At 37.7% G+C, this 144,179-nt stretch overlaps 2 protein-coding genes across 4 annotated transcripts; both read left to right on the plus strand.

Annotated features, from left to right (window-relative positions):
- The first annotated feature begins 15,687 nt into the window (after window positions 1-15,687).
- Window positions 15,688-39,080, plus strand: DEPDC1 (DEP domain containing 1). 2 transcript variants are annotated; one of them, XM_030865911.2, is made up of 12 exons: window positions 15,688-15,750; window positions 17,526-17,791; window positions 20,905-21,061; window positions 21,483-21,601; window positions 22,022-22,152; window positions 23,412-23,459; window positions 25,958-26,098; window positions 27,419-28,270; window positions 28,711-28,883; window positions 30,761-30,937; window positions 37,949-38,134; window positions 38,829-39,080. In XM_030865911.2, exons 1-12 carry the CDS (start codon window positions 15,703-15,705, stop codon window positions 38,967-38,969), a joined length of 2,439 nt encoding a protein of 812 aa, XP_030721771.2. In that variant the 5' UTR covers window positions 15,688-15,702; the 3' UTR covers window positions 38,970-39,080. The 2 variants fall into 2 exon arrangements, with proteins under 2 accessions (XP_030721771.2, XP_030721772.2); XM_030865912.2 differs by lacking the exon at window positions 27,419-28,270 and having other exon boundaries at window positions 15,703-15,750.
- Window positions 39,081-74,130: 35,050 nt separating this feature from the next.
- On the plus strand, window positions 74,131-96,927 carry RPE65 (retinoid isomerohydrolase RPE65). 2 transcript variants are annotated; one of them, XM_030865910.2, is made up of 14 exons: window positions 74,131-74,141; window positions 75,264-75,346; window positions 77,014-77,164; window positions 78,646-78,753; window positions 78,857-78,998; window positions 82,448-82,595; window positions 86,744-86,825; window positions 87,064-87,196; window positions 87,307-87,446; window positions 88,105-88,234; window positions 94,954-95,068; window positions 95,166-95,260; window positions 95,372-95,483; window positions 96,776-96,927. In XM_030865910.2, the coding sequence occupies exons 1-14, from the start codon at window positions 74,131-74,133 to the stop codon at window positions 96,925-96,927; spliced, it is 1,602 nt and encodes a 533-aa protein (XP_030721770.1). The 2 variants fall into 2 exon arrangements, with proteins under 2 accessions (XP_030721770.1, XP_060143763.1); XM_060287780.1 differs by lacking the exon at window positions 78,646-78,753.
- Window positions 96,928-144,179: the final 47,252 nt, after the last annotated feature.

The raw sequence follows: 144,179 nt of genomic DNA on the forward strand, positions 1-144,179 counted from the left end.
ACTCAAGCTCATCACATCCTTAAGACTGTGGCCATTCAAGCACAACCTAAGCAACTTCAATTATTCTTCTCTACTCACTTCTCTTAGTAGAAGCCCATCTACTTGTACATTTTGTAATACCCAGGTTCTCCATCAGAGTATCTAGGTCCCCATGTGCTGTCACTCTCCCAGAGGTCTGGAGTTCACTTGAAAATAACCTGGAAATAAATTATCTTGACCTCTCAAAGCCCTCTTGTCCATAAAGATAGAAATACTCATTGCCACCATTACCTTTAAGTCATGCTCTTTCTCTCCTGAAGGCTTTGGATTCTATAGTCTATTCTCCTTTAATTTTATTCAATCATCCATCTTGTCCAGCCAAACAAGATTATTTGTTTTTATCTCACTATGCTGTAGGAAAATATTAAAACACTAACTTGAAGGAATAAACTCAGAAATGAAACTTCCAGTGATAAGAGGAGAAAAAAAAGCAAAAGATATCTGAGAACAAGGTAGCAGAGACATTAAACTAACATATACTATACTTGAAAGCCATGCTGATTTTTCTGGAAAACTGAGGATAAACTAGGTAATGAATCTAACAAAAATGGGATTGACATTTCACAAGGACATTTCTTATCCCTTATCATTAAGGGATAAGAAAGAACGGAAGCCCTCTGGAAACAAAACTGCAAGACAAGCAAATAGATACATGAATCCACTGTCAGGTGAGAAAACAGTAAAGGAAAGCTGCTGACAGATTTCATCAAGAATCATTATAGAATGCTTGGTTTATGATGCTTTACCCATATAGAATTATTTATTAGTAACTGGTAATTATGCATGATAACATTTCTTTATGATCAAACATTGTTTCATTCATTTGTATCTGATCAGGATTATATATTAATTAGGTTCATGGCATCATTTAGAGTAGAGAAAAAGTATATAAACTTTTCTACGTACTGATTCTTTAGGAGATACGAAATAATATTGAACTGGAATAATAAAGCATCACTATTTACAGACAGGTGTCAGGAGATCTCCTTGTGCAAAGTTACTCAAAAATCAAAGACAGCTTCAATCATCTCTTCACTTGGCTGATTTGTTCTTGGCCTTGAGTGTTATTCGAGGCCTTCTTTGAGTTAGATGTTCCTCTTATGTACTCCTATAAAATCTTATGCTTCTATCACAACACCAGTTAAACTTTATATTATTGGCTTGTATTTCATGCTAGATTTCAAATAAGTGTGACTGAAACTATGTTTTACTGACTAATATAGCATTATCTAGCAAAGTCCCAGAACACAGTAGGCAGTCAATAAATATTTACTGAAGCAATGTATGAAAGCTTACATAGGAATGATTACTTACCAAAGAGTCAAGAATATGTAGTCTAAAAAAAAGTTTGTCATTTCCTGATAGGTACTCCTGGAGAATCTTAGAGAGAATTAATGTTAACATGAAGGCTATGATTGAAAGCATCATGGTCCCTAGGAAATGAATGCCTATTAGAAACTTGGGATTTGAGGAAGTAGGCATCCAACCTAATTATAGTCTCATGATGATGACAAGAGAAGGAAGATAAACTAGACTCATTCCTGCCCTAGCCTGATTCTCAGAGTCCTGTAGTTCATTTTACAGTGTTCATCACACCATGTTTCCTATATTTAGAATTCCTTGTAATGACTAAATTCCAATGAGACTAAAGTCTCTGATATGCAGTTGAGATAGAACAATATTAAATGTTCACGAGCTTTAAAGTACCAACTACAATACAATCCCCTTGCAATTGCTTGTAATTCCAACTTACATATGTTTTATAAAGGGACAACCCAGAAATAAATTAGAGTTTTAGTAATTTTGATACAAGTAAACACTTTTTCCTCCTCTATACTCAGTAGTTAACATGCGTCCTGAGAAGTGGTTTTGTAATTATAAATCCTTTCATTTAATAAAAGATTAAAGAATGATATTTACTCCTATGACCACTTACACAAGAATTTCATTTTAAATTTATTTTTTAAGTTATAATAATGAACCTAATATTTTAATGAAAAGGGAAGCAAGTATAGTAACACAAAATTTCATTTATTGCATCTTAAGTTTTCAAAGAACAAATGCTATTGAAATGGTTGAGACTATTTGATTGATAGGATATTTTGTACTATGGTGGCTGGTTTTATATAGTTTAACATTTTGACTGTTTCTTCAGAAACACTTAGGCCTTTGTTTCATTTTGAATTATTAGAACACATTAAGATCTACAAACACTGCACTTTAAAATAGTAATCAGACTGAAGAGACACATAAAACATAATTTTTTGAAAATCAGTAACATACTAAACCTGTAGCAAATACTTTGTGGAGTAAACAATGATGTGAAGAACATTATTTCTTTCAGGATAACAAAAGACAATTTAGTTTAATATCTAAAAGAAGACTTTTACAAGAGAGGAATTAAACTTCCCCTGATAAAAGAAAACAGATTACTTCTAAAAAGTATTTCATTGAAAAATTCCTAAATTGAGAAGCTATGATAACCTCTCATCCATAATGAACCAAACAATTATTTATTAATAATTCACTACTGTACCAAATACAGCTATAAAACCTGAACAGAATGCATAGGGCAGTTACTTGATTCTAAGAATTAAATTGTAGCAAGCAGACTGGGAAAGAAAAAACAGAAATCAGAGTGCCACTAAACCGACATTGAGTTTTAACTTTTATTTTACTCTGGCATCCCGTGTCTGGACTCAATTCAGTCTGGAATTCAGAAATGGAATTTGGTCAAGAACAGCAAATGCCAAGAGAATTCCTGCAGTTCTGGCTCAAGAACTGAGAAGGGTGTCCCCTAACACTCAGAGAGAGAGCAAGAGCTCTATTTTTCTTCCTTTTTCTCCATTCTCTCATGCCCCAGATCCAAGCAAGCCAATGGTGGCTCAGTGACCACGGCAAAGGTGGCAATGAGAGGTATGGGAGCCTAAAACTCTAAGTGAGGAGAACTTTCATCTCCTGTAGATGAGTTGTGGTCCAAAGAGGGTAAGGCAACTCCTCCCCACCCACCCACCTTTGTCTTCTTGCTACTTTGCATCAAATGTCATATTTAGAGTTCCTCCCTATGATAGAGTCATAGGAAGTATGAGAGTAGAGTAAATAAAGACATATTTCTGGCCAGAGGACCAAAAAGGGGAGTCCCAGGAAACAGGTAAGTACAGTAAATACTGCAGACTAAGGATTGTGGGAAAGTGACATCACAAATTGTTTATGAACTACAGTGCTCAACCCTAGCTACATATGTGTGTACTTGACCTTAAACAGCACACTAACAACTCTGAGAAGTGAATCAGTATTTAGACCACTGCCCAGATCCCATACTGGCCATTGTGAGTGGTACACATACAAAAAGGACCCTTTGCACTATAAAAACTTTGAAAACAGAACTGACCTTGAAACCACATTCTGCAGAAAGCTGGTTATAATTCGTGGTCTGAACCCAACTTGGCCAACTGCCAGCTAAAACAAAAATATCAATATTTTTCATAGAATTTAAACAAGACCCAGCACCTCATAACATAATATTCAAAATGTCCTAGATATAACCCCAAATTACTTGGGGTTACCAAGAAATCTCTCACAGGGAAAGAAAATCAATAAATGCCAATGCTGTAATGGCAGATTCTGTAATTATCTGACAAAGATTTAAAACCATTATTATAAAAACATTCCAACAAGGTCAAATACCTTGAAATAAATGGAATGATAGAAAATCTTGAAATAAAACAGCAATTATAAAGAACCACCAAATGGTAATTTTAGAACTAAAAATACAATAACTTAAAAATTTACTGAATGGGATCCATGGAGATGACAAAGGAAAAAGATTAGTGAATTTGAAGATAGAGCAATAGAAACTATGTAATCTGAAAAACAGAAAAATGATTTAAAAAATTAAATGGAACCTCAGGAACCTGTGGTACAATAATAAAAGGTCTGATATTTGTATCATCTGAGTCCCAGACAGAGTGGAGAAAGAGTACATTAATAAAACATATATATATATATATATATATATATATTTGAAGAAATAATGGTTGAAAACTACCCAAATGTGCAGGGAAATGCACAAACCTGAAAGTTCAAGAAACTCAGTAAACCCAAACAGAATAAACACAAAAAAAATCCATGCCCAGACTCATCATAATTGAACTGCTGAAAACTATAGACAAAGAAAATATCATGATAGCAGCCAGAGAGAAATAATGCATTACGGATAGAGAAACATTTACTCAAATTAACAACTGTCTCATGGAGGCCAGAAGGAAATGGAACATTTAAAAATTGCTGAAGGGCTTCCCTGGTGGCGCAGTGGTTGAGAATCTGCCTGCCAATGCAGGGGACACGGGTTCGAGCCCTGGTCTGGGAAGATCCCACATGCTGTGGAGCAACTGGGCCTGTGAGCCACAACTACTAAGCCTGCGTGTCTGGAGCCTGTGCTCCACAACAAGAGAGACCACGACAGTGAGAGGCCCGCGCACAGCAATGAAGAGTGGCCCCCGCTCACCACAACTAGAGAAAGCCCTCGCACAGAAACGAAGACCCAACACAGCCAAAAATTTTTTTAAATAATTAATTTAAAAAAATGCTGAAAGAAAATAATTTTTAACCCAGAATTCCATATCCATAGAAAATATCTTTTAGGAATGAAAGTAAAATAGTCTCAGATCAAGGTAAATAAACTAAGAGAATTTTCTTGCCAGCAGATCTGTTCCAAAAGAATTGTTAAAGGAACTTCTTCAGACAGAAGAGAAATAATACCCAAAAGATGCCTGCAGCATTGAAAATGAAGAAAGAGCAACAGAAATGGTAAATATATGGGTAAACATAATAGACTATTCTTATCCCCTGTAGTTCTTTAAAATATGTTTGATATTTGAAAGCAAGAATTATAACACTGAGTTTTAAAATGTGTGTAGAGATAATACATAAGATAGTTACAATACAAGGCAAGATAATAAAAACTATATGGTGGAAAAGTAAGTGGGTGCTTTATAAATGATAACCTATAGGAAGACAAAACTAAATATAAAGATTCCAAATGCAGTGTGACTGTCTACAGGAAAATGACTTCAAAAGTCAGAAGCAAGGTTAATCAGAAATAGATTGGGGCGTGGTATAATATGAAATCCTCACACAGCATATAAGTATGCTCATGATCTTGACCCATCATGAGGACTGCTTACCTCTCCAGCTTTATCTCACTCTTCATTTCCTTGTACTATATACCCTAGTCATATAAAAATTATTTGCAATTCCCCAAATATTCCATACTAACAAACCTCCATGACTCTGTATAAGCTACTCCTTCTCACGAGACTTCCTTCATTCCTTTCTTCACCTGGCTAATTCCAATTTATTTGTCAAGATTAGCTCAGGTGTTTCCTTCTCACACAGGACCCAAAATTAGGTTTCATGACTTTCCTATGCAGTCCACATACATATTATTATATGCATATGTATATTATTATATACACAGTATATATGTATATATACATATTATATACACATATACATATAATACATATTATTATATACATTATTATATACATATTAATTATATAATACATATATAATATGCTAATATATACATAAATATTAATTATTTGGTTTAAACTTTCTAACAAATGCTATCAAATTAGTACATAATAAAATTATAAAGCAATAAAACTATTTGGGGAAAAAACAAAAGTACTCTTAAATCAATACATCAGTAGAATAATTGAAAAATGAACTAATTTAAAATCATTTAGAATCAGTAAAAAATGCGTTTAAAATTATCTCTAATACACTCTTATTTAGTTATCATCTTGCTACCATTATTTGAATGATCTTAACTAATGTATTAAACTAAATGCCCTAAAGTAAAATTACTTTTATGAATAATATTTAATGATCCAGAAGAATAATATTAAACCCACAAAAATGTTTTTCAAAACCCATTTTTAAAACTCCGTATTAAAATCACTGTTAAATAAACGTGTGTTCTGGCATTTGATAAATTTATTACAAGTTTGCTGGAACTGAATGAATCTAAGAAATCTACTTCAACTTCTCTATTTTACAGACAAGAAAACAAAGAACCAGGGAGGTGACTTGGGCAAGTTACATAGCTAATTAATGGTAGGGCTACATTAGAATCAATAGTCTTTGACTCCTTCCTAGAGCAGAGTTCTTTTTTTTTTTTTCAATTTGGGGGTATAGTTGCTTTACAATACTGTGTTAGTTTCTGCTGTACAGCAAAGTGAATCAGCTATACATACACATATATCCCATCTTTTTTGGATTTCCTTCCCATTTAGGTCACCACAGAGCACCAAGTAGAGTTCCCTGTGCTATTCAGTAGATTCTCATTAGTTATCTATTTTATACATGTAGTGTATATATGTCAATCCCAATCTCCCAATTCTTTCTAATATGCTACCAAACCTCTCATAGATACAATAAATTCTAAACTTATGAATGGATTGTATTTTAAAAATTCATTTATGATTCACTTTCAGTTAGAACTGGGAATTAACTTTTCCCCTAGAATAATTTTTTATTTGAGTTGAATTCCTAAATTAGTCCCCAAATATAGGTACTCTGAGGAATTAACAGTCCTTTAATTCAACGATCTGAACAGAGAAAAATTAAGTTTAAAGGAAGGGCTATTTTTATGTGTAGATCTTTGACGCTCATAAATTAAACTCCTTGAACATGCCACTAATGATCATTGCTATAGTTGAAAATGCAAGATGACTTTCTAAACAGGTATTACTAGGATTCTAGCACAACTTCCTGACTTTCATGATCCAACTTTGTAAAATTATATTTGGGGATTTTCCCCCCTTCCTTATGGTATCTGCCAGATGTTTTGTAGTTGCTAGCCATCTTCAGCTGTGTACCTACCTGACTTCACAAACCTCCTATAGGAGCTGGAAGGATTTTTGTAGAACATGGCAAATTCAACATACTCATTGGCTTAAATCCAACCAACACTAACTGCATCCAGGAGAACTGAATGTTCTTATTGGTTTAAGGCAATTCAGGGCTACCCCCTGAGCTGGCAGTAGTATATCTCTCTGAACTTATGGACCATGTACCAAAGGGGTGGATGGCCTAAGAACAATCTGGGTACTATAAGGAAGGTGGGTAAGGGAAAGAGATGTTATGTAATCAATCAATAAATGTCCACTACACTAGGAGATAATGTTCCTTGTTCTATGAAGTTCCTTCAAGGCAGAGTCATTTATAGTCTTCATGCAGTCTTTAATGACCAAAAAATACACAAACTGCCCCTCCTCTATAAATTCTCTTCTACTAATGTTTTTGTCATACCCTGAGTTTACCAGATTTCCCATGTACATAATATAGTTATGGAGCAGTCCACCAAAGGATTTTTTCTGATTTGGGAATTCATACATACATACATACATTCATATCTTAAACATGTATAGTTGTACAGCTAAAGACCAATTGATTATTAATGAATCACTTTTAATTGAAAAACACAAAAATTCCATTAAACAAAGGGGAACCCAGATATTTGATGGTTGTATATTACATTATCATTTTCCACATACACTGACTAAAATTCATTATTAATTTTTACTCCCTGCAGGATATTAAAAGCCCCGGCTAAGCAGAGTTAAAAGAGAATAAAGAATTAGCACTAAAGTTCAAAGAAAAGTAGAAGTCTATAAAATGACATATGATATGAAGACTAGAGTTCCTTGTAGCCTCCTTCCTTACTGCTACCTCGCCATCAGATGAAACAAAGGATGAAGGGGAAAAAAGTAGATAGAATAAAAGAAGACATAAGGGAAAACTACTTCATGTGAATGGCTGTAAGGAAAAAACTAAAGTTCTGCATTAATGACAGAATATAATTTATAAAACTGTATTGCCTATTGTCATGCACTAAACACATAAACACACACACACACACACAAATTAGAATTATTCAAAGAGAAAAAACCCAGGGAGGGGGACTAAACACTGTAACATTCAAGTATAGTAAAACCCTAACTGAAACAAAATTGAAAATTACTTAAAAATTTTTCCATATAATTTTAATATGCTTTTTTTTTTTTTTCTTTTTGCGGTACGCGGGCCTCTCACTGTTGTGGCCTCTCCTGCTGCGGAGCACAGGCTCTGGACACGCAGGCTCAGTGACAATGGCTCACGGGCCTAGCCGCTCCGCGGCATGTGGGATCTTCCCGGACAGGGGCACGAACCCGTGTCCCCTGCAGTGGCAGGTGGACTCTCAATCACTGCGCCACCAGGGAAGCCCTTAATATGCATTTTTAAGCATTAACACAGCATCAAAGGAAAGTGATTTATTTTGGAAAGATGTTCAACAATAATATTGAAACCAATAGTATTCTGATTAAAGAGAAAATTCTGATTAGCTAGTATACCCCACATACATTCAAGATCTTTTTATCTGAATTTCAATTTTATATACACACATGCACATTCAACACACGATACTTAAGATACAATTTTCACAGAGATTAGCTTAAATTCTAAAATGCAGAATTTCCCCTTGAAAGCTATTAGATATTGATATTAGTTTTTAAGGAAATGTTCAATTCCTTATCTCTGAAGACTTCTAAAATCTGTTGTGGTTTAGGAGCCATCAAGCCTAAATCAGTACACTTACGTGCTGCTAAACAGACAACTCCAAGGACAGTCCACTAAACAGCTAATATGCAAATATGTGAAAACATTCACATAAACCACAGGAAGAAATGTAGAAAAGGATTCACCGTCACCTTTTTACTGTGTTCTCCCATACATGAATGAGGTGTCTCAGAATCATCACTGCTATTTTTATTATTATGGCTACTGTTAACCAGCTCAATTGCAAATTCCTGCTTTTCCTTATAGTTTCCATTAAGTCTTGGCTAAGAAGCCTTCCCTGTCTCCCCTCAACAGGCTTGGGTCCTTCTTCCTTCTATGATCCAAAGCACTTTGAACACATCTCGATTATCAACATTAAATTATTGCATTTTAATTACTTAATTGCATGACCATTTCTGAAGTAGGTTTCTCCTAGAGAAAGATATTCTATCACTTTGCCTAAGTAACTTCTACTTTGTTGGAGTTCAATATACGCCTGTCGAATGAATGGTCAATCAAAATCTGTATCAGAGATTAATTCCTTCAGTTAATTATATAGAGTAGGAGTTGAGATGGCAAGACAGTTTTTCTGACATGTTTTCCCTTCCCACACTCTGTATTACTAAAGAAAAAGCCTAAATTGCCTTCTTAATAGAAGGGAGGAAGTATTTCCTGCTCCCATCAAAGGCCAGCATATCCACTTCTATTCCATTCCCTCTCAGTCTCTCATGGGGTTTGCTCCCACAATTATCCCTTTCCTGCATCATCAGTTATTTTCTTGAGCTTAATTATTCCCATCAGCTTACAAACATAGCCTTGTATCCTGTATCTTAAATTTTTTAATAATAAATACATCAAATAGAAACCCCCCTGTTGCCTTCATATCCTCTCCCAGCTACCTTCACATTTCTCACCTCTTCTTCAGTGCAAAACTTCGTGAACCTGTTAGTGATGTCTGTCTTAACTTCCTCATTCCCATTCTCTTGTCAAGTCACTCCAATTGTCCTTCATTTTTCCCCCACTACACTAAGACTGCTCTCATGAAGGTGCTGCTGATCTCTGTGTCTCCAACTCCCACAGACAACTTCTCTGCTATCACCCTGCTCAGCCTCTCAGGTCATTGGACAGCGTGGATCACTCCCTTCTGGAGAGTTTATTCTCTTGGCTTCCTTAACACACAGGCTAGCTTCTTTTCCTATCTCAATGACTGTGCCTTTTCTGACTTCTCTGCTAGCTCTTCTTCCTCTCCTCAATGTCAGGAGTGACTCAGTGATGAGCTCTGTTCTCTTCTCTATCTACATCTCTTCCTATAATTTTAAATAGAATCTATATACAGATGCCTCTCAAATTTCATTCTGTAACTCTCACCTCTCTCTAAGACTCAAAAATCTTATGTCCAACTGCATATTTGACATCTGCACTTGAATTTCTACTTGGCATCTCATAATTAACAAGTCCAATGCAGAAATGTTGGTTTGTATTTGTTCTTCCCCTAATCTTTTCCATCAGGATAAACTCTACTACCATTTATTCAGTTGATTTCTTAAGAACAATGAAGATCTTTATATTAATCATGTATTGATTGCTGTGTAACAATTCTCCCAAAACTTAACTGCTTAAAACAATGAACATTTATTGTTTTGAACAGTTTCTGTAGGTCAGGAATCCAGATATGGCTTAGTAGCTCTGGCTCAGGGACTCTCATAAGACTGCAGTCAAGATGTTGCCTGAGGCTGGTCGTCCAAAGCCTTGACTGGGGCTGAAGGATCCACTCTAGTGGCTCAACAGTGCTGATTGTTAAACAGAGGGTTTCAGCTCCTCTCCACAGGGACCTCTCCAAATGCCTGCCTAAATGGCCTCAGAATATGGCAACTGACTTCCTCCAAAGCCAAAGATCCAAGAGATAGCAAGACTGGAGCAGGAATTTCTTTCTGATCTAGTGTCAAGAGTCACAATGTCATTTCTGCAATATCCTATTGGTTACACAGGTTAGCCATACTTGGTTTGTGATGGGATGACACAAGGACATAAATACCAGGAAGCATGAATCATTAGGGACTCTCTTGGAAGCTGGTTAATACAATTTTGCATAGGGGAAAAAAAATCACATAATTGAATCCTTCACAGTCGTTTCAACCCCAAATGTTTCTTTCCTGTAAATTACTCCATCACACACAAACACAACACAGAAAAATATGGAATACGGCAGCCTAACTATAGGTCCACATCCTCCTCCTTCTCCTCTCAAACCTCAGTAGACTTGGATAGTGCATTTGAAACCATGAGCTTTACTAGAGGCTTTGGAAAAATAAGTTAGGGACTTCCATCTACTCTGTACTAGGTAGGAGATTGAGGTCTCATGAAGTAAAACTCCCCCCAAAAGACACAACACTATAGGTCACAGAAATAGCTTAGTTGTCAAACACCTGAAAAGCTCCTCAGGAAGACCAGCACCTGATTGTAAGCAATCCGGATAATCTCCCCAATGTAGTCATATGGCTTCTGTTACTATATAGAGTTCTGTAACATAGTGGAATGATATAAAACCTTACCAAGGAGTTAAGTGGCATCCTCCCTAAGAAATATCAACATCATTAGTGTTCTTGAAAAATTCTCTTTTACTAGAGATCTTTATGTAACCGAGCAGGACCCTGTGGGTACTTCCTGGGACAAGAACCCCCCTCCAACCCCATGTCCTCTGCCTGCCTCCTGTTTGTAGAAAAGCCATAGTCTCCCAGGACTCCCCCTGAGTCACAAAAGCGTGGCTCAAGAATTAATGATTGAAAGAATGTGAACATGTAGTGACAAAAATATTAGTTGGGCCAGGAGAACTGGTAACAATTTAAACAGTCAATCTGCCATATATCAGTCACAGAATTTTTAGTTCCTCCCTGAAGAACATAGGTAACAGTGTCTGATGCACATTCCTGAGTCATTTTACAGATACTAAAACTCCCATCAAATGGAAGTTAACTACTTGATGATCATGAGCACAGAGCCCCCAAATCAGCTGGAGCCTGAGGATTGATGATGTTAATCCCTGTGACACCACACTGTTACCTCACCATCAACCAATTAGAGAATTGTGCATGAGCTGGTCACTCACCCTGAGACTCCCCACCCTCACCTGGCCTTTAAAACTGCTTCCCTGAAACCCATCACTGGAGAGTTAGGGGGTTTTGAGTATTAGCTGTCCATACTCCTTCTCTGGCACCTGCAATAAACACTGCACTTTCCTTCACCACAACCCAGTATCAGTAGACTGGCTTTACTGCACACAGGCGAGTGGACTCAAGTTTGGTTTGGCAACATTTAGATGGTGACAAATATCTAAACAAACTGAAAGAAAAAATTATGAATCATGTAATTAAATCATAGGGATATAACTAGCCTCAGAACGACTAAAACTAGCTCTCTCTAGCTCTCCTTTCTGTTTCTTCTTTGGCATCAGTGCATTTTTACCAGACCAGAAGTCTCCATTCAGTTGTAATTATAGCCACCACTGCCTCCTGGCTCATATCTTCTCAGTTCAGTCACAAGAAAGAGAAGGCTCTTCTGACCTCTTGACCCAGTTTGAAAAAAATCTCATAGGACTCTGCTTGACTCAGCTTGGTCACATGACTGCCTCATTGAGTCAGGGGAGCAGAATGCTATGACTCAGTTGGACATATTGTTCATTCCTGAGAGCAAGGAATATGGAAGAGTTCATTCAGAATACATGCTACAGTGGGAGAAGTAGTGTTCCAAATGAGGAAGTATGCTATTCTCAAAAGAAATAAGAGTCAGTTGCCAGACAAAACAATGAATGTCAACCTTACTTCCAACCCTAAACTATAGCATCTGTCTGCATACCTGAGGATACAGGAATTGAGAAATTAATGGTTGAAAGTAAAAAGTAGTTATTTTTAAATACTTGCATGGACTTATCCAGTCTTCACAGGGACTCATCTCAGTTACCGATGGTAAATTTTTTTTAAAGTCTCTTATAAGAACACATAAATTAAAGAAAATTAATGTATGCAATGAAAAAAACAGCAGTTCAAAGAAGAGGGTCCTTTTTGAGCATACAGTGAGTTACTATAAAACATAAGAGAGTAAAAGAAATTGGACCAGTGAATTTAAAGTTCAGTTGGAAGAATTCTCTCAGAACTTAAGGAAAAAAAAAATAAAATGAAAATTATGGAAGGAAGGACTTTAGAAAAATAAGATAGGGCTTCCCTGGTGGTCCAGTGGTTGAGAGTCCGCCTGCCGACGCAGGGGACACGGGTTTGTGCCCCAGTCCAGGAAGATCCCACATGCCGCGGAGCGGCTGGGCCCGTGAGCCATGGCCTCTGAGCCTGCGGGTCCGGAGCCTGTGCTCCGCAACGGGAGAGGCCGCAACAGTGAGAGGCCCGCGTACCGCAAAAAAAAAAAAAAAAAAGTTTCCTAGGAAAGATAACTGAATTACATCACCTATAGATAAGCTTTCTTTTTAGTGATAAGAAACTCATCCATTCGCCAGATATTTACTAAATTCCTACTACGTACTGTTTAGCAGCTGGAGATAGAGCAGTGAACAAACTACACAGTCTCTGCCATAGAATCTTCATTCTAGTGGGAAAAAAATTAAACTGCAAGGCAAAGTGGAGAAAGCTTACCAAGATAGATAATCTCTGTCAAGGTGGAAAAATTTTGTTTCATCATATTTTGTCTCACCATATTTAAGAAGTGATGCATACATTTCATTTTACTTTGAGATATTCATTCTGTCAATTAGGATTAGGTTCAGCCACAAGAGTAAATTAACAGAGGCCCTTATTTCTTTCACATATAAGTCCACAGTTAGGCAGTCTGTGGGCATTTTAGCAGATCAGCTCCATGAAATATACAGAGACTCAAGACTCCTCTATCCCTAAGAATGTACCCTGTACCACCCTACCATGCCCACCCACATACATACACTCCCCCAAAACTGTTTGGGGACTCCAAGGAATCTGCATTTTAACAGGTATCCCAGGTAATCGAAATGCAGGTAGTTTATAACCCACCTGAGGTATCCTGATATAGAAGACTGAGGAAAAAGATGATAAAATGACTCCTAAAACCTTGGTAATGAGAGAAATAAAATTACTTCTAAGAATCAAACTGTGAAATCAATAAATAGTTCCTAAAAGCAGAGATAAGTAAAGTCACCTTAAAGAAAGCCAAACCACCCACATTTGACAAAACCTCAACTTTTAGGTATTTTCTTATCTAAAGAAATTGTCGGAGTGAAGGTGGATGATGCAGAGTGAGCCCATAAACAATATGGAAGCAACTAAAAGATAGTCTCAGAGGTCTTCTCCAGACATGATGCCTACATCTTATTGCACACATTTTCAGAACTCCTCCAACCATTCTCTTATGAAAAGTTTGGATTTACTTTTATTGTTACCTTTTAAAATGTTTCACATGAAACTTTATAATTTTAAATTAATTTTGTGCCATTAATAGTATCCCCTGTCAGGTTATGTCTTGGAAACATAGGTAGTATTAGGCTGTGGCTACTCATACCAAAGGCTGTATATCAGATAATGTTCAACTACGGAGCTGGGCAAAAATGCAAGATAAATTTTGGCTTCCACGTTCTCATCTTCATTTCATTCTAAAGGGAAATAAGAAATAAAAAAAAAGAGAGAAGAAAACCCTAGAACAATGTGTCATAAAGCCAGATTAAAAAAAAAGGGTTAACACTATTTTGTAACATCTATCACTGTACTTCTTTTCCATAACACAAATGCAAAACTGAGTTGATTATTCCTGTCCACCAAGAATTTTTTAAAAATTCCTGAAAGAATTTTAGGTCCTGTTCAGAAAATATATGTATCTCCAACGAAATAATCCTAAATTCAATAGGTAAGGTAAACTGCATGCCATTATACTACTCCACCCTAAAAAATTTTCTCTTACCTCTCCTTTTTACTAAAGCCTATCCTTTCAAATTGCTGTTTAATTTCCAAATTAATTCTTCCACAGCTTCACATCACTCAGGTAACCTCTCAGTCTCTGAATTAAGGGACTCCCACCACCAGTTTCCGGCTGGAGATAGAACTTTTATTAAAAGTACGAAGTATGAGGTCAGCCAACAGGACCTGAGATTTGGGGCAAGTTCTTCAACGCTGGGAAACTTAGCTTTTTCATTTGAAAAATGACGTTTGATGCAGATTTCTAAAATTCCCTCAAATGTATAACGGTGATTCAAACATAACCAGAACTCTTGTTTGATATGGCAGTAGATTTTCTTAAGGGAAGAAATTTGGCAAGTTTTGAATCACCTGTCCCAAGCCCCTTATTGTGTGCACTTACGGAAAACTACTTAAGCTCCATTTTACTACCGAATTAACCGGTGGGGAGGTGGAGCGGGGGGCGGGGATGTTAACCTACATTTTAGCACTGGGGAGAATGGAACTGTCGCCCCTGCAAAAATCTACGAAAGGGACAGCACTGCAACATACACCCAGGAAGCTTTCCAGAAGCAAAACCAAGGGATCTGTCAGGTGAAAAGTACGCCCCAGGTTGGTTTCACATGCTAACCACTGCCTGAGATCCCCTAAGGCCAGGCAGAAAACGCTTGTCTGTTCTTTTTTTCTTTGCAAATTTCAAATTCCTTCAACCCAAAGGCTTGGCTCCAAACCATGCTGTGGGGAGCTAAACCGCCTCACCCGTTCTGAATGTGGAAACATGACTCCGCCTCGCCAACGACCGCAAGAGGGAGAAGCAGCTACAGGGAAGCCAGGTTAGGCCGGGCGCCTGTCTCGTCGGCCCCGCCCGGGAGTAGACCAGCCGGCGCAAGCCCCACGGCCCGCGCGAAAGCCTTAAGAGTCCACAGCCCACGCGGACGGCGGCGGGGTCAGGGCGGCGCGTCACGTGGCCCAACGGCGCAGCCAATCAGCGCAGCCCTCTGAGGTATTCAAATCGATGGCGGGGCCGACGGTTGTGGGAGGCTGCGCTGCCGCCGGCTTCTCGGGGGCTGAGTGTCGCCTTGCGCCGCCATGCCTGGCACCGGGCGCTGACAGACCCTCGGGCCCAGTGGGAGGAATGGAAAATCAGGGTGTGCCTCCCGGGCCTTATCGGGCCACCAGGCTGGTAAGACCGCGCGTGAACGAGACTGGCCAGCCGGGGTGATGGCTGCTTTTACGTGAGAACGTTTGTAGCTTTCCCTCGGGCGGAGGGATAGGTCCCAGAACCTCTTGGGTGGCTGAAGAGGAGAATGAGGGGAGTTCACGGATATCGCGGACCCTTGCAGGACACGCCTGTCCCCCTCCTTTGCTCCGGGCACCCCGGGTGGGCGCATCGGAGTCAGCTTCTGAAGCTACCCCTGTTCTTGGTGCTGTCGGCGTCCTCTGAAATGTCTTGGAATATTCTGAGTTTAGCCGCTCCGCACGCCTGATTTTCTACCCGCATAAGGATTCGAGAAGAGTTTTGAGTTCCAGTGCTTTGTAGGGTCAGACTGGGGGCAAGCCCGATTGTTTGTGACAGCTTCGTTTAGCCGGTCCTGTAGAATTTAATGCAGGATGTACCGACTGAATGCCACTCAGTAACAGCTATTTCATAACTAAGAATGTTTTAAATACCCATCAGGAACCACTGTTGGTAGTCACCGGATTTGTACTTGCATAGAGTGGCTTGTGTATTTGGATCATCAATCCAAGAGGATACTGTGCCACTGGTTATGTGACATTAGTAGAGTCACTTCTGTGAGCGTCAGTTTCCACCTTGGTAAACTACAGCTAATGATACATGCCCAGGCTAAAAGATGTCCTAGAGTAGACATACTGTATGTGAAAGTGTGCTGTGATCTGTAGAATAACAAACAACTTATTCTCTGGATAAATTGCAGCTCAATATAAGTTTCTCGAATAATATATGAAATGTGGAAGTGTGGAAAGAAAAGAATACAGTTATTGTGTTTTCAGACCTTAAATTCTGTGTTGTGATGTTGGGACCACATAGGTTAGATAAGTGGTAGCATAGCGAGTAGTAGCATAGTTGGGGTTACAAATCAGATTTCTTAACCTCTAATGTAAGATTTTTTAATTAAAAAGTTATATGTTTATTCTATACCACTCCCCGTAGACCTGCCACGAACCCAAAAGTTTGGGTAATTTGAAAACAGTTTTGGAAAGTGTATCTTTTGAAAATGTAGATATATCACAGCGTCATTAAACAAACAGTAGACTTAAAACTTAACTTACCGCATATGTTCTATGTAAATTATTGGGATCTTCACTAGTAAATATACTAAAGGTATATTAATACTTTAATACTAAAGGTATTTTACCAATAAAACTATTGCCTGCAAAGAGTTTTGTTTGGCCTGCATAGTTAGTTATGAGTACAGGTTCTAGAGTCAATCCAATGCCTGGGTTTTAGCTGTGTGACCTTTGTCAAATTATTAAATATCTCTGTGCTTCATATTCCTTATCTGAAAATGGGATAGTAATAGTACCTATTCATAGAATTGTGAGAATTAAAGTGAAATAATGAGTGTAATGCATAATGTCTGACACAAATGCTACTATCATATTATTAATATTAGTTGAGGTTAAAGAAACAGGAAGAAACAGGAATAAATGCTTTCTCTGTTGAGGACTAAAGGCAGGTTCATTGTAGTTCTCCTTTATTCCTAGGTTTCCTAAGTAAGCCAACCAGCCAGTGAAGTGCTTGTAGTCCAAAACTATTACATAAAAATATTATTACAATACTAGAATTAATAAAAAGAACTCAGTATGGGATGTAAAATTTTCTTTAGCACAAATAAGACAAGTGATTTCTTCATGAATTTTAATGATTTAACAAGATGCGAATGAGAGAATTTTCTTTGTCTAATTAAAAAAATTTTTTTTCCTTTCTATTTGCAGTGGAATGAAGTTACCACATCTTTTCGAGCGGGAATGCCTCTAAGGAAACACAGGCAACACTTTAAAAAATATGGCAATTGTTTTACAGCAGGAGAAGCAGTAGACTGGCTTTATGACCTATTAAGAAATAATAGCAATTTTGGTCCTGAGGTTACAAGGCAACAGACTATCCAGCTATTGAGAAAATTTCTGAAGAACCATGTCATTGAAGATATCAAAGGCAAATGGGGATCAGAAAATCTTGATGACAACAGTCAGCTATTCAGGTACTAAACAAAGAAATAACTGCAAAACTGAATTACTTAACAATGAAGTTTCACTCCACTTCTAATACTTTTACTAAAACAGCAGCCTCTTCAGGGGAAGTAATATTTTCTGCAGAAAACTTACTGCTCTTAGTCCAATTAAAACCATTTAAAAGTTAAAGTTAGTTAAAGGTTATTGCTGCACAATTAAAAATTATAATAAAATAAGGAGTTGGGAGGAAAGAATGAGATAGTGTCACTTTTACATATTCTGAAAGCTCTGTAACATGTCAAGGACAGAACATTATCAACCTTTAGTTTCATAGATTTAAGAATTACATGACAAGTTCTCACAGGTCCTTACCTTCAAGTGATATGTAATCTATATAATCTAAGAACACATGTGATGAAATAAATAATAGCAAACTTTATATAATAACTAACAAAAGAAATATACCACAGGTTGAAGAGATTATTTATTAAGAATTTATCATATACCATATATACCATATATATCATATATATATATGATATATATATACCATATATATCATATACCATATATATATCATATACCAGAAGCCCTACTTTATGAGTTACATGTTTTCTTTGTTTAATCCCTAGAATAGCTCAGCAAGGAAAATATTAACTCCTTCTTACAGGTGAAGAGCCTGAGACTATGCGTCAACAAATTTTATTCCCTTGGTCTGAAATATGTTCATGTGCACATTCATCAGATTAGTAAACACGTTTCTTCTCATGTCAGCTGTATTGTAGCATATGTGGGGCCTTTCTGACTCCCTCAGGCCAGCATAATTGATTTTTCTCTCTCGTACCCGGAGTTCTTGATTATATATCCCTTAAATGAGGTCTTTGAATTCTAATACCCATGTGTTTTTTTGTGGGGTTTTTTTGTTTTGTTTTGTTTTGTTTTTTTGCGGTACGCGGGCCTCTCACCGTTGTGGCCTCTCCCGTTGCGGAGCACAGGCTCCGGACGCGCAGGCTCAGCGGCCATGGCTCACGGGCCCAGCCGCTCCGTAGCATGTGGGATCTTCCCGGATCGGGGCACAAACCCGTGTTCCCTGCATCGGCAGGCGGACTCTCAACCACTGCGCCACCAGGAAAGCCCCCCATGTTTTTTTACTCTGCAAAATTAGTACTTTTCAAATGAAATGTAGAAATTGATTCTTGCCTATGTGTCAAAGATGATATGTCATACAAGTAAACTGCAATAACAAGCATATGAATATCTTGTATAACACCCTACAAATCTTTCCTCTCTCTACTACTCATCAGTCACCTTTTGAGTTCCTATGCTGCTGCTCATCCTTTAGCTTTTACTGTCCTCAAGGTCCTAGGCTTGTCTACCCTTCACCTCTCTCCCTGGGCAATCTCATACCATGTCTCCACTTACTTTTCTTATGATTTTCAAACTTCCAACCCAAATACCTCTCCTGAGCTTTAGGCCCACTTTTGCCTATTAAACAGGCACTTCAAATATAGTATATGGAAAATCACTAACATCTCTTAACCTAAATTCTGACCTCTTATATCCATATCTGAATGAATGGCACAGTCTTCCCTGTAGTTACCTTCATTCTTTCCCTTCTCCCTTTTAAATATGATGTAATTATCAAACCATGTCTATCATGCTGCCTCAGTATTCTCTGATCTGTCTACTTCTCTTAATGAATGTTCTTTTCGTGAGACTACTATTCTCTCTTACCTGGAATTCTGCATAACTCTTCAACTAGTCTCTCTACCTCTAGTGCTTTTATAGTGGTAACAAAACTATGACGTAGTTAAAAATAAAGTATAACAAAAATGTGTAAGACCTTACTGGAGAAAATTATCAAATTGTACTTAAAATAATAAGTGGAGAAGAATATTCTGTTCATGAATGAAAAGACTTAGTGTCATAAAAATAAGTCACTTCTTCCCAAATTGATGTATAAATTCAATGCATCTTCATTCAAAACCCCTACATAATTTTTTGTAGGATTTAACAAGCAGATTTTAGAGTTCATTTGATAATGTAAAGGTCCAAGTCAATTTTGAGGAAGAGAATTGCCTTACCTGATTATCTGGGCTTAATTAAATTTAAATTAAGACCATTAAGTGCTGAGAATATAAACCCTTACATATAAAGAAACTTGGTGTGAGTTATACATAAATTAAATACCTAAATATGAAAATAAAACTCTTCTGAAAGAATATAAGAAACTATTTTTAGGACAGAGGAATAAGAAAAAAACTTCTGAGGTGACTAAAAACTTATGCATAAACTTGATTATGTTAAAAGATACCATAGAGATATTGTTTATGTATATTTATTTAAAGTATGAAAACATGAACAAGAAGGAAATACACTAACTATAGGTTAATGATTTCCCTTAGGAAGAGAGAAATAGAATTAGCAAAGAATTTCTTTCATTAATAAAAAAGATAATGGAGCTTCCCTGGTGGTGCAGTGGTTAAGAATCCACCTGCCAGTGCAGGGGACACAGGTTCGAGCCCTGGTCCAGGAAGATCCCACATGCCGCGGAGCAACTAAGCCTGTGTGCCACAACTACTGAGCCTGCGCTCTAGAGCCTGCAAGCCACAACCACTGAGCCCACACGCTGCAACTACTAAAGCCCACGTGCCTAGAGCCCGTACTCTACAACAAGAGAAGCCACTGCAATGAGAAGTCTGCGCACCCCAATGAAGAGTAGCCTCCACTCGCCACAACTAGAGAAAGCCCACGCGCAGCAATGAAGACCCAACGTAGCCATTAATTAATTAATTAAATTTTAAAAATAATAATTAAAATTTTTTTTAATTTAAAAAAATTTAAAAAGATAATGAAGTCTTGGTAAAATGTTAATAGTTGCATTGGTTGATGGTTACCTATGTGGATGTTGTTTTATATTATTTTCTGTACTTTTTTGTATCTTTGAAATACATACAGTTTACTAAAGAAAGCAGAAAACTATTAAAATTCTTTTAAAAGTTTAATGGGAAAATTAATTTATGTAGAAGATTCATTCCTTGATAATGTAAATAAATCCAGTTTTTTTAAGTTATTTTTAAGATAAATGGCACTAAAAGTTTATGATCTCACATTATTTAATTGCATATTATTCTTAAACCAGATTTCCTGCAAATTCTCCACTTAAAACTCTTCCACAAAGGCATCCAGAATTGAGAAAAAACAGAATAGAGAACTTTTCCAAAGATAAAGATAGTATTTTTAAATTACGAAACTTATCTCGGAGAACTCCTAAAAAGCATGGATTACATTTCTCTCAGGTAAAACATCCTTTACTAGTTTAAATATAATTACTACGTGCTTAATAATAGAATCATTAAAAGTGAATGATTAATATTTGAAGCCAATACTTGGAATCTCTTAACTATATTATATTCTAAAAATGTATGTGTAAATTTGTTTGGAACTCACAGAAACGAAAATAAAAATGGTAGTGGGACGTACTTGAAATAGTATTTGTATAATTTAAGCATGTTTTGTTTTAAATTAATTTGAGGGTGGTGGAGGAAGCTGCAAAACGGAAAGCTCTATTACAATATATTGCATTATTTCTTCAAGTGACACCTTACAGCTCCACAATGGGCTGATACTAATAGAATTACTAAATATTAGAAGTGGTGTCAGTTCATTATCTCCAAAATGTGAGCATACCATATTAAACCAAAGTAATTCTTTTTTCAGGAAAATGCAGAGAAAATGAGCTGTGAAATAATCAATGAACATCAAGAAAACTCCATTGATAATAGAGAAATAAGCCAGAAAGATGTTGAAGAAGCTTGGAGATATGTTATTCTGATCTAGTAAGCTATAACTAAGCTATAAGCAAGTTTCTGAGGTGTTTAGAATGTTAATTTGATATTTTCATCAAGATATGCAGTTGAGGAAGAACAAATTAATTCGCAAAGCTTAGAATTTAACCTGTATATGTGTTTCTTAATAAATATTCTTGCGATAGTTCTGGTACAATAGAAGTAGAATGTTTTCAATATAATTTGCTTTTTCTTTGACTCAAAGTTGTAGCTCTAGTTTGGGGTCTATATTGGAATCCTGCAACGGTTATTAAGATATTTTAAAGTAAATACTAATATAAGTCTTAGAGGTTGATTTAAGAAAAATATTCCAAAAGCTTTGTTTGTTTTCCATTCAAACTCTTTCATATTTGTATTCTATTCCACTTATTTTATGGAGGAAAAACAGTTTGTATTCTTTCTCCTATTTAGCCTGCAAACAATTTTAGGTGTGTCATCCCTAGAAGAAGTCATAAATCCCAAGCAAGTAATTCCTCAATGTATAATGTACAACATGACCAATACAAGTAAGCACGGAGTAGTTATACTGCAAGACAAATCAGGTTGGTATCAATAAAAGAAGTTGGAATCATTTTAAACATGCTAACAAAGGTTGCAGCTATTGTGGGGATAAAGAGAGACCAAAATGTAGAAAGTAGAATACTTCAGTTGAGAGAACGTCAGGGAGACTACTGATTTATCAGAGGTGCTTTAGTAATCATAGTGGGCTAATTTTTAAATGAATATTATTCACACTTATTTTAGCTCTTAAGGTGGATTCTTGAATGATTTTTTTTTAATGACAGGGTTAAGCATCCAAAAGATATTCAAATATAATTAAAACTATTGATTAATCACATTTTATTGAGGACCTACAATGTGCCAGGCACTATGCTAAAGATTAGTGATAAGCAAGAGAGAAATGGTCCATGCCTTCCTGGAGCTTACATGAGAAGTTATATACAAATTTAAAGGGGTCAAGACATACATACAAACCCAAAGTAACACCCTATAAAATAAGTCAAAACTCTCATGAACAGTATTCTAAAGAAATCTGGCTTTGTATTATATATGTGTTTATATAATATATTGATTTCAGATATAAGATAGGAAAATTGGGGAAATAATTTAAGCCAGATGTATTGGAAAGCTTACAGGAAATGTATTAATAAATTTACTGAAAATGTTGGCTCATTTTTTTATAATCAATTGCTGTCTGTAGAATTAATTGACATGCATTACTTTGAGTTTCTTTTTGTGGGCAAGAACTTTGAGGGTTTAATTGTAGGAGCAAAAAAGTAAATGTTAAAACTTAAGAACTATGTTGTGTATGCTTGTAGCTTTGGACCAGTTGTATCTTTCATTACCTAAAATAACTTGATTATATGCTCTCCATCTAAGCTTTCTATTCTTTATAACTATTAACTTTTCAAGTCAAATGTATGTGTGGTTTTTGTGTTTGTGTCAAAAAAATGCTACACTTATGTGTCATGTTTCACATAGTGGCAATTGAAAGATTTTAAGCAAGCCTCACTGCGAAAGTACCTTAATATTCAAATATAGCTTGTTTCAATCATAGGTCTCACTCAAATCAGTAATATTCAAATAGCATAGCTAACTTTTTAAACTTGTATTGTAAAATACTGTCTTGGCCCTATGTCTTATTAAATATGTAATCATTTTTAATCCTGCTGGTACACATACGTGTGTGTGTGTGTGTGTGTGTATACACACATGTATGTATAATTATATAATAAGTGTTAAGTTTTAAATATACTATCATCATAACTGTATGATTGAACACTATTAATTTTTTGTGTAGATGACCTTCCTCACTGGGTATTATCTGCCATGAAGTGCCTAGCAAATTGTAAGTTAAACAAACTGTGTGTGTGTGTGTGTGTGTGTGTGTATTATATTGATAAAATATTTAATAAGAAGCAAGGAATTATTTTTAATAATTTATAAAGTCCTGATAAAATTAAATTATATTCTTTCTGTTGATGTTTAAATGAATATCTAGTAGAACTGATTACACTTCTTTGCATGTGGAGTGTGTTATAGAGCCCTTAACTTTTTCTATGCAGATAGTGATTTTATAATCCAAGCCCGTCATTTATGACTCAGTTCTCATAAATCATAAAATCATAGGCTAGAGGATCTCAGAGGATTTTTAGGTATAATCTACATCAATTGCTTTAGTGAGTCCAGAGAGTTCAAATAGCAACTTCTAAGTAATGCAGCTGGTAAGTTGAAAGTTTCCGTCAGAAATGAAGTCTTATAAAACCCACTTCAGTCCCCTTGCCATTGTACACGGCTTCAACATTTGGTGTTTCATGACATGCTTCTACTCCATAGGATATATTAATGGGACTTTTATGTTTATGAAAAAAAATGGTCTGTCATTAATCAGATCATTTTTTAGCATTTCATTCTTCAAGTTTTTTCCATAGTGATCAGTGATAAGTGAGTTTTATAATTTAAGACCCTAGTTCTAGTACAAAACCCTAATTGCTCTCGAAAATCAGTTTTTAAAATATGCAGAGGTGTATGCTTCTAAATCATCAAAAGTTAAATTATATTTTAATAATTTTGTTACAAAAGTATTTTTCTAGTTTTTATAAAATTAGTATTTTATTAATGTTCAGGGTAAGTATATATTCCCTTGTTGTCCACTGGGTGTCAATATGACAAAATAACAGGATAACTAACAATAAGTAAATAATATTAGTTATAGAAAAAAGTTATCAATTCAAGATAAAGATCTTTATCAGAAGCTAAAGATTTCCGAGATTCTCTTTCTACCTTCTCGCTACGTAACTGTCCTTCTCTCTCATACCTTGGCTCATGATTAGCAACTCAGATAGCATACTTCCAGGGATTTCTCTGATGCCCCATCTTTAGGGATTTGTTTCTTTTTCTTCTCAGTCCACATTACACATAAATGATACCAAGATATAGCTTACTAAATTCCAGTTTAACAACAATATGTCTAGCCAGAGGCAATATTAAGACTTTTACTTAACTTGTTTGTTATTTAATCCCCCACTGTAATCCTGTGACATACAGGAATCAAAGATCAGTATACTATTCATAATTTTTTTTCTAGAAGAGAAAACTAAGGCTTAGAAAGTCTTTTTTTCTGATACATAAGGAGCTATGTATTCAAACCTAGATTCTCTAACTGTAAATTCTGTGTTTTTAATTCCAGTAAAGTATTTTCTATCTTAGAAAACTTTTAATGATTATCAATTTTTTTATTCTACATATTAAGAATATTTCTTCTATCCTCCTCAGAAAAATTGTCTATTTGTTCCACATAAAATCCTTATTAGACTTTAAGCTATTAAGTGTGTATATGTGTGTTAACTTGAAAGATAACATAGTAACTCTCAAATCTGAGTGCATATCACAGTCGCTAGAGAAACTCAGCAAATATTCAGATTCAGTCGATTCAGTATGTCAGGATTTTTTTTTTTTTTTTTTTTAAATCATGTCTCAGAAGATTCTTACAGCAAGATGCCCAGCTCCGTGTTAGGAAACTACTTAATTAGTGAACCAGAAGCAAACATTTCTAGATCAGTAATTCCTAGCTCCATAGGAATTCTGATAGATTCTGGACTGTTTAGAGGAGATTATATATACTTTTAATATGTACACTGGATGATTCTGATTATGTAGTCCATGGACCACACTTTAAATGCTATTAAACCTCAAGATCCTGTGACTTGCTCTCGCTTTATACTGCTCTAGATTCTAATTTTAGCTTTGCCACCAAACCTCTTTTACCTTGAGCAAGTTGCTCTGAGCTTCAGTTTCCTCACCTGTAACATAAGATCAGAATTTATTTCTGAGGAAAATACTAATGAGTAGACATGATTATTTCAATAATGTTAAGCTAATGGAACAGCGATGTAAAGATATTATTTAAACTCATTCAGGGTATGCTTCACGTCAGGCAAAATTTAATCACAAAAATGTAAATTTACAAAAGACAATTTGAAAGAATTATTTGCATAATCCAAATAATCTTTGCTTTATAAAATGAATTGTGATAAAATCCCATTAAAATAAGCTGTCCTGATGCTTTTAAAATATATTTCAAATTTTGCTTTATATACAATTTTTCAGTCATATAAATATTAAAATTAAACAAAATGCTAATAGTTGCAGTGATTTCTAATGACAAGATGGTGAGAAGGAATGAGATATGCACAACCCTTTAAATTTTTAAATTGTGACAATTTGTTAAACATAACTCCTTCATGAAATAAGTATATGTTTTATGCTTTTTATAAGTATCTTTAAAAACTATATTTAAAATAAATTATATTTCACCTTTTTTTTTTATTTTTTGCCTCTACTTAGGGCCAAGAAGTAATGATATGAATAATCCAACTTATGTTGGATTTGAACGAGATGTATTCAGAACAATTGCAGATTATTTTCTAGATCTCCCTGAACCTCTACTTACCTTTGAATATTATGAATTATTTGTGAACATTTTGGGTATGTATAGATTTTTATTTATTATTTAAATGTATTTTATTAGTTTCCAAGTCCCCCATAATTTAAAAGATCTAAAAGTATAGGTAAACATGAAGGTGGCAGGCTATAAATTATTTTAAACTTCAGGAATACTCTGGTTGTTGTTATGTTGTTTTCCAGTAATTCAAATATACCATTCCAACACCAATTCTCTACACCAATAGGGTGTCTTACAATTCAGTTCATTTCTGACACTAACTACCCAGAGTTAACCCAGACCCCAAAAAGTTGAGGACAAAGTCTTTCAGCTCTGATACTAACTACCCAGTGCTAGCTCAGACCCCAGAGATCAAGGGCTCAGTTCCACAACGCTGCCCTCACTTCATTCACCAGCTGCAAATGAGGTCCTCAGGTTTACTGACATTTCTGCCTGGCTAACTACCAAGTTAGGGGTTCCCACAACCCCCTGAAGTTTAATAATTCAATGTAACGGCTCACAGAACTCTGGAAAGTGCTTTACTTAATGATTACCAGTTTATTATAAAGGATACAAGTCAGGAACAGCCAAATGGAAGAGATATATAGGGCAAGGAATGGGGGTAAGGGTTGTGCAGAGCTTCTATGTTCTCTCCAGGAATGTCATCCCCCACAAGCGTGTCCATGTATTCACCAACTGGTAAGCTCCCATAGCTGTGTTGTTTCAGAGTTTTAACTGAGGTTTCATTACATAGGCATGGTTGATTAAATCATTGCTCATTGTTGACTAAGTCTGACCTCCACCAACCACCACTACCCCACCACCCCCTCCAGGGAGGTCTGAGGTAAGGCTAAAAGTTCCAACCTTCCAAGAAGGGCTAAGCCTAAGTCACCTCATTAGCATAAACTGAGGCTAGCTCTAATAGGCTCATTGTGAATAACAAAAGACTCCTGTCACTGGAAATTCCATGGGGTTTAGTAGTTCTATACCAGGTACCAGAAACAAAAATGATATATATGTTTTATTAAACTACAGTTGTCTTATAATTAAGAATTTTCTAATACTTGTAGACTGAAAGTAGATATTTTTTCATGTATTTGACTGAATCCATTTAATTAGATTGTTGAAATAAATTTTAAAGTTATTTTCATCACAAGTTGGAAAACCTCGAGTCTTGCACTTTGTAACTGAATGTTGCATGTGTCCTATTTAAGTGGCTTCTGAATTAAGCAACTGCTATTTGTACTATACTAACAATATGTACTATAGTGATGCTTTGTTTTTTTAACGTTACTCTTGTTTTTGTTTTATTTTTGTCCACTGTCATACAGTTGCATCTTAATTTTTGTTTCATTTCCTGGTAGTTGTTTGTGGCTACGTCACAGTTTCAGATAGACCCAGTGGGATACATAAAATCCAAGATGATCCACAGTCTTCAAAAATCCTTCACTTAAACAGTCTGAATTCCTTCAAATCAACTGAGTGTCTTCTTCTCAGTCTGCTTCATAAAGACAAAAACAAAGAAGAATCAGATACTACTGAGAGACTGCAGATAAGTGATCAAGGATTTCAAGAAAACTATGCTAAGAAAATGCAGCTAGTTAATTTAAAAAACAGAAGAGCCAGTGTTAATGACATAATGGGAGGAAGTTGTCATAATTTAATAGGCTTAAGTAGTATGCACGTTCTATCCTCTAGCATCAAACCAAGGTGCTATTCATTAGAAGGAATTATAGATTTACCAGGGAGTTCAAGTAAAGAGGTCTCCAGTGTCTTCCATCAATCTGTTCTGAACATAAAAGGACAAAATAATAAACAATTTTTAGAGTCTGAGACCAAACAGGAATCCCTAATGCATCTTCATTCAGAGGAAAGTATTCAAAAACCACTCTGTGTTGGTTTTAAAAGAACCTCTACTTTGACCGTTCAAGACCAAGAGGAGTTATGTAATGGAAAGTGCAAGTCAAAACAGCTTTGTAGATCTCAGAGTTTACTTTTAAGAAGTAGTACAAGAAGGAATAGTTATATTAATATGCCAGTGGCTGAAATTATCATGAAACCAAATCTTGGACAAGGCAGCACAAGTGTGCAAACAGCTATGGAAGGTGAACTCGGAGAGTCTAGTACCACAGTCAATAAAAGACTCTGCAAAAGTACAATAGAACTTTCAGAAAACTCTTTACCTCCAGCTTCCTCTATGTTGACTGGCACACAAAGTAAGGTTGATGCTTTCAACGCATGTAATGTTAACTTTTAGTGTTTACTAACCCTGTTTCACTTACCTGGCTTTTCTTCTCTGAAATTGCTTTACTTTTTCCCTCCAGAAGGAAAGTTTCATATTGTAAAAGACTTGTCATGGCATAACCAAGATTTATTCTACTTACCTAAAGCACTCCTTTTCTTTCCCTTAAATTGCACTTATTCTGAGTCACTTTATTTGTAATAAGTGAAGGATTTTCAATCCTTCATAATCCAATGGGTTATGAAGAAAATAATGAGTATCTTACCATGCTTTTGAAGAATGTGGAAATTTCTGGGAATAGTCAAACGAAATATTAAAATATTATTTTGCCTTCTTTATATAACTATATGCTGGTAGTATGAAAGCAGCTAGTGTCATTGATGATTTTTTTCTGGGGGGTAATTTGCCTTCTAGGTTTGCTACAACCTCATTTAGAGAGGGTTGCCATCGATGCACTACAGTTGTGTTGTTTGTTACTTCCCCCACCAAATCGTAGACGGCTTCAACTTTTAATGCGCATGATTTCGCGAATGAGTCAAAATGTTGATATGCCCCAACTTCATGATGCAATGGGTACAAGGTCACTGGTAAGTTGATTTCTTAAGGAAAGAATAAGTCCAGTTCATAAACTGCACCGCACCCCCCCCCGAAAAAAAAAAGAAAGAAAGAAGACCAAACCATCTAAGCATACTACTCAAGTCATGTCATGGTCTTGAAATCCTAGATTCTTGAGTTAAAAAAAGGCTTTTGAAAGTCTAACCTTTCCTAGCAGCAGAATACTGGTGCATTAATCCTTTGTGCCCAGTCTTTTATACTTTCACATCTTGATCTTTACCTAAGGACTTTGCCTATTCACTCACGCTGTATCACTTCATAGTGGTTAACTGTCAGACCATATTATATTGCCTAGAGCCAATTCTGTTTGGTGGGGAAGGAAGAGGAGATGTAGGCACTGTTGAAAGCCAAAGGGCACTATAACCCTGTGAAATAAAGAATTAATGGGAAATTCATGTGTAGTAAGTCAAAGTGTTTCAGATATTGTAGTAGTGGGAAAATTGTATTTGATGTGTTATGTGAATTAGGATAGCTTGTCATTGTGGGCAGGAAGTTGGGAGAGGTACTGTGAAGCAGTCTTAGGCTCCATATGAAGATGAGGGAAACAAGGCATTTATATGCAGATGTTGACTGGAAATGAACTCTTGAAATAGTATCTCTAATATCTCTTTCCCTCCCTCTCTTTATCTCTCTCTTCCTCTCTCTCTCTCTCTCTCTGTCTTTCTATAAAGAGCTGCCACTTCCTCAGAGCACAGCTTCAATTTACAGATTGTTCTTGTAGCAAGGAATCTGTAGCTAAGCTCCGTTCTTCCACTTATTAAGGACAGTTTTTTAATAAAACGACATACCTAATATAAAGAGGAAGAATTATTCTTAAGTAACTGTGGCATCATTAAAAAGCATAGGGAAGTTTGTAGGAAAAGATATTTAGAGAGATATGAGTAAGAAGGAGGTAATTTTGATTTTACACTTTTTGAGATTCAGGTTATAGAATATCTAAGTGAAATTTATCCTACAGACAGAAGGTTGGAAATGAATCTGGTGAAGAAATATTAGGGCAGAAAGTATATTTTTTGTAAAAGTGGTAGTTGAGGCTATAGGAGTAAATGAGTTCTATAAAGCTGAGCAAACAAAGAATAAAAGCTGAGGACTGAGCATTGGAAGAAGATAGGAAAACCTGCCAGGCATGTAGGAATAAGACCAAAAATATTTCAATTCAATAAATATGCTCACCATCTATTATGTGCAAAATACTTAAAATACAATTCTGATATTCAAATTATTTTAGAATGAGGTGTGTGAGTGTTTATGTGTGCGTGTGTACATGTGTGTGTCTTATATTTGGTGGGTTATATGGACATGAATGAGAGTAAATTAGTTTTGAAACACAAAATTTACCCCAGGATTTGAAGATTGTCATGATGGAATTGAAAAATACAATGTACTAATTGTTTTTAAAGACTAATAGAATAGCATTAAAAACTGTTTTCCAGTTTCAAAAGATAAATGATGCCAACCTTGTAACCACTTGTGTTTATATATTCTCCTAATCTGTGCTTTTATGGGGTTAATTTAATAAGTCACTGTTCTCTAACAGTCTTTAAGCACCATATTTGTATGGTATTAATGGAACCTAGGTGTTTAGTGATAAAATTGAGACAAAACTGAAGAAAAAGCTAGGCCTTCTGTAATCATTTGGAATTTATATTAAGGAAATACTTAACAAGCACTATAAAAAAATTGGCATTTTATTCTTTCTAATGTAATAAGTTATTGTCCTCATTTTGTAAGCTGAAGTCTGCTTATCACTTTATCTCAATCCTTTAGCATAATACTACCTAGAAATTACTGGTATTCTAATTTATATAAAACCTTAAGTTTTTAAATTCACATCTTTTAACGTTTCTAGATGATACATACTTTCTCTCGGTGTGTGTTACGCTGTGCTGAAGAAGTAGATCTTGATGAGCTTCTTGCTGCACGATTAGTTTCTTTCTTGATGGATCATCAACAGGAAATTCTCCAAGTACCCTCTTACCTACAGACTGCAGTGGAGAAACATCTTGACTACTTAAGAAAGGGCCATGTATGTATTCTAAGTCTTAAAATTCTCTGCATTAGTCAGTTGTAAGTGGCAAACTCATCTCAAACTAGCCTAATCAGAAAGGGAGACTTTATCAGCTCACATAAATAACCTCCAAAAGTCAAGAATGTAGACAGAATATGGATATTCAAATAGCAATAGGACTGTTTCCATCCCTTCATCACTTATTTCCATTTCGGTCCTATATTTGAAAAATGGCTCCTTCACATGATTGGATATGGCTGATTAAAGCTCTTGAGTCATAGACTTATATTTGCCATCCAAAGGGAAAAAAAAACCATTCCTCACCTCCAATTTGAAAAGTTAATGGTATATACATAGAGTGGCCAAATCTAGATTAAATGCACATTCTCTAGGTGGTTGAGGGTGAGTGGGTTGAAGAGAGGGCCCATTCTCTGAGTGGCTCTACATAGATTAGAGAAGAATCTGTTCTTCACGAAAGGTAAGGATAGTTGGAGTAGAATGGGAAGAACTTTTATAAGGAGAGAAGGAATCTAAGCAACCAAAAACAACAGATGTCTGCTATATTCAGTCCTTAGCTGCCCAACACACATATTCATATTTCTTCCTATACATACTATTCTAATATTGCCATGACTTACTGTAATTATAACTATCCCCTACAATTCTTTCTCTTGTCTACATATTTTTTTTTTCCTACAGCAGGTCCTAATTGGTCATCAATTTTATACACATCAGTGTATACATATCAATCCCAATTGCCCAATTCATCACACCACCACTCCACCCCCCCACCGCTTTCCCCCCTTAGTGTCCATACATTTGTTCTCTACATCCATGTCTCAATTTCTTCCCTGAAAACCGGTTCATCTGTACCATTTTTCTAGGTTCCACATATATGTGCTAACATACGATATTTGTTTTTCTCTTTCTGACTTACTTCACTCTGTATGACAGTCTCTAGATCCATCCACATCTCTACAAATGGCCCAATTCCATTCCTTTTTATGGCTGAGTAATGTTCCATTGTATATATGTACCACATATTCTTTATCCATTCATCTGTCGATGGGCATTTACATTGCTTCCATGACCTGGCTATTGTAAATAGTGCTGCAATGAACACTGGGGTGCATGTATCTTTTTGAATTATGCTTTTCTCTGGGTATATGCCCAGTATTGGCATTGCTGGATCATATGGTAATTCAATTTTTAAATTTTTAAGGAACCTCCATACTGTTCTTCATAGTGGCTGTATCAATTTACATTCCCACAAACAGTGCAAGAGGGTTCCCTTTTCTCCACACCTTCACCAGCACTTGTTCTTTGTAGATTTTCTGATGATGCCCATTCTAACTGTTGTGAGGTGATACCTCATTGTAGTTTTGATTTGCATTTCTCTAATAACTAGTGATGTTGAGCAGCTTTACATGTGCTTCTTGGCCATCTGTATCTCTTCTTTGGAGAAATGTCTGTTTAGGTCTTCTGCCCATTTTTGGATTGGGTTGTTTGTTCTTTTTAATATAGAGCTGCATGAGCTGTTTATATACTTTGGAGATTAATCCTTTCTCCGTTGATTCGTTTGCAAATATTTTCGCCCATTCTAAGGGTTGTCTTTTCGTCCTGTTTATGGTTTCCTTTCCTGTGCAAAAGCTTTGAAGTTTCATTAGGTCCCATTTGTTTATTTTTGTTTTTATTTTCATTACTGTAGGAGGTAGATCAAAAAAGATCTTGCTGTGATTTATGTCAAAAAGTGTTCTTCCTATGTTTTCCTCTAAGAGTTTGATAGTATCCAGTCTTACATTTAGGTCTCTAATCCATTTTGACTTTATTTTTGTGTATGGTGTTAGGGAGTATTCTAATTTCATTCTTTTACATGTAGCTGTCCAGTTTTCCCAGCACCACTTATTGAAGAGATTGTCTTTTCTCCATTGCATGTCCTCGCCTCCTTTGTCATAGATTAGTTGACCATAGGTGCGTGGATTTATCTCTGGGCTTTCTATGTTGTTCCACTGATCTATGTTTCTGTTTTTGTGCCAGTACCATATTGTCTTGATTACTGTAGCTTTGTAGTATAGTCTGAAGTCAGGGAGTCTGATTCCTCCAGCTCTGTTTTTTTCCCTCAAGACTGCTCTGGCTATTTTAAGATTTTTTGTTCTAGTTCTGTAAAAAATGCCATTGGTAATTTAATAGGGATTGCATTGAATCTGTAGATTGCTTTGGGTGGTATAGTCATTTTCACAATATTGATTCTTCCAATCCAAGAACATGGTATATCTCTCCATCTGTTGGTATCATCTTTAATTTCTTTCATCAGTGTCTTATTATACTTTTCTGCATATAGGTCTTTTGTCTCCCTAGGTAGGTTTATTCCTAGGTATTTTATTCTTTTTGTTGCAATGGTAAATGGGAGTGTTTGCTTAATTTCTCTTTTAGATTTTTCATCATTAGTGTATAGGAATGCAAGAGATTTCTGTGCATTAATTTTGTATCCTGCAACTTTACCTAATTCATTGATTAGCTCTAGTAGTTTTCTGGTGGCATCTTTAGGATTCCCTATGTATAGTATCATGTCATCTGCAAACAGTGACAGTTTTACTTCTTCTTTTCCAGTCTGTATTCCTTTTATTTCTTTTTCTTCTCTGATTGCCATGGCTAGAACTTCCAAAACTATGTTGAATAATAGTGGCGAGAGTGGACATCCTTGTCTTGTTCCTGATCTTAGAGGAAATGCTTTCAGTTTTTCACCATTGAGAATGGTGTTTGCTGTGGGTTTGTCGTACATGGCCTTTATTATGTTGAGGTAGGTTCCCTCTATGCCCACTTTCTGGAGAGTTTTTATCATAAATGGGTGTTGAATTTTGTCAAAAACTTTTTCTGCATCTATTGAGATGATCATATGGTTTTTATTCTTCAGTTTGTTAATATGGTATATCACATTGATTGATTTGTGTATATTGAAGAATCCTTGCATCCCTGAGATAAATCCCACTTGACCATGGTGTATGATCCTTTTAATGTGCTGTTGGATTCTATTTGCTAGTATTTTGTTGAGGATTTTTGCATCTATATTCATCAGTGATATTGGTCTGTAATTTTCTTTTTTTGTAGTATCTTTGTCTTGTTTGGGTATCCGGGTGATGGTGGCCTCATAGAATGAGTTTGGGAGTGTTTCTTCCTCTGCAATTTTTTGTAAGAGTTTGAGAAGGATGGGTATTAGCTCTTCTCTAAATGTTTGATAGAATTCACCTGTGAAGCCATCCAGTCCTGGACTTTCATTTGTTGGAAGATTTTTAATCACAATTTCAATTTCATTACTTGTGATTGGTCTGTTCATATTTTCTATTTCTTCCTGTTTCAGTCTTGGAAGATTATACCTATCTAAGAATTTGTCCATTTCTTCCAGGTTGTCCATTTTATTGGCATAGAGTTGCTTGTAGTAGTTTCTTAACGATGCTTTGTATTTCTGTAGTGTCTGTCGTAACTTCTCCTTTTTCATTTCTAATTTTATTGATTTGAGTCCTCTCTCTCTTTTTCTTGATGAGTCTGGCTAATGGTTTATCAATTTTGTTTATCTTCTCAAAGAACCAGCTTTTAGTTTTATTGATCCTTGCTATTGTTTTCTTTCTTTCTATTTCATTTATTTCTGCTCTGATCTTTATGATTTCTTTCCTTCTGCTAACTTTGGCTTTTGTTTGTTCTTCTTTCTCTAGTTCCTTTAGGTGTAAGGTTAGATTGTTTGAGATTTTTCTTGTTTCTTGAGGTAGGCTTGTATAGCTATAAACTTTCCTCTTAGAACTACTTTTGCTGCATCCCATAGGTTTTGGATCGTCATGTTTTCATTGTCATTTGTCTCTAGGTATTTTTTGACTTCCTCTTTGATTTCTTCAGTGATCTCTTGGTTATTTAGTAATGTAGTGTTTAGCCTCCATGTGTTTGTGTTTTTTACGTTTTTTTCCCTGTAATTTATTTGTAATCTCATAGCGTTGTGATCAGAAAAGATGCTTGATATGATTTCAATTTTCTTAAATTTACTGTGCCCTGATTTGTGACCCAAGATGTGATCTATCCTGGAGAATGTTCCGTGCGCACTTGAGAAGAAAGTGTAATCTGCTGTTTCTGGATGGAATGCTTATAAATATCAATTAAATATATCCGGTCTATTGTGTCATTTAAAGCTTCTGTTTCCTTATTTGTTTTCATTTTGGATTATCTGTCCATTGGTGTAAATGGGGTGTTTGAGTCCCCCACTATTATTGTGTTACTGTCGATTTCCTGTTTTATAACTGTTAGCAGTTGCCTTATGTATTGAGGTGCTCCTATGTTGGGTGCATATATATTTATAATTGTTATATCTTCTTCTTGGATTGGTCCCTTGATCATTATGTAATGTCCTTCCTTGTCTCTTGCAACAATCTTTATTTTAAAGTCTATTTTATCTGATATGAGTATTGCTACTCCAGCTTTCTTTTGATTTCCATTTGCATGGAATATCTTTTTCCATCCCCTCACTTTCAGTCTGAATGTGTCCCTGGGTCTGAAGTGGGTCTCTTGTATACAGCATATAGATGGGTCTTGTTTTTGTACCCATTCTGCAAGCCTGTGTCTTTTGGTTGGAGCATTTAATCCATTCACGTTTAAGGTAGTTATCGACATGTATGTTCCTATGACCATTTTCTTAATTTTGGGAGGTTTGTTTTTGTAGGTCCTTTTCTTTTGTGTTTCCCACTTAGAGAAGTTCCTTTAGCATTTGTTGTAGAGCTGGTTTGGTGGTGCTGAATTCTCTTAGCTTTTGCTTGTCTGTAAAGCTTTTGATTTCTCCATCGAATCTGAATGAGATCATTACCAGGTAGAGTAATCTTGGTTGTAGGTTCTTCCCTTTCATCACTTTTAAGTATATCATGCTACTCCCTTCTGGCTTGTAGAGTTTCTCTTGAGAAATCAGCTGTTAACCTTATGGGAGTTCCCTTGTATGTTATTTGTCAGTTTTCCCTTGCTGCTTTCAGTAATTTTTCTTTGTCTTTAATTTTTGCCAGTTTGATTACTATGTGTCTCGACATGTTTCTCCTTGGGTTTATCCTGTATGGGACTCTCTGTGCTTCCTGGACTTGGGTGGCTATTTCCTTTCCCATGTTAGGGAAGTTTTCAACTATGATCTCTTCAAGTATTTTCTCGGGTCCTTTCTCTTTCTCTTCTCCTTCTGGGACCCCTATAATGCGAATGTTGTTGCATTTAATGTTGTCCCCGAGGTCTCTTAGGCTGTCTTCATTTTTTTTTCATTCTTTTTTCTTTATTCTGTTCTGCATCAGTGAATTCCACCATTTTGTCTTCCAGGTCACTTATCCATTCTTCTGCCTCAGTTATTCTGCTATTGATTCCTTCTAGTGTAGTTTTCATTTCAGTTATTGTATTGTTCATCTCTGTTTGTTTGTTCTTTAATTCTTCTAGGTCTTTGTTAAACATTTCTTGCATCTTCTCCATTTTTTCCTCCATTCTTTTTCCGAGATCTTGGATCATCTTCACTACCATTATTCTGAATTCTTTTCTGGAAGTTTGCCTATCTCCACCTCATTTAGTTGTTTTTCTGGGGTTTATCTTGTTCCTTCGTCTGGTACATAGCCCTCTGCCTTTTCATCTTGTCTGTTTTTGTGAATGTGGTTTTTGTTCCACAGGCTGCCAGATTGTAGTTCTTCTTGCTTCAGCTGTCTACCCTCTGGTGGATGAGGCTATCTAAGAGGCTTGTGCAAGCTTCCTAATGGGAAGGACTGGTGGTGGGTAGAGCTGACTGTTGCTCTGGTGGGCAGAGCTCAGTAAAACTTTAATCCACTTGACTGCTGATGGGTGGGGCTGGGTTCCCGCCCTGTTGATTGTTTGGCCTGAGGAGACCCAACACTGGAGCCTACCTGGGCTCTTTGGTGGGGCTAATTGTGGACTCTGGGAGGGCTCGCACCAAGGAGTACTTCCCAGAACTTCTGCTGCCAGTGTCCTTGTCCCCAGGGTGAGCCACAGCCACCGCCCACCTCTGCATGAGACCCTCCAACACTAGCAGGTAGGTCTGGTTCAGTCTCCCCTGGGATCACTGCTCCTTCCCCTGGGTCCCAATGTGCACACTACTTTGTGTGTGCCCTCCAAGAGTGGAGTCTCTGTTTCCCCCAGTCCTGTCGAAGTCCTGCAATCAAATCCCACTAGCCTTCAAAGTCTGATTCTCTAGGAGTTCCTCCTCCCATTGCCAGACCCCAAGGTTGGGAACCTGACGTGGGGCTCAGAACCTTCACTCCAGTGGGTGGACTTCTGTGGTATAAGTGTTCTCCAGTCTGTGAGTCACCCACCCAGCAGTTATGGGATTTGTTTTTACTGTGATTCTGCCCCTCCTACCATCTCATTGTGGCTTCTCCTTTTTTCTTTGGATGTGGGGTATCTTTTTTGGTGAGTTCCAGTGTCTTCCTGTCAATGATTGTCCAGCAGCTAGTTGTGATTCTCGTGTTCTCTCAAGAGGGAGTTAGAGCACGTCCTTCTACTCTGCCATCTTGGTTCCTAATCACCTTGTCTACAGATGTTATGGGCCCTGCCCATGCTCTTACATCTCAAAAATAGTAGATGAACCCTTTATTACCATTTCAAAACGTTAATGTTTTAAGATGAATTAAAATATCACTTTGTTAATGTTTTGTAGTTAAAAGAATAAAATCCATGGTTATTGGTTCTAATGGTGTTAGCTACCTTTATTTAATACTTGTGTGCTAAGCATTTTATATACATTATCTCATGTACATTCACATTTTACAGGTGAGGAGACAGACCAAGACCAGTTTAAATAACTTTCTGATGGTTATAAAGCTAGTAGGTTGTAGGGCTGGGATTGAGACCCTACTGACTTATTGCTACTCTGCTGCATAATACAGTTTTCTTAAAGTGTTGAATGTTTGGTGGCAAAATAATAGGTATTAAAACCCATCAGAAGAACCCTTTACCAAATAGGAACATGACCAGAATTAATAGATTTGACTGTATGTATCATTTTGTTCATTACAGATTAAAAATCCTGGAGATGGAGTGATTGCTCCTTTGCCAACTTATTCATACTGTAAACAAATTAGTGCTCAGGAGTTTGATGAACAAAAAGTTTCTACCTCTCAAGCTGCAGTTGCAGAACTTTTAGAGAATATTATTAAAAATAAGAGTTTGCCTGTGAAGGAGAAAAGGAAAAAACTAAAACAGGTAAGGGAATGAACAAGTTTCAATCGTAAATATTTTCTAATATGCTATTGCTGATTGTTATTTAATGACATTTAGAATCGAATTTCTCATTTTAATATTTTGAATTTTAAATATCATATATGTAGGCTATGTATGACTACCTGCCTGGTTTTACTCTGTCCTGAAATTTTCATAATAACCATAATAACAGATACTCTCCTTTACTTCCAGTGTTTTATGTTTAAAGCATGCATTACCCTGGGAAAATAATTATAAACTTAGGACTATAATATGTAACTTTTAGTGACTCATCATTACCATTTAGAATTTTTAGCTCTACATCAAAACCCTGTAGCCACATGATTCTGGCAAGTCCAATTCCTGGTCTGAGACACTCAAAGAAGTATGAAATGTACTAACTAGATCCTTGCGACCTTCATAGCCTTTACCAATGAGAAGGAAGAACATCTGGAATTTAGGAGAATTAACAGCAGAAGAGAATCCTAGATGTTAATGCTAACTGGAATCTAAGAAATATTACAGGGTACCTTTCATGTGTGAGGAAGTGGAGGGAGAAGCAAGAATAAAGTGAAAGGATACTGATCTCTGTAATACATCTTTGAGAAAGGCACTGAATCCTTATAAAATGTTGACCAGTGGCTTCAGCTCAGATAATAATGTTAAATACCCTCTAATTCCTCACCTCATTTTTAAGTTTCAGAAGGAATATCCCTTGATATATCAGAAAAGATTTCCAACCTCTGAAAGTGAAGCAGCACTTTTTGGTGACAAACCTACAATCAAGCAACCAATGCTAATTTTAAGAAAACCAAAGTTTCGTAGTTTAAGATACTAATTGAATTGAAAATTATGTAATACTTGTGGAACTTTGGTAAGTGAAGCCATATCTAAGAATTCAGCTACTAAAAAGGAAGTCTCTTTATCAATAAGGTTTTTCTAAATAGAACATTATGTAACGAAGTGCCAAAATAGTTTTTATCAATGTGAAACTGCTGAGAAACTAGTGAATCTCAATGGAGAGCAAGTGACAATAGGTGATACCAAATATTTTAATCAGAAATAATCTTTTGTTTTTTATACAACTATCTGGAAAAGCTATCATAATGTGTGCTAAAGTTTCATTTACTTGAATTTTGAAAAATGACATTTGCTCTTCAAGATTAAGCTGTAATTCTTTAAAAAAAAAAAACAACTTATCTGCATGTGCTTATGGATGTTAGCTTAAAGAACTAGTTATTTAGGATTACTTTTGTTTCTAAGTGTAAGAATGTGAAGAATATTTGAAAATTCAATGAATTAATTTTCAACTGCTAAATATTGCACTCATATGTTCTTTTGCTACTTTTTATCTATTTATATATGTATGTGTTTTTAAAATATGAATATATATTATAAGACTTTGGTTTGCCTTAAACATTTACCCTAACTGCTTCAGTCATTCATTTTTTCAATAAATATCTTTTGCATTCTTATCTTCATGAATCTACTAGAATATAACGATATGAAAGAAGTATAAGGCAATCACGTGTTCATTTAAAAGATATTTATTTAGCAACTACTATGTGCCTTTCATTCTTCAAGATGTGGAGAGAAAATGACGAATAAACCAGAAAACCTCTTCCCTAAAGTATTTGCTTCCTAATCAAGGGAGATATACCTACCAGATACTTAAAAAAACAATACACCCCCTGAAATCAAGTCATGAGGATTCATTCAACTGAAGACTAACCTTTTTAATTATGCAACAATTTCCTAAGCTAGTGTTTTCAAATTGTTGCATAATAGAATCACCTGGAGAGTTTTAAAATAATACATGCTCAGGCCCTACCTTATACTGAGTAAATCAAAATTTTAAGGGATGGCATATAGGCCTCAGTATTTTTTAAACTCTCTAGGTGATTCCAATATTCAGCCACCTTTGAGAATCAGTGCCCTAAATACTTTTCATAAATAAAATGTCAAGCTGGTTTCACACTGGCTTTATTATTTCATTGGAAGAAAATGCCAAGTGTAAATCCCTCTCATCTTAATAGAAGGTTCTACAAATTTCTGCTTGACTAACTGCGTACAAACTTGAAGCAGCTATTCTTCCACATTTTTCTGAAGATTATTTAATATCTATTTGGTAAGTGTAAAGATATACATAATGCCTGGGATGTAATAGACACTTATTGTTCAATGACTGTTTTGATTTTTCAGTGTAATGTTGTACTGTAAAATGACAATTTTCCATCTGAAATTAATATTTTTATTAAAAATATGGACAGAAAATAACTATATCTTTTGCCCAGAAACCTTAGCTATAAAAATATTGAAGCGAATTACAATTCTTCCCAAGGTGTTTGTATACTAAAAGTTTTTCTGGTTAAAGGTATGTAATAGTGTGAATTATGTTGCATATTGAGATAAAAACTATTGTGGGTTTTATAACAATTTAATTTTATATTTATTGATTGATATTAAATATATAAATATTTTAAAGACATATAAATTTTGATCTCCCTTAATGTGCATGCAATTGAGGTTACAAAATACATGATGTAACACTTTAATAATGTGAACTCTGAAGTCAGATTTGAATCCTACTGTGCTGTTTACTGTGTAACCTGAGACAGGTTATTTAACTTCTCTAAATCCCAGTTTTCTTATCTGTACAATAAAGATTATAATAGTACCTGTTCCTTAGGATTGTTGTGAGTATTAAATAGAATAATTTGTGAGAAGTTTTTAGCACAGTGTCTAGTATAGAATAGGCACTCTATTAAATGTTAGAAATTAATACTAGAAATACCTAGAATTATAACAATAGAAGAGATCTTAGCAAAAATACAGTCCTCTCAATTGCTTTGAGCAGAAAGGAACCAAAATAAAATTGTGAACAACTGGTGAGTCTTATTAAACTATTTTTTAGTCATGAAACACAGCTTCTGATTGTACATACTGGTTGAAAATACCTGGTCTAATATAATGAGAAAATTTGATGAGGAAGGAAAGCATTAATATCTTCAGAAGCAATATCCTTGAATATGTGAAAGCATACAGGACACATTACACAAATAGAAGCCTTATTAACCTTTGGCTAGAGGATGGACAGATACCGTTGTATCAGAAAAAAAGGGCAGAGTCTTTAATTTCAAATATTGATGGGTTGATTTGATGTTGAGTGCTTATAAAAAGTATCTTCTAGTTGCTTTTGCCTTCTCAGGAAATAAGAATCAGAGTCAACACTTGAGAGTAAAGCATGGTGGGGAAGATATTGCAAGTTTGAAGGGAGAGGGTGTGAAATAGTAAATCTGTGGCAATGCACAGGGAATTGTAGTTCTGGTCCCAGAAGTTATTGCCACCAACCATTCCCAACAGCTTCTGCTAATTGTTGTCATTTAGTGATCCACTCTTCTCATATACTGTCTAGTTATCTAGCACTCAGTAGTGGAAAGTATCAATACAAGGAATTTCCTACTGACTAGCTTCTGTCCTTGGAAAATGTAAATTCTGAGTTTTCTCATCCATAAAATATGAATAATAACATCTACCTAACTGGGTTGTTAAGATAATTTAAAGCAGCAATATATTTAAATCTTGACCTTAGCAAGCCCAGGCTCAATTTCTAAGTCCTTTCCTCTGATAATGAGTTTAATAAGATTTCTGCTGATTAAAACTCCTTCCCTTCCAAATCTCTGTCCTCATATCTCACAATATATTTTCTTTTCTATTCTATCAGTGGCGATATTTTTTACCCCATCTTTGGAAGAATTAAAAATAGATCCAGAATTTTATATCCTGACAGCCTGTGTATCTCTCCCAAAGATATATCTCCTTTTGATTTTGAAGGTAAAGCACATATGTGTATATGTATATGCATGTGGTGTTATTGTTGAAATGAAACTTCTAGGAGAGAAAGGATTGCTGGTTTTAATATTAAACTCTAAATTTAAAGAAATAAAGTCAGTTCACTGGAATAAACTTAATAGTTCTAAATACAATAAAGTATAGCAACTAAGAATCTTTTGTTATCTCAGAATTAGCTTTTGTATTAACTAAGAATCTTATTTTCTAAGAACTGGGGGAAAAAATGTACAGAGTAGCTGTTTTTAACTCTCCTGAAAACCTCTCAAAATGTGTACTGAGGGAACACAGAATGTATAAGACATTTGAAAGTAGTTTTGACTTTTTGCTCATTGTAAAAACAATTTTTGTATCATTAGTTGGTCTCTAACTTATCCTTCCATAAGCAAGTAGAAAACCAAAGTATATGCAACAACTGTTTCTAGGCATCAAACTACAGGTAATAAAAGACTGATTCCTGAGAAAAGGAAAACAAAGGAGGTAAGTCCTATGATTGTCCCCAGATTACTGCCTACAGGCAGTTGCCAGGCCACAGTGCAGGGAGGGGCAGCCAAAATAAAGCCCAGTGTCTCACTGCATTAAGGAGCTAGAGATCAGAGTTCAGGATGACTGAGAGAGATAGTAAAAAAAAGAAAAGAAGAAGAAGAAAAGAAAAAAACCTTCAGAGATCTGCAGTGGTCTAAAGGTTTTGTTGAGTACTAATTGGCATGGAGCACAGTGAAGTAAGTCAGTTGAGTACTAAAAAAAAAAAAAAAAAACTAGCCAAGGAAGGAATGAGAACGGACTGGAAAGCAGTAAACCAAACAATCTCTGTACCTCATGGATCTGGGAATAATTCATATTCCCACCAGCCAAAATATAGAGAACTTCTAATACTTGGGACATTGGGTAGCATCTTCAGAAGAGTTGTGCTTCAGTAGTGAGGCCAAATTAGCCCTAGAATAAAAACTGCTATAAACTCACCCTAATAAATCTTAAAAACAGCCTGAAAATGTTCAAATTGCTCCTCAAGTAACTTCCTGTATGCCAGAACAAAGTTCAATACTTTAAAGAAATACAACAAAATCCAGCACTTAACAGTGTAAAACTCACAATGTCCAGCATCCAATCAAAAATTACCAGTCATACAAGGAAACAGAAAAAAATATATAATCCATAACCAGGGGGAAAAGCGATCAATAGAAACATACCCAGAAGTGACAGATAATGAAATTAGAGACACTTTAACAGTTATTATAAACATTATAAATATATGCTAGGATATAAAGAAAATCAGGAATATAGTGATAGAAATGAAAGATATAAAAAAGATTCAAAGAGAAATTCTGGAGGTTAAAAATACAATACCCCAAATGAAAAATACATGGAATGAAATTAAGAGCCAATTAGACACAGCAGAAGAAAAGATTCATGAACTTGAAAACAGCAATAGGGACTACCCAAAATAAAGTACAAAGGAAACAAAACTGAAAAAGACAAAGAACAGAGTCTCAGTGAGCTATGTGAAAATAACCGAGTAACATGTGGATTGGAGTCTATGAGAGAAGAAAATGAGAAATGAGAGAAGAAAGAAAAAGGGAGGGCATAAAAGTTATTGACCAAAAATAATGGCTGAAGTTTTTCTAAATGTGACAAAGACCATAAACCCACAGAAGCTCAAGTAACCACCCCCCAAAAAACATAAATTTGCAACAAGGCACACATAATCAAGTTGCTGAAAACTAGTGATAAAGAGGAAAATCTTAAAAGCAGAGAAAAAGCAGTTTATACAGAGGAACAAAAATAAGAATTATAGACTTCTTTTAAAAAACTGCAAACCAGAAGACAATTAAGTGATATTGTTTTAGATTTGTTTTCTTGGCTGAGAATTGGTGCCAATTCACCACTAATAAAAATTTTGGCAGGGACTGTCAGTACTCTACCAACCACCAGTGATAGTCTCCTCATTACAAGCCAGCCATTGATTGATCCAGATCCAAAATTCTATTTTAGTCAGCGTCCTAAGACTAGTCTTAGTTCTGCCTAAGGTCATGTTACCCATAATATTGAGACAAATGTTTGTGTACTGGATGGTACACTTAGGAGCAATACTTAAAGTGCTGCAGGGGATGGGGCAAAAGAAAAAGTTGAACTACCACAGAATTGTAACAGAGGCCTCAACTGATCCAGTGAACAGGCTGTGGAGCTGGGATGGGCCTTCAGAATTGTCCACAATAGAGAAAAGGAGCTGGGCCTTTGTACCTTCATGTAAACCAGTCACTGAATATGGGTTGATTCGGGAGGAAGTGTAACCTTGGGTAAAGCAGTTCCCTTCAGCCAAGCACAGTTCCTAAAGAGGAGTGCAGCCAATATTCCTGACAGCTGGGAAATGAATGAGTGTGCACTGAGGGGTTCTATGGAGAACACCTCATATTCACTGCAAAGGATCCCTAGCATTAAAACGAACAAACTAGAAAAGGGATTGTGTTACTATGAGAGAGGTTATGAGAATTGATGTTTGGGGATTATTTTTTACTTTATTATTTGTTGATTTATTAAAAAGTAATGTCTGTTCATTATAGGTGATTTGGAAATGAAAAAGTTTAAATCACCTATAATCTTATCAACCACATAAAACCCTGTGAAATCTTGGAGTATTCTGTGTCTCAAAAACTCAAAAGAAAGTGGCTCTCTTTTTTTCTAAAGCTTATATGATTGACTAAGGTTAGAGATTAGCAATAATTTTTCTTAAAAGTTTATGGTGAAGCTAAAAATACAGTGAAAAGACCTACATTCTTATTTCTTATGTACAGTGTCTTAGACTTTTGTATTTTGGGGTTTTGATCAGCTTTCTGATTTATATCTTGGAAGTTCTAAAGACTGCATCCATCTTTAGATTTAGCAGTTTCAACCTGTCTCCTCACAATTAAGTGACCTGATTTGTCAGGCAGTACTTTATGCTAAAGCAAAGAGTCCAAATGTCTTTCTCTTCCCCAGCTTAATATTCATGTATCCCCTCCACTCAGATTTATGTTCCACCTATTGCTAGGCTGTAGGGCTATTAAGCATTGCTATTAAGTTCATTAAACAGAAAATTAAATTTCAACATCAAATCATAAATTGGAAGGAATTACGCAATTTATAAATCACAGATGTTGGTGGAAGTTTAACTTTTGGAATCAGTGTTATATAATTCCTAAAATGACTGTATATTTATTTTTTAAAAAAACTATTAGTAAATTAGATTTGGATGACTTATGGGCAGCAGTGCCATCTGCAGGCCTCCTCTGTTGTAGTTCTTTTTAGTCTGATGTTCTCTTTAAAAGGGATTTGACTCTACTGAATATTTATGGCTTTATAATGTCAAGTACAAAATGGTATTAATCACAGACTGCAGAAGGGTGAACTTACAGGTACAGATCCTCATTAGGGATTTTTAAACCACTGAGCTAATATCAACTGTCATATCCATATTTATAATTCAAATATTAAACATAATGTGTAAGATCTAGCATATATATAGAATGAGTGTGGGTATTGGAATCAGGCAGAACTGAGTTCTAATTGTGTTTATATTAGTTGTCAGCTGTGTGATATTAAAAAATTTACTTCTCTGAGTTGCAGGTTTTTTATTAGTAAAATGGGGATAATACTTCCTTCATGACATCCTTGAGAGCTCAAAATAGATAAAATGTATAAAGTACCTAGCACAAATGTACATATAATATGCCTCCAATTGATAATAGTTCCCTTTCCCTTAAAATTAAAACAAAACAAAAATCTCAAGACCATTTATTGCCTTTGTACACAGTGCATTTGAGAGTTATAAAATATATCATTACCTTTTTGGATAAAGTGGAGTTTGAAGGAACAGTTTTACTGGGATACTTATTATCCATCCTGTCCTGTATGTCTTTTCGTTCTTATGTCTTTTAAAATTTAAATGTAGATAATATGTTAGAAGCTGCATAGAGTATTTCTGCGAGGTATTTACAAGAAATGATAAACAGTGATTGCTGAATTTTGGGGATATGATGGAGTCTTATTTTTTTAATGTGTATACCCTTGGAACTGTTTTAATTTCTATCATGTACAACATTGCTTTTTCCAAACTAAAACAGTAATAAATATCAACATTTGGAAAAGGAAAATGTCTGAGATTATCCTTGTATTAAAAATGAATCATAGTGACTTCCCTGGCATTCCAGTGGTTAAAACTCCACCCTCCCAATACAGTGGGCACGAGTTTGATCCCTGGTTGGGGAGCTAAGATCCCACATGCTGCAAGGCACAGCTAAAAAAAAAAGAAGAATGATAATTTGGTCTCCTCACCCCCACCTCCAAAAATCTTTGCTTCTAAATGAAACAAGACAGAAAGGAGAAGGCTAACCTGAGCAATTCAGATTTTGAATAAACTTTCTCTGAAATTGTAATATTGATATATACTTTCAAGGGAAACTGTATACAATTTTCTTCAAAATTGATAAGAATAGAATGAACTGCCTAAGATCTCTCCTCTCAGGAAGCAGAGGCTGACATATTATCCAACTGCTAGCTCTGTGATTATGTAGTAGACTATGATTTGAATCACCTGACATGCATGCTTCCAGCTGAGGTTGAGCAAGATGAGGCTCTACCTTCTTGTTTTAGCTCTCATGCTATGAACAAGTGTCCTCTTTGCAGTCTATGTAGTGCCGTGTTTTTCTTATTTTTGTGGTTTTTATAGGTGATTTCACTGTTTAAATTGAACCCCAAGCATAGTGCTGAAGTGCTGCCTTTTATTCCTAAGCATAAGCATAACAAGGTGGTGATGTTCCTGACAAGCAAATGTATGTGTTAGATATGCTTCACTCAGGCATGAGTTACAGTGCTGTTGGCTGTGAGTTAAATGTTAATGAATCAACAATACATATTAAATAATGTGGTTTTGAACAGAAACATACATAAAACAAGGTTATAGATTAGTCAGTTCCTGAAAATATTATGACCAAAGGCTCGAAAGAACCTAACCCTGTAATTCCCCTAGGAGCAACGGTTCAGGATTTGCTATTTCAGTGTTTGTGGCGACTTTATAGAAACATCACTGCAAATAATGAGAATCAATTGTATTGCCATATGTGTACAAAAGAGTGGAGGTATCATGGCTGACTTTTTATTTCTCCTGTACATTTCTGTATTTTCCAAATTTATTCTCATGAACATACACTAATTTTATTACAAGGAATAAAATTTTTCAAAATATATACATTCTTAGAGACAGTTTGATATAAGTAAAACACATTGATTAGCAGTCAGATGTGGATTTGAGTTACTGCTCTGCCATTTAATAGCTATGTAACTTCGGGAAAGTTGTTTAACTTTTCACAGCCTCTATCCCCATCTATAAAACAGATAATATTATGTAACTTGGGAAGTTATTCTGAGGATTAGGAGCAATGTATCTAAGTTGTCTAGCTCAATATCTGGTATAGGATGGAACTCAAAAAAATGTAACTACTAATATTAACTCCAAAAAATGTAACTATTAATATTAACTCTCTCCTAGGACTAAACTACAGAAGCCCAAGCCTCAGAGACTTACAGGTCTTTGGAAAATCATGATTTTTTATGCCAGTTGTTATCCCCATTCACAAGCACAAATTTTATAGATTCAGTGCTTCAGTTTCTCTATACTTATTCTTGTTCCATCAACTGTTTGTTGAGTATCCACAGTGTGCTGGAACTCTTCTAGTGGAGAATAAAACAGACAAGGTCTCTGCTGTCTGGTGTGTTAAATCATGTAATTTAGGCCTTTGTAGAAGAACTTTAATGACTTTGACCTCCACTGATGTATCTCATCGAATACCCGGATTTGGGGACTCTGACAATTAACCCTAAAATACACATATTCTGGAAATTGCTTCCTTTTTTAATCAAATCCATCAGATATTTGCTTAGGTATTTTTAATCCCTAAACTGTTTAATATGTGTGGCATTATAAGGCTTGATTTTCCTTCTAACAATACTTAGATCAAACTTTATTGCACCTGCTCCTTTTTTTTTTTTTTTTTTTTGAGAGTTCATAATATCTCCTTTCTCTCTCTACCAATCTGGGGAGTTTAAAGTTGCCGAACATTTACACTATGTTAGTTTGAGATGGTGAATAGAATCTGACTATTATACAAATTTAGAAAGTTTCTAAAATGGAAGTTCTATTTCAAAAATCAGTTTTTGAGAATAACTGAATCCACATCTCAGACAAATTTAATAAGGATGATTTAACTTGGGCATAATTCATAACAGAAGTTATGCTTCTAAAAATAAACTACACAAATGGGAGTTCTATTTGGCCTCCCATACACAAAGAGGTAGCAGTGTATGTCTGTGTCTCTTTGCCCTCAGTCATGATCTGCTAGCTGTGTTGTCCTTTTCCTTAGTATAAGGTGCTGGAATGTCATTACCTGTGTTCCCATGCATGTGTTTTCCAAGAGGCTGGCAAAATCTGTCCATGTGTGGTCCAGTGTCCCATTGTGTCCATTACTAGTACAGCTTAGCTGACCTCACCCATGTGCTGCTGCCCTTTTGCATTTTTCTATTTTATCTTGTCTCTGCTTTTATGTTGCATTCAGCTTTTCTCTTCTGCACACTGCAATGTCCTCTCTGTGCATCCTCTTTTCATCTGCTTCAGCTCTCAACCATGTGGGAGAGACCGTTTACCTTTGGGAAATGATTTTATTTTGTCACCGGAAAAACCAACCCCTTCCCCAAGTGCTTATTTTCTAACACACTCTGGATCTTGGAAACAGGAAACAGTAAGTAGTTTTTCTTCATTCCAGAACATCCTGGGCCATAGCTGCACAGCAGAGATCAAAGCAGGCACACATCAAAAGCACCCCAACCGAGAGGAGCAGCCCTGAAGCTTCAGTGCCTCCGGCTCTTATTATCATCACTGCCTGTGAGTCATGTATATCTCATCTTTCCCCTGTCTGCTATTCCTTTTCTAGGCTCAGCAAAGAAAGCTGCTCTTTACCAAACTTTCTTAACAACTCAAGATAAAAACTCCTTCAATTTTTCCCTCCCTCCTTCCTCTCATAATTATTATAGTTAAACAATTTCAGTGATACTCATTTATTTGACATTTCTTAAGCTCTTATTGTGTGCCAAGTACTATGCTGAGTGATGAGGCTAGAAAAAATGAATGCTACACTCCCTACTCTCAAGGAGCTTTCAACTAATGGAACAAGGCAAACAACACATAAACAGATAGTTCTAATATAGTGTGATCAAATCCACAGTAGAGGCAGGCAAAGGTCTTTTGCTAGTAAATGGAAGGGGCACCATTTCACTGGTAAGGTGATGTATTGGATGAGGGTTTTGCCAGGCAGAGGGTTAATGGATGTAGGGACAGGGTATGGGAGGGCTAGGGTAGTGTAGACAGAGGCAAATCACAGGGGGTAAGATATAGCAGATGTGTTCTTGAGGGAAGGGTAATAGAAGCAGATCAGGATTGCTGAGCTATGTATTTGAGGCGGGGAGATACTGCTGGGAAGAACATCGTAAAACTTTCATTTTTTTTTCCCCTTTGTTCTGCAGCAGTGATTTCCACCAGTCTGTCTTCCAGCTCACTTATTTGTTCTGACTCGTTTATTCTGCTATTGATTCCTTCTAGTGTATTTTTCATTTCAGTTACTGTATTGTTCATCTCTGTTTGTTTGTTCTTTAAGTCTTCTAGCTCTTCGGTAAACATCTTTTTGTATCTTCTAGGTCTGTGCCTCCATTCTTTTTCCGAGATCTTGGATCATCTTTACTATCATTACTCTGAATTCTTTTTCAAGTGAATTGCCTACCTCCACTTCACTTAGTTGTTCTTCTGGTGTTTTATCTTGTTCCTACATCTGGAACACATTTCTGTGCCATCTCATTTTGTCTAACTTTCTGTCTTTGTGGTCTCTGTTCCACAGGCTGTAGGATTGCTTTTGCTGTCTGCCCTCTGGTGGGTGAGGTTGGTCCAGGGGCTTGTGCAGGCTTCCCGGTGGGAGGGACTGGTGCCTGCCCACTGGTGGGTAGAGCTGGGTCTTGTCTCTCTGGTGGGCAGGGCTGTGTCAGGGGGTGTGTTTAGAGGCTGCTGTAGGCTCAGGACACATTAGGCAGCCTGTCTGCTGATGGGTGGGGCTGTGTTCCCACCCTATTGGTTGTTTGGCCTGAGGCGTCCCAGCACTGGAACCTGCAGGCAGTTGGGTAGGGCCAGGTCTCAGTGCCAAAATGGCAACCTCCAGGAGAGCTCATGCTGATGAATATTCCCAGGGGACTCCACCACCAGTGTCCTTGCCCCAACAGTGAGTCAGAGCTGACCCTCACCTCCCCAGGAGACTCTCCAAGACCCAGAGGTAAGTCTGGCCCAGGCTCCTATGGAGTCACTACTTTGCCATAGTTCCCAGTGCACATGAAACCTTGTGTGCACCCTCCAAGTGTGAGGTCTCTGTTTCCCCCAGTCCTGTGGAGCTTCTGCACTCAAGCCCTGCTGGCCTTCAAAGCCAAATGCTCTGGGGGCTCCTCCTCCCAATATCAGGCCCCCAGCTGGGGAGCCTGACGTGGGGCTCAGAACTCTCACTCCTGTGTGAGAAACTCCACAATATAATTCTTTTCCACTTTGTGGGTCGCCCACCCAGCAGGTATGGGATTTGATTACATCACAGAAGCGCCCCTCCTACCATCTCATTGTGACTTCTTCTTTGTCTTTGGATGTAGATTATCTTTTTTTGTAGGTTCCAGTCTTTTTTGTTGATGGTTGTTCAGCTGTTATTTGTTATTTAAGTATTTTCATGAGAGGAGGTAATCTCAAGTCCTTCTACTTTGCCATCTTGTATCCTTCCTGAACATCATAAAAATTTATCTGACACACATTCAAGAACGTGGACTTTATTCTATAAAGGTGAACTTTACTAAAATGTGACTTCTTGTGTTAGGTTGAATAACAGGCCCCCAGATAAGTTCATGTCCTAATGCCAAAGCCTGAGATTATAATGCCTTATATGATAAATATATATATATACTTTGCAAATGTGATTGAAATAAGGATCTTGGGATAGAGGGATTACCCTGGATTATCTGGATCATCTGTGTAAACCCAATATAATCACAAAGGTCCTTATAAAAGAAGCTAGGAAAATCAGAGACAGAGAGAGATGTGAACATGGAAGCAGAAGACAGAGAAAATGCTGTGCTGCTGGCTTCAAGATACAGGAAGAAGCCACAGGCCAATGAATATAGGTGGCCTCTAAAAGCTGGAAAGGTCAAGGAAACATTCTCTGCTAGAGGCTTCAGAAGAAAAGCAACTCTGTGAAACTAGTTTAGACTTCTGACCTCCAGAAACATAAGACAATAAGTTTGTGTTCTTTAGTCACTAAGTATGTGGTAATTAACAGCAGGAAATTAATATGCTCCTTGAGAGCAGAAGTTTTTGGTTTATTGCTGCTCTATCATCTTGAACAGTCCCAGAATAACTTTCAGAGAAGAAAAAGAAATAAAAGGAATCCAAATTGGAAAAGAAGTAAAACTGTCACTGTTTGCAGATGACATGACACTATACATAGAAAATCCTAAAGATGCTATCAGAAAACTACTAGAGCTCATCAATGTATTTGGTAAAGTTGCAGGATACAAAATTAACACACAGAAATCTCTTACATTCTTGTACACTAAGAATGAAAGATCAGAAAGAGAAATTAAGGAAACAATCCCATTTACCATCACATCAAAAAGAGTAAAATGCCTAGGAATAAACCTACTGAAGGAGGTGAAAGACCTGTACTCAGAAAACTATAAGATACTGATGAAAGAAATAAAAGGTGACACAAACAGATGGGGAGATATACCATGTTCTTGGATTGGAAGAATCAATATTGTGAAAATGACTACCCAAAGCAATCTACAGATTCAATGCAATCCCTATCAAATTAGCAATGGCATTTTTCACAGAATTAGAACAAAAACTTTTACAATTTGTATGGAAACACAAAAGACCCCTAATAACCAAAGCAATCTAGAGAAAGAAAAAGGGAGATGAAGGAATCAGGCTCCCTGACTTCAGACTATACTGCAAAGCTACAGTCATCAAAAAAGTATGATACTGGCACAAAAACGGAAATATTGACCAATGGAACAGGATAGAAAGTCCAGAGATAAACACACACACCTGTGGTCACCTAATCTATGACAAAGGGGGCAAGACTATACAATGGAGAAAAGAAAGTCTCTTCAATAAGTGGTGCTGGGAAAACTGGATAGCTAAATATAAACAAATCAAATTAGAACACTCTGTAACACCATACACAAAAATAAACTCAAAATGGACTAAAGACCTAAATGTAAAACTCTTAGAGGAAAACATACACAGAACACCCTTTGACATAAATCGCAGCAAGATCTTTTTTGATCCACCTCCTAGAGTAATGAAAATAAAAACAAAAATAAACAAATGGGACCTAATTAAACTTAAAAGCTTTTGCACAGCAAAGGAAACCATAAACAAAATGAAAAGACAACCCTCAGAATGGGAGAAAATATTTGCAAATGAAGCAACCAACAAGGGATTAATCTCCAAAATACACAAACAGCTCATGCAGCTCAATATCAGAAAAAAGCAGACAACGCAATTAAAAAATGGGCAGAAGTTCTAGATAGACATTTCTCCGAAGAAGACATACAGATCGTCAAAGAACACATGAAAAGATGCTCAACATCACTAATTATTAGAGAAATGCAAAACAAAACTACAATGAGGTATCACCTCACACCGGCCAGAATGGCCATTATCAGAAAAATCTACAAACATAAATGCTGGAAAGGGTGTGGAGAAAAGGAAATGTTGGTGGGAATGTAAATTTGTACAGCCTTTCTGGAGAACAGTATGGAGGTTCCTTATAAAACTAAAAATAGAGCTACCATATGATCCAGCAATCCCACTCCTGAGCATATATCTGGAGAAAACCATAATTCAAAAAGATTCATGCACCCCAGTGTTCATTGCAGCACTATTGACAATAGCCAGGACATGGAAGTAACCTAAGTATCCATCAGCAGATAAATGGATAAAGAAGATGTGGTACATATATACAATGTAATATTACTCGACCATAAAAAAGAACAAAGTAATGCCATTTGCAGCAACATAGATGGACCTAGAGATTGTCATACTGAGTGAAGTAAGTCAGACAGAGAAAGACAAATATCACATGATATCACTTCTATATGGAATCTTAAAAAAGGGTACAAATGAACTTATTTACAAAACAGAAATAGAGTTACAGATGTAGAATAGAAACTTATGGTTACCGGGGGTAAGGGCGGAGAGCAATAAATTGGGAGATTGGGATTGACATATACGCACTACTATACATAAAATAGATAACTAATAAGGATCTACTGTATAGCACAGGGAACTCTACTCAATACTCTGTAGTGGCCTATATGAGAAAAGAATCTAAAAAAGAGTGGTTATATGTATAAATGATTCACTTTGCTCTACACCTGAAAGTAACACAACACTGTAAATCAACTATACTCCAATAAAAAATTTTTTAAAAAGAAATATTGAAGTAGAATCTACAACTTGGTTAGAGTCAATAAATAAATAAATAAAAATGAAAGCTGGAAAAGTCAAGGAAACATTCTCTCCTAGAGGCTTCAGAAGGAAAGCGACTCTGTAAAACCAATTTAGACTTCTGACCTCCAGAAAGATAAGATAATAAGTTTGTGTTGTTTTAGTCACTAAGTGTGTGGTAATTAACAGCAGGAAATTAATATACCCCTCGAGAGCAGGAGGTTTTGGTTTATTGCTACTCTATCTTGAATGATGCCAGAATAATCACCCCAAAATATGCTTCTTTGAGCTAAAGGCCAGTAGAACCTGAACACCCAGGAAAAGCTCTAAAACCAGGGCACAAGATTCCCTTTTGTAAAGGAAATTTACATTTATGAAGGAAACTTACATTTGTAAATAAGATGTCTATTTTCCTATACCAGAAAGAGGAGGACTCTTTTAACTCTTGTGAATGGAGAAGGCACCAAAAAAAACTGGTTAACAAACTTTATTAAACAACTCTTGTTTACCATATTTTTCTGGCCGCCTTCCCCTAACTAGCCTCTCTCAGAAGCCCTTTATCCCTTTATCTTACCTAAGATGGTATAAAAACCCAGATTCTAACCACATTTTGGGTTGCTCATCTTTGGGTACTCTCATGTGTACATGCACAGTGCATATTGATAAACTTCTCTTTGTTTTTCAGTTGTTAATCTGTCTTTGGCCCGATTATCAGGGCCCCAGCCAAGGAACTTAAAGTGGATAGAGGAAAAGACCTTTTTCCTCCCCTAGACTTCTGGCAATGAGAATGGGCTAGCTGGGACACCCCACTTACTCTGGAGACTGTAGCTGAAATCCAGGACCCCTGACAAAGCTGGCCGAATGTAAAAATTCTTACCAAAGTCAGCCTCCCAGGTTTCTATCTGCAGGGTCCAATCAAATGAGGGTGGTAAATGTCTCTTTGTCTTATCTTTTCCAAATTTCGATTAACAAGTGAAAAACATTTGTAGAAATTAGTTATTTGGATTTTTACTCATGTGAATTTGGTTCTGAGGGACTGATTATTGATCCTTTCCCTCCCAGGGACAGCTGTTGCTTTCTTCTTTGTCTAGTTCTGTGCCCTGAGAGTTTGGCTTTCCTCCTGCCAGGGCATGCAGGTTGTCATACCTGCAACTGCAGGCAGCCACCTGTCAGGGAGGTGGGGTGGAGGCCAAGAGCAAGTGGATGGGTTGCACTACATTCACAGCTGGTGTCTTACCATTGCCAGTTCTCAGGGTTGGTTTGTCCAAGTCTTTCTTGCTTTTGGCTACCTTTGGATAGATCATGAGATCTATCACGAGAGCTTCTTCTTTTGCACCTTCTATGGTGATGCCTCTTGTGTCCCTGGTTATGCTATAAGAAAGCTAATGTTTTTGGCTTGAGTCAAAATTGGAATAGTATATCTTTGTTTTAAAAAATCTCCAAGACCTAAAACAGTATCTGGAACATAGAAGGTCCTCAATAAATATTTATACAGGAGTGAAATAGGACTTAACAATGAGGTACCCAGAGGCCTTGTGAATTTTTATCCTTTACTGTATCAACAGTATATAGAATTTTTTTTTTGCTTGACCACCTTAAAATAATATGCTTTTCCAACAGGAGAGGTCATATTCCAGGGCATAACCAAAGACAAATAGGACTCATCTTTCTGCAGAGTCAGTTTGTCATGAAATTTTGGAGGAGAAAAATATAAATAAATAATCTATACTATGTGATAGGGTATATGAATATTTTACAAACTTAAAGGAAATTTGATCCTCCAAGCCAGTAGCCTCTGGTTATGCCCACAGATGCTTAGAGGGTGAATTAATTCTCATCCAACATTGAGACTATTTGGGTGGAGAGACTTGATAGACACATATCTACTGATAATGATGCAAAATACCTCAGTCATGCAGAACTGCTCTCCTAAGCTTTCCATGGTCACATTCTCTTCTCTTTCATAAGAAGTTCCTGAGCACTTTCCTTTACTTTGCTTCCAAAATCAATATGCATTTGTCCTCATTCCTTTTTATTCTCCTAACATTTTGCACATCTAGCTTTACAATTACTTATATGAATGACATTTTACAAATCACTTTACCTCTTTGAGTTCCAGTTTCTTCATTTGTAAACTAAGGAGTTTATACCAAGATATCTTTAAAGTCTATACCAAGTTTAAAATTCTATGATAATATGTTTTATAGTATTAACCAGCTGCTAGTAGTTGGCTTAGAGTAGCAAATAAGCCAACATTTATCACTTGACATCTGTCCCTCATCTTTAATTACAAGATATCAAGTAGTTATTTTTGCATTAAACAACCACCCTCAAAATCTAAAAGCTTAAAACGACAACCGTTTATTTAGCTCACAATTCTGCAGTTCAATAATTTCAACTGGGCTCAAAAGGACAGTTTTTCTGATCTTACCTGATCTAGAATGGCCTCAGCTGAGATGACTTATCTTCATTTCATGCAGCCTCTCACCTTCCAGCAGGCTAGCCTGGGCTTTTTCTCATGGCAGAGCAAAGGCCCAAGACACAGAGTGGAATTGCACAATGCTTCTAGAGGGCTAGGCCTGGAACTGGCATACCTTCCCTTCTACTGCATTCTGTTGGTCTAAGGAAGTCACAGATCAGCCCAGACCCAAGGAGTGGGGAAATAGATTCCATCTCTTGATAGGAGGAGTTGCAAAGACACGTTGCAGAGGGCATGGAAAAGGGAGAAAAATTGGGGTCATCATTGTCCTCAATCTTCCACATAGTTCAATGATTCTTTTCTTTCTACCCCCAGCATCATAACTACTCTCCTTCTGAAGTGACAATAATAATAATAACTCACATTTATTAAGCACTTGTTGCCAGGCACTCTTCTGAGCACATTACATTAACAATTCATTTTCTTCTCACAAGAACTTGTTGAGGTAGTTATTATTGGTATATTAGAATGAGAAAACACAGGCACAAAGAGGAAAAATAATTTACAAGATCCTTTCCACCAGGAAAGAAAAGTTCTTAGAGGATAAGCCATGTGGTGTTGATGAGAATTAAGCCAGAATTGAACAGCTCTCCAGGTCATCTGAGGGCATAAACACCTTTCCATTGCTTTTCCAGAAGATTCAAAGGCTAGAGCACTCAGGAGAATGAAGTTGTCCCACCATTGTTAAAGAGATATTTGTACATTTACAATCTCAGCCAATGATTTTAAAAAGGCAGATCTTAAAATCATCTTTAATGGAAAGAATTCCTCTGTATAAATTTTCTTCATATCCCTATGGAATCTATTTTGTTTTAATTCCAGCAATCTTTATCAAGTGACAGTGATGCCAGACACTGGGGATATCAAGAACCATGGAGTCTTTTAATTTAACATAACAAAATCAACTTCAACTAATTATGCAGTTCTAGAGCAAGCATCAGCTAGGTAATTCTGGAGCATTCAGCCTTTCCTCAGAGCCACTAATGTCACTCAATGACCTCAACTTTTAAGCACACTCTAACTAATATGACCAAAGACATCTGCCTCTATGTCTGAACTATCTCTGATCTTCCTCTTAAGTTTTTTCTCCCCTGATACAGCCATCTAAGCTCTATTGTACCTGCCTTGCCTGTGCTAGCCCACAGACCCTATTTTAGTGTTTTCCAACGTTGCCTAATCTATCACATCAGACCTAATGAGTCTGAATCTGCAGAGAGGGAATCTGTATTTCTAACAAGTACTCCAGGTGATTCTTATGACTATGTAGGTTTGGTAAATGCTGCCTTATCTTTTATCTAGCATGATTTTAATTAGAATGATTAGTTTAATCTAGCATGATTATAGTCTAATTCTAATTGGCTTGACTGAATCCTAAAATCTGGGTTCATGAAAATTGTTTTCCATGGCAAGAAGTAAACTTTGCCTGGGAACTTAGTCTCATCATTCATACTGGGTATAGCCTAATAGGGAGACAAGATCTGGACCCTCCACCCATGATAATTAAAAGTGATGTAGAGAAGTACTATCTGGTATCCATTTGGGCCATACATGGGCTGTTGGAAGTAAACATTCTCTGGTGGGGAGAAAAGACTAAGACAAATAGATATGTAAAAAAAAATGTGCTTTAAATATCTCAAATCTAGTTGCTATATCCTATACCAAGGCCATTTCAATTCTGACCTAATTGAGAATAAAAACAATGAATTCTTGGGCTTTTACTAATAGGTTAGGTAATTGATCTTTTTGAGTTTTAATTTCCTAACATGTAAAATGGGAAGCTTGTACTAGATGTTCTCTAAGCTTTTTAAAGACTAGTGTCTTGGATTCTAAGAGTTAGTTTAGTCAAATAAAATATGACAAGTCATTAGATGACTGAAATGTTTATTGAATTTATTATAGCTTTACTATACTGATCTTATTGGTTAATTCAATAATGACTAATAAAGCTATTTGTTTCTGTAAATACAGCTAATGTTTTTCACTTATTCCAAGTTTGGATATGGAGGAGAAAGGAAGAAGGAACACCTAGTCCCTCCCTTTTCTCTTCACCTCTTCTCTTCCAAGAACCTCTGAAAGGGTCCAGTGGTCCAATGATTGGTTGGAGTAGTTGCCACCCATTCCAAAATAGAGAAAATCACTTAATGCCCTTCAGAGAAGAAATGGTGCCCCATTTCTTCTTTTACTCTCTTTCAAATGTTAACTTTACTGATTCTTTCAAACCCAGAATCTTCTAGTTAGGAGCATCACTACCATAATAATCTAAGATAGATCTTTTGAATGTAACAGTTAAAATTTAATTTCAGTGTGGTTGGAACCTTTCTAAATCCAGTTGTTAAAAGAAATTCCTAATTAAATATAACATCTCTAATTAATGAATGCAAAAATAATACATTAGGCACTCAAAAATGTGTCCTCATGCAAAAAAAATAAAACAGAAATTTGACTCAACAGTAGATAATTCAGGCAAAAATTGAAAGTGTTAATTCAGAAATATGAACATTACAGGTCAAAGTAATTTTATAAGACCAAGATTCTTTGAATAATTGCCTCAACTGCACACAACCTGGACAGACATGATTAACTTAGCTAAAGAATGATTATGAGGAATTTATGTGGGAAAAAATTACTTGCAAATCTGATTGAATGTGAATTTCTGCATTTACGATTAATGCCAGGAAAAGACATTGTAGCAGTCTCATGGAATATCTCACAGCTCTAGTGCACATTTTTGTGCCGTTATCAGCAGTTGCAAACTAATCGACAGAGCTTGCATGGTAAGCAATTAGAATCTACTAATCTCCTTTTTTTCCCACTCAGCTTTTTTTTTTTTTTTGGTATGCGAGATAAGCAGAGTTTGGAAATAAATAACTCAACAAGTCTGATTTGGGCATCTTCAGTGGATTCTTTTCTGATATTTCACCTTTTCGTAATTATATTTGATGTCTTATCAAATGTTTGGCCAAATTTTTAATTATAAAATATCATTAAAGCCCTATAACTTATGCACAACTTTACCACATTATCTTTGTGCATGGCTTTTTTTCTTCTCTTCCCCTGTGTGCCCTTTTACTGTCCTGCTGACTACGTAGAAATATCTTCTGAGAAGCAAGTTAAAACCTGACAGAGGTTTTCAATCTGACATCTCATTTTACAAACTTGATTGGAATTCAGGGTATTGAATCATGGCTTGAATAACTTGAATATAAAGCTAAAGCCTTATATTCCACAAATATTCTGAAAAGCAATCTGCTCGCTCATTTTCTGCAGTGGGCCAAGGCCATTTGATTAGAAAATATCTGCTTTTTTGAGGAGGCAGCTTTAGAAGAAACCCTTTGAGAAATGGAAATTCTCTTCATAAACCCTAATAATGCCATCCTCATCAGATATAGAAATTTGAAAATGAAGTCACCTATTTCTTTTTTTCAGCTATGCTCCCAGAGTCATTTTGCTGATAGTGAATCAGCCTTGAGAAGGATGAGATGTTGTTCATTCATCTCTTCATTCATTTCTAGGCATTGTTCTAGATCCTAGAGACACATACAAAGTTCCTGCTGCTGTGGACATGAGCCACAATTGTCTGCTGCCTCTTTTTTTTTTTTTCTTTTTATGTTGACGATCACAGAACTGCATTTGTCATATTGTGAAGTAAGTACTGAGTAATACTCAAGTGGATACATGACTAGCTTCTCACTTCTTTGAATTTAGGGAGTACTGCTGCTCATTTGTTTAAATTTGAAGGCGAAACAACTTGAAGTTGTCATAGAAGATTAGTATTAAAACTTTAGAAAAAATGTACTGAGCACTTAACCTATTATTATTATTACATACCAACCTCAGTTGTGCTTGAGAATAAATGTGTTGGCCATTTTGACTGATGGGTATTAGGGCAGCGGTCAGAAGGCCCATTTATCCAAAATAACTCCCTTGACAATCAACCCTAGTACAGAAAATTTGCACTGTTCATTTATCCATTCATTTATTCACTCATTAGTACCTGCTATGTGCTCTGCATTATGTACACAATGGGGTTAAAAGACTAAATAAAACACCCTAGTCCTGATATAGAGATGCTCACAGACTGGTTAGAGGAAGAGATGAATAAATTGCCAATTATAATGTAACAAGTGCTATAACAAAGGAAGTATAAGGCTACGAGGAAACATATCATATGTTGTGTATTTTTTGGATTACATCATCTACCGTAATTAAATAAAGCATCTCAATTAAGTGAATATAAAAATACTACATTAGGTACTCAAAACTTGATCTCATACAAACTGGGATGAAGTTTAATGAAGGAAGGGACTTTGTCATTTTATTCACTGCCATATTTACCACAGTACATGACACTATTTGTATCTTATAAGTCTTAACAGAAAAGTCTTTCTTAAGTTTCTTGCCTCCTGCATTATTTGACTTCCAATACCACCATATCATATGTAATGCCTTCAGTCATGAAACTCCATAATCTCATTTTCTCACTTCTAAAAATGCACAACAAAACTCCCTGCCACTGTTCTGTATGTCACTCAGGCAGTTCTCTGAAATTTATTTCAAAAAAAAATGTATATTTATCAATCAGTGAACTTTAGCTCCCAAACAAAATTAAGTACTAAGGACCAGAGTAACCCTCCTATCTGAAATAATTTTTAAAAGAAACAACACTGTTCATGATATGGGACATCATCAATAAAAAAAACAGTGGCCACTAGACAAGGTAAACCATCCAACTGCACCAGCTTAATGCTATGAAAGGATTCTAGGCTGTGATGCCCAGAAAGTGAATCTAGATAGAGCCTAGAAGATTCCAAGTTAAGGAGATGGAGCTGAGAATTGAGGAAAACAAGGTGACTAGAGTTCATACAAAGGAGTCCTGTAAAAGAGGAAGTCTACAGAGAGAATTCTGAAGCTCTGCAGAGTGTCCCCCTTGAATATTCAACTGAAATACTTATTAGTGCTTCTGTGTGAGGAGATTACCCAAGGCCAAAAGAATCACCAGAGTGGATTAGAGGTCACAGTGCTAGTCACCCACACAGAGATGAGAATATAGTACCTATTCCCAGCACCCAAACTAGAAAGTCTCATGATTCATGGAGAATTTGGTAAAATAATCAAAAGAGTCTTGAACTCGGTATTAGACAGTAATACTGCATAATACAGTGTTGAGGAAAATTGGTCTTACACTGAGCACTGCTTCAATCCAACCTAACAAATCTTTTAAACAAAACTGAAAAACCAAACTGTTTCCAAAAACAATGAGTCACAGAATAAAGCTCAATAATATTTAAAGGAATACAAATAAACCTAGCAAGCAATGAAGTAAAATTTAAAATGTCTGGCACCCACAGAAGGGAGTGGCAAGATATATTCAAAGTCCTGAAAGGGAAAAATTTGCAACCTAGGATACTCTACCCAGCAAGATTATCATTTAGAGTAGAAGGAGAGATAAAGAATTTCTCAGACAAGCAAAAACTAAAGGAATACAGCAATATTAAACCTATCCTAAAAAAAATATTAAAAGACCTTCTCAAAATAGAAAAGAAGTAAGAATCTATAGGAAAGAGAAAATCACAGTTGGAAAGTAAATCACTTAAATAAGCCAGTATACAGATTTTCTTTTTAATCAAAAAAATTTCTGTGAAAGTGATGATAACCAAAATGAACAGAAAAGGATAAACATGAGGATGTAAAAGAGGAAATCAAAATTATAAAATGAGGGGGAGGAGAGTAAGAAAATGTAATTTTTTGGGTTTTTTTTTAGAATGCGTTTCAGCCTATATGACTTTTAGTCTAAAACAAGTAGATATAGTAATGGGTTAACATACTTGAAAAACAGGGTGACCACAAATCAAAAACATACAATAGATTCACAAAAACCAAAAAGAAGAGAACACAAGCATAATAAAAGAGAAAATCATCAAACCACAAAAGGAAAAACAAAAAGAAACAAAGAAGAAATACAAAATCAACTGGAAAACAAGGTTTAAAATGGCAATAAATACGTATCCATCAATAATTACCTTAAATGTCAACGGACTAAATGCTCCAATCAAAAGACATAGAGTGGCAGATTGTATAAAGAAATTAAAAAATAAGCCTACAATATGTCACCTACAAGAGACCCACTTTAAGGCAAAGGACACACATAGATTGAAATAAAGGGAATGGAAAAAGATATTTCATGCAAACGGAAATGACAAGAAAGTGGGGGTCACAATACTCGTATCAGATGAAATAGACATTAAAACAAAAGTCATAAAGCAAGATAAAGAAGGACACTATATAATGGTAAAAGGATCAATACAAGAAGAGGATACTACACTGGTCAACATATATGCACCCAATATAGGAGCACCCAAATACATAAAACAAATACTAACAGACATAAAGGGAGAAATTGATAGGAATACAATAGTAGTAGGAGTCTCTAACACCCCACTCACGTCAATGGACAGAAAATCAATGAGGCAACAGAGATCCTAAATGACACAATAGAACAGTTAGACATAATTGATATTTCTCAGGACATTACATCCAAAAAAGCAGAATAAACATTCTTTTCAAATGCACATGGAACATTCTCTAGGAATGATCACATACTAGGGCACAAAACAAGCTTCAACAAATTTCAGAGTATATAAATTATTTCAAGCATCTTTTATGACTACAACATCATGAAACTAGAAGTCAACCACAGAAAAAGAAATGAGAAAAATAAAATGGCATCCAATCAAAAATTACCAAGCATGCAAAGATGCAGAAAAATATAACCCATAATTAAGACAAAAATCAGTCAATTGGCACCAACCCAGAACTGAGACATATGTTGTAATTAGCAGACAGGTACATTAAAACATACAGAAAGTTAAGCAAAGGTATGGGAAATATAAAAAAGAACCAAATAGAAATTCTAGAGATGAAAACTACAATGTCGGATATGAAACATAAACTAGATGGGATTAACAACAACAAAACTTGATTTAATTCAAAAGAAGGCAGAAAAAAGGGAGAAAAAGAACAAAGAACAGAAGAGCCGAACAAAAGACAACAAGATGATAGACTCACGTTTAACTACATCAATATTTACATTAAATGTAAATGGTCTGGTGGCTTCCCTGTTGGCACAGTGGTTAAGAATATGCCTGCCAATGCAGGGGACACAGGTTTGAGCCCTGGTCCAGGAAGATCCCACATGCCGCGGAGCAACTAAGCCCATGCACCATAACTACTGAGCCTGCACTCTAGAACCCGCGTGCCACAACTACTGAAGCCTGCGCACCTACAGCCCATGCTCCACAACAAGAGAAGCCACCGCAATGTGAAGCCCGTGTACCACAACGAAGAATAGACCCCACTCGGCGCAACTAGAGAAAACCCACACGCAGCAACGAAGACCCAACACATCCAAAAATAAATTAAATTTAAAAAAATGTAAATGGTCTACCAAATACTATATGATATCACATATATGGAATCTAAAAGAAATGATACAAATGAATCTATATACAAAACAGAAACAGACTCACAAACATAGAAAACAAATGTATGGTGACCAAAGTGGAGAGGGAGCGGAGGGACAAATTAGGAGTATAGGATTAGCAGGTATAAACTACTATACATAAAATAGATAAGCAACAATGATTTACTGTATAGCACAGGGAATTGTATCCAATATCTTGGAATACCTATAATGGAATACAATCTGCCAAAAAAAAAAATAAACGTCAAACTAATACAATATTGTAAATCAACTATACTTCAATTTCTTTTTAAAGTATATAGTCTACATAGCCCAATTAAAAGGCACATACTGTCAGGTTGGATAAAAGAGCAAGACCAAATCATAGTTGACCAGCAAGAACTGCAGTTTAAACATAAAGACACAAATAGGTTGAAGATAAAAAGATATTTCTTTGAGAAGATCAATGAATCTGATAAACCTCTAACTAGACCTACCAGTAAAAAAAAAAAAAAAGGAAAAAAGGCGCAATTACACAATACTAGAAATGGGAGATGCAACATAACTACAGATTCTATAGATACTAAAGAGATAATTTGGAATTATTATGAACAACTTTATGCCACTGTATTCACTAACCTAGGTGAAATGAACATATTTTTAAAAGATACAAATTAACATATCTCATAAAATGAATATCTCAAATGAAATAGATAACCTAGAGTCATATATCAACTAAAGAAATAGAATTTGTAGTTAAAACTCTTTCACAAAAACAAAGCTCCAGTCTCAAATGGCTTCACTGGTGAACTCTACCAAACACTTAAGGAAGAAATAATAGTAAATCTGTACAAAGTCTTCCAATAAAGTTAAGAGCTGATAACAATTTCCAGTTTATACTTTGAATCCATCATTACCTTGATATCAAAGCCAGACAAAAGCATTACAAGAAAAAGAATAAAAAAACACTATAGACCAATATCCTACATGAACACAAAGGCAAAAACTTAAAATTTTAGCAAATAGAATCTAAAAGTTGATAAAATATGTTTCTGGTTTATCCCAAAAATGCAAAATTGGTTTAATATTCTAAATAAATCAATGTAATTCACCATATAAACAAACTAATAAACAATATCCATATGATCATCTTAATGGATACAGAGAAAGCATTTGACATAATCTAACATCCATTCCTGATTTAAAGCCTTCAACAAGTAGGAAATTTTCTCAACCTGATGAAGGATGTCTGAAAAAGCCTACAGTTAACATCATCCTTTGTAGTGAAAAGACTCAATACTTTCTCCTTAAGATCAGGAACAAGACAAGGATATCCTTTCTTGCCACTTCTATTCAGCATTGTCCTGAAGTTCTAGCAGTGCAATAAGGCAAGACAATAAAAGAAATAAAAGGCATCTAGATTGGAAATGAAGAAGTAAAACTGTCTTTATTCATAGCAACATGATCTTTATGTAGAAAACATGATGGCTTATTTTAAAAACCTACTAGGACTATTAATGAGTTTAGAAAGATTGCAGGATACAAGATCAATATACAAAAATCAAATATATTTCTATACACTAACATCAACAAGCAGAAGTTCATGTTAATAAAACAGTAGCATATGCAATAGCATAAAATGTTTAATTACTACTTACTAAATGCTGGGCTTTACGACAAAGTGACAAATAAACAGGGGCACTGTCCTCAAGATGCTAAGTGGGGAAACAAACATAAAAACAAATAATACACTCTGATAAGTAAAGGAATAGAGTTAAGTGTGGACATTCGGTCAAATATTCCTAACAACTTTCTCTTGTTAGGAAACCTATTCTCCCATTGTCTGAGAATAACTCATAAGCAATCCATTAATTCCATAAACTGGATCAGCACAGCCAGAATTCCTAATGCGATTAGAATAGCTCTTTTTTCTGATGTCCATGTGCCTGAAGTTAAGAGGATAAGTCTTCCTAATCCACATGTGAGGTTCTTTTGTCTAATAAACCAGTTCTCTGGCCCAGAGAGGGGGGTAAAAAGTCTATTCTAAAAGATTCAGTTGCCTTTTCTTTTTTTTTTTTTTTTTTGCATTTATACCAGCTGGCAGAACCTGAGAACTTAAAAGTGTACTGAGGCCTTCAATAGCTGAGGCACCATAATCCAATGAGGCTGGCCCAGAACCTTCTTTTGTGTGCCTTTTTTTTCCTGTGAAGCAAGAGCTGATTAATTAAAATGAGTATAATCAAGATTTTCAAGTAAAAGTAAAATATTTCAAATTCTTTCAAGAAAACAAACCCAAATCCTTAAGCACTCATTTATAAATACAATTTTTAAATTATTCTTGTGTTCAGTTCATTAAGGCAGTTCTTCTAGTGGCCTCTATTAACTTGGTTGAAGAAACAGGTTTTACTGAGTTCTTATACTGATGCCCTGAGCATAATGATGCATAAGTGTCACAGTAGGCTGCTGCCAGACCCTAAGTTTTTAAGATATCAGATGTCAAAATACTCCACACTCAAACCAGAGACCACAAGCAATTTAAATTATTACTGACACAGGCATATGCAAAGCAAGGGGGATTTCCTGAGTAAGGGGCAGGACCCACCAGCAAGAGGGCACTCTGATATCCCCTGTAGGAGAGAGAGAGGCAGAATGTACGTGGTCAGGAGGATGTATACACATATATCCCTCCTTCTCTATGACCTTTTTGAATGATGCAAGGGCCGACTAAGTTCTGGTGATGGGGGAGGAGAAAAGAGGGGCAGGGTGAGTTGCCTCACATGTCATTTTTGGGGGTGCAGGAGAAGTAAGTGCAGAGCTTTTGATAGTCCATTGGTTTTCACCCTGGGGGAGCAGCATGGTGGCTGCCAGTTTCCATCCTGACAGGTGTTGAATGATTTAGCCAAATGTCATTGTGCTAGGGTGATTTAATTCTCTCTATCTACAATAAGAAAGAAGCCCACAATCAAAAGTGGAAGACAGACATGCTAACAAATGAAACGACATGATGTGATATATACAAAAATAGACTTATATGTGAGTTTCAGAAAAAGTACAAAAGAGAGCATCCTGTCTGAGGCATCATAGAAAAGCAATGCTCTATCAGGGTTGTGATAGAAACTGGGAATTTACCAGGTGGCCAAGGGAAAGAAGGGAGTTCCAAGTAAAGGAGCTAGCCTGTGTGAAGAAAGGGAAGCATGAAACAGTTGACAGGAAGCAGTGAACAGCTTGGTACTGCTGGAGCACAGATGAAAGGGGAGTGGCAGATGTTGACACAGAAGTAGGCAGGGGTCAGGTGTGTGAGATCTTATATAGCTGTGCTAAAGTGCTTGGACTTTATCCAGTGGTCATGCAGACCTCTTCAACGGTGCCAAATATAGAAGGGACATGATCTGATTTTCCTTTAAGAGGAATGACTCTGACAGTATGGTTGGGGAATGGTTGAAGGCACACAGTAGGGGCAAGTCAGCTGAGAAGCTTCCAGGAGCATCTGTCTACAAGGAGCACTAAAATATCACTGAGCGTGTAATGAAATCAAGAAAATAACATTTACCAAAACTTCCATTTGTGGATGGAAGTAATACTTATAACAGTACAGACCTTAGAATCCGACTGCTTTGGTTTGAATCCTACTTCTACTGAACAAGTTCCTTCAGGGTAAGGAGGATCAGGGGGTGCTACAGGAGGGAAGAAGGATAGACAAGTAAGCCCCATGGAGAAGATGAACGTTTTACAGCATCTCAGATTTTACTGTGAATTCTTGATATACCCATTCCCACTCAACCTTTCCTCCTTTAGTCTTAAAGAATAGTGTAATATTCATTCAGCTGCTCAAGCAAAAACCTAGAAATCCAATTTGGTTCTCCCATGTGCCATGCTACAAAAATTGCCCGGGTTTTTCATCCTTTTCTATGTCCGTGGCCTTTGCCATGTGACACTGCAGTTCTCACTAATGACTAAAAAGGCAGAGGCTATTTTCACACCCCTTGATGCATGGACTGGACTCATGACTTGTTGGATTGACCTAATGGAAGATGGTAGAAGTGACAGTGTATTTGTTCTGAGCCTTGGCCTTAGGCAGCTTTTCATGTTTCTACTTGCTCTGTTTCATCTCTGCCATTGCCAGGAGAATATGCCCAGGTCACCCTACTGGAGAGGAGACCTGTGTAGTAAAGCCAAGCTACCCCACGCATCTCAGCTGAGACCTGGATCAGCTGACAGGCAGGCAAAGGCCAGTTACAAGAGCAAGTCCAGCCAATATCAGCAAATCTACCTTAATGTTGTATGACACTGAGGTTTGGTGTTAATTTTTATGCTGTAATTTTTATGCTGCAATATTTGCAATAAATAAATGATATACCCCATTACCCCATTTTATTTCATCCTAGACATATCACATGAGTCCTATATTCCTACTTACAAAACAGATCTCAAATCCATTCACTTTTTTCCATCTTCATTGTCCCACTCTAGTTTAAGAACCATCATGCCTCATCTGAACTACTGCTTTATCTACTTCCATGCCAGACACTTATAATCTATTCTTCAAATACCAGGGAGAGTGATTTCCCCCAAATAACATATATTAGATCACCTCAGTCATTGCCCTGCTTAAAATCCTTTAATATCTTCTCATTGCTCTCAGAATATAATCCAAATGCCTCATGATGACCTCATGGTCTGCCTAATACCAAGATGAAAAAGCAGCTTTTATTTTACCTTCAGAAATGGTTTCTTCAAAGAAGTGTGGGATCAATTCTTATTTAGAAATCTCTGCTTGAAGAAAGTTGATTTACTGTTTCAACTCATGGAATATTATTTTGGTAAAAGTACCAAAATATATCAAAATGAAACAGTTTCTTTGGAAAACACAGAAATCAAACATGATGATTTGATTTTACCAAATAGCAAAAAATTAAGGTGGAGAATAAGAGGAGAGGATGAAAGAAAAAATAACAATCCATTGGTGGTCCAGTGTATCACATTGAAATGACAAAAGGATACAATTAGACCTGAAAGAGAAGTCTACATTTGGAGCTTTGGAGAGTATATAACCCAGCTGTTCTCTAACTTCACAGGGACCGGAGAACAGAGGAAATAAGTTACCCTGAGGTAGGAGGTATAAGCTGGAAGATTAGACATGAAATCAAACTCCCTCAGAATCAGCATTGGTAAGTATTACTTAATACTTACATACAGTACTTAGCTAAAAAGTGCTTTTGCTTATTTTGCTTCGTTTATACCTGAAGACCTTGGGGTCTAGTGAGGTTCAGTGGATAGTAATTAGTTTTCATTCTGACATTAATCACACATGGTAACTTGACAATCCACACGATCCATGAGTCTGAAGCCTTCCCATAGTGAATTGCCATTATTTGTATTTTTAAAACAAATAGCCGTCAAGCAGCTGCCTCCTACGATGGAAGCAGGCTGAAAACTAAAGCCTACCAAAGATGCGAAATAAAATGCAAAGATCACTAAAATCAGTTCCTGTTTTTAAATAATGTGGCTACAGCCCCAGAACACCAAAGGCAGCACAGGAATACCTAAGACAGGCATTTGGTGCAGTTGTGGGCACCAGTAAGGTTGACTTTAATCTCCCTGGAAGTGATATTCAGTATTAACTGCAGTTTGTCAATGCCCTGGCCCTCAGGGCATAATGTTGTGCAGTAGTGTAGTATAGTGTAGTGTAGTTTTCTGGCACCTGACTACCGCAAAGCCTTCTCCTTTGGCCCCTTGTAATGGGAGGTGTACAGGAAGAAGAGCAGCTGGGTCCTGGTATTCCTGGAATTTCTCTTCAGTGGACTGCCAGTGTACAGGTATCACAACGTGGCACATGGCTGTACTCAAGGAGATGAGACTCCTTCTGAGAAACTGAAATCCAGCAGAAGTGGTACAGAAGACAGAAAATCCTTCTAACGTGTGCCTCCCAAACTGCCTTCTCTCCCTCTGTTCCCTTCACCAGGAGTGTCCTCTCCATCTTTGCCTTCTCCACACCCTGCCTATCCTTCAGATTCCAACTCATCACACTTCCCTATAAAGCTTTCAAAGTATACAACCCCCAGTGATCTCTTTCTTTAATAAACATATATCTCAATCAGAATTTATTCTCTCTGCATCGCTGACACATCACACACAGACTGCACTATCCCAATGAACTGTACCATAATTCAAGCCAGAAACCTACTCGTAATCCTTGTCCTGCCTTTTATTTCTCCATACATTCACCAATCACAAAGTTTGATCAGTCTTCCTCTGGAATACCTCTTAAATATCATATCCAGCCGCAACCCATCCCCCTACATCAACTACCTTCATTTGTTTGGTCTCTCTCTAATTTATCTTGCCCAAATCTCCCAGTCCTACATATTGTCCACAATGTAATTAGAGTGGTCTTAATAAAAGGCAAATCAGATCATGTCACTCTTCTGGATAAAGTATTTCAGTGATTCCCTCTGTTTTGGTGATATGGGTATCAATTTCTTTACATAGTTCACAAGGCTCTGCAAAATCTGGCCTATGATTATCTCTAGTCTAGCTTCATCTCTTGCCATTTCCCCAAATCATGCTCGTTTCCAGACTTTTGTAAATTCCCCCAAGCCGTGCCTGAACACTCTTCTCCCTACACTTTTACTGGCTAACATTTACATATTCTTCCTATCTCAGCTTAGATACATCCTCAAAAATCCTTCCGGGACCTCCATATACCAATATAGATGTTCATTATATGTGATACCACAGTATCCTATATTACCATCATTTTCTAGAGACAGAGCTCTTATCTGTAAACAGAGAAATCAACTCTAGTTAATCAAAGCGGCAAACAAAATTTTTAAATATTAGGTAGCTAACAGAATCTCTGGGATCACTAAAGAATGAGACCTGGGGATCACCAGGCCAGTGATAATGCTCCAGGCTTCACTGTGGAATGGCTCTACACTACAGCTGCCTTGGATGAGTGGAGACAACACTGATGCTAAGCACTGGGTGCTACCACTAGGACATCTGGCCCTGCCTCTTATTGATGGAGCTCAGGTCACATTCCTGAATCCTCACTGCAAGGCATGCTGGGACAGTAAGGTTTTGTCATCTATCTTGAGGAGTGCTCAAATTAATTGTTTTATAGGTTTGTTGAGGAGCTTGAGGGTGACTAGCCATAACCACTTATTAATTTTTTATATCAGTTTTTTTAATATTTCTTTTTTTAACATCTTTATTGGAGTATAACTGCTTTACAATGGTGTGTTAGTTTCTGCTTTATAACAAAGTGAATCAGCTATACATATACATATATCCGCATATCCCCTCCCTCTTGTGTCTCCCTCCTACCCTCCCCATCCCTCCCCTCTAGGTGGTCACAAAGCACCGAGCTGATCTCCCTGTGCTATGTGGCTGCTTCCCACTAGCTATCTGTTTCACATTTGGTAGTGTATATATGGCCATGCCACTCTCTCACTTTGTCCCAGGTTACCCTTCCCCCTCTCCATGTCCTCAAGTCCATTCTCTACCTCTGCATCTTTATTCCTGCCCTGCCCCTAGGTTTTCCAGAACTTTTTTTTTTTTTTTTTTAGATTCCATATATATGTATTAGCATACAGTATTTGTTTTTCTCTTTCTGGCTTAGTTTACTCTGTATGACAGTCTCTAGGTCCATCCACCTCACTACAAATAACTCAATTTCGTTTCTTTTTATGGCTGAGTAATACTCCACTGTATATAAGTGCCACATCTTCTTTATCCATTCATCTGTCGGTGGACACTTAGGTTGCTTCCATGACCTGGCTATTGTAAATGGAGCTGCAATGAAAATTTTGGTACATGACTCTTTTTGAATTATGGTTTTCTCAGGGTATATGCCCAGTAGTGGGATTGCTGGGTTGTATGGTAGTTCTATTTTTAGTTTTTTAAGGAACCTCCATATTGTTCTCCATAGTGCCTGTAACAATTTACATTCCCGCCAACAGTGCAAGAGGGTTCCCTTTTCTCCACACCCTCTCCAGCATTATTGTTTGTAGATTTTTTTGATGATGGCCATTCTGACTGGTGTGAGATGATACCTCATTGTAGTTTTAATTTGCATTTCTCTAATGATTAGTGATGTTGAGCATTCTTTCATGTGTTTGTTGGCAATCTGTATATCTTCTTTGGAGAAATGTCTATTTAGGTCTTCTGCCCATTTTTGGATTGGGTTGTTTGTTTTCTTGATATTGAGCTGCATGAGCTGCTTGTATATTTTGGAGGTTAATCCTTTGTCAGTTGCTTCATTTGCAAATATTTTCTCCCATTCTGAGGGTTGTCTTTTCGTCTTGCTTATGGTTTCCTTTGCTCTGCAAAAGCTTTTAAATTTCATTATGTCCCATTTGTTTATTTTTGTTTTTATTTTCATTTCTCTAGGAGGTGGGTCAAAAAGGATCTTGCTGTGATTTATGTCATAGAGTGTTCTGCCTATGTTTTCCTCTAAGAGTTTTATAGTGTCTGGCCTTACATTTAGGTTTTTAATCCATTTTGAGTTTATTTTTGTGTATGGTGTTAGGGAGTGTTCTAATTTCATTCTTTTACATGTAGCTGTCCAGTTTCAGCAGTACCACTTATTGAAGAGGCTGTCTTTTCTCCATTGTATATTCTTGCCTCCTTTATCAAAGATAAGGTGACCATATGTGCATGGGTTTATCTCTGGGCTTTCTATCCTGTTCCATTAATCTATATTTCTGTGTGTGCCAGTACCATACTGTCTTGATCACTGTAGATTTGTAGTATAGTCTGAAGTCAGGGAGCCTGATTCCTCCAGCTCCGTTTTTCTTTCTCAAGATTGCTTTGGCTATTTTGGGTCTTTTGTGTTTCCATACAAATTGTGAAATTTTTTGTTCTAGTTCTGTGAAAAATACCAGTGGTAGTTTGATAGAGATTGCATTGAATCTGTAGATTGCTGTAGGTAGTGTAGTCATTTTCACAATGTTGATTCTTCCAATCCAAGGACATCGTATATCTCTCCATCTGTATCATCTTTAATTTCTTTCATCAGTGTCTTATAGTTTTCTGCATACAGGTCTTTTGTCTCCTTAGGTAGATTTATTCTTAGGTATTTTATTCTTTCTGTTGCAGTGGTAAATGGGAGTGTTTGCTTAATTTCACTTTCAGATTTTTCATCATTAGTGTATAGGAATGCAAGAGATTTCTGTGCATTAATCTTGTACCCTGCTACTTTACCGAATTCATTGATTAGCTCTAGTAGTTTTCTGGTAGCATCTTTTAGGATTCTCTATGTATGGTATCATGTCATCTGCAAACAGTGATAGTTTTACTTCTTCTTTTCAATTTGGATTCCTTTTATTTCTTTTTCTTCTCTGTTTGCCATGGCTATAACTTCTAAAACTATGTTGAATAATAGTGGTGAGAGTGGGCAACCTTGTCTTGTTCCTGATCTTAGTGGAAATGGTTTCAGTTTTTCACCATTGAGAACGATGTTGGCTCTGCGTTTGTCATATATGGCCTTTATCTTGTTGAGGTAAGTTCCCTCTATGCCTATTTTCTGGGGGGGGTTTATCACAAATAGGTGCTGAATTTTGTCGAAAGTTTTTTCTGCATCTACTGAGATGATCATATTGTTTTTCTCCTTCAATTTGTTAAGATGGTGTGTCATATTGATTGATTTGTGTATAGTGAAGAATCCTTGCATTCCTGGGATAAAGCCCACTTGATCATGGTGAGTTTCTAAAAAAGTGTTAAAGTTGTCAGCTGGTATAGTAAGTATCTTGTGTGTTTCATGGGGACTCCTTTGGTCAGTACCATGTCTGTGCTGGCAAACAACTGAGGCTAAATAAAGGAGTGTGGAAATATGAATGAAATAGTGCTATTTACTATCTGAGTGCAGCACACATACCAATGAACAGGAAGGTGATGTGGAGATCAGGAAGGCATTAGTAACAAGCAAAGATATGAAAGGGGTTCATCTGCAGCAAATCAAAAGAACATAACTGAAGTCCTCAGCCTGGTCGGAATTGGGCCCTGAATGGAGCCTATAAGGTGACCAGAGAGAGTTAGACGTGCTACAATATGCTTCCATAACACTCTATACTTCTCCAATCATAGCACTTATAAAATTTTATTGAAGAGTTTGTTAGTTTCTTGTTATTCTTGCAGAGTTACAAGATGTGTGAAGACAGAGATGGCTCATCCATGCCTTCTCCATAGACAATGTGTAATAGATATATTTAAAAATAAGTAAGTGAATGAATAAATGAATGGGGGTAAAGATGAGGGCACAGAAGTGGAAGAGGGAGGTAGGCACCAGAGAATGCTGCCTGGTTCCAGTGGGGTGACCTGGATCAGCACAGGCCTGATGCTAGCCACTCCCACACAACTCCTTTCTTTCTAATCCACTTCTCATTCTCTTTGGGAAGGATTGAGGTCTCTGGAAAATAGCCAAAAAACAATTAAGGGAGCGGCCAGCCCAAATTAATGCTCAAGCATCAGGAGTATCTGAGCACTGAAAGCCACTTCTATTCACGCTTTCTCAGATCAAGGGGTGAGAAAGGGTTCCCAAAGCCATAACTCTTTTTAGGTGGATTTAGAAGGCATATAAAGGCCCCTGGCTGAGGACTTGCCTCCTCATTCCACAACTGGTGCCAGCACTCTCAATCCTCCACTGAGAGAAAATGTCCATCCAGTAAGTATCTCTGGGAGATTATTTTTTTAATTCCTTAGTGTGTTGATGGTAAATGGTCTATTTCAAGAGCTCCTGAAGAGGATTGATGACCCCTTTAGGGAAGGCCTTGACTCATGGTTGGGGAGTTTATTCCTATTTTATGTATTGAAGCAAATATCTAGAATTCAGGTCTAAATTACAGTGGGGTTTGTGTGGCTTGGAATGGGCCTTGGAAGTAGTAGTGAGCATGAAGATTTCAATGAGGCAGACCTGGGTTCCACTTCTTGCCCAGCCATTTCCTAGCTGTGTGATTTTGGGCAAATTACTTTTTGAAGTCTTGGCTTTTCCGTATATAGAATGAGTAGTACTTACCCCCATTATGGTGTTGTGAGATTTAAATGAACGAATAGCATACAAAGTCCTTTTAAAAGTATGTGGCACATGGTAAGTCTTTAATAAAAAATAACTATCATAATTAGGCAGTCTGGTCAGCTCTCACTCTAAGAAGTTATAAAATGGAGCCAAAGTGAGAAGGGAGAAAATAATCAAAAACATAAGACCTAAATCTCCTTGTCTGACTATATTTAAAATGTACTGTAGCTCTTGGAGACTGGTGATGAAGTGAGATGATGGGAAGAAGTGATGGTATAATATGGGTGAATAACAAAGGATGACAAACTGACCCCCAAACCTGTGATCTCCCAGTGCATAAGAGAGAGAGGAATGAGACTGTCTGGAAGGCAAGAGAATAAATGATGCAGTAAAAGCTGAGGGTAGGGACAGGGCAGGCTAATTCTGTAGGAAGGACTCGGTCAGGAAGAGAAGTGACAATGGTGGGATTTTTTGACTTGTCTTCAGAAATATGGAAAAACTGCAGAGGGCAAGCAAGTCCACTGTGGCATTAAAAGGGAGGTCATTTTCTCCTTCATCAAAGTAGGAGCACTGACCTGGGCCCCTTTGCCAACCTGATACATTTCTACCACCACACCACACCAAAACACTGTGTGCTCCCAGCCCAGGCTAGACTGGCAGTATGCACCACCATTGAGCAGAGAGCATCTTTTCTCCTGGAGCTCTGCCTCTATCTCCGTGGACTTCCTGAGATTCCACATGAGCTTCCTCCTCATTATTCCACCATTTCAGGGTCGAACATCCTGCTGGTGGTTACAAGAAACTGTTTGAAACTGTGGAGGAACTGTCCTCACCGCTCACAGCTCATGTTACAGGTTGGTCTCACCTATCTTGAAGCCATCTTCTCTTTTCTGTCTCAATCTCTCTTCTCTGTCTCCTTATTCATTGGCATCTCTCAGTACGGGCTCCCCCTGTGGGCTACAGAGAGAGGAATCTGGACATTTGGGCTTTTTATGCTAAGAACCCATTTCCTCTTTTCTTTACTTCTCTAATATAGAAAAATGCTACCTAACTGGAATTCCTTAACAACTGGGACTATACGTTTGTCATCTTTAAGGTGTCAGTGCCTAGCTCAGTGCCTGGCACATAGAAAATGTCCTGTAAATGTCTGTTCTATCAGTTGCAGAATAAATGAAGGCCTGGTGACAAGCATCTGGGAATATGACAATAAAGGGTGGTAGGTTTCATGCCCATTATATCAGAAGTCTTGGTTCTGGAGTCAGGCAGATGTAGGTGCTAATTGTAGCTCTATTATTTTACTATCTGTGAATCCTTCAACAAGTTATTTAAACTTTCTGAGTCTCAATTCATTCACCTACCATAAACCAAATTTTACCTCATCGAGATGTTGTGAAGATTAAATGAGATAATGTAAATCGAAAGATTCACACAGTATCCAACACAAAGTTATCAATAGATGGTTGTAATTATTACTACTGCTATCATTATCCAAAGTCACCACATGACCCACATAGCATCCTTGCTTAGACATGGTGTATAGGAAGGTCCAAAGCCTGGGCAGGTCTCTTTCCTCCCAATTGTCTCTTATGCAAAATAGAAGGAATGAGCCCGGTGCTCTTTCTCAACTAGATTCTGATGCTAACAATCTAGGTTCTAGCAATCAAATTAATGCTGTGCCTTTTAGTTAAGCCATGCCTTCTTTTCAAATTTTTATCAGAAATATACATCCTTGTAAAGTGGGCTGCTGAAATTGAGCTATATGAAATAATACATTTGTGTTTTTTTTTAATAGCAAGGATTATAAAAACACTGCCAAATGCTGCACTTTTCAAAGGATCAAAGGGCACAAACTTAACTGTTTAGACTGAACAGACTTAAGGCCTTTCTTGTGTGCCCCTCATTTTGCAGAGAAGGACACGGAGGCCTAGAGATGGCACACAGCAAATCCTGAACCAGAATTCAGGTCTCTGACAGCCCTTTGCACTTTCTGCTATAGCAGGTTGACCTTTATCTGGACAGTAGCCCATATTCTCAAAGGAATATAGGTCTATATTTTAAGAAGCCAGTATTCTTGTTGTTTCATTTAAACGGTTTGTTCTGTAGACACATCTTTGTTTAGTATCTAGATCCCTGCTTCTAATCCATCCCTCCTATATATCAAGAAATTTGAAATTTTTCTTAAAAGTGAGACAGTAAAAAGGCAAATGTATTGGTAGCTGGGGAAATCTGTTAGATGGAGAATCCCATTCCATTCGAGATACTTTTCCCTGTCTCCTTCCAACCCTTTATCTAAACTCTGAGATGTTGCCACATTTCCTACCACTTGGTCTCCTAGTGAAAGGAGAGTAGGCCAGCAGGCATTTCCTGAGAGCTACCCGCCATGAGAACTGGGAATGGAAATGACTGCCAGCTTTAAAAGTAAGAGGCTGCCCAATCGGGCTGCTTAGATAATCACTGCTCTTTACCTGGGTGAGAAGGGCAGGGGTAAGAAGCAATGTTCTGAGTCTTGCCTTCATCACAGGCAGGATCCCCCTCTGGTTGACCGGCAGTCTCCTTCGATGTGGGCCAGGACTCTTTGAAGTTGGATCTGAGCCATTTTACCACCTGTTTGATGGGCAAGCTCTCCTGCACAAGTTTGACTTTAAAGAAGGACACGTCACATACCACAGAAGGTAAAGAACACTAGGGCCCACTCCTCCTAGGGTTCGGACCTATCTTAGCTCCTCCCTCCAGGTACTTTTCAACCTCCTGAACCCAAGAGGAGACTTTTATACTCGCCTCCACTCAGAATCCTTCTGGGCCAGTGAGTCTGTATGGACACCTCGGAGATGTACTATGGGATAAAGAAGCAGCTAAGAACTAGGGCTTTGGGGTCTGACACGCCTGGCTTCAAATCCCATATGCCCTACATACCATTTGCCTAGGTGGGTGCCCTTTGGCAAGATGTTAGTCTCTAATTCTTTGTTTTGTCATCTATAAAAATGGGAGAAATAAGAGAATTTACTTCAGGGTTTATTACAAGGATTAAATGAGAACATGGTTCCTAGCCCATAGGAAGCATTTAATAATAATAATAGTTATTATTATTAAACCATGGGTCTCTTGATGTCTTTCCTTTTTTATAATCAGAAAGGCCAATGGGAAGGAGGGAGGGGTGTTACAAAGGAGGCAAGGACCAAATATGTCTTAATAATACAAGAAAGAGAAGTTTTCTAAAAACAGAAGATTGTTGCTAAAAGGCTTGAAGCCCTAAGCCATCACTCCAATTTCATTACAAAGCTTCATTAGCACCACAATAAATAGTTTGTCTTATGCGTTAATATTCAGGCCTGTTAGCAGCTTTGTTGATCACCACAGATTTCAGGCATTCTGAAGAGACATCAAAAGAAAGAATAAATGGAGTCTTGAAGTAGTCAGGATAACTTGGACTGTAATAGAAGAGAAACAGATCAGGTCAAGCAGAAATTTAGTTATGAAAGCATATTTTGGAGGTCAGGCAAAGCCTTTATATGCCTTCTAAAGACCTTGGTACTTTTTCCTCTTTATGGAAGTGCAAAATCAGATTTTAATTGGCTTTCCACATGAGAAATCCTAGGCAACGTATGCCATCTAGTCTGGGAGATATGGTTCAGGAGGTCTGCCTGTGCAAGAGACCAGATTCAAGAATATCTACTTTTAAAAGTAGCAAAATAAATTTTTAAATTGAAGAAAAACATAAGAGGGACATAAGGAAGATTGAAAGGAATATAATTCAGCATAACATGTTCTATACTTCCCCGCTCAGTGTAGATTGTTGAATTATAGGCTACAGGAAGTCAGAGGTCCAATGTGAACTACCCATGGGGCTGCATAGTGTGATATGGAACAGGCATGTTTTCTGGCTCTGGCCACATATGCTGATCACTTAATTTCTCTGAACCTTGATTTCCTCATATGTCACTGTGAAGTTTATAAGACATAAATTTAAGCTCATGGCACATTGTCTGTTTCTCCTTCAGTCACCCCAAGAAAGTTACGAGACTCTTCATTCTTCGTGTTGTGGATTTATGATTCTGACTTTAGGAGGTCACATAGAATGACCATTCTAAGCTCCCCGTGGACTACACTAATTGCCCTTGTCTGTGACCCTTTCCCGTGTCTCAATGTCCTTCAGGTTCATCCGCACTGATGCTTACGTACGGGCAATGACTGAGAAAAGGATCGTCATAACAGAATTTGGCACCTGTGCTTTCCCAGACCCCTGCAAGAATATATTTTCCAGGTTACTGAAACCCAACTGCATGTTATTAAAGACATTTTACATTAGCCCTTTTTCTCTCATGGCTTGAAAGTTACTGGACTGAAAAATCCATTTGCTTCTGCAGGTTTTTTTCTTACTTTCGAGGAGTGGAGGTTACTGACAATGCCCTTGTTAATATCTACCCAGTGGGGGAAGATTACTATGCCTGCACAGAGACCAACTTCATTACAAAGATTAATCCTGAAACCTTGGAGACAATTAAGCAGGTAGGACACAGTGCTCAGACTATATCGCTCAGGAATTTAGAGTTTGCAACTTAGAATTAAATCAGCTGTGCATTTGGCTTTGAAGAATATGAGAGCCAGATAGATTAAGTTTCAAATCCCTGCTTTGTCATCAACTACTAGCAATGTGACATAGGGCAAACTTTGTTTCTCCATCTGTGAAATTTTAAACATTTATTATGTGGATTGGAGGAAAACCGTATAAAATGCCTAACATATTTATTTGTGACACAAATATTTATTGAGTCCCTTCCATGTACCAGAACTTATGCTAGATGCAAAAGATATACCAATGAGTAAGACAACATCGTCCCTGCTCTTCATGGTTTTTATAGACTAGCATGGAACTGGCACATTTAATATTGAAAACCCTACCATTCATTGTTCTAGGAAAGTGTGTTGTACCAACTTGCCCCTTCTTATAGACACTTCTTGTTAGAAATAAAGCTATATCTTAAAAGAAAAAGCATAGAGAAACATGTCAGCAGTATTAAAAAGTGATAAATTTTGATGAGAACTTAGGCAATCTTGGTGCAGCATTTGATAAGATAGATCTACATTTTCAACCAATATTTATTAAGATGTAACTATTTGCAAGGCATTGTTCTTGTCTTCAGAAAGCTTAACACCTAGGTGGAGAAATCAAATAAATACATTACTTAACTATAATAGGACACAGAATGTGAGGACTCTTCACAGAGGGAAAACCTTCTATGAAAGAACAAAGATTGCTTCTGGCAGTAGTTGGTGGATGTGAAGTGGGGCAGATCAAGGAAGGTTTAAAAGTCTTGCACTTGAGTTAGAAGTTAAAGGGAAGGCACAACTTCATTGATTTTGGAGAAAGAACATTTCATATACAGGGAGTACCATGATCAGCTGTATAGAGGTGGGAAACTGGAGGATAAAGAATAATTTATTTGGCTAGATTTGCAGTATTTCTCAATGGACGTGGCAGTGGCGTTGGGCCGGTGGTACTTCATCATCGTGGGGACTGTCCCACCCACTGCAGAGGTTTGGTATCCCTGATTCCACCTACTAAACACCAGACATGTCCTCAATCATTGTACAAACTCCAAATGCTCACCAACATTTCCAACTCTCCCCCTAGGGGGCAATAGCACTCCCAGGTGAGAACTAGTGATCTAAAGCATGCCACGTCAAGGGGAATAGTGAAACACAGGGTGGGGTGAAACTAGAAGTTTGAATAATGGACAAAAATTTGGAATAAGTCATTTAGCTGATGGGAAGCTACTCAAAGTTTTTGTTCAGGGAAGTGGTATAAGCAGAGCTGTACTTTAGGTTATTTAATCTGGAAGCCACGTGTAAGCTGTATGGGAGGACAAAAGAGATAAGGGATAGCTAGGAGACCAGTTAAGTGGAATTGAAGACCAGAACTAGATATTCAGTGTAGTAGGAATAGAAAGGAAAAGCAGTCCCAACAATGGGTCTCAATATCACAAGCTGATTTATAATCCCCAACAGACTATTTACTAAGGCTTAACATATTCTCGATAGCTCTTTCTTAGTTTAGATGTATGTTTGAAACCACATATGAGTGTATGTGTAGATCATTTAGAGAAATACTGAAGCTGAGTTTCTAAACCATCCATTTGACTTTGACAGTGAATCCAATTACCATAGTAATTTAATTGGAAGTGTGAAGTTCATGGTATGGCTCCAGAATAGACTTTATTAGGAGTCAGGTTTCATTGTGAGCAGCACTATACCCTGACTTCGTATAAAAATGTAGTTTTAAAATTTTGAGTGTTTTTTTGTTGGTTTACTATTACTGAAATAGACTCCTAACAAGTTCCTTTGCCTCCAGCCCGATTCCCTTAAATACAGCTTCCTTAATTCAGTAGAAGCAATTTTCTTTTCTAAAATGCAAGTATAAATGTGTTATTCCAATTAGTGCACCCATAGTTTCCAAGATAAAGTTAAAAGCACAGACCTTTGTGGCTAGCCATTTTACTTCTCCTCTTCCATGTGTGTGTATCACCACCGCCATGCTGAATGACGAGTAATCCCCAAGCAGCATTCACTTTTTGCGACTCTATGCCTTTACATTAGGGTTCCTACTCCCTAGAACACACTGTCATCCTTCTCCATCTGGTAAATTTTACTCATCTTTCAAGCATGTGTTGGAGTCATTGCCCTTGGGAAGCCCTGCCTAATCCCCTAGTCTGGGTTAGATGGCCTTTCTTTACAAATATCATTTTGCACCTACTGCACTGTATACCAGCTTATTGGTCTAATACAGTGCTATTAAATGGAACTTTCTACAATGATGGAAATGTTCTATGTCTTCATTGTCCATGTGCTATTGAGCACTTGAATGTGGCTACTGTGACTGAGGAACTGAATTTGAAGTTCTATCTAATTATGGTTAACTTATATTTAAATTGCTATATGTGGCTACCATAGTGGACAGTGCAAATCTAGACTGAAGTTCTTGAAAGCAAGGGCCATCTCTGTTTTCCTAGACCCTGACACGGCACCTGGCATATAATAGAAGCTCAAGGAATACTTGATGAATGACTGAATGACTGAATGAATGTCTTGCCTTTTATTTAAATGAGGGTGCTAAAAACTCCCTATGCTTTAAAACATACTCTCCTAATCACATAGAAAGAATTTTGGTTAGACAAATATATACTCCATCGATTATTCATTCAATAAATCTTTATTGAGCAGGTTCCAGGTAGAAATTCTAGTGCTCTACATCCTTAGATAAGTCATTTGATCTCTCTGACACCTCAAGTTCTCCTTATGTAAACTGAGAGGTTTGTGGTAGATTAGTGGTTTTGAATTTTTTATGAGAATCCAAAACAAATTAAAGCACTGAATCCTATCTTCAAAAAGTTTCCATTAACTCCAGGAATTCATGGTTCCCCTGAAGTCTATTTAGGTTAAGACTTTCTATACTAGATGAATCCTGAAGTTCCTTTCAGTTCCAAATTCATTCTGTATGTAAGATACTGGATTTGGTATTTAGGTTGTATCATAAAAAATTGCCATTTTTATAAAATGAAAATTATTGACTATCAGCATACAATTCAATGTAATTCAATAAGGAGAATGTAAAGAAGTTTCAGGATTCAAATTCGTCACTGTTTGAAGACAAACTGCATGTGCAAAAGGAAAGTAACCAACCAGAGTAATATATGGCCTACATCAATTGAAAAGCTCAATCAGGGAGAACTTGAAGATTTCAGAGGCATGAGGGGTCAGCATGGGGGTCAGAGGAGAGCTCAGCGCTAAAGATGGGACTTCTACAGACTTAAAAGAGGGTAAGACCCAGAGAGATGGAAAGAAAGAGAAAGCACACTTAGGGTGAGGGTGCAAGTGGTAACGGTGAGGTCAGACTGAGGAACCAAAGGTGTAATACGATCTTCCTCTTAACATGGGTGACGTTTGTTCTCCTTCCATAGGTTGATCTTTGCAACTATGTCTCGGTCAATGGAGCCACTGCTCACCCCCACATTGAAAATGATGGGACTGTTTACAATATTGGTAATTGCTTTGGGAAAAATTTTTCAATTGCCTACAATATTGTAAAGATCCCTCCACTACAAGCAGGTCAGTTTACCACTTTGACTCTTCTTAAAACAAGTATCTAGGGGCTTCCCTGGTGGCACAGTGGTTGAGAGTCCGCCTGCTGATGCAGGGGACACGGGTTCATGCCCCGGTCCGGGAAAATCCCACATGCCGTGGAGTGGCTGGGCCTGTGAGCCATGGTCGCTGAGCCTGCACGTCCGGAGCCTGTGCTCCGCAATGGGAGAGGCCACAACAGTGAGAGGCCCGTGTATCGCAAAAAAAAAAAAAAAAAAAAACAAGTATCTATAACATGAGAAAGTTACTGGAAATACAGGGTGTCAGATCAGAAATATATCAGGCTAGCACTATATGGACAGTTAAATTACTCTCAGATTTTAGGACAACTGCCCCTCACCCTTACCCTACCAGGGGACCAATGCCAAAGAGCACCACAGCAGGAAATGACATCTTCAAAAGTAAGTTGCCATGTTCTATTCTACAGTGTTTCAAAGATGTAGTGTATATGTGACTTTGATCATATAAGATTTAGATTCAAATCCAGCAAATATTTATTGAGCACTTATCCATGTGCCAGACAAAATTAAGATTTTAAACAAACATGTGTATGTGTAATAGGATACACACATGTATATGAAAGTGTAGTAAGTATTTTGTGTGTATTTAATTCCCAAAACTAAAAACATAACTTTTTAACTCATATACTATAGAGAAAGAATATTAAAACAGAAGAGAGTACTCTTTAGAATTCTCCATTCATCCTCCATTCATTGCCAGAAATTTGATAATGATCTTGATAATAGAATTATTTGAGTATATATAGATTTTTACATACAAATCTTGAGCCCCACCTGAGGTAGACTGAATGAGTAATTCTAGGGGTGAGCCCATAGTCAGTATTTTCAGAAGCTTTTTATGTGGTTCTTATATACACTAAGGTTTGAAGACACTGCCGTAGTAGTAAATAAACTTTAATGTGCTTAAGAATTATTGTAAAGGGCTATGGACCCAAAACACATATGCCATAACTTTATAGATAACTTAAGAGATTGTAAAAGGCACTTTGACCATACTAAAATTTTACCTTACCCCCTTGACTTAGAACCCACCTCCAGATGTAACATGTGACTCCATTCTATCAAACATTTAGAGAAGAGCTAACACCTGTCCTTCTCAAACCCTTCCAAAATATAGCAGAGGGAGGAACACTCCCAAACTCCTTCTACGAGGCCACCATCACCTTGATACCAAAACCAGGCAAGGATGTCACAAAGAAAGAAAACTACAGACCAATATCACTGATGAACATAGATGCAAAAATCCTCAACAAAATACTAGCAAACAGAATCCAACAGCACATTAAAAGGATCATACACCATGATCAAGTGGGGTTTATTCCAGGAATGCAAGGATTCTTCAATATACGCAAATCTATCAATGTGATAAACCATATTAACAAATTGAAGGAGAAAAACCATATGATCATCTCAATAGATGCAGAGAAAGCTTTTGACAAAATTCAACACCCATTTATGATAAAAACCCTGCAGAAAGTAGGCATAGAGGGAACTTTCCTCAACATAATAAAGGCCATATACGACAAGCCCACAGCAAACATCATCCTCAATGGTGAAAAACTGAAAGCATTTCCACTAAGATCAGGAACAAGACAAGGGTGCCCACTCTCACCACTCTTATTCAACATAGTTTTGGAAGTTTTAGCCACAGCAATCAGAGAAGAGAAGGAAATAAAAGGAATCCAAATCGGAAAAGAAGAAGTAAAGCTGTCACTGTTTGCAGATGACATGATCCTATACATAGAGAACCCTAAAGATGCTACCAGAAAACTACTAGAGCTAATCAATGAATTTGGTAAAGTGGCAGGATACAAAATTAATGCACAGAAATCTCTGGCATTCCTATATACTAATGATGAAAAATCTGAAAGTGAAATCAAGAAAACACTCCCATTTACCATTGCAACAAAAAGAATAAAATATCTAGGAATAAACCTACCTAAGGAGACAAAAGACCTGTATGCAGAAAATTATAAGACACTGATGAAAGAAATTAAAGATGATACAAATAGATGGAGACATATACCATGTTCTTGGATTGGAAGAATCAACATTGTGAAAATGACTCTACTACCCAAAGCAATCTATAGATTCAATGCAATCCCTATCAAACTACCACTGGCATTTTTCACAGAACTAGAACAAAAAATTTCGCAATTTGTATGGAAACACAAAAGACCCCGAATAGCCAAAGCAATCTTGAGAACAAAAAAAGGAACTGGAGGAATCAGGCTCCCTGACTTCAGACTATACTACAAAGCTACAGTTATCAAGACGGTATGGTACTGGCACAAAAACAGAAAGATAGATCAATGGAACAGGATAGAAAGCCCAGAGATAAACCCATGCACATATGGACACCTTATCTTTGATAAAGGTGGCAGGAATGTACAGTGGAGAAAGGACAGCCTCTTCAATAAGTGGTGCTGGGAAAACTGGACAGGTACATGTAAAAGTATGAGATTAGATCACTCCCTAACACCATACACAAAAATAAGCTCAAAATGGATTAAACACCTAAATATAAGGCCAGAAACTATCAAACTCTTAGAGGAAAACATAGGCAGAACACTCTATGACATAAATCACAGCAAGATTCTTTCTGACCCACCTCCTAGAGTAATGGAAATAAAAACAAAAATAAACAAATGGGACCTAATGAAACTTCAAAGCTTTTGCACAGCAAAGGAAACCATAAACAAGACCAAAAGACAACCCTCAGAATGGGAGAAAATATTTGCAAATGAAGCAACCGACAAAGGATTAACCTCCAAAATTTACAAGCAGCTCATGCAGCTCAATAACAAAAAAACAAACAACCCAATCCAAAAATGGGCAGAAGACCTAAATAGACATTTCTCCAAAGAAGATATACAGACTGCCAACAAACACATGAAAGAATGCTCAACATCATTAATCATTAGAGAAATGCAGATCAAAACTACAATGAGATATCATCTCACACCAGTCAGAATGGCCATCATCAAAAAATCTAGAAACAATAAATGCTGGAGAGGGTGTGGAGAAAAGGGAACCCTCTTGCACTGCTGGTGGGAATGTGAATTGGTTCAGCCACTATGGAGAACAGTATGGAGGTTCCTTAAAAAACTACAAATAGAACTACCATATGACCCAGCAATCCCACTACTGGGCATATACCCTGAGAAAACCGAAATTCAAAAAGAGTCATGTACCAAAATGTTCATTGCAGCTCTATTTACAATAGCCCGGAGATGGAAACAACCTAAGTGCCCATCATCGGATGAATGGATAAAGAAGATGTGGCACATATATACAATGGAATATTACTCAGCCATAAAAAGAAACGAAATTGAGCTATTTGTAATGAGGTGGATAGACCTAGAGTCTGTCATACACAGTGAAGTAAGTCAGAAAGAAAAAGACAAATACCGTATGCTAACACATATATATGGAATTTAAGAAAAAAAAAAATGTCATGAAGAACCTAGGGGTAAGGCAGGAATAAAGACGCAGACCTCCTAGAGAACGGACTTGAGGTTATGGGGAGGGGGAAGGGTGAGCTGTGACGGGGCGAGAGAGAGTCATGGACATATACACACTAACAAACGTAGTAAGGTAGATAGCTAGTGGGAAGCAGCCGCATGGCACAGGGATATTGGCTCGGTGCTTTGTGACAGCCTGGAGGGGTGGGATAGGGAGGGTGGGAGGGAGGGAGACGCAAGAGGGAAGAGATATGGGAACATATGTATATGTATAACTGATTCACTTTGTTATAAAGCAGAAACTAACACACCATTGTAAAGCAATTATACCCCAATAAAGATGTTAAAAAAAAAAAAAAAGATGTGACTCCACTGTACCCTGTCTGCCACACACTGTTTGAGTATACTTTCCAAATCTGCTGCTATTTGGATTTTCCTGGGTGATTGCAGCTCCGCGTGAAATTTCTCTAAGAAATGCCAGTGACTGAGAAAATGGAAATAAACTCTTTAAAAAATCAAGATCTGAAAATGTATTTCTTTGCTTGCATAAGCTGTTCTAAATGCTTTGTATTTTTTTTAAAAAAAAAAAAAAGAGGCTGTTCCATAGCCTTTTGAAACCACTTTATTTCAGACAAGGAAGATCCAATAAGCAAGTCAGAGATCGTTGTACAATTCCCCTGCAGTGACCGATTCAAGCCATCTTATGTCCATAGGTAACTTGAAGGCCTGCTATGAATCTTCAGGAAAACTCAGGTTTAAAGATCTGCTTTGCCTACCTTTGATACCAATCCTGATCATGACATTTTCTTGCAGAAACCTAAATTTAAATGTAGTTAATTTCTTGTAGGCACTGTTGATTCATATAACTGAGTATACCTCATGTGTACATATTTCTCTGTGGTTTGAGAATCAACCCTTCCCACTCACAAGTTTATTTCTGTTTCTGAACAGTTTTGGTTTGACTCCCAACTATATTGTTTTTGTGGAGACACCAGTCAAAATTAACCTGTTCAAGTTTCTTTCTTCATGGAGTCTTTGGGGAGCCAACTACATGGATTGTTTTGAGTCCAATGAAACCATGGGGGTAAGTCTTACATTTATTTGTCAGCTTTATGGTTCTGAAGAATATGTCTTTCATAATGCACACTTTTTTTTCTTTCTAAATGCATCAAAATATTCTCTTCACTTTGCAAGGTTTGGCTTCATATTGCTGACAAGAAACGAAAAAAGTATATCAATAATAAATACAGGACATCTCCTTTTAACCTCTTCCATCACATCAATACCTATGAAGACAGTGAGTTTCTGGTTGTGGATCTCTGTTGCTGGAAAGGGTAAGAAAGGACATTGGATAAATGTTACATCTCCAGTTGTTCCTGGAAATTAGGGTTTCTTTCGGAGATGCCACTCTCAATATTTAATCTGAATTACATCTAAAAAAGCAAGAAGAATGCTTAAGTCACAAAATATGATTGAAAAGGCTGTAGGGAGTTTAGATAATCAGAAACACTAACTGAACCTCAAAACTATGGTTAATGATTGAAAACTGATCAGGTCCATGAACCAGACCTGAAAATAAAAGATTCTGTGACTTGATGAGTAAACTTAAGCTTAATTTCACTCAAACTTAACAAGATCCTTTGGGGAGCCTAGAACTCCACCTAGTCTGGGTTTGGGAAAAAGAGATATGCTTTCTTCAAAACAGCAGGTCACTAAGAAAGACAGTAGCCCCTGAAGACACAGACAGAATGGTGAGAGAGAAACAGAGCAGAACGTTTTAAAGGCTGTTGTTATTTAAACATATCCATGAGCAGGATTCTTTTCTCCACCCAGAGTGGGCAGGAGAAATGGCTCCAGGATTCCTGAGTCTTTAGCAGGTTCTGGGTTGGGGTCTGAAGAATAGGGAGGCACTTGTGCTTTTAAAAGGCATGAAGCATGTCTCTAAATTATTTGTAATTGGCTGTCCTCATGTTTGACTTCTTATTTTTGCAGATTTGAATTTGTTTATAATTACTTATATTTAGCCAATTTACGTGAGAACTGGGAAGAGGTGAAAAGAAATGCCAGAAAGGCTCCCCAGCCTGAAGTTAGGAGATACGTACTTCCTTTGAATACTGACAAGGTAACCACCCTCTACATAGATTTCAGATATAACCAGAATGTTTCATCTCGCTCAGGATTTTTTCTCCTGCTGTGTGTTTATACATAAAGTCTTGAAATTTCAGAGCTGGAAGGAACTTTAAAAATTAATTCCACTTCCCTCATTTTATAAGCTAGGAAACTGAAGCTCAGAAGAGTCACATGACTTAGCAAAATCCAACTGTGGTGGAATCAAAACGAAAACCAGGTTTTGACTCTAAACCTGTTGTTCTTCTATTTACAAAATCCTTTCAAAGTGATTGCAATCCAACTGGTTAGAACATAAGCAAAAACAGTGGAATAAGTGGGCAAAAAAGCTTAGAAAAAAGTAGGTTGGCAGTCTTTGAAGGCTTTCAGGCCAAAAGGTTTGTGCTTTATTTGACAGGTGATGGGGAGATAGTCAAGGTTTTGAACAGAAGAAAGCCATATTCAGAGCTGGTGGACTGGGTATCAAGCGTACTGACTACTCTAGTTGTCCCTGCTACTAAATGTCCGGCTTCCCTGAGCAAGTCACTCAGTGAGCAAGTCCCCCTACAGTTCTGTTGCCTGCTCAGAAACCTAAGTAAATTGGACTAAATAATAACTAAGGTTATTTGCAGCTTTGATTTTCTAAAATAAGGCTGTGTTGTGTGTAAGTAGTATTGGAAGTAAAGAAAGGATGATGATAAGGGACCTGGGATTGGAGACAATGAAAATCACTCAGGTGATAGAAAAATGTAGTGGTAGTAGGAACAGACAAACCGACAAAAGTGAGAGTTCCTACAGGTAGAATTAAAAGGATCTTACATTTGATTGGATGGTAGAATGAATTAAGTCTTATACATGCAAAAGACCATAGAGATCCTTTAAGCCTATGTGTCTAGAGTGTTGATACCTTTGGAAATAGGAAATGTAATAATAGGCAGAGCAGATTTGGAGATAAACCTGAATTGTAGAACTATGAGGAAGTGGGGAGAATGAGTAAAAGGGCTGACTTCAAGACAGACCCAGGTTGACCAGGGCTTCCAGCATTCTAGCTGTTTGATTCGCGGCAAGACATTTAACCTTTTTAAATCCCCTTTTCTTTATCTATATCCACCATACAGGATTTTAGTGATCAATAAACAAGGTGACATATGTCAATCACTGAATATAGTCCCTCACACAAAGTAAGTGTTAAATAATATTGATTATAATCATCATCAACAGCAAAATCAGCATCAACAACATTTTCGTGAAGACGTCTTGTAGGCTTTCATATGGAAGTACAGGTCCTTGCGACACAAAGTAGGGTCAGAAGAAAAGAGCTGATAGTTATTGGAATTGAAATGATGATCAAATATATGAAGACAGATAAGATTGCTAGCAGGAAAAATTCATACTTTAGAGTGTTTTAAAAGAAACATACAAATTTGTTTATTTTAAAAATGATGAACTTGATAACCATAACATGCTGAAAGAAAAGAAAAGATGGCCAAGCACAAAAGTTGGGGAAACATCCATGTGCAGAAAGTGGTAAGAAAAGAGGAGTCAGAAAAAGAAAGAGAAAAACGTCACCAAAGGGCCCTAGTTACAGCTAAGAGAGGATAGTGCCACATGATAAGGCAAGAGAAGGGTTTCACTGGTGCCCACTGCTATATATAGACAAGTTGAAAAGAATGAAGATGAAGAGCCAGAAACCAGATTTAGTGATCTCCAGGGGAGTAGGGAGGGAGGCAGAAATCAGGTTTCAAGGCAATAAAGGTGAGCAATTGATGAGAATGTGGGAGCAATTACTATAGCCTGCACTTTTAAAAGTTTGGCAATGAAGAGAAAAATAAGTCATAAATTAGGGAAATAAGAGATAAACAGATTGAAGGAAGGAGAGGAAAGAGTATGAGTGAAGTTTCCAGTTTAGTGATTAATATAACAGTGATATCTTTAAAATATACCTTTATTATTTTTGAATAGGCAGTGAATTTAAATGGTCAAAAACTCAAAATGATCTAAAAAGGTACACACTGGAAGTGTCGCTCCAACCTCTCTCTGCCTCCATTCCATACCATTCCCCTTCACTTCTGTGTGTAACTTTTAATGTCTTTCCTTTTCCTTTTTTTATGCAAATATAAGAAAATATAAATATATATAATTATTATTTCCCATTTTTACACAAAAAGTAACTTTCTATATCCACATTTTTTTCCTTGCTTCTTTTCATTTTAAAATATATATTGAAGATCTTGCTTTCTTCAACTGCACGGTATTCTTTTTTGTGAACATACCCAAGTCCCTCACTGCTGAGCAACAGAGTTGTTTCCATTCTTTGGCTGGTACAGATAATGTCACAAGGAATAACTTTGTATGTATGTTATTTTATATATGTGCAGATATAGCAATAGGATAGACTCTCAGAAGTGAAATTGCTGGGTCAGGGGATAAATGCACGTGTTAAAAAAATAGTGAGGGGGAAGAGTGAAAATAAGGAGCTAGTTTGGAAAGCAAAGATAATGTTACACATCTCTTACATTAAAAACCCTAATTTAATGGTGGAAAAAATAAGATACAACAGAGTAAAATCATTAAAGTTACAGTCACATAAGTAATGTGTCCGACATCAACATTTGAACTTACTGAATACATGTATAAATATGTATGTATACACACATGCCGCTCTCTCCTTCCCAAAATCACCATGAAGTGCCTCGAGGCCCCACTTCACAGAATCTCACAAGACCCATCCTCACCTCCCATCTCTTCTCAATCCTGAAAATCTTTCACTATTTCCTTTTAATTCATTGTACATACCAGAAAAATTCCATCTATCCTCTGCTCAGAAGGTTCCTTCCACCTTCTTTCTTTTACCAAAAAATCTGACACTCTCTCTAGGACACTGGTCTCTTCAGCAGCAATTTCCAGGGGTAGCAGTTTCTCCTCCTACAGCGCTTGTACCACTGGGCCTGGGGCTGTGGTACACTTGTTCCACTTTGCTGCTTCCAGACCATTGCTCCTTCCACCCACCCTTAAAATCTTTCAATTTCAAATCTCACTTCAGCTAAGTATATAGCCAAGTGGTATGTCTACATTTACATATATACACCCCTCATTATTATTCTCACCAATTAACCACCACTCCTTCTCCCTTCTGGCTCAGTGTCACACTCCCCTGATCTACTCCTGACTCTCAGTTATTTCAATATACACATCATAGGTGACTCTTCCAACAACTGGTCTCTCAGTTCCATGACGTCTTCCACTGATTTTGTCTTCCATTCTATCTCAGCCACTCACTCCCCACAGTCGTGCAATTGACCTTGCCATTACCTTTGACTGTGCTTCTACCATAACCTTGGTTTCATGCATGACACATTCTGACTACCACCTATTATCTTTCAAGATTACTTGCCCTATTGCAGTTCCCACCAGGAACCTCCAATCTATTGAACCTATTACCTTCTCATCATCTCTCACTCCCTTGAGGACTTACCTTCCCTCCTTATTCAATAACAATTTCATGGTTAATCATTGTAATCACCCCCTTGAGTAGATCTTCATTTCTCTTCCCTCTTTCTTACTTTATAGAACTTATTTGTCAAAATCATAATCCTAGTTAAATTCAACCCTCCACCCACTCCATGCTTGTACCTCTAAGGCTGAAATTAAGTGCTAAAAACACACAATTGTGTTAATTGGCCCATTTTTAAGTGCATGACAACAAACCTTACTGCTACATTTCCCAACTTCACTTTCCTAGTTAAATATTTCACACCCTCCTCTCTTCAACCTTCTAACACCTCCCACCTCCACACTCATACTCAACTGATGGCTCTGCTTCCTATTTTACTGAAACAAATGAAAGAAATCAGAAAAGAACGTAGACTCCTGCCACCACATCTACCCACCCACCAGCATCTGTACTCATACTGAATTATCCATCATCCTATTCAGAACTAGTCTTTCCCATCCTTCCTCACCCTCTCCAGGACAACACTCTACAATTCTCCCCCTCTCTCATATATCTCACTCTCCTCCTGTTTTCATTAAATCATGCATATCATGCTATTATTTTGCCCTCTTACAAAATCCTTCTTTTAACTCTTCTTGCCCCCACCACCTATCCCCTCATTCCTCTCTTGAAGACCCCTTAATGTTGGAGGGCACCAGAACTCAGCCCTTTGTTCTATCTTCTATCTGTACGTTCACTCCCTTTGTAAAGACTCATGCTTTAAAGCAGCCTAGAATTTCACTTCCTTTTAACTCAAGGTTCTTATATGCTACTGCCAATGCCATGTCTTTATTTTGATGTCCAATAAACACTTCAAGTTTAATAAGACAAAACCTAAACTTCTCCTCTTCCCCTACCAAAAATTACCTTCAGTAATCCCCATCTTTGCTGTGACAACTCCAACTTTTAATTATTCGGGCCAAAAACCTTGAAGCCCTTCTTGACTCCTTTCTCAGTTTCATGCCTCTTCCCCACCCCATATCTGAACTATCAGGAAATCCTCTTGGCTCTACCTTGCACTCCTCACTGACTTCAATGCTACTAGCCTAGTCTGAACCATTGTTTTCTTTTGACTGGACTACTACAAGACAAACTGGTTTCCCTGATTTCACTCTTTCATCTCCCCTTTTTTTTTTTTTAATTTACATGTATTTTATTTATTTATTTATTTTTGTATCTCTCACATATATATATATATATTTTATATAGCAGGTTCTTATTAGTCATCCATTTTATACACATCAGTGTATACATGTCAATCTCAATCTCCCAGTTCATCACACCACCACCACCACCTGCCGCTGCTTTGGTGGTTTGGTGATTTGCTGCTTGGTGTCCATACATTTGTTCTCTACTTCTGTGTCTCAATTTCTGCCCTGTAAACCGGTTCATCTGTACCATTTTCTAGGTTCCACATATATGCGTTAATATACGATATTTGTTTTTCTCTTTCTGACTTAACTTCACTCTGTATGACAGTCTCTAGATCCATCCACGTCTCTACAAATGACCCAATTTCGTTCCTTTTTATGGCTGAGTAATATTCCATTGTATATGTGTACTACATCTTCTTTGTCCATTCGTCTGTTGATGGGCATCTAGGTTGCTTCCGTGTCCTGGCTATTGTAAATAGTGCTGCAATGAACATTGGGGTGTATGTGTCTTTTTGAATTATGGTTTCCTCTGGGTATATGCCCAGTAGTGGGATTGCTGGGTCATATGGTAATTCTATTTTTAGCTTTTTAAGGAACCTCCATACTGTTCTCCAAAGTGGCTGTATCAATTTACATTCCCACCAACAGTGCAAGAGGGTTCCCTTTTCTCCACACCCTCTCCAGCATCTGTTGTTTGTAGATTTTCTGATGATGCCCATTCTAACTGGTGTGAGGTGACACCTCATTGTAGTTTTGATTTGCATTTCTCTAATAATTAGGGATGTTGAGCAGCTTTTCTTGTGCTTCTTGGCCATCTGTATGTCTTCTTTGGAGAAATGTCTATTCAGGTCTTCTGCCCGTTTTTGGATTGGGTTGTTTGTTTTTTTAATATTGAGCTGCAAAAGTGATCTCGACAGAGCAGTCAGGGTGATTCTTTTAAAAATAAATCAGAGCCTGCCACTGCTCTGCTCAGAACCCTCCAATGACTTCCCATCTCTCACTCACAGAAAAAGACCAAGACCTCACAATGACCTATCAGTCTTTACCCCTCCACTCTCCTCTCCTGCTCTTCTCCCCCGAGCTCAGTCAGTGCAGCCACACTGGTCTCTTTAATGTTCTCCAAGGACCTTTGGCGTACTCCTACCTCAGGCCTTTGTAGTTTGTTCTCTCTGCTCAAATGCTCTTCCCCAGATACCTGCATTGCTAGCTTCCTTCATCTCCTACAAGTTTTATCCCAAATTTCACCTTTTCAATGAGGCTCACCCTGACCACCTACTAAAATTACAACTCACCTACTCTTCACATTTATGATTCTCCTTACTCTGCTCTATTCTTTTTCCTCACATTCATGATGTACTAAACACTTTGTCTATTAATTATATTTATATTGTTTATGTTCCCAAATTAGAATGAAAACGTCATGATGACAGGGACTCTGTTCTCTGAAATATCCCAAATGCTTAGAATAGAGTCCATCACAAAACATGTATTTAAGTATTTGATGCAGGTATTACTAAATGAATATGTTCTTTGAAAGAGCTCATGATATTCATTCCTTTCATAAAATAATCTGAAAAATCACGTGGGAGCAATGTGGATGACAAGAGATCTTAGAAAACATCTGGTCAGTAGTTTTTTAATTTGTTTTCTTTTTTGACAACTTACGAGTATGATTTTGTTTTCAAATAAAATAAAAATATAGCCTAACTATAAAGGAGACAAACACTGTATGGATACCTAGAGGTTGAAGTCTTTGTTGTTCTGCAGAAAAATACTTCTTTTTCCAGAGCCCATCCTCAGAGCTGTAAATTTTCTTCGAGGTCAGTCTCATTTCACTGATGAGAAGACTGAGGGCCTATGAAGTTGTATGACTTTCCCAGTGACACACAGCCAGTGACTGATGTGGACACAGACAGCTTTCCCAGTCATGTTCCTGGGCTCCCCTTTCTAGAGTTTTCTGCACTGCCTCTCCCTACATGTTGTCTTAAGAAATGAAGAACACAGGAGACAAAACTTGGGAAGACTATATTTATGGCTGCTTGATTTTTCTTTCCTGATCACTGAGGTTTCTGTTATCCTCTTTCTTAGGCTGACACAGGCAAGAATTTAGTCACACTCCCCAACACAACTGCCACTGCAATTCTGTGCAGTGATGAGACCATCTGGCTGGAACCTGAAGTTCTCTTTTCAGGGCCTCGCCAAGGTGAGATGATTTAGGAAAAAACCTCACATGAGAGAGAACAAAATGTTCCATTCAAAGAGATTAACGAGTTTTCCTAAGCACGTGCTCTACTTTGCAGCATTTGAATTTCCTCAAATCAACTACCAGAAGTATGGTGGGAAACCTTACACATACGCATATGGACTTGGCTTGAATCACTTTGTTCCAGACAGGGTAATTAATCCATCTTCCTAATATTCAAACAGTACTTTGAGTCACATGCTAATCAAGTAGAGCATATTGACTGATTGACTGACTTGATTGACTTTTCTTTCTTACAAGCAGCTCTGTAAGCTGAACGTCAAAACTAAAGAAACTTGGGTATGGCAAGAGCCTGATTCATACCCCTCAGAACCCATCTTTGTTTCTCACCCAGATGCCTTGGAGGAAGATGACGGTAATGAAAGTAATAGATGTATCTGAACACTCTCTTTTCATTGCAGTTCATATAGTTAGTTAATTAGGAGAGGAGTTATGTTGATTATTCCCTAATGTTCAGAAATAATCCTTTATACTATTGAATGGGACAGCACTAAAGAATTTAAACTTATTTGAGAATAAGTTTTATCTTATGGTCAGGTTTCATTTGGTACTGTTGGAAAAATGCTAAAGCACCATCTGGTGTCACGATGGAACATCAATGTCTGCTCTAGATGAAGGAGAGGAGGAAGAAGGAGCAGCATGCGGTCTAGGTTTTTGCCTTTCCTGACCTAGATACATTTCTGAAAAGGGATAGAGTTCTAAGGAGGGAAACTGAGTATTCTAACAGATCCAAGAGAATGAGGATGAGGCTTTGTGTTTCTAGTTTTGGTTTTTCCTTTCAGTAAGCTGGGGCTAGAAAGGGATCCAGAGCAACAGCCTATAAAACAGCAACTCAGTTACAAAGAGTCATCTTAGTTAACTATTGATTATCCGGGACAAGGAGGTAGGTTATCCTCTCTGGGATTAAAATATGGAAAACCACAGAGAAATGAATAAAATAAAGAATTGTAGAGCCGTTTTACACTAAGTGATTTTACATATACAGCCTTTCCAGTCAAAACCGCAAAAAGTTTGTTCTTATTTTGTTTGAAGGAAGTAAGCTTCCAGCTAGGTCTTGGAAATTATAGAAATAATATACCTTACCATTTTCAAAGTCTTTTTTTTTTTGGCCGCACCGCTCAGCTTGCGGGATCCTAGTTACCCGACCAGGGATCGAATCCGCTTCCTCAGCAGTGAAAGCGCGGAGTCCTAACAACTGAACCACCAGGGAATTCCCAGAGTCTTTTAATATACATTTTTCACTTGATTGTCACAACATTTTTTTTTTTGCAGTAGGTAGAACAGGTGTTAAATCGTATGATACAGATAAAAACACAGAAACATTCATTAAATAAGAATTTAATGAATACTTACTATGTTCTAATCATTGCAGTAGGCTATTGGGATACAACAGTGGGCAAGAGAGATAGGGTCACTCCCTTCTTAGAGCTTATAGTCCAGGGGACATGAAAAATTTTAAATCCCTTTCAGGGTTACCACACAGCCAGGTGGTAGAAGAGTCAGAGCAAGATTTCAAGGCATCTGGTTTTCTTTATTTGTCAATGTAATGCTTCCTTGCTTCCTGTATTATTTCAGTGACACTTAATCTATTGCTATGGGCTTTTTTTTTTTTAATTCAACATTGCCTTATTAACTTCTGATTAACAGGTGTAGTTCTGAGTGTGGTGGTGAGCCCTGGGGCAGGTCAAAAGCCCGCTTATCTCCTAATTCTGAATGCCAAGGACCTGAGTGAAGTTGCAAGGGCTGAAGTGGAGATTAACATCCCTGTCACATTTCATGGACTGTTCAAAAAATCCTGAGCACATTCTAGCCTAATATGCTTCTGGTGACAAAACCCAGAACAAAATAGGTCTGCAGTGAAATTCTGTTCAGTTTTAGCCTGCTGTATATGAGTTTTAACTTGCAGATGCACACAATTTTGCAGTGTTTTACAGAACGCACAGAGTTGAGTAAGCAATTCCTTTTAAAAAAAAGTGCATATTTAGGTAATCATACTTTCTCTGTGAGACAGACACATCATAACTAAAAACTCTTTATATATTTACAATCAAAGAGCAAATGAATGTGGATTTATTAACCTGTTTTTTTATTCCTATTATAAAAGTGTATTTTAGGTACCTATCTGCTCCAATTATTTTTTAACACTTAAAAGCCAGTCCTCTACACCTGATTTGTATGTGGCTTTGCCAAGTCAAAGCAGTATCTTACAAAAAGGCTTAATTATTAAATGTCAAACCAAACTTTTTCTCAAACAAGGGACTATCATCTAAGACAATCATTGTAATCGTATGCATATATATATTATTGTTCAAAGATTCTCAAGTTTTATAAACTTTAACATTTCCATTTAATATAAGCAATTACTACTATTTCTGATTTTACAATGAGGAAACCTATCTCTAATCCACTGAGGGCTCTCAACCAAATAATTTCTCAGAGATTAAGTTATCTATTAAAAGCTTACATAACATCCAAGCAATTACATATAGTAGTGACTGTAATTTTTTTGAAAAACAGAGCATAAAATACTGACAAATATAATTTCTGTTTAAAATCAGAGTATGGGGTAATAATATGTGTGTGGGGGGTTATACTTTGTTGCCTCGTCTGCTTAATTATATTTAAGCACTGTGCAATCACCTGAAAGTGAAAAAAGAGAAATATTGTCATTAACTTTCCAATATTAATATATTTTAAGTATTTATGTTTTTAAAATTATTCTCTTCTGAGCTAGATATTGCAAAAAAATGAAGATTGTCAAAAATGTTTATTCTATATCTTAATCCTGGCATCTATTTTATGCTCAAAAGTATTACATATCATTGTATTTAAGATGATCAGCATTGTGTCTGACTAAGTAAAAACAGCTTGAAGGAACAGACTGACTAGTGTACTTGATGCATCCATTTGATTTCTTTATTTAGATAAAATGCAAGCTCGTTTTTTAAAATTATAAATACTCATTAAAACATACTTTTCAAAGAAAATCTAAAATTACAAGAAAGTGGAAATTATAAAGTAAAATCATACACAGCTCATCTAAGTTTAACTACTGGTCTTTTCCATCATTTTTCCCCCTGTGGATTTTTAATGTAATCATTATTTCTTTGTGGGTAATTCCTAGGTAGAGCTAGATATCTCAAAAAATAAAAAGGAAAATGCCAGAAAATAACATGGAATATGTGACTATAGATAAACATCAGTCTGTTATTTTTGTCTCTAGACATGGCACATGAACATAGTTCCACAAAGAAGGCTATTTATCCATTTCTTTTAAAAATGAAGAAAATAAATTACTGAATAATTACTAAGTTTTATACTTATTTAAGTCTTTAAATTTTAGAGAATTCCCCAAACTGTCGCTTCCTACACTTGCCGATCAGTCCCTGCCTTCTTCCCATTCCTTTTCCATAAGCAAGTCTGGCTATTTGGTGTGCCCACTTCTCCTGTTGCAGGATCCCATTTTGAGCCCTGTGCTCTGTGGAGATCACCACAGTGTTAAGAAGGGAGAGAGGCACATCTGACTAAAACATTCTGACAATACCATTTCACCAAAATTGGAATTGTCTATATAACCATTGCTAATATTATACCAAGAAGGCTTAGGAGCTGTTTTCAATTGCAAAGATGGAATTTGAGCTTTAAAAACTTACATTAGAATAAGGGAGATTTAAGTCAGGCAAGAAGGATTAACTTGGAAAGTCAGATTGAAAAAATTAAGTAACCTGGTTTCTAAGAATCAGAGGTATTCATCTAGGGAAATCTAGAGAATCATGTCCCATCCATAAACAAATAAATCTGTCTTAAGGGGAAAATTCAATTGAATTAAGATAAATAAACCTGCTAATAAGTAGTTATTTTTAAAATAAGTTGTTTGAAGTCAACCTTTTTCCATTTGGGACACCTTACATTTGTCATAGCCAAGGAGAAAGGATAATAACATCTTTGACAATATCAAAAAGTAATTAGTAACTGATAACTGCCTCATGACAGATAATCTAGATAGAGTTCCTATACTACATGCTAAACCAGAAAAGATCAACAGACAGCAAAGCCAGCCTACCTTCCGACTAGTATTAAGAGAAAATATCCCCTAAAGGATCCCCTAGGGAATGCCAAATCTGGTACAATTCAGTCTCAGTGGAAAAAAAGTCTCTGAAAGACAGGAGAAAAGGAAACTTTACTTATTGAGTGCCTTTTACTTTTACAGAAAAGTGGAAATTACTCCTAATACTATATCCACCATGGTACTATAGTCACCATTTTAAAGATTAGGAAAAGGAGGACCAGTTACTTTTCTAATAGTAGCAAAACTTAAACTGAAATCTAAACCTATCATTTCTTCCACTAAAAATTTGGTTTCTGATACTTTCTAAAATATTTCTACTAATTTGAAATTTATTTCAAATACAACCACTATCACACTACTTAGTCATCAAGTCTGGATGCAAATAAAATCTTTGACTGTTCAGTAATTCTCACTATTGATTAGTGGGCCAAATGCTTCTTGAATAATCGTAACCAAGTAACAAGTATATATTATGCCAGGGATTCCACTAATTAGTCTTTATGTATAGATTTGATGATTCTATTTTGCAGATGAGGAAAGTGAAGCTCAATAAAATTAAATAACTTGGCCAACTTTCCACACAGGATGAAAATCTGATTCCAAACATCATCTGTATCTGTTGGGCACTGTGAACTACTACCTTGAGGTAGTTCACAATTTCAACATTAGATCACTACATTCCTTTTGATGACATTTTAAAAAACTAGTTTTCCATTGGTTACTGTGAAAATATAAGTACCATGCAAAAATTAACGTGGAACGCAAAATAATAATGACTGTGTCCAATCTGATTCCAAACTTTGAGAAGTTCTGCCATGTCCAAAAGGTACTAGGCTATTAGAACAAATGTATATATTATGTCACTTGGACTTAACTATGTAATAAGCAGAGGTGTTACATATTTCTTTCAGAGTGCCATAAGAAAGTTACTCAGACATTAAAGGCTTTGTGAAGCTAGAATGTTAGAGAATCTCTGTTCAAGACTCTGGTTTTTAACTTAGTAGGTAAATCTCTAACCTCATAGGACCTAGTCTACAGGGTTGTGACTTAAATAACTTCATAAATTCATCCTCAAAACAAGTCATTTTATATCAGTTCCAACATTAAATTTATATCAAAGAGCTTTACTTATTTAAGAAAAAGAAGAAAGATGAAACAATCATATCCAATATTTCTATGATTAGTCTGTTTGTGGACATTTCTTGTTCTAATATGTTCATAATATTGTACTAGATGGATGATAAAATAAGTTTAAGAAGCTACCAACAAAAATCTCAAAACTTGCTGTTTCTCAAGTTTCTTTAACTTGGATTCATCCATATACATATCTTCATCTCCTTCCAGAAGGTGAGCAAAGGGGTATCTCCCATTTACAAAAGCAACCCTTGCAATGGGACATAGGACTAAGAATTCAGGCTCATATGATCTACCACACTAAAAGAAGAAACATTGCCAAGTATTAGGGAATTATGTGAATAGTGCATTTGTATTAATGATCAACTAATCCAAGAAGCAATACATTATTGCTGAAGCTATTATAAAGAGAGTTGAATAAGTACTTAAAAACCTAGATGTGAAGGCTAAGCTGATGTGAAATGTACAAGAGACTTAAATATTCTTCATAACCATGACTGGTTATGAGTTACTATTTCAGTGGCATAATAGGAAATAGTACTAGACCTGACTTTGATTTGGGGGAGATATTAAGTACCTAACATAGTGCCTAAGACATAGTAGCTACTCAACAAATGGTAGTTAATATTTTTAATCTGGGGTTTCAAAAACCTTAACAGCTTTCTTTGCTACATGATTTTTCATTAATATTTAAAGTATTTTATGGGAATTCCCTGGTGGCGCAGTGGTTAAGTCCGCCTGCCAATGCAGGGGACACAGGTTTGAGCCCTGGTCCTGGAAGATCCCACATGCCACAGAGCAACTAAGCCCATGCACCACAACTACTGAGCCTGCACTCAGAGCCCATGAGCCACAACTACTGAGCCCGTGTGCCACAACTATTGAAGCCTGCGAGCCTAGAGCCCATGCTCCACAACAAAAGAAGCCACTGCAATGAGAAGCCCACGCACCACAATGAAGGGTAGCCCCTGCTTGCCACAACTAGAGAAAGCCCGCATGCAACAATGAAGACTCAACACAAACAAAAATTAATTAATTAATTAATCAGTTTTTAATAAAAATAAAATAAAGTATTTTATGATATCCTACATGGGAGAGAATATAAAACAATTCTCAACCTTATACAAGGATAGAGCCATTTTTATTGACATATATCATGAGACGTATGTTCCAAAAACAAGCTAGAATGCTGATAAACATCCAGTGCTTTTAAATTAAGATGTTAAGTGTAATCACCAGGGCAACCACTAATAAAGTAACTAAAAAAATGTACTAAATATTAAAATATACACTAGAAATATTTAACAAAAAAGAACACAAGTGGAGGAAGAAGGAACAAAAAAGACAAAAGATACAGAAAGCAAATGGCAAAATGTCAGACAAAAATCATATCAGCAATTACATTAAATATAAATGGATTAAGCATGCCAATCATAAGGCAGGGATTGGCAGGATGTATTTTTTTAATGATCTAATTATATGTTATCTACAAGCAACACATTTTAGATTAAAAGGCACAAATAGGTTAAAAAAAAGGGATGGAAAAAGATATACTGTGCAAAAAGTAAGCAAAAGAGAACTGAAATGGCTATACTAATATCAGAAGAAATAGACTTTAAGACAAAAATTGTTACTAGAGATAAAGACATTTTATAATGATAAAAGGGTAAATTTATAACGCATAAGGGAATTCTATGAACAACTCTATGCCAATAAATTAGGCAACCTAAATGGAATAGACAAATTTCTAGAAAGACAATAGCAACAAAAATTGACTCAAAAACAAATAGAGGGGCTTCCCTGGTGGCACAGTGGTTGAGAGTCTGCTTGCCAGTGCAGGGGACACGAGTTCAAGCCCCAGTCTCGGGGGATCCCACGTGCCATGGAGTGACTGGGCCCGTGAGCCACAACTACTGCGTGTCTGGAGCGTGTGCTCCGCAACAAGAGAGGCCGCGATAGTGAGAGGCCCACGCACCACGATGAAGAGTGGCCCCTGCTCGCCCCAGCTAGGGAAAGCCCTCGCACAGAGACGAGGACCCAACACAGCCAAAAATAAATTAATTTAAAAAAAAATAGAAAATCTGCATATACCAATAAGAAGTAAAGAGATTGAATTAGTAATTTTAAAACTTCCCCAAAGAAATATCTAGGCCCACACTGCTTCACTCATGAATTGTACCAAACATTTAAAGAAGAATTAATACCAATTATTTGCAGACTTTTTCCAAAAGTGGACATAGAGGAAATACTTCCCAACTCATTCTATGAGGCCAAATTTACCCTGATAACAATATCAGACAAAAAAATCACAAGAAAAGAAAACCACAGACCAATATCACTTATGAATTTACATGAAAAATCCTCAATAAAATACTAACAAACCAAATTCAACAATACATAAACAGGACTCTACACTATGACCAAGTGGGATTTCTCCTAGGAATTCAAGAATTAGCTTAATATCCAAAAATTAATATAATGTACCATATTAATGGAACAGCAGACAAAGCCACATGATCATTTCAATAGATGCAGACAAAGCGTTTTGAAAATATTCAACAATCGTTCATTTTAAAAAATGAAGAAAAAAATCACAAATAGAAGGGAATTTCTTCATCCTGATAAAGAGTATCTATGAAAAACCCACAGTTAACATTATACTTTATGATGAAAGATTGAATTTTCTCCCCAAGATTAGGAACAGAATGTCTGCTCTCCCACTACTATCCAACACTGTACTGGAGGTTCTAGCCACAGCAATTAGGCAAAGAAAAGAAATAGAATGTATACAATTGGAAAAGAAGGAAAACAATTTATAGATGACATGATTTGTATGTAAAAATTTCTAAGGAATTCACTTAAAAAATCCTATTAGAACTAATAAACAAGTTCAGCAAAGTTGCAGGATACAAGACCAATATACAAAAATTAGTTGTATTTCTATATACTAGCAATGAAAAACCTGAAAATAAAATTAAGATAGCAATGCCATTTAATAGTATCAAAGAATAAAATATTTAGAAATAAACTTAATAAAATGTTTCAAGGCTTGTACACTGAAACTACAAAACACCATTGAAAGAAATTAAAGAATTCTTAAATAAATGGAAAAAATCCCATTTTCTTGCATTGGAAGATTTAATATTGTTAAAATGGCATTACTACCCAAAATGACCTACAGATTCAATGCAATTTACATCAAAACTCCAGCTGTCTTTAAGCAGAAGTTGACGAGCTGATCCTAAAATTCATAAGGGCATGCAAGAGACCAAAAATAGCCAAAATGATCTTAAAAGAAAGAACAAAATTGAAGGATTCATACATTCCCACTTCAAAACCCACTACAAAGCTGTTGTAATTAAGACAGTGTGGTACCACCATAAGGATAGAGACATAGATCAAATTAACAGGGTCAAGAGTCCAAAAATTAACCCTCACATTTGGTCAAATGATTTTCAACAAGGGTAGCAAGATAATTCAATAGGGAGAGAATAGTATTTTCAACAAATGATGCTGGGAAAACTGGATATACACCTGCCAAAGAATGAAGCTAGACCTCACATCATATGTAAAGATTACCTCAAAATTGATCACAGAATTACATGTAAGTGCTAAAACTTCAAAACTCCTAGAAGAAATCATAAGGGTAAATCTCCATAACCTTGGTTTAGACAGTGGTTTCTTACATGTGATGCCAAAAGCATAAACAACAAAAGAGAAAGGTAGATAAATTAGACTTTACAGAATTTTTTTTTTTTTTTCTTTTTGGCCATGCAGGGAGGCATGCAGGATCTTAGTTTCCCAACCAGGGATCAAACCTGCACCCCCTGCAACCGAAGCAGGGAGTCTTAACCACTGGACCGCCAGGGAAGTCCCCTATGGAAATTTAAAAAATTTGTGCTTCAAAGAACTCCATCAAGAAAGTGAAAAGACAACCTACAGAAAGGGAGAAAACATCTGCAAAAAATATAGCTGATAAGAAACTGGTGTATCGGGGCTTCCCTGGACGCGCAGTGGTTAAGAATCTGCCTGCCAGTGCAGAGAACACGGGTTCGAGCCCTGGCCTGGTAAGATTCCACATGCCGCGGAGCAACTAAGCCCATGCGCCACAACTACTGAGCCTGAGCTCTAGAGCCCATAAGCCACAACTACTGAACCCACGTGCCACAGCTACTGAAGCCTGCGTGCCTAGAGCCCGTACTCTGCAACAAGAGAAGCCATGACAGTGAGAAGCCCGCACACCGCAACAAGAAGTAGCCCCTGCTCACCGCAACTAGAGAAAGCCCGTGCGCAGCAACAAAGACCCAACACAGCCAAAAATTAATTAATTAAAAAAAGAAACTTGTAGGGTTTCTCTGATGGCGCAGTGGTTGGGAGTCCGCCTGCCGAAGCAGGGGACGCAGGTTCGTGCCCCGGTCCGGGAGGATCAAAAAGAAACTCATGTATAATATATACATATATACATTTTTATATATTCTAATAATATTCCTAGAAATATTTATTAATAATTGTTATTCACTCGTATTTCAAAGCTCGCTTTGACGAAAGCTTAGTCGTTTAAAAATTGTACGTGTCATTGTGTCCACTTTCCATCACATATTTTATAAAATAGAGAATACATAATCCTTGACATCCTTTTAGAATAACAGAATCTTAAAATTGAAAGAACTTGAGAAGTCATCCAGGCCAGCCTTTATCTGGTAAAAATCTTTTTCACATTTTAGGGAAGGGATTATCTAATCTCTTTTTCAACCCCCTGGTGACAAGAACCCACTATTTCTGAGACAGTGGGTACACTAATTTACAAATCTATTTGTGAGAAAACTAGTTTTTACTGAGACAAAACCTACTTACATTAGGATTATAAAAAATAACTGTTACCAAGAGGAACAGCAGGAAAATCTTGCTTTGTTCTAAGAAAGTGGTGCTTGTGAATATTTTTTATTTTAGCCTTTAGATAACAGGTATATTCAAAGTATATAAACCACAATATCACAAACAGTCCAATAGTAAATAATCACTAAGATATTAAATTTTGTGGCCTTAAAAATTAAATGGTAGAACCATAATGCCTCAAACTAGAAATGTGTTTAAGCATCATGTAAGAGAGATGTGTCAGATGGAGACATTTATTTTTTTCTGACTTCAGGGGAGTTCACTTGCAACTAATAAACTTAACATTTAAGAAAAATATTAGTAAATTGACTTTATGGTATAAATAGCTTGAGTTTTACATGAAGTTATAAGTAATCTTTGACAACGTAAATGTTGAAGATAAAAGTTACTATAAGACAAGTAATAAAAGAGCTTTGGCAAGGCTCTATTGCTATCCATAGGATTGTGAAAGTCTCCCCACCTCTCTGCTCTCCAGTGTCCTCAAAATGAGAGGGACTGGACCATATTATCTTTATGGTTCCTTCTAGCTTTGATAATTCTGTATAGGATGCATACATTAGGAGAGCATAGGGGTTATTCTATATTGATTTAGAATTAAATAATATCTTCAGTATTTACTGATAATCAGCTGTATGCCAGGCTCTCTATTCCAAGCACAGTGGTGAAACCAAATAGGCAAATATCCCTGAAATCGTGGAGCTCATGTTCTAGTGATTGAGCAGAAATGAACAATGTAAGTAAGTAAAAATACGTATGTTTGACAGTGGTTAGTGTTAAGGAGAATAAATAAAGTAGGAAGGAGGTATATGAAATATTGGGAGGGGATTAAAACTTTAGATGGGATGGCTAGGCAAAGTCTTAATTAGGTGAAATTTTAGTCATGCCTGAGGAAAGAATCTACAATGGAGTGAACTAGTGAAGTATGAAGATGAAAGCAGAGACGTCTCGGGAACTGGGAGGTTGGTGAGATCATGTGGACTTTCAGATTGCAAGCCATTGGAGAGTTAAACAGAGGTGTAAGGTGATCTGGTTTACGATTTAACATCATCTTTTGGGTAGCTATTCAGAGATTAGACTGCAGTGGAACAAGCCAGAGATAAGGAGGCTGTTAAGAAGCTACTGCAGTAATCCAAGTGAGAGAGGATGGAGGTTTGGACTAAGGAAGTGATGAAGGTGATGAGAAGTGGAATTCTGGATATATTGTGAGGATAGGGCCAACACAATTTGCTGACAGATTTGGTTGAGGGGAAACAGTAAAGAGTCAAAGATAACACCAAAATTTTTGTCCTGAGCACCCGGAAGGGCAGAATTACCATTAATGAAAAAGTCAGTATGAGGAGCTGGTTTAGTGACAAATATCAGAAACGGGTTTTGAAATGTTAAGTTTGAGATGTCTATAGCAATCCACATGACATATCAAGTAAGCTGCTGGTTATAAGTTTCTGGAGTTGAGGAGAATTCAGGTCTGCAGACATATATTTGAGAGTCATTACCACATATACGGTATTTAAAGCCATGAAATTAAGTAAGATCAACAAGGCAAAGGATAGAGAAAGGGAAATAAAGAGTTTCAAAGACTGAGCTCTGGGGTGCTCCAACATTTAGAAGTCAGGGAGATGAGAAGGAATTAACAATGAAATTTTTTTCCCCTTTTTTTTTTTTTTTTTTGGCGGTACGCGGGCCTCTCTCACTGCTGTGGCCTCTCCCGTTGCGGACCACAGGCTCCGGACACGCAGGCTCAGCGGCCATGGCTCACGGGCCCAGCCGCTCTGCGGCATGTGGGATCTTCCCAGACCGGGGCACGAACCCGTGTCCCCTGCATCGGCAGGTGGACTCTCAACCACTGCGCCACCAGGGAATCCCAACAATGAAAATTTTAAAATGGTAGACAGAAATGTATAAGAAAAACAGTCAAGGTGGGTGTTATAGAAGCAAAGTGTTTTAAGAACAGGTGGGTGACCATCTGTGTTAAATACTAGAAGAGGTCAAGTTAGAGAAGGATTGAGAATTGACCTCGTCTCATCTAACTTAGCAACGTGGAAGTCATTGGCTGACTTTGTTAAGAGTAGTTTCTGCAGAGTGGTGGGAAAAGATACTTGACTGGTATAGGTGCAAAAATGAATGAGGGGGAAAATTGGAAATAAAAAGCATAGGAAACACTTTCAACAAGTTTTTCCATAAAGGGAAGGAGAGCAGTGAGATGATAGTGGGGGTGACTGGGAGAAATTTAGATACAAAAATCTCTTTTTAATGGAAGAAGTTATGGCTTATTTATATGCTGTTAAGAATGATCTGGTAGAGAGGGGAACATGATGATTTGGTAGAAACAGTGGGAAATTTCTGGAGCAATGTCCTGAACAGGCAAGAAAAAAATGGAATCTGGGGCACATATACTTTGGATAGGCTGAGGAAGTTTAGTATTTATGCAAAAAACTTATTATAATGAATAGACATGGAACTTAAGCAGAGTGAGACAGGAAGATAAAAAAAGATCATGAGGATAGGGTCAGTGGTCATGTCAGGCCAACCTATTTTGGGAGTAAGAGAAAATAGAAGGCAATGGTTGCAAAATGGAGTGTGTGAAATTGAGATTATAGACAGTGTGCAGTAAGGGGTATAACACGATTAAGAATAGGACATGCGAATGAGTGACCAAGGAAGGGTAAAGGAGAGGAGTCAAACAACCTATGATACCAGAGCACAGGTACAATCATCTAAATGAATGTTGAAATTCCCAAGAATTATGACAAACGTGGCATTGAATGGGAAGAGAGTGATCCAATAGCTAATTGCTCAACAGATGAAGGGTAACAACCTAGAAAATGCTTAAATAATTACATTAGGAGAAATAAGAGATGGTAAAATCCGATAACATGAGATTTAAGCTGGATGATTTTTATGAAGGAGAAAGAGAGAAACGGCCTGAAATGCCAGGTATGTTTCTGGGAATATATGTCCTTTTAATACATGATTCTTCTCTTTGTTCCCATATGCCCCATGTACCTTTCTGCTAATTCACTTACCATAATTGTTTCATAATTAATTGTTACCCACTAGACTCTAAACTCCTTAAGAGTAGAATCCTTGTCTTATTTATATTTGTGTCTCAGTAGCTAGCACTGTGCCTGGTACTTAATAAGGACTTAAATATTCACTGGGTGAGTGAATGAATGAACAAATGAATAAAGACCAAACTGCTATTTGTATCTATGAATGAAAATCTCACATGAAATTTTAAATGTAAGTTTCTTGACCTTAAATATCCATTTGACTATTTCCAAAGACCAAATGTATAAGGCGTTTACAAAGTTGTCCACATCAGTCTCTAAACAGTCTCTAGACTCAGTCTCCATTTGCTATTCTCTTATCATGAGAGTTGCTAATAATTTGTATTTCAGTATATTTTCATTGTATGAAGGAATCCTAGGTTCCTAAGAAAGTGGTGTTAGACCACTATCAGTAGCATCTAAGAAAATAAAAGTTTAGGGTTTAAAAATCCTAAGAAGCAAAATAACTTTCACTATAATGCTAGCCCTTTCTCATTGTGGTTATAGCTACAGGCTTCATGGTAGAACTATTCCAGAACTTTTACAGCCACATCCTTCATTTGAACCAAGCAACCATTGTCTAAACAGCCACTGCAATCAGAGCCCAAGAAACTCTAGAGCAGGAGGTCTCCATGGGGGTGAAACAACCATAGGGGAATTTTGGAAATATATAAGGCACATTGTATCATCAGGAAGATGGGAAAAGGAACACACTGATAACATTTTAAGCCAATCCAGAGATGTCAGTTTTCCTGTAATCTAGGGAACTACTGATCAAAGAAGAACTCTGTACTCTTTGTAACTTCAAATGTCGTGCTAGACATGTAGAAGAGTGAAAAACTTGCTCATAATTATTAGAGCCTAGAACATGGCTCAATTTTACATTTAAATCTAGTATTTTTTCCTTGATTTTAATATACACAGAAATTGCCAGGAATACATGACCATGTGTAAAGAGGGAATATTGTCCTTTATTGGTTTGAGATTTTGATTGTTGACAATTTCATATGATTATGTCACTGATGGCAAAACCACTCTGAGTTGCCAATACAGCAAAGCTGTGTGAGTTTATATTTGCAGCTGTTGCATTTGTGGTGATTCTGCATAAAGATGCAAGCCTCTAGGCACTCATGTGTTCTAATGGAGTTGTTCCCCTATATTTCCTACCGAAATACATATTATTTTATCAAAATTTGTTTCTTCACATTTTCTCATTCATATATATATATGAATTGTGTGATGTTATTATATAGCTTTAAAATTACGTGTACAATTGGGTTATATCACCTATTTCACTTCAAATTAGTAAAGGTGACGTTACAAAATCTAAGTTATTAAAAACTGTTCTATAGAAATAACTGTTTGAAATCATGAAGGTTAAGAAATTCTGCTGTAGAGCAGCAGTGTCCAATAAAACTTTCTGCAGTGATGGAAATGTCCTATATCTGCATTGCTCAATGCAGTTTGTACTAGCTACTTGTGGCTATTGAAATGTGAGTATAAGGAACTGAATTTTTAATTGGCATTTTTATAAGCAAGGAAACCCAGGGTCAATATCCTTTTGAGGATATTGAGAAGGATAAACAGGGCTCATGACAGGGAAAAGTAATGGATATGTCTGGACCAATTCAGAGGGCCCTGTGTAAGGATTTTGGTTTTGATCCGCTAGCATGTGAGAAATCATTGTTGATATGGCCATATGAATCAAATTATTAGTATAGTATCAGGCCAAATTGAGCTTACTCTCTTTTTCATTATGGTTGAAGCTATTACTAGAAGATTGATTTTTAACAGAAAAACCGTAGATGAAATTTTATAGTAGAATGTCTTATAGCCATAAATCATCATTGAAAAGTCCCATTTCCACAGAATAAATAAAAACGTTTCCACATAACTGAAGCATGTGTAGGAAATAAGTATTGCCTTGGGGATCAAGATTTTCATCACGTATATTTTTTAAAAATACTGGCTTTGTGTTGGGTACTTTGAACAGCTAAATAATTTAAATCTCCTACATAGCAGCTACAAATAGCTTTTGTTGGTTATCTGAAGGAATAATATGCTGAAATATGAATGAGAGAAGTCATTAATCACACAAAGTGTCAGTTCACTGGAATTTGGGAGAGCTGTTTCTCCGTATGTGGATGTTGGGCGGGAAGACTAAGGCAGGTTCTCCTCTAGCGAGTGGTGAAGAGTTAGGTTTGGTGACAGACTTCGGTTTGAATCCTGGCTCTGCCACTTCTGAGCTAGGTCTGGTGCCCCATTGGTAGAAAGGGGTTAATGAAAGCTCCTATTTCACGTGTTTACTGTGAGGATGAAACAAGAGAAAGCATGTGAAGTGTTAAGAGCAGTATCTGAAACTGAAGGAGTACCAAGTAAATGTTGGTTGTCATGGTTAGAGTGTTCGTAGAGGGGTAGGTTTTGGGGAGGTTTTCTCAGATGTTCTCTCAAGCAGCAAAAAGGGTTTTAGAGTCAGATAGATCTGGACCAGAATCCACATTCTTCCGTATATTATCTTTGTGAACTTTGACAGTTTATTTAAAATTTGCATCTATAAAATGGAACAACAACGGCAAGTACCTTGTTTCCTTCTCTAGAACCTAAGTACCTTGAAGGGAAAGGCTACCTCTTATCATTTTTCGTATCATTCTTGACATACTGCTGTACTTAAGTTCTCAATAAACAGTATTTGTTCACTAACTGATAGAGTGTACTCAGAGCCTCAAAGGATAGGAACACAGGCTCTGCACTCTGAGGAGCCTTGCATGGCACATTTTGGGACACATAGTACATACTTAATAAGTAGGTCTTTTGAGAGCACGTGGACTGCCTAAACTTTATCTGAGATCTGTCATTCACTTTTTAATTCTGAAAGGGAGAGAATGACTGCTGTATTTATAAAAAGCTTGCTAAATCATAGTATACTGGTAAGGTAGCTAACGTTCCTGATTTGCTAATTTGCTTTTTAATGAGTAAACCAAAGTTCAGAAAATGTAAGTAACTTGCCCAAATGTACTCAACTAGTAAGTAGTGGAGGAGACATCAGAACTCAAACCTATCTGACTTCAAAGTCCATCCTTTCCTACCATTCTTCATTGCATCTAAATTAAGGAAAGATAAAAGAATGGCAAAAACACAACCCAGTTTAAAGGGTATTAGAGGAAACTGAAATAGGCTCAAGTCAGTGTCTATATCTACTACTACCTACCCACGCGTTCATCCCCCTTCATAGTAAACTAGGCTGCAGAGTGTAAAGGAGTAAGTATCAGAAGCCCTGAGTTCTAGCCCTATTTTGCTTCTCATAAGCTATGTAACCTGAAGCAAAACACTCACGTAAAATGCCCTGAAGTTTGTCCACAAAGTTGCAAGAATTATACCAGCCCTAACAGCCCTCCAAGATTATTCTAAGACAAGTGAGATGACATATATAAACATCTTTGGTAAACTGCGGAGATGGATTCAAGTGTAATGCACTGATTCAAATAATGTAACTGTTCGTTTTGAGAGTAACTAAATAGACCAATTAGCCGTGAAGTTTTAAAACCATAATAAACAAAACCAAATCACAAAGAAGAAGTCAGGTCACTTTTACTCCTGTTATTGAAAGCAGCTTTTTTGTCATCCACAGAGGTTGCTTGGGAAACCACTGCAAGTGGATTACAAATATGTTGACTGCCAGCTCTGCTCACAGCCACCACACACACACACACACACACACACACACACACACACACACACACACACACACTTCACATTGTTTCCCCAACACAGACTCGCTTCACAAAATGTTTGTAAGAGTGATCCCAAAGGGGTTTTGGAGTGAGAATCAAAAGGTTGAAGAGAAAAAGGAACAAGAACAAACAGGGCCATACAGTTATGTCAAGTTCATCCTGTTTCCTGTAATCAAAACGGAAGGTTTGTTTAACTGCACAAACAGTGGCCATGAGGAAACACCATTCCTAAAAGACAAACAGTAAAAATTCATTCTGCCTCCACAGAACAAAAGGTCCTCCACTGAAGTATTTGTTGTTTGGAAGCCACCATGGAGAGGAAGATTCTTCAGCATGCCCAGATCACTCACCATTTGAAAAGAGCTTTGATTCTCAAAAAACTCTGTGAAGTAGGCAAGGCAAATAAATATTCTTTGTTTACTCAACCCTTTCGCTCAACTAATATTATTGAGCAACCACTATGTTCCAAGTACTGTCTAGACCAGTGAAGGTGGAAATGTTCTGTACCATGTTGTCTGATGCTATAGTCACCGGCCACATAGGGCTGTTGAGCACTTTAAATGCGCCCAGCATTTTTACCCACCCTCCCTAAGCTGGGCCCCAACAAGAGTCCAGCCCCGTGTTGTTTGAGCCAGAAGAACGAAACCAAGTTTTGTTCAGAAGCATAGGAAAGTTTTCTTCTTTGATCAAAGAATGGACAGGTGAGAGTTGCGCTCCAGAGCGCAGGCTCTCCCCGACAGGCCGTGGGCGGGGCTGCTTTATAGGGGTCTCCCGGCAGGGCGGGGGCGGGGCTCTCACAGGCCTGGCCCTGCCACGCAGCTCCCGGCACTCGCTGCAAATCTCGGGTGCCGGGGTGCAGCGTCTCTGCACACGGCCCGCCGCCACCAGCTTGGGTGGAGGTGTCCTGCATGGAGTCTCGACACAGACCCCTGAGCGGAGGTGCTGGCTCAGCTGTTTAGCACTAGGAACTCTGGTCTGAGGAGCTGGGGGCTAGACCCCCGCACGTGGCACCCTATAAGCAAATGAAAATGGACGAAGCACAAAGGAAAAAAAAAAAAAAAAGAGGTTAGACTTTATCTTTTTACCCAAATTCTATTTTTTTAATTTATTTGTTTTTGGCGGTGTTGTGTCTTCATCGCTGCGCGCGGGCTTTCTCTAGTTGCTGCGAGCGGGAGCTACTCTTCGTTGTGGTGCGCGGTCTTCTCATTGCAGTGGCTTCTCTTGTTGCAGAGCACGGGCTCTAGGCGTACAGGCTTCAGTAGTTGTGGCTTGTGGGCTCTAGAGTGCAGGCTCAGTAGTTGTGGCTCACGCACGTAATTGCTCCACAGCATGTGGGATCCTCTCGGACCAGGGCGTGAACCTGTGTCCCCTGCATTAGCAGGCAGATTCTCAACCACTGCGCCACCAGGGAAGCCCTATTATCTTTTTGATTAATTTTATTTTTCATGGAGATATGACATATATGCTAAACATGTAAAGTGCATTATATTAATTATACAATTTGAAGATTTTTTTACACATGTAAAATATCATGTAACCACCACCAAGATAAAGACATGGTAACTCCTATCATTACAGACTAGTTTTGCCTATTCTTGAATTTCATGTAAAGTAAATCATACAGTTAGTATTCTTTTGTGTCTGGTTTCTTTCAGTAACATATCTGTGACATTCATCCACGTAGGTAATTGTATTAGTAGTTCAAATTCTTTGTCAGTTTCCTATTGATAAACATTTAGATTAGTTCCAGTTTGAACCTGTTAGGAATAAAGCTATTGTGAACATTCTTGCACATGTCTTTTGGTGGGCATATATACTCATCTTGGGATTACTGAGCAATAGAATGTCTTTAGCTTTAATAGATATTTCCAAGCAGTCTTCCAAAGTGCTATAATAGTCTATACTCCCATGAGCAATGTATGAGAGTTCCAGTTGCACAATATCCTTCCTAACAGTGGTTGTTGTCAGTCTTTTTAATTTTAGGCATTCTCTTGGGGGGTTGATTATATCTCCTTGTGGCTTTAATTTGCATTTCCCAGATGAATAATAATATTAAGCACCTTTTCCTATGCATACTGGTCATTTGAATATCCGCTTTTGTGAAGCATCTACTTCTAATAAAATTTGAAATGCACATACACCTTAACCTAGCACGTCCACTTCTACGAATTATTCTACAAAAATATTCAACCTGTTTCTGCAAGAAATATGTATATTGGAGCATTGCTTATAATACCAAAACACTGAAAACAACCTACGTGTTTTGTATAGGGAAATATGAGAAACTAGGCAGCTATCTGTATAATGAAGCAAATTCATGAAAATCAGAGTTTGAACACTTTTCTTCAAACTCTGAAGGGGGATATATAGAGTCCAGCCAGAGATTTTTCGCACTTTTTGAGGTCTACACTTCCTATATATATGACAATCTTCAAAAAAGATAATACCTTTCCTATCAATCTCACTGATGTTTTAACAGTCTGGCCACACCAGACCCTCCAGCACCATCAGCCATCATTTTCCCTTGCTCTCTCTGATCCAGCTACAGTGGACTACTCTCAGTTTGTCAAATATATATGCTCTCTTCTACCTACAGGTCTGTCCACATACTTTTTTTTTTTTTTTGCGGTACGCGGGCCTCTCACTGTTGTGGTCTCTCCCGTTGCGGAGCACAGGCTCCAGACACACAGGTCCAGCGGCCATGGCTCACGGGCCCAGCTGCTCCGCGGCATGTGGGATCCTCCCGGACCGGGGCACGAACCCGTGTCCCCTGCATCGGCAGGCAGACTCTCAACCACTGCGCCACCAGGAAAGCCCCACATACTTTTTCATTTACCTGTAAAGCTCATCTCCATCCCCTACACCTTGTCCTTATCTCCACCCAGTTAACTCCTATCCATCCCTCAATTTTAGCTAAAGTATCAGTTCCTCAGGAAGGACATCTCTGATTCCTAGACTAAGTTAGATATCCTAGTACATGATCCCACAGCTGATTTAACTGAAATATCTAACATATGTATTATTAGTTAATTAATCTATATCTTTCCTACCAAAATAAAAGCTCCAAACATGCTTACCTTATTCATCATTATATCCCCAGCCCCCAGCAAAATACCTATCCCAAATCAAGTACTCAGAAAATATTTATTGAAACTGATTGGAGAATTCCAAATAGGTGAAACATTACCACATTATCATTAGTTAGCTCAATCATATTATTGAAGAAAAAAGACCCCAGAGTTAAAGAAATTAATCCCCTTAATTACTTTCATAGCTAGGAATTAGCATAGCTGAGACAGAATATCATCAATGTTCCAGAAATCAAAGATGATGAACCTCCTGCCATGAGTGAAAATCATCAACACTGTCCAATGATAACAACTGATACGAATCTATACAGAAACCAAATGACTAATAATTCATCATTCTGACTATCACTTACATAGTAGCAAGAATGCTCCTCCACTATCGATGAGGTACACAACTGCAAGGTGGTTCTTGATTGCATGTCATGTGCTCACAGTTGTTTCTTCACCATAATTGGGTATAGTGACACATCTTTCACTGTTGCATCATTTGCTACTAACATACACCAGACTCCATATATCTTTCCAGTTCCTGTAGGATAATGTATAATTAATTGGATCTTAGAACAAGAAAAATGTTGGTGTTCATCCACAAATGCTGTTATCTATTCTCTCCCTCTACGTTCACCTTTTCTCCCTCAAAATAATATAAAGTTGCCTCAGCCATTAACACCTGTTGCAGAAAAGCATCTGGGCTAACAGTGATTTTTTCAGGCAGCCTGAATAAGTTCCTTCTAGTCCACTCTCTGGCTTTAAGTTAAGCATAATTTTACACTATACTCTTAAAAAACAGAGAGACTATTTGTTGGGTGTGTGGTAGATGTGTGGTAAAAATTGGCAAGAAATTCTCCCCATCCCATTATCCACACCCTTTGGCAAAGCAACTGTGCAGTTTTTCCCATTGAGATGGAGTACTTCTCCACCCTCTAAATCTGGGCTTAGTCATGTTCCTTCCTGTGACCAATGGGATTTTAGTAAACACGATGCAACTAGAGTCCTGAAAGGTGCTTGGGTTTGGGGGCTTGCTCTCTCTTGCTACTTTTAGGAACCCTATCACCACCACCATGTGAACAAGCCTGGCAATATTCATTACCCCTGATGACAGTTAACTGCCAAACAGGTAAGTGAGGCTATATACGATTGCTAGGTGACAACACACGTGCGCGTGAGACCACTCAGACCAAATTGCTAACATACAGAAGAGTAAGCAAATAATTGTTGTTTTAAGCCACCAAGTTTGGGACTGTTTGCAACGCAGCACAAGCTGATATAGGATTATCAGAAAGAAAGAAACAGACTCAGCTGCATGTAACCCTATTTTACCAGTCCTGGCCCTGGGGTGGAGTTGTCCATGGGTCTGAGGGTATTATTCCCCTCAGAGTGATGTAGTGTTCACAGAACCTGAAAGCACCATGGCTTCGTTGTTTACGGGCATCTTTCCAAGCCCAGCAGGAGCAAGAGAAGTGGGGTTGGTTCACAAACGTAACACCAAAGGCAAAGACATTTCTTTGGTGATACCAGTCTCTCCAACAATAGTATATTAGAAAGTGGGGAGAAGGGTTATTTTTCATTAACTAGTGAAGAGTAACAGAATATGCCACTTTGACTTTGATTATTTTGAGCTGTAGGTACTTGAAAAACAGCAAATGCAGGGAGAATCTGTCTTTGAACTCCTCTTATCTTCCTAAAGACAGATCCTCCTAAAGGAAATCTCCTGTTCTAGTGCCCCTCCCAGGAACTTTCATCAACCAGGGAAATGGACGCTGATCACAGGAGAGGAGACCAGAAGTCAACACCACACCAAGACAAACTTTGTCACAATCTATCATACCTCCTAGCTATTCTTCTGAAGGTCCATTCATCTTTCCTCAAAATCATTTACTCTCCCCTAAGAGGCCTATATCTCCCTGACCCTTTCCCTATTAAGATGGTACTTAAATCTGAATTCTAAGCCTCCTCAGGGAGTTACTCATTTTTCCTGGGTGTTTCCCATGGGTACATGAAGTACACATGCTAATAAACTTCTGTTTGTTTTTCTCTTGTTAATTTGTGTTTTATTACAGGAGTCTTAGCCAAGAATTCAGAAAGGTAGAGGGAAAGTTATTTTTCCTCCCCTACTCTGATTAAAGGAACAAAATCTGGCAACACTCAATTGAAATATACTTCTGATTGGTTTGTATTAACTAGAAGGATAGAGCTATTTCTAAATCGAAATTATTTCAAGGCAAAATATATTTTGTTACATGAATCCTTACTATGTCAGTATATTTTTGCTTCCGTTTTAAGGAGGAAAAATCCACACTAATATTAAGAGGGAAATGTTATTATACATGTTTTAAATTTTTCTTCCCTATCCCCAGTACTTCTTCTGAGAATGGTTCCCTCTAGCACCTCCTCTCCCCCATAGCACTCTGCTTCTCATGGTCTTTACTCTTATCGTAACACTTCATTGCCCTCCCCCACCCATACAATATACTTTGGTGGATGGGGATAAGAACTGATCCATTCCTGATATCATATCCCTCAGCACTTGGCACAATGCCATGACAGGCATGCAATACATATCTATTGAATAGAAATGAATCTGAGAATAACAAAAGAGCAAAGGCCTGGACAAGTAGCCAGTGTTCAAAAATACTGGTTTGTAGATTGCTATGGCTTGGAGTTATCGGTCATTTCACAATGAACTCAACTGTCACATGGTCAACGAGCTTCAGGTTTTTTTTTTCTTAATTTTTATTATAGTTGATTTACACTGTTGTCTTAGTTTCTGCTGTATTGCAAAGTGAATCAGTTATACATATACAAATATCCACTCTTTTTTAGATTCTTTTCCCATATAGGTCATTACAGAGTATTGAGTAGAGTTCCCTGTGCTATACAGTAGGTCCTTATTAGTTACCTATTTTATATATAGTACTGTATATATGTCAATCCCAACGTCCCAATTTATCCACTCCCTTCAGTTATTTTTAAGATGTAGTTTTTAATCCTCCTTCCCTTGCCGCTTGGTTCAAGAATGGGTATGTGACTCAAACCTAAGACAACCAGTACAGAGTATTCCCATGGCCATCAAAATAGGACATAAGATGACCTTATCAGAGCAAAGCTCAGGACCCTTGTGGAAAAGACTCCCTCTCTGTCCCTGGTGTGAACAAAGAGGCATGTAGCCCTTATTGCTGAGGGCAGCCATCAGGCAACCATGAAGGAAAACAGTCTGAGGATAAAGAAGATGAGGGCCAAGATAATTGAAAAGAAATATATCCAGGTCCTTGATCAAACTGTGTTTGATGTCTACATTACTAGTGGAATTTTTAGTTTTGTTAGCTAACATATTTCCTTTATCATTAAAGCCACTTTGGGTTATATTATTCATTAGCTGCAACCAAAATGATCCTAAATAATGCAAACTCTAAGAGGATTACTTCAAGATCAAAACATCTGGCTATGGCCTTTCTTCTATTTCAAAGACTATCTCAAGCTTCAACTCCATCATGAAGGATTCTCAGACAACTCCAGGACAGAGTATTATCTCCATCCAAAGACTCCAGAGTATCTCTTGTTTATGTCCTTTGTCTGTTGTGCACTGTTTTGTAATCTCTACTATATATTTATATTGTATGATCGTGTTTCTCTCATTATTTTAATATATAGCATTCTCAATAACATTGTAATTTCATTGAGCTCGTGACCATCTTTGTATCTTGGACAACATTTTGTAGTCAGTAGACTGCTGATTAAATTCAATCAGAGGTTAAACAATTCTTTCAATTTCCTATATCAGTAGGAAAGACATACCTATGGTGTTGAAGGAAAATGTCAAAGCCAACCTATTGAGAATGTGTATCTGACAACAGCACCTGAAAGCACTTTAAATGCTTGTACTAAGGACTTTACCCAATGCCACATATGACATGAAACACTTTTCCACGTTATAAAACATAACAGAGTACTAAAGGTTTACTGAGTACTAAATTTTACAGAACACTGTGTATTACTGTACCAGGCAGTTCCACCTTGCCTCAGAGACTTTTCCCTTGTCTATTCCTTTTTTAAAAATTTTATTTATTTATTTATGGCTGTGTTGGGTCTTCATTGCTGCGCGTGGGCTTTCTCTAGTTGCAGCAAGCGGGGGCTACTCTTTGTTGCGGTGCACGGGCTTCTCATTGCGGTGGCTTCTCTTGTTGCGGAGCACAGGCTCTAGGTGCGTGGGCTTCAGTACTTGTGGCTCATGGGCTTTAGAGCATAGGCTCAATAGTTGTGGCGCACGGGCTTAGTTGCTCCGCAGCATGTGGGATCTTCCCGGACCAGGGCTCGAACCCGTGTCCCCTGCACTGGCAGGTGCCACTGCGCTATCAAGGAAGTCTCCCCTTGTCTACTCTTATAATCTGATGTGTCACTACCCACATTTTAGGATTAACTTTCCCTGAATCTCTAGATTAAGGTAGATTCCCTTATTATAAATTCTCATTGCATTCTACTTATGCCCTTCATTGGATCTATTATATTTGCTATTACATTAATATCTGTTTAAATTCATCTATTCTGCTACACTGTAGCATCCACTAGAAAAAGAGCTAGAGCCATTTTACTCTCCTGTGTATTAACATTGACTAGAACACAGCTGGCAAATCCTCAATAAATACCTGTAGAATGAATTAACACTTTGGGAGACGGTTGCAGATTAAGAATTGTCCCTCACTCAAGAACAATGCCACTGTGCCCTTCATCCCTGCCATCTTTGGTAATTGGCCAAAAAGCAAGGCTCTGTAATCCACTATTCCCTTACGTGCTATCCTTTCTATACTATGCTATACTCTTCCTCACCTCTGATTCTTCTTTCCATAGCTGTCCTACTTCTCAGTGTTCTACAAAACTCTTGATTTTATTTCAACCATCCTTTTTATATCCCCAACCTAGTTACAGGATGTTCCTTCACCTTTCTAGTCTTACCAGAAACCTGAATCCCCCGTGGGAATTTGTTTTCCCCTAAGTCCTCTTAAGGCTGCTTATTTTCTCACTCCAAATACCACAGAGTCCAGGTTCTCCCATATCCTTTTGTGCATTGTTACTTTTCCATACTCAGGCTGAATCACTTACCACTTTGATATCCATCTATACCACTCTTTATCCCAAATTATTGATGTCATCTACAGACATCCTAGCTACTCTCTCTCATTCACTGAGCTCTTTGACTTTTAGTCCAAGTCTTCTTTTTATTTAACTTCTGCCTCCTTTATGTATAATTTTAAGGTTCACATATAAAATTAATCCGCAAAGCCACTGGCAATGTTGGGGACCATTTCAACACAAACAATCTTTATTTACCCTCTAGTCCAATGAACCATCTCTGTACACATGTATGCAAATGACTCCTAGGCACCTCCACTTGGATATCCGTATGTTCATTCAACAAATGTTCATTTAGTTTTAGGCGCTGGGGATGCAGTGATAAACAAAATATGTAAGGTCCCTGCCCTGAAGAAGCTTACTCTAGTAGAGAAATCAACAACCAACAAGAAAATAAGGACTTGCTTCTCTTCTCAGTGAAATAATAATTGGGGCAAGAGACATCTCACCAGTGAAGTTGCCTGCATTCTAGGTAGTATCATAGGTAAGTCATGGCTTGCTAAGGGTGACACCTCCAGAATGTTTTCATCATCCAGGAGTAAACTGAGTTGCTCGTGTACTAGCAGTTTGTAATTAGTGCCCTTGTGTCTCAGATGTCCTTTTTCTTTCTTTGTCTGGATGCTGTCAGTAATTCTGAGTATCTGGCTTAAAAAAAAAATGCATGAGAACTAATAATAGCTTTTGAAAATGTATTACTACATTATACATTAATATATTACATGTTAATACATTCCAGTAATTTATAAATACAAGATGATGTTGTTTGGTTGATTGTGTTTTTTTACATTTTTATTTCAATGTTGAAGAGAGATGAAGAAGCCCCTGCTTGTATATCCAGGATTATTTTTGTTTCTTTATACTTTATGGCTCTAGAGTACCCCAACTACTTGTAATTACCCTATGTAGTGCATAATATTTGTTTCACACCTCCAAATCGTTGTGCATCTTGTTTCCTTTGATTGGAAGACCGTTTTCACCCATTCTAAGCCTAAGTAATTCCTACTGTTTTGTCAAGACTCAGCTCAGCACCATTCTCTCCAGAAATACTAGGAATCCCTCTTATGTGCACTCATAAACATTTTCACATTGTATTAAAATTATGTGTTTGATCTATAAGACTGCATGCATTTATTCACTCACTCAAAAAATTTTATACCTATTACTAGACAGATGTTCATTCACCAAATATGTACTGAATGCCTACTAGGAAACATGTACTTCTTCTTGGCGTTCAAGATACAATAGTGAATGAGACAGTAAATTGCCTGCCATCATGAAAGTGGCATTGTTGTGTAACATTTTGGATAACGATTAAGAGTGGGGTAAGAGGGCTTCCCTGGTGGCGCAGTGGTTGAGAGTCCGCCTGCCAATGCAGGGGACACGGGTTCGTGCCCCAGTCTGGAAAGATCCCACGTGCCACGGAGCGGCTGGGCCCGTGAGCCATGGCCACTGAGCCTGCGTGTCCGGAACGGGAGAGGCCACAACAGTGAGAGGCCCGCGTACCGCAAGCAAAAAAAAAAAAAAAAAAAAGGGTGGGGTAAGAGCAAGTCAATGACTGGGAGTGGGTGGGATCTATTAGGTAGGGTGGTCAGAAAAGTCCCCGTCGAGAAGATGGTATTTCAGAAGAGATATCAATTAAGGCAAAAGAAATGCCAGGGAAAGAATCTCACTGGCAGAGAAAAGAGCAATTTTCTAGTTTCAAAGGCAGGAAGGAATTGCTCTATTGTAGGGCAGCAAGGAGAACGTCGTAGGTGGATGGGAGTGAATAAGGCAGGAAATGGTAAAGATGAGGTTGTGTAGTCAGTAGCCAGATTGCATCACACCTCATAGGAGTTTGGAATTTATTCTGTGAGATGGAGAGTCACTGGGGGTTTTGACAAGCATAGTAATTTGATCTAATTGTCCTTAAATATTATTCTGGTGGCTGTGCAGAGAATAGATCAAAGGGGAGCAAACAGGAAAGCTGAGTGGCCAGATATGATACCCAGTACTAGGGATGCAACAATGGGCAAGAAAGAGACTTAACAGAGAGCCACACAGGAGAGTGATAAGGAATATAGACTCCAGCAAGTCTATGTGAGTTTGAACCCTGGCTCCTCCATCTTATGCTCTGTGACCTTGGGCAATTTGTTTTTCAGCTTTTGCTGTATTTCCAGTCTTCATTATGCTGTACTTTAAAAAAATTTATTTATTTTATTTATTTATTTTTGACTGTGTTGGGTCTCCGTTGCTGTTCAGAGGCTTTCTCTAGTTGCGGCGAGTGGGGGCCACTCTTCATTGCAGTGCACAGGCTTCCCACTGATGTGGCTTCTCTTGTTGAGGAGCACGGGCTCCAGGCACCGGTCTCAGTCTCTGTGGCGCAAGGGCTTAGTTGCTCCGTGGCATGTGGGATCTTCCCGGACCAGGGCTCAAACCTGTGTCCCCTGTCTTGGCAGGCGGATTCTTAACCACTGCACCACCAGGGAAGTCCCTATTATGTTGTACTTTTCAGACCAATACCTTCAGTCCCAAGTTGAATAAAGTATGTTGATAATGACCGTCCTTGTCTTGTTCCTCATCTTAATGGGAATGTTTTCAGCATTTCACTATCAAGAATTATATTTGTGGGGCTTCCCTTGTGGCGCAGTGGTTAAGAATCCATCTGCCAATGCAGGGGACACGGGTTTGAGCCCTGGTCCGGGAAGATCCCACATGCCGCGGAGCAACTAAGCCCGTGTGCCACAACTACTGAGCCTGCACTCTAGAGCCCGCAAGCACAGCTACTGAGCCCGCGTGCCACAACTACTGAAGCCTGCGCGCCTAGAGCCCGTGCTCCGCAACAAGAGAAGCCACCGCAATGAGAAGCCCGCGCACCGCAATGAAGAGTAGCCCCCGCACCGCAACGAAGAGTAGCCCCCGCTCGCCGCAACTAGAGAAAGCCCGTGCACAGCAACGAAGACCCAACACAGCCATAAATAAATAAATAAATGTATTTTTTTAAAAACGAGTTATATTTGTGGTATTTTTTTTCTTTTTCTGAGGATGTCTATTATCAGGTTATGAAAGTTTCCTTTCATTCCTAGTTTGGGAAAAATTTCTTGGGCAATTTAATGCCTCTGTGCTTCAGTTTCTTTGTATATAAAAATAGGGATAATGATAATAATAAGTACTTATCTCCGAGCGTTGCTGTAAAGATTAAATAAGTTAATACATGTTTAGTGCTTACACCCACAACCTGGCACAAAATAAATTCAGTACAAATGTTAGCTATAAGCATTACAGCCTGTGAGGAGGTTAGATATACCAGACGGCACTGGAACTGATCATTTATAAAAGCAACAGTGAGTGTTAGTACAAGGTGCTGGGAAAGCTCGTAGGAAGAGTTCCTACCTAGTCCTGGGTAGTCAGCACAGTGGTTGGGCACACAGTAGGTGCACAAATAAATACTTATTGTGGTCAAATTTTATGGCCTTTCATTTTCAGATAGATCTTTTGGGTATCAATTTTAATTCCATAAAGTACTATTACTGGTATACAAGAGTCATTAATCTCTGTGTTTATTTGCTACAGTAGAATTCATCTCCACTTTTAAGTATTTTTAATTAGTGTTTCCTCTTAGGATTTTATTATTCATTTAAGCCTAGTTATTCTCCTATGAAAAAAGTTACTCCTTGATAACAAATAGATACTGAGGAAGATACAATAGCTCTACAGGTTACAAAGTTAGAATCTGCACCAATGGTTTCCTAAACGTTCCCCCACCTTTAGCCTGAAAGCACCCTTGCCTTCCCTAATTTATTAGCAATGAGTCGTTACAGCACAAAAGTAGCGTCCAGATTATGTATGGAAATAAAATGAACTAAAGAAAATGGCCTTGTAAGAAAATGTAGTGAATGACTCTGTGTAATTACTAAAATACCACCATAGGAGGGCCCAGTGTCTTTCCTTGAGTGTGGTGTGTTCTTTGGAAGAAAGACCTCTAAGCCTCCTGACTCCCAAGGACAAGCACATAAAGGAGATGAATCACTTTCCAGTTTTCATCAGTGAATCACGGTTGAGATCACCACTACTTAATTTGAGCTTTTCAAATGTATGAGTCACCACACAAGTCTCTGCATTCTAAATTAGAATGAGAACAGATTTCGTGATGTTCGGTCAAGTAGCTCTTAAGGGGTCTTTCTTCCTGGAACCAGGGCAGTTTGCCTGGACTGGAGGAATGGGGATAGTACATCATATGTATTCCAAACAGCCAGTTCAGGCCTAAATACGCTACCCCAGCAGCTCTCTGGTAACTGGCTCAATAGAAGTCAGGGGATAAAGAAAACTCTGTCAACGGTATAAATAGTACATGTAAGAGCTCTGCTAAAACCACAGGATCCAGAGACAATTTCAGGCATGGGAATCCCACCAACCAAATTCAGGTATTTCCTTCTTTTATTAAAGATGTTAGCACTTAACTCACACTTGCCTCCTCTAATCCAAGGCATGCTGTCATCCACCCCAGGAGTCCCATAATCACATGGATGACCCCCTGGTTTCCTCAGTCTGTGACTTCTTTGACCTTCTGAGCGCTAATGACCTTCACCTCACATCTCCCTCCCCCATCTCTCATGTCACATCACTCACTCCCACGTCCATCCTGGATTGCTACCTATGCTCCTATTCCATCTCTTAAGGCTTAAATTCAAACTCTCCACTCACTGCAGACTTCCTTCCATCTCTCTCATTCAATTACTGCCACAGTATTATTTCTTCAACTTCATCATGACTTCCAGATACCCTCTGATTCCTCTCAAAGCATCCCCTCTTGTCTTCACCACGTCTTCAATAATATAGTTACTACAACAGTAGTAATTACAATAACAAGTAAGTAATAGCAATTAACAACAATGACTAGCATTTATTGAGTTCTTAGTTTATTCCAAGCACTGTATTAAGCATTTTCGTGCCTTACATCATTTAATTCTCAGGACTACTCTGTGGACTAGGTGTCAAGCCTTCCATTCTGAGCCCTCTCTAGGTCTCGAACTGAACACATATACACTGCTCACCATTACAATGTAACTGCACACAAGAGATGCACAGCCGTCACTCTAAAACCTAGGACAATGTAGCAGGCTGGCACTATGGCTTAGTAAAATTATACCTGGAACCTATGTTGTTTAGATACAGGTAACGGGACTTGCCAAAGGAAGTTTTTTCAGCCTTATAAAGTAATTATACTAGAGTTTGGGTGTGACATATTATGGAATATAAGAGGCTTGGTAAACTCCCCCTCAGGACTTCCTGCAACCTGGCAGGATCTCATCCTAGACAGGTGAAACATCATCACCACCAAAGTAGGCAGTTCTGTGAAGAACTAGGGAAACAAGATGTTACACTTACTTCACATATATTCGGTGAGATAATCTGGGCATCCTTTGCTTAAAATGTTTCCTTTGCTCTTATAACATCCATACATTTATGTATTAGAGTTTGCCAGACCTCCAGCCTGAATACCTTATACAGATGTTATCCCCATTTTACAGATAAATAGCCTAGATTTTATCATTGCAACCACTCTCTTGCCGACAGTTTCAATCCCTTTCCCAACAGTAATTTCATTGCACCTACTTGTCCAAACCTCTATCCAGACCAGATTTTTCTCCTGACTTGTAGAACAATATTAGTTACTTCCTACTTAACATTTCCCCTTGGTATCCCACACATATCTCACACTCAACATGTCCAAAACTGAGCTCAGCTCCTCCCCCAAACTGCTCTTCCTCTCGGTTCCCATCTTTTTGACTGATGCAACTAGTTACCCAGCCTCACAAGCCAAATACCTGGACATTAACCTTTGTTCTTCTCTTTCCTCACAGTCCAGGTGCAAACAAACACATGTTGCTCTTATCCCTATTACCTCTCAAGGCCATATCATCCTCTTCATTCCCACCATCACTCAGTTCAGGTATCTCTAACCTGGGAGAATTTGGTCTGATGTCCCTGCAATTTGATCTTTTCCCTACAATTCATCTCAAAGATGCAATTCAATCTTTTCCCTACAAAAATCCTTCAGATTTTTCTGAAGGGAAAGTTTGATAACATCCTTGCTATGCATAATACTTCTAATGGTTTTTCCCACTAGGGCTTCCCTTGTGGCACAGTGGTTAAGAATCCGCCTGTCAATGCAGGGGACACGGGTTCAAGCCCTGGTCTGGGAAGATCCCATATGCCGTGGAGCAACTAAGCCCGTGTGCCACAACTACTGGGCCTATGTTTTAAAGCCCGTGAGCCACAAGTACTGAAGACCATCACCATCCCCCTCTCATGTTTGGATTAGGTCATCTTCATATGTGCTCCTGTATTACCCAATTATAGTAGTTAACACATTATATTGCGATTATATAGTTACTTGACTGTTACACCTATCCAACATAAGCCCCCTGGAGGGCAAGAAATATTTATCATTCAATCCCCAGTGCTGAGCCCAGTGTCTAGTGATGCATGCAAGATTCTCAATAATTTATTGGAATGATTTTGTTTGATTGAGATCTCAACTCTCTGAGAGTACTTACTACCCAGGTATATTCCTCACAGAATCTCCCAGAAGCATAAAGCAAGAAGAAGCTTAAACCTAGAGCTATCTCTTTTTATTAAGGGCTTTTAAAAAATTATTAGAATCATATGTGTACCATAAAATTCATTTCATCACTGACCTACCAAATTGTTCTATAAACCTCTGGCTAGACTGATTCTATGTTGTTTGGTAAAAATGTAATCTCTTTTGCTTAAGAGAATGCATGCACATGCATGTGCGCGCGCGCACACACACACACACACACACACACACACATTGGTCTTCTATTGCTGCATAACAGATTACCACAAACTTACAACTGTAAATAACACAAATGTATTATCTCACAGTTTTCAGGAGTCAGATGTCCAATACACTTGAACTGGGCCCTTTGCTGAGGGTCTCAAAGGTTGACTAAAATCAAGAGGTCAGCTGAGCTGAGCTCTCCTCAGGAGATTCGGCAGGAAGAATATGCTCCCAAGACCATTCCTGTTGCTGGCAGAATCCAGGTCTTGTGATTGTGGGGCTAAAGTCTCCATCCTCTCACTGGGGGCTGTTGACCAAGTGTCACTCTTGCTCACATTCCTCAGCTTGTGGCTCCCTCCGTCTTCAAGCCAGCAATTACATGTTGAATTCTGACTTCTGCTTTTCCAACCAGAGAAAAACTCTATTGAGTTAAAGGGTTCATGTGATTAGAACAAGTCTACCTTGCTCTCGTAAATATTTATTTTATTTATTCATTTTGGTTGCGCCAGGTCTTCGTTGCAGCAGGCGGGATCTTCGTTGTGGCATGGGGGATCTTTTTTAGTTGTGGCATGTGGGCTCATAGTTTCAGCATGAGGACTTCTTAGTTGTTGCATGCAAGCTCTTAGTTGCGGCATGCATGTGGGATCTAGTTCCCTGACCAGGGATCAAACCCGAGGCCCCTGCATTGGGAGTGTGGAGTCTTACCCACTGGACCACCAGGGAAGTCCTACCCTCGCTCTCTTAGGGACAACCAATTAGTAACTTTAATTACATCTGTAAAATCCCTTTTCTTACGTAAAATCATATAATCAGAGAGTAACACGAGAGGACAGAGATCAAGGGGCCATCTTAGAATACTGCCAGAATACTTAGAATACTATCCAAATTTCCCTCTTCTTATAAGGACATCAGTCAACAGATTAGGGTCCCCTCTAATCCAGTATGACCTCATCTTAACTTGATTATATGTCCATATACCCTATTTCCAAATAATGTTACATTCATAGGTTCCAGGTAGACATGAATTTGGGGGGAAAACTATTCAACCTATTCTATTGTCCTTCCATTAATTTCACAGGGTTTTGCTCCATTAGACAAGAGTCATACCCACATATCTTTTTGAGAAGGTCTCCTCTCTATCTTTGGCTTCTGCAGAGATGGCTAAGGGATACACCCCTAAGCTTCTGAGAGACCCTCTGGTTTGATTAATGGGATCTGTGCATCACACTTTTAATCTCTTAGAAGAGGCTTTTGTATGATTGAATACTTTGACCTGTTGGTCTTTCTGTTGTTTTAGTAAAGACCTGTATAGACACGGAGTCCTTCTTTCCTCTATGTCATGCTTTCAGAAGTCATTTCTGACATTTAGCATCTTTTACCATCCGAAAAGCCTGAGAATTTTCAAGATTATCCAGTCCTCATCTCTTTATGTTTACCAGATTTTCCCTAAAATTATTTCTTTTTCACATTTTAGTATAAGCCGTAAAGAGAGACAAACCAGCACCTTTAACACTTTGCTTGGAAAACTCCTGAGATGTATATCTAAGTTTGTCATTTACACATTCTGCTTTTGACATAACTGCAGGTCACAATTTTTCTAAGGTTTCTGCCACCACACAACAAGGATTCTCCTTCCTCCTGTTCCAATAACATGTTTCCCACCTCCTTCTGAGTCCTCACCAGCATCGTTCTTAAAGTCCAGATTTCTAAGAACAGTCTGTTCATGGTGATTTAGCCTTTCTCAAAGAAAATCTAAGTTTTCTCTATAATGCTTCTCACTTCTTGCTGAGTTTTCACCAGCTGAATCTTTAATGTCCATATTTCTGCAAACAGCCTGTTCAAGGCAGTTTGGGTTTCTTTTATCATGTTCCTCAAAATTCTTCTAGCCTCCAGCCACTGCCTAATTCCAAAGCTACTTCCACACTAGGTATCTGTTACTGTGGGGCAGTACCCCGCTTCTAAATACCAAAATCTGTATTAGTCTTCTATTGCTACACAACAAATTACCACAAACTTAGCAACTGTAAGCAACCCATACCTATTACAGACATATCTTGTTTGATTGTGCTTCACTTTACTGCACTTCACAGATACTGTGTTTTATACAAAATGAAGATTTGTGCTAACCAGGCATCAAGCGACTCTATCGGCGCCATTTTCCCAACAGCATTATATTTTAGTTAAGATATGTACATTGTTTTTTAGACATGTCACTGCACTCTTAATGGGCCACAGTATAGTATAAACATAACTTTTATATGCAATGAGAAACAAAAAAATCTGTGTGACTTGCTTTATGGCGATATTTGCTTTATTACAGTGGTCTGGAACCAAACCTATAATATGTCCGGGGAGAGCCTGTACCTGACAGTTTCTGTGAGTCAGAAGTTTGGCGTATCTTACCTAGGTCCTCTGCTTGGGATCTCAAAGGCTGAATCAAGGCACTGGCCAAACTGGAGGCTCTGAATAAGAATTTTCTTCCAAGTTCATTAAGGTTGCTGGCAGAATCCAATTCTTTCTGATTGTAGGACTGAGGTCTCCATGTACTTGCTGGCTGTTGGCTGGGACTCACTCTAACTCCTAGAGGTCACTCACATGCTTCAGCTTGTGGCTCCCTCCATCTTCCAGCCAGCGATGCTATGTTGAATTCTTCTCATGCTTTGAATCTCTGACCTCTGCTTTTCCAACTAGCCAGAGAAAAAATTGTTTTCAAAGGGTTCAAATGATTAGGTTAGGCCCACCTGAATAATCTCCTTATCTTAAGGTCAACTGATTAGTAACTTAAGTAAAATCTCTTTTGCCATGTAACCTAATCGTAGGCATAACCTCAGAGGGTGGAAATCATGGGGGCCATCTTAGAATTCTGTCTTTCACGCATCCTCACACTGAAAATACTCTAGAAATGTATTCATAGTGACAACTCTGAGTTTTCACTTCTTTCTGCTTTTTCATTTTGTGCAATAAAAAAACATATGACTTGGCAATCAGGAAACATACAGAATGACACCATTATTAATTTAGTTCAAATCACTGTGACCTTACAAAATCTTGGAGCTGTTTGCCCATTTGCAATAACTACGACTGCATGAATTACTGATTACAAAAGATAGTCAATTTTTAGAAAACTGCTTTTGTTACATTGGAAGGTTTTTCTGCAAACACACACACACACACACAGGCACACACATGCACATATAAGTATTTCTAATAAAACAGATGTATTGTTAATGACAAGCCTTGAGACTAGGTGGTTTAAAATAAGTGTGCCTAACACTTTTATTAGGTCTCACTTTACCTACTTTTATAGCAAAAGAAATACAGATGCTGACGTCCTATTAGCTATAACAAACCAGCAGAGCAGGATTGCATAATACAACTGGCTTTCAGTTTCTGTTCCTGCACCAAATGTTTATGAACTCCCACTATATGCCAAGCACTTGGGTACAGAGATACAGATGGTATCACCATGAACCCAAATGAAGAGCTCAAAATTTCTCATTTTTCCCAGCAGGCAAGTTTCTAATTTCACTATTTCACCTAAACATGTATACTTTAAATATTAGTTGCCAGATTCTGGAGGGCATTTGAGAGATCCTAAAAATGTTTTCATAATTAAACAAAAATACACCTGCATTACAATCAGTGTTTATTCCTTGTTTCTTAAGAAACTGATGTTTTAAAAACAGAATTTGGCAAATTGTAATTTTTCTTTAAACATGACCCTTGATCAGACATTTTCTTGACTATTTTTTTCAGAATCAGGCAAAAGACCAAGGTCACCTGTCTTTGGGGTCACGTACCTTTAAGGTCACATCTCTTTGTCAACATCGTCTGTTTTTTGGAAACATATAGTAGTTGGCCCCAAATGCCACTTACTTTGAAAAGATCTTGTTGGCTTAACCTCAGCCTAACCCAGCCAACCCACTGAATCAACCCAGCAGCAAGCCGGGCAGACGCTGGAAAAACGGAACACCAGGCTGCTCATGGGCTGTTTCCACTAGAGCATACTGCATTTTACGGGTGAAAGGTGATTAGTCATTTAGAAGGTCTACCCCCTGTGGACATTTTAACGCAGACTGGCATTTCTGACACAACTTTAAATTGCTTGGCTGTTTAGTTGCTGTTCTTCACCTGCTTACAATTCCCCATCCTGAACTGCAATTCTTCTGACCAGAAATGGAGCAAGTGGGGAAGGACTACAAAGAGAAACTCCAAAACGTTCAGTGACCTGGAGCTGAGAGGAGGGAAAAAGGAAGAACCGAGTCTGACAGATGGGGATTCTTCCGCTATTCCTCTTTTCTATTCTCCTGCCCCATTTAACTGTCTTCTACTTTCTTCCATCCCTTTCCTCATCTGAGAGATCTTCCTTACCACCGTTAATTCTCAAACACCACCCAAATATCCCCACCTTCTTATCCTTCTACTAACACAGGTGCTACAGGTGCTAACATAGCCATACTGGGCTTCCAATGGTAAAAGTTAAAAATCACAGCCTTCCACTGACTTACTGTTCACCTCTTCTTTCATTCATTCAAAGGACATTTACCAAGTGCCTTCAAGGTGTCAGGCCCAGGGCTAGGTGCTAGGGATAAGCAGGGGAACGATACCTGGTCTCTACCTTCAAGGAGATGGAAGGAACAGTCATATACACAAGGGTCTGTAATACATTGCATTAAGTGTTTATGCAAGAGCACGGAGAAAGAGTTGGACTCATCCTAAATAGGTGCACTAAGGGAGGCCAAATTTTAACAGTCCTCCGCCCAATAAAACCCTATATGCTAAAACAAACAAACAAACCAGTCCAACTCAATCAGGTACAAAATAATAAGAATTTTCCAAGGATATCTGGGAACTGGGTTGAATTGGGGACAGAACTGCTTTCCAGGGAACAGGCACAGGTAAAATAAGCATCTTTCTAGAAAGAGGTTTGTATGCCAGGAGAAATGGAGGTCACATTTGTGAAAGACGTGCATTGCAGGAGGATTCAGGATATACCACATATCTGTTTACCTTGGTAACTTTTTTGCCCAGAGAGAAGAAAGAAGTATGAAATGAACTTAAGTTCACAAATATGGGAGGCAGGATATGCATCAGTGCATTTTTTAGAGTGCTTACCTCGGCTAAGAACAAAGCAGTGTGGTCTCTTTGCAAATCAATAAGTAGAACCATAGAGACAGAGTTGGTGAGACTTAAAGGTCCCCCTCTTCCCCAGCCTCCTTGTAAAACATTTGAAAAACCTTGATATTCCCTTGCAATGTTATAAAGACTACTCTTTGTAACAATATCAAATGTTTTTTCCATGGAAAGATCTCCCCATTCAACCTTTTTTTCATTGCTAACAACCAGAGACACATATTTGCAACTTAATTCTAGGCTTGAAGGCCATGATCTTGAAAAATCACTTTCAACATTGCAAGTTTCAACCTATAATAAAAACAGTTTTTAAAAGTGGGCTGGAAACAGCACCTATTCCCACAAAGGGTTTGGCAACCCAGACCAACTAGGGGATGCAGGGATGAGGTAAGAGGAAACTTCAAAGTTTCCTTTGGAGCCTGGCCTCTTTCATTCTTTTTTCAGACATTCCTTATTCATTAATGAAATATTTATTAAAAGCTTTGTCCATGCCAGTCACTGTACATGATACTAGGAGCACAGAGATGAACCAACAGTTCAGTTCAGCCTCTCAAGATAGTCCTCATCTAAGGCTGATGACAGAGAGGTATATGATCATAATACAATGTGAGGAAGACAAAAACCCGAGATGGGTGCCAAGCCCCAAGGAGTATAGAGGAGAGTGTGCTGCATTAAGGCTAAAGGGGTCAAGGAAGGCTTCTCAGAAGAGGGGATATCTGAGTTGAATCTCAAAGGTGGTAAAGGATTTCCCCAAGTGAAAGAGGATGGAAAAGGGGAGTGTGTGCAAAGGTCTGAAGACAGGACCCCTCACAAAGTGCTGGGAAAAAAAGAGTAACTTGCAATGGCTCCCTTCTTTCCCACCATCCTCACATCACTAATGATGATAGTGATGACTTTAACTTTCTCATGACTCAGTTCAGGCTCACAGATCCCATTGGGGAATTTACCAGCCACCACAGAGTCACCCCTGTGTGTGAAATTACCTCTTTATACAGGCTTCACTGTTCTTGAGGTTTGCTTCTCTGACGGGTCTGTGGGCTGGTTGATGGATCCAGCACTGGGAAGGATGCACTGACCCTGGGGTTGCCTTTAGGGAAGCCAAAAGATACAGAATTCCAGGTATCCCCGAGGTTGTCTAGCTGCTATGTACCACACCCAGGTTCTCAGCAAAGGCCAGGGCCCCCTGTGGCTGGTAAGGAAGAACCTAGAACCTGGGCCTTCCCTGGAGAAGTTCTCATGGCAATAGCAGAAGCACAAGATGGCAAGTTCAACCTTGTAATCACACTTTAAGCCTCCTCTTACATCACATCTGTTAACTCCCATTGGCCACAGCAAATCACATAGCCAAGCCCAAGGTCAGGAGCTTAGAAGTACATTCTGCTCAGCTGAGGCCAAAGCAAATCATAGAACATCAAGCCCAACATCAATTGAGTTAGGGAAGAGAATTCTTCCCATGAGGTCACGGGCAGGGAATAAATATTTTGAACAATAATATAGTTCGCAACACTTCCTTTTAGAGGGCATCTGAAACTTCACCTCATCTTGGGCTACACTGATTTAGCCCAATAAATTATAGCATTTGGTCTTTAATCAAGTGTTGGATAAATCTTTGAAGTCAAAAAAAATAATTAATAATTAATTAAATTAATAATTAATTAACAATTAATTGAAGCCCAATAAATTATAGCATTTGGTCTTTAATCAAGTGTTGGATAAATCTTTGAAGTCAAAAAACAATAATTAATTGAAAAAACAATAATTAATAATTATATTAATTGTATATCTAAGTTTATTCTCTGAGAGCAATAGTCCTGTCCTTGAAGAACAAACAATCTGAATGGAAAGTCAGGAAATAAACTTATTTATATAAATTGAGCACCCCCTTCAATTTTTTCAGGAAGCAGTTGCCTTTTCTGTGAAATGTTCATATTAAGCTATTTGATCACTAGAGATATGTATTTTTAATGATTTTAAAAATCATTAGGATATTTGTGTGCTGGATATGCTATTAATCATTAACTCTTCTAGGGAGTAAAAAAAAAATTGTTTAATGCTTTAAACAGCTTTATTGACACATAATTCACAATCAGAAAATACACTTCCCCCCAAATTTGCCCATATTAAATGTAAAATTCAATGGTTTTCCATACATTTAAGTTTACAGAGCCATCACGACACTCCTATTTTAGAACATTTCCATCACTCCCAAAAGCTTTCTCAGGCCTATTTGCAGCCAAACCACTTTCTCACTTCCAGCCCTAGGCAACCGCTAATCTATTTAGTCTCTATAGATTTGCCTTTTCTGGGGATGTTTCATATAAATAGTATCATAGAACAAGAGGTCTTCTGCATCTGGCTCTTTTCAGAGCATAATGTTTTTAAGGTTCATCCACGTTGTAGCAGGTATCAGTAGTTCATACCTTTTTATTGTTGAATACTATTCCATTATGTAGACATAACACATTTTGTTTATGTATTATAAATATTCTTATCTTAAATTCTATTTTCCCTTATATTATTATAGTTGCTATATCTTTTTTAAGTTTACTGCTTGCATACACTCACACAGGTACATATATATTTTTTAAATCAACTATTTTTAATGTTTTAGATTTATAGAAAAATTACCAAGATAGTACAGAGTTACTGTGTAACTCACATCCATTTCCCCCTATTATTAACATGTAGGATGTTAATAATATCCTACATTATTAAGGTACATTTATTAAAATTAATGAACCAACATTAATACATTATTATTAATTAAAGTCCATTCTTTAATCAGATTTCCTCAGTTTTTCTCCAGTGTCCTTCTTATGATACAGGATCCCATCCAGGATGACACATTATGTTTACTCATCGTGTTTACTTAAGCTCCTCTTGACTGTGACAATTCTTTGATTTGCCTTGTTTGTGATAACCTTGACATTATTTGAGGAGTACTGGTCAGGTATTTTGCTTAATGTCCCTCTATTGGGGTTTGACTTATGTTTTTCTTATGATTAGACTGGGGTTATGGGTTTTGCAGAGGAAACCCACAAAGGTAAAGTGCCACTTTCACCACATTTTATCAAGGATACATATTATCAACATGACATCACTGTTGGTGTTGACATTGATCCACTGATCAAGGTAGTGTTTGTCAGCTTTCTCCACTATATATGTACTCTTTTTTTTTCTCCTTTCCACACTACACTCTTTGGAAGGAAGTCACTATACACAGCCCAAACCTAAGGAGTGGGGAATTACGTTCCACATTTTTGAGGCAACAGTAGCTACATAAATTATTTGTAATTCTTCTGCATGGGAGATTTGTCTCTTCTCCCCCATTTATTATTGATTCAATCATTTATTTATATCATTATGGACTCATGGATACTTATTTTACAGTTAGGGTTATGATCCAATTGTATTTTATTCATTTTGTTCCTCAAACTCTTCCAGCTTTGGCCACTGGGAGCTCTTTCATTTGCTTCCTGTGCCCCAGACATATCCCCAACATTGTACATATAGATTGGTTGGTTGGTTAGTTTTTTTGAGCACTTTCTTACTTTCTGGCACCATAAGATGCTCCAGGCTCATTTTGTATATTTCCTGTCCCAGTTCTAGAATCAGCCAGTTCTCCAAGGAACCCTGGTTCCTTTGATTGGAGAATAGTTTTAGAAACCAAGATCTGGGGACTAGGTGTGCTCATTTCTACTGGAGTGTTATTGCTTCTGGGCCTGCTCAGCTGACAGAACAAGGAAATATATGTGTATATACTAACCTGTGTATATATACATTTCTATGTGTAAACGTCTCTACTGATATTAAGCTAAACCTGAGTTCATACTGACATCTCAAACGCTAACCCATTTCCACTTGAATAATTCTAGCCTCCTCCCTTTGCATATCTCTAACTTTTCAGTGCAACAGTGAGACATCTTCTGACATCATGTAACATCTGATTCCCATCACCTGACATCAATTTACTTAACTGTTCAGTTCCAGAATAGCAGTATCAGAACTGTTAAGCTATATGCCCGTAGGTAATAACGTTATCAACTAGTGACAGTGTTTATGCACAGTTTCTTTTGTCATTAGTTTTACAGACTCCACTCATTTCCAAAGTTACTTAGGTTAGTAACTCTTAGCCCTACCCGCTTCAGTGCGGTTGCTTCATACATTTGTAACACATACAGTTTGATTGTTCCTTCACATACATCATTCAATCCTGAGACTCCTTCAATCTCCTAATTGATTTTTTTACATTTTTGTTCTTTTTGCTCCTGAAGTTTTGACAAACATATAATGTCACATAACCACAATTATATTATCACACAGAATCCTTTCCACATCCTTAAAAAATCCCTGTGCTTCACCTACTGAATCTCCCCCCAACCCCACCACAGCCTCATGCCAAACCCTGAAAATTACTGACCTTTTACAGTCTCAGTAGTTTTGCCTTTTCCAGATTGTCATATAATTAGAATCATAGAGTATGTAGCCTTTCTAACTGGCTCATTTCACTTACCAATATGCATTTAAAATTCATCATGTCTTTTTTATGACTTCATATCTTTTTATCACTGAATATAACACTCTATTCTATGGATGTACCACAGTTTATCTCTTCACCTACTGAAGGACATTTTGGTTGCTTCCAGAGTTTGGTTACTATAAATAAAGCTACTATAAACATCCATGTGCAGGTTTTATGTGGACATAGTCTTCCAATAAGTTGGGTAAACACCTAGGAGCACAATAGCTGGATCATATGATAAGATTATGTTTGGTTTTGTAAGAAATTGCCAAACTGTCATCCATCCAAACTGTCATGATGCAAAGTATCTGCATCATTTTACATTCCCACCAGCAACGTATGAGAGTTCCTGCTACATCCTTACCAGCAACTGGTGTTCTTAGTTTTTGGATTTTGGCTATTCTAATAATATGTTTTTTCCATGCTTTTGCTTTCAACTTATTTGTTGAAATTTTATTTGGAGTTATTTATCTACATAGTTCATTTTTTTCTGTTCTTTATTGCCTGTATTGTAGTAATTTTTTTTTTTTTAGATTTTTATTTATTTATTTATTTATTTAGGCTGTGCCAGGTCTTAGTTGAGGTACGTGGGATCTTCATTGCGGTATGTGGGATCTTTTTGTTGTGGCATGCAGACTCTTAGCTGCACATGTGTGCAGGATCTAGTTCCCCAACCAGGGATCGATCCCGGGCCCCCTGCATTGGGAGCGCAGAGTCTTACCCACTGGACCATCAGGGAAGTCCCCTGTATTAAATATTTTCTAGTGCACCATTTAAATTCATCGGTAGGATACTGTGATGGACTGAATGTTTGTCTCCCTGCAAAGTTCATATGTTGAACCTCTAACCCTCAATATGATTGCGTTTGGAGGTTGAGGCCTTAGTGAGTTAATTAGGTTTAGATGAGGTCATGGGGATGGGGTCTCCTTGATGGAATTTTTGTCCTTAGAGGAAGAGGAAGAAAGATCAGAGCTCTCTTTCTCTCTGCCACATGAAGACACAGGAAGAAAGCCACCATCTGTAAGCCAGAAAAAAGGCTTTCACCAGGAACTGAATCTGCCAGCACCTTGATCTTGGGCTTCTCATTCTCGAAAATTGTGAGAAATAAATGTCTGTTGTTTAAGCCATGCAGTCTATGATATTTTGTTATGGCAGCTTGAACAGAGCAATACAGATGCCTTTGACTATATATATTTTAGTTATTATCAGGCACAATTTGTTGAATATTTTTTCTTCCCTTTTTTAATTCTCCTGAACTTCTGGAACACCTGTGTTGGATCACCTGATGATGTTCCTCAGGTCTCTGAGACTGTTCATTTTTCTTTCTGTAATTTATAATTTTTGATCCAGCTTCAATTTCATTGATTCATTTGATTCTGCCATCTGAAATCTATTGAGTCCCTCTAGTAATTTTTTTCATTTTAATTATTGTACTTTCAACTCTGGAACTTCTATTTGATTTTTAAAATAATCTTTATCTCTTTACTGATAGTCTCTACTTAATGAGTCCTTGTTATACCTCCTTTAATTCTATAACTATTGTTTCCTTTATTTAACATGTTTACAGTAATTGCTTTGAAGGCTTCCTCTGCTAAGTCCAATATCCGACCCCCTCAGAGATCATTTCTATTTATTGCTTTTGTAGGGGAGGCAAAAACCTTACCTCTACTCTCTTAAAGTGTCTGGCTACTCCTGAGAATTAAATTGACAAAAGACATATTAACAGGAGAAAAGCATACACATTTATTTAAGGTTAGTTTTATATGACATGGAAGCCTTCATAAGGAAATGAAGGACCCAAAGAAGTGGCAAAACCTGAATGCTTATATACTGGATTGAATAAAGAGTGGCAAGTGTGGAAACATAACTAAAATAAATGAAGAAACTAAAGGAAGATAAGAGTTATTTTAACAATGTCTGTTAGTACAGAATTCTCCTGGCCTTGACTCCCATTTCTGGTGATAAGAATGTTTCTTTCCTCCTGGCACAGGGAGGGCAGATCTCACATTGGAGTTTTAACTTCTGCTTTCAGGAAGAAAAAGGAGAATCAGAGTGCCTTTCTTGCACCTACTGTTTAAGTGCCTTTAACTCAAAATTATCAATATATCAAGGCAGCTTATTTTGGGTAGCATGTCCTTAACCCCTTCATCTCCCCAACTTGGAAATTCCCCAGAAGTTTCACATATGAAAAGTTGAGTTGGAGGCCGAGGAGAGAAGGAACAGGTTACTAGCTGATTGGCAAAAGATCTTCAAAGGAAGAGAATAACATAGATAAAGCACTAATAAATAAGCAGAAAAGAAAAAAAAAATCTAAGTATGTTTCCCCATATCCCTTTAAACCAGTCTCCCATCCCTGGGAATAGGTCAGTACAATTAAGAAAGAAAAAAGGTTAAGACTCATTTATCTGATGATTTATCTGATGGAGAGTGTTTATCTTGTCCTTTAAAAGGACAACAGTGTAGATTAGACATTATTTGTTCCAAGTGATTTACATAGAAACCACATTCTCCACAGATGATCACACAAGCTCCTCCTTGTTGGGCTATCAGTGTGTCCAGAGCACAAAGATTTTGGAGTTAAACAGAAGCTAAAGTATTAACTCTAATTGAAGTGCTTCCAGTATTTGCACATTAATGCTGAACTCTTGTTCTATCACTATGAAAAGATTTCAAACTGCCTTTTCCAGCTCATAAGTTCCAAAGCCTGGGGAAAGGGATCTCAATACTGAAAAGAATTTAGAATTGTGATACACAAGTGGGTTTTCTATGACTTCCTGCCTAGTACATTTAGTATGAATATGTGGCACTCTTTTAAGAACAAAGGTGCCTAAGTTTGTAATTTTATTTAAAGTAAAGTACCTGATGACAGAAGGCATCAGGCGTCCAAATCCACATTGTCCCGACTATCTAGATGGGAATCCTTCAAATACCTTGTCGTTACATAAGCCAAAAAGACCAGCAATGCTCATGGTTAACGTCAGAGTGGAACTTTTGACCCACTAGGGTGGAGTTTGTTGTGTTTTGTCATCTGTCATATTGGCATCTGCACAACTCCATCTTCCACATATCCCCATCAGTCTGTAGGAATGGAACAGGTTGCAAAATATCTAATATAGGAGAGCTGCAGTTCAGCTTTGGTAGTTATGAGGCTTGGTTTTGTCACGTGGCCAACCTAGTCCAGAATTTTGGTCTACTTTGGTCTACAAAGACTACCCCATATGTAATCTTTGGCAGTGAGCATCCTAATTAGGGGAGCAGCTGAGCTACTGAGCTACCCAAGATTGCACAAAGGTGTCTTGTGACCTAGCCACAATATTTGATGATTTGGCAAGTGTTTGTACCATAAGTGCTAGGACCATCTATAACCTTTGTGTGAGGCTTGAGCATGTCACCTGTGGAATCAAACCACAGAGTCTGATCGAAGCATTGCCTTTGTATGTCACCTAGGAAGGGTCAAGCACCGTGACTGTTTTCAGTGCAAAGGGAAAAATTCCCTTCTAATGACTTCATCTGAGCAAAGGATGGTCCTTGAGATTCTATAGAGATTTTTTTCATGTCCAATGAACTCAGCAGAAGGAGAAGTAGGTGATGTTGTTTACTTGGCTGTGGATACCATACACCCATTTTCTAGAACTGTTCTACCAGATGTTCACACTGGTAAGAACAAAAATTAGGTCAGGTTCTTTTGCATGATCTAGATGTTGACATAACGAGTAATTAGACTGGTTAGCTAATGTGGCTAAGGTTTGGGAAAACAATGTAAAGGAGTGTCAGGTCTGTCCCTGACCTACTGAGAAAATAGTAAGCGTTAATAAGAATGAGATACAGGTTGAAAGAAAGGCCCTAGTGGAGGATCAGAAGGAGAATAGGACAGATTGGGACAAGTAATCTCAGTCAACCCTTAATATGATGGCCAAAGAAAGGGGAGGCTTCATTAAAAGGAAGAGGGTTGTTTTTATGTGTTTGTTTTTCTGTGGAGTTAGAAACTTAGTAGGGGAAGAAAATAGGTGGAAATGGAGTTTTTTAATCCATGTTCTTGGGAAAAGCTGTCTAATTCATGATGTCATCTGCTTCCAGGGCTTGAGAATTGATGCTAGAAATCATTACTTTAAGGTCATTTGTAAGAATGGTCCTCCACTGGTCCTGGGACTGCTGATCTGGGTCTAGTTTGGTGTCACTCATGTGAATTCATCAAAATTCTTCTATTTTGATGGCAGTGTAGGTGGTTAGGAATACTTCATAAAGTCCTTCCCAATGAGGTGACAGTGTGTGCTTTCTTTTAGAAGCCTTGATATACCCCTGATCTCCTGGTGGAAAGGATGGCGAGGCTAGTTAGTTGGTGGAGGCCATGCTTTCTTACCTGTTGATGATGTGCTCCAGGTGTACCAGGCAATTCTTGTATGTAGCTAGTCTTAACATCAAATTGTTCTCTTAAGTCTCCATAACATTCACTCAATCTGGGAATGGAAGGTTAGAGACGCCAGAAGGCAAAGGGCAGCCAAACATTATTTCAAAATGGGTTAATCCAGGTCTACTATTTAGAGTATTCCAGATTTTTATAAGGACAGTGGGTAATGTTTAAGTCCAGTTTCTTGACAGACTTTTCCTAAAGTCCTTTTTATGTCTTGATTTTTACATTCCACTTGCCATGATGATTGAGCATCCTCAATCATCAGGTAGGAAATTCTGATGAGTATGCCAGAGTTTTTGCAAGTGAGTGGTTTATTTCTGCTGTAAAACTAATTGCTTGATCTGATTCAATTTGTAAAGGAATGCCAAAACAAAAATAATCTCTTATTCACTTCTTTACCACTATTGTAAAGTAAAGTGGCATCAGCACATCTAATGGATAGCATTCACTCTATCCCACTGAACATACAGACAATTACCACCAGTGGGAATAGCCTAAACCTTTAAATCCATCTGGAGTAATACAAGGGGCGTGTGGACCTTGGAAGACTTCCTAAGGTATGTTGGCTTCTAAAATTTGGTGAGATTACAAGTAGTGCACTGGGAAATAACTGAGTCAGAAATTTTATGAATGCCAGAGCAGAAACAAGTATCTTTTAGTTCCTTGACTATCCCCCATCTGCACATATGTCCCATCTTATGGGAGATCGATGCAAGCCAAAAGGTCAGAAGAAAGGGGGCCACACGAAGTCTGTTTGGCCCGATGTAAAATGTGTCTGACAATTGGCACCTTTTTGTATTCATTTGTCTTTTTTCAGACTGAGGAGTACTTGTCTGATAATAATATCAGCCACAGATAAAGGCAGGTTTATAAATTGGGTGGAGAAAGGGTGGGGATCCGTTTTAGGCTGTGTATTTAGCAGCTCTGTCAGCCCTATCGTTCCCTAGAGATGTACAATAGTATCAGTCTCCTTAATACAGACCGGACAATGGAGGTGAAGAGCCTCTCACAGGGCAGCCATTGGCAATAGGAGTACCAGCAGGGTTTAAGAATCTGTGGGAGGGCTTCCCTGGTGGCGCAGTGGTTGAGAGTCCACCTGCCGATGCAGGGGACACGGGTTCGTGCCCCGGTCCGGGAAGATCCCACATGCCGCGGAGCGGCTGGGCCCGTGAGCCATGGCCGCTGAGCCTGCGCGTCCGGAGCCTGTGCTCCGCAACGGGAGAGGCCACAACAGTGAGAGGCCCACGTACCGCAAAAAAAAAAAAAAAAAAAAAAGAATCTGTGGGATTTCTAGATTGTGCCAACAGCATGGCAGACTCGAAAAGCATATCTCCAGTCAGTAAATAGGAGCATTTTTTTCCCCTTGTCAGCGTGCAAGCTCTAGTGAGATCTGTAAGCAGCCCAGGCTGATTTTACAGTGGCAAAGGGTACACCCCAAGCATTTCATGTGGGAAAACAGTTATTATGTCTTCCCAGAAATTGTATCTACAAGAGCCATCACAAAATAGAAGTAAGTCTGGGCTATCTAAAGGGGGCATCTAAGAGGTCTTCTCCTTGCTTTGAGGCCATTTATATATGTAGTTGCAAGGCAATCACGTGGAATGGACTGAGGCTCTCTGTCAGCCGGGGGGTGGTAGAGTAGCCAGATTTAAAGTGTTACAACAATGTAGGATGACGGAGGGATTGCAATTAGGGCTTATTCGTAGGTGGTCTGCCACCATGTAGAGAGATGCTATGTCTTACGAACTTGTAAGAGAGTATGGGGAATATGCTTATTCTTACATTAGGCACGTACTGTAAGAGTACTGGCTTTGTCGTTTAGGGCAGCATCTGAGGCCACAACATGCAGGCATGGGGCATCCTCCCTGCCACAAGGTCCAAGTGACATGAGAAATATTCTTTTTTTTTTTTTGCGGTACGTGGGCCTCTCACTGTTGTGGCCTCTCCCGTTGCAGAGCACAGGCTCCGGACGTGCAGGCTCAGTGACCATGGCTCACGGGCCTAGCCCCTCCGCGGCATGTGGGATCTTCCCAGACTGGGGCATGAACCTGTGTCCCCTGCATCGGCAGGTGGACTCTCAACCACTGCGCCACCAGGGAAGCCCCATGAGAAATATTCTTTAGGACGTATGAGAGGTTAAAGGTTGTCCTGCAGCAATCCCATTATTTTTTCATGGCAATATCTGTGAAAAGGTTTGTGAAAATTAAATAAGCGAAGAGCCGGGGGTGTGGACAATGTTAATTTTAAGGCGTCAGAGGAAGTTAATGCCTCTAGGGGCCAGGAAATATACTCTGAGGTAGTATCTGGAGGAGAGCATATAGGGGTTTAACAAGGGCAGAAAAGTGATGAGTCCATTGGCGGCAATAGCCAGCTGCCCCTGGAAATTTATGCAGCTGCTTTTCTTGTTTTGGGAGAGGGGATGAACGAAATTGATTCAAGGCATTTTAGAGAGAGCTTTTGAGTGCCCTGAGATATTTCCTGTCCTAAGTAGGTAACGGTTATTTGCACCCATTGAAGTTTAGACTGGGAGGCTTTATGGCCTCCTTCAGCCAGTGCCTTTAGGAGAATGACGGAGTCTATAAGAGCACCCTGTTCAGTCTGGTTAGAGAGTGAAAGGTCATCAACATATTGAATAAGAGTGGAACCTTGGGTCAAGGCTACAGAATCTAAATCAGCTTTAAGGACTGGGAAAAGTATTAAGGGAGACCCACACTATCCCTGAGGTATGGAAGTCCATGTCAATCATCTTCCTCTAAATGTAAATGCAAAAAGAAATCGTGGGTCAGAATGCAATGGAACCAAAAAGAAACCTGAGCAGACATCAACTACTGTAAACCAGGCTTCATCAGCAGGAACTGAGGTGAGAATGGTACCCGGATGAGGACTATGGAGTGGAGGAATTACAAAGGAGTTTGAGGCTCTTAGATCTTATGCAAATCGATACATTTAATTTCCATCTGAATCAAATTTCCCTTCTTTCTTTACTGGCAAGATTGGGGCGTTATAGGGTGAGGAAGTAAAGATAAGGACACCCTGATATAAAAAAGAGTCTATTATAGGTTTAATTCCTCACTCTGCATCTCCTGAGAGGGGCTACCAGGCCACCGA

The sequence above is a fragment of the Globicephala melas genome, chromosome 1 (assembly GCF_963455315.2).
Source record: "Globicephala melas chromosome 1, mGloMel1.2, whole genome shotgun sequence".
In the NCBI taxonomy this organism is placed as follows: domain Eukaryota; kingdom Metazoa; phylum Chordata; class Mammalia; order Artiodactyla; family Delphinidae; genus Globicephala; species Globicephala melas.

Coding starts and splice junctions, on each gene's coding strand:
- DEPDC1 (XM_030865911.2), top strand. CDS start 15,703: ATGGAAAATCAGGGTGTGCCTCCCGGGCCTTATCGGGCCACCAGGCTG. Junction 15,751..17,525: donor CTTATCGGGCCACCAGGCTG/GTAAGACCGCGC, acceptor TTCTATTTGCAG/TGGAATGAAGTTACCACATC. Junction 28,271..28,710: donor TATGTTGACTGGCACACAAA/GTAAGGTTGATG, acceptor TTTGCCTTCTAG/GTTTGCTACAACCTCATTTA.
- RPE65 (XM_030865910.2), top strand. Junction 82,596..86,743: donor GATCCCTCCACTACAAGCAG/GTCAGTTTACCA, acceptor ACTTTATTTCAG/ACAAGGAAGATCCAATAAGC. Junction 86,826..87,063: donor AAGCCATCTTATGTCCATAG/GTAACTTGAAGG, acceptor GTTTCTGAACAG/TTTTGGTTTGACTCCCAACT.